This window comes from Diadema setosum, chromosome 7, assembly GCF_964275005.1.
Source record: "Diadema setosum chromosome 7, eeDiaSeto1, whole genome shotgun sequence".
NCBI classification, from domain to species: Eukaryota; Metazoa; Echinodermata; class Echinoidea; order Diadematoida; family Diadematidae; genus Diadema; species Diadema setosum.
Genome location: NC_092691.1, coordinates 20,280,702 through 20,424,880, shown reverse-complemented (window position 1 = coordinate 20,424,880; position 144,179 = coordinate 20,280,702). Strand labels below are relative to the sequence as shown.

The window sequence follows — 144,179 nt, the reverse complement described above, 5'->3', positions numbered from 1 at the left end:
ACGAGCATATTTTCATTTGTGACGTCATCTGATGACATAGAACCCCTCTCGCCGACTATTGTCAAACTTTGTATGCGGGTCACGGGAAAAATGTGGGGACTGTGTGAATACACATTTTAGGCGTCTTCACCGAATTATAGTGGCGCACATCGCTGACGTCTCTCCATGGTCATCGTCTACTTGAGCATGCATAATGGTTCTCATTGAATCTTCTGTCATCGTGGTTTGGTATTGGTACTGATGCAGATATGAAATGATTTGTGTTGTGCCAAACAATCGTGATTTACAATCTTAACTCTGGTTCCAATCTCAATCGAATCTCACTAATCAGTCCATTTCAACTCAATCTTTGCTCGAAAATTTACCTGACTGGCTTCTGGTTGAACAATGGCTGATGATCTTAGAACAGAAGAGCTTGCTCTATCATTCAGAATGATGATCTCGAGATTACACAGGCCGGGTTATTTAATCGTAAACATATCCAAATGAAATCATAAATCCTTGAGTGATAATCTCTTTTCATGTATACACCAGAACACCGTGTGATAAGTATTGTGCAGTAGACCCTGCATGTCTTGAAGAATTTAACAATCCTGTATCCGTTAACCATTCTTATAAGAAGCTCTTAATTCAAACATCTTTTCCTCAATAACAATGATTTCATTTTTTTTTATCATGAGTAATCTCTGTGAACCAGTAGTCTCTGTGAATCTATTCTGTAAATTCATGGTAATAACGATACTCTCAGGCATCGTCGTGTTTATTATAGGTTTATCATCCATAACATAACAGTCATGAGTATCTGATGAGCCTTATGGGGGAGGGCCTAAAGGCACATTGTACAAAATGTCTGTGTGTCTCTTTGTCGCTCTGTCTGTCTGTCTGTCTACAAGTGTATGTGTGTACATTATATGTATTTAAACGACGTATACACACATGTGCTCGACGTACTTCAGATGTCCTCCTCATACGTTGTTGGCGCCTTCTTGTAATATATGACATGGATATATAACTGCGTGTGATTTTCTGCGGAAAGCTTTAAGAACACGAAATATATATACAGTATAGTGATGCATCGTGATTCGCTGTGATAAAAAAAAAATGACTATACACACTTAGATCATATTTTATCATATTCACCTGCTTTGTATAGCTCCGTCCCTCTATTAGGAATACATTTAATGAATCTGGTGGTGTGTAGTTTAAAGAGATGGTATAGTATTAGTTGAAATGAAGATTGGGCTTTCAACTTTTTGCGAGATACCAAGAAATCACTTATCAAAATACAACAATAACACACAACACACCATTCTAAGAGGAATTCAAAGTTTATCAGATGAAAATCGGTTTTGGAATAGCTGAGACATCAAAAAACAAAGTAAAACAAAGCGATCCTAATAAAAAGCGGGTCCCACCTTCTATTAGGATTGCTCTGTTTTCGATATTTCGGCCATTATTTTCAAAACCAATCTTCATCAAATAAACGTTGGATCCCTCTTGAAATTACATGCTCTTTCATATTTCTTATGAGGTTTCTCATTATCTCACCAAAAATGATAGAAACCAGAAGATAGGTCTCAACCAAAGCTGTACGATCCCTTTAACAGTGGAGAAGCATACAGTTGCATTGTACTCCATCAGAAAGTGAGATATGGATGCACTGGTACAGTGATAATAACATACATTACACACATACTACGTGTATACTAGTACATTCTCTCATCTCACTGAATTATTAAAAACTATACGCCATTGTATGCATATCGTATTATGTATATTTCACGGTCACGTCGTCATCGTATTAAGAGAGAGGGAGAGAGCGAAAGGGAAAGAGAGGTGACTGTTAGTGCATGCATTTTGGGAGATGCCTCATATACTGTGCTTGCGCTCCGACGACTATCTTTAAAAATAACGTTTTTGTTGCGCTTTTTTTTTCCTTCTCGGAAAGATGGCGCCCATCCTGCATGAAGGAAGATAAGGGCGATATAGCCTGGGAAGAAATAGTATTGATCCTGGCGTAAAATATACCCGAGCATGCAGTGAGCTGCCAAGGACAACTGAAATGGACTGATGATGCATATCACAAACCGAACGCTATTTAATGACACGCAGATCAAAGTATAACTGTAATTACACATGGATTGTAAGTCTTTCGCGTTATACATCAGAACGTGCATCAGACACGCACATTGTTCATTATGCAGACACACACATAAGTACACCTAATAAGGCATTTGCGTATACTTACAATTAATGTATACATTTTGTGTTATATACAGGTAATACATATATATTTATAAAGAATATTATGCATTATGTATATCATATATGCGTGTTTGTTTGTGTTTTGAACATATCACCCATACTAACCTGAACAGAAGCTGATAATTTCATCATTATGATAATTTTCAGTGTAGTAAAACATACGTTATGACATCGTGACAATAATCGATACATGCGTCTACTGTATACGACCATCTCAAAATATAATGTCTGTATAAAAGTGTATTGTTGTTTGGTGTAATGCATTGTCAGAGGTAAAGCGTTAGAGGAACATGACTTCTCCACTGTATTGACGAACTATTACAGTTGTACGTATGTGTGTGCAAATCGGCTGAAAATGTGATTATTTTGAAAAATGATTTTTCGATCAATGTTTGACTTATGCTTTATTTGATGTCCTACCACCATGACTTTGTACATCTGTCACTCCAACCTCTGACGCGTTTACCAGAAACATCTTTTGACTCTGATACTATTAAATCTCAGGTATTTTTGCCTCTTAAACTTTAAGGTCTAAAGTGTATTTGTGTAAGTTTTATCGTCTTACCAATATTGTGGAGCATTGATATTGCTGGTATCGAACATGGACATCTTGCACTTGAATACAATATACATTTTTTTTTCCCAAGGAATGCACTTAAATCAAATGAGAGTCAAAACATGCGATTCGTAAAATGTTGAGGAGTGTTGGTTCTAATAACCGTAAATTGAAATTAATGTACGTGCCGCCATATCAAATAAAAGTATATCTTGTCAATTCAATGAAGAAAGAGAACTGGTGATATTTTGATGAATCTTACCACGCTGGCCGATCCGGTGTTCTGTTCCGGAGACGTGAGGCTTTTCTCGCTCTTTTTGCGATACATCCTCCTCGCCCCGACGTCCACATCGTCGACGGATGCGCCTTCTGCTTCGTCCATAATCTCTCACCCTCTTCGGCCAGTTCGACGAATCACTAGTAAGCACGTACAGAGCTGCACCTTCACCTACAGAATGTGGTAAATCCTGTACTCAACTGTAGCATAATTTTCTAGGAAACATGTTTTGAACCACAGTGATGGGAACACAATCGTACAGAATGTATATACAGTGTAATCTACTGTATATGACACTTTCTTCAAAACAATGATGATTATGTTCTTCACGAAGAAAAACCTGTCTCAATGCCAATATCGAGTCCGTTAGGATCGAAGCATGACGTGTAAGTCCACACCAAAGGATGCTTCACCAATGGTTATCTCGAGGACGACATCACTAAATCGTCAATTCCGTTACCTTCTTGTTTTATGAGGTGGCAAGAGAAATCCCTTGGAAAAACGCACCTGTTGTCATTGTGTGTTTTTGTCGACTGAACTCACTCTATAGCTTTGCGATGAAAATGCATGCCGATTATGACAGAAAAGCAAACCGCATTTTGCCAGTACGCCCACTTTCCGTACCTGAAGGATTCTGCTGTGGCGTCTTGGTCACCTCCCTGGTCTCACGGAGAGTAGTGGCTTGATAAGCGATCAACAGGTTACTGGTGATGGTGCTTGATATTTACAGATGAGCTTCATCCGTGGTGCTCTAGTGATTCCTCTGCAGCATAACCCGTGATGAAAGAGAACATGTCCTTCATATCTCCAATCTATGCATACATGACAAAGGCAGATTAAATGCACTGTTGCGGTTTAACTGCGCCCAGGTTGCGGCGTCAGCCTCCAGTAGGCGTGGGTAAAAATGACAGCATGCTTCTAGCGAGGGAGCTATATTGTTTGTTGATGATGCTGTGTAGGAGGCTGGGCTTAGGGTTTATCGGTCCTTTCGCAATTCACAAAAGCACATGTACAGTGTGTGTATAGGAGCGAGCGACTCCCTTTTTCACATGTTTTATTCTTCAAATACTGAGTACTCTCGTATAGGAGATTGTTTTGCACGCCTTAGCGCACAGCCCATGGCTAACAATACATTCTGGAAGAATTCTTGCCATGGTGGGAGGGGTTATACAGTATGCACGACAAGTGCAACTCTTCCGAATTCCCCCGAGCTCTTCAAACGACTGGTTACAGAAGACTGCGTTGTAATAACGCTGATAGCTATTTCAAGTCTACCACGCCTCAGGCATGTATTATTGTATTAAAGGCGAATGCATTGAAAATTACTCTCGGTCGGATGGCCCTTTGAGATGCAAATGCTCAATGTATTTGGACTTTTAAAAGGCTGATTTCTTGTGAGGCATATAAGCGCTCTCATAACAGTGTTAGCATTTCGATGTAAAGCAAAAGTCTTCATAAATCCTATTTGAATTATGACTTTGTGGCTTACTATCTTGATTTATTATTAAAGTGCTTATTTGGCTGTCTTTATTTATAATAATCATCATGACATTTCCTTTCAAGTTTTCCTCTCATTAGTCTTGTAAGTGCCACTGAGAGGACGAGATAACCTCTCTCCTTCAGCACCTTTTCGATTCCGACAAGGCGAGAAAGCGAAAATGACTGATATACCTCGTCTTCTTGCCTTCTCGGACCGATAAGTCGAGACGACAAGATCTGACGGAGAGAAGGCGAGCCTCACAACACTCCGTCTGGCCTTGTCGAACCCCAAAAGGTCGAGATGTCTCGATCTCATCTCTCGTCTTCTTGACTTCTCGGACCCCTGAAATCACGGAGACGGTAGAGACGGTAAGAAAGGTCGAGAAGACGAGGAATTATGCATCTCGTGTCAGCGTATAAAATTTGTCACAATTTCGTAATAAGCCTACTCAGACATAGCCAACATTCAACGAGTTGTTCTCACATCTGAGAGTGAGAAATGCAAATATGTCTTCAATTATCATACACCGTATAGGATTTCAAAGCAATATTAATGTTCTTTCAGTCATTATTCTCATCCTGAACATTCTGTTGATGTGAATCGCGTATCTTATAAAAACAAACACAAAACCAGAAATCTATGAGTTTTTATTATACGCACTTGCGCATATACATAATACTAGTAGTCCGACTTTAGTTATCCTTTCATCACTTTTCCAATTCTCTGTCATGTAATAATTATCTAGATATAAGCTAACATTGTGTTTCCGTTAACCCTATAAAGCCCAAGGGGGCACATTGTACCCCTATACTATTTCTTTTTCATTTGCCACCCCCTTAACCCAATTACAACCAAATGTGATGACGTTCCCTAAAATTCTATTGCGAACATTTTAATATAAAATTTATTTAGCTACGTCCGATATTGCTGGGTGCCATGGCGACCATAAACTGACAACCATGTCAGTCAGATTTTGCGTGTTCTGTCCTGATTTCAGTTAACAATATAATAGTGGATGAAAATGCCCCCCCCCCCCCTTTCCGGGCCTGGTAGGGTCAAAATAGTTTTGGCTTTATATAGGGTTAAACGTGTCATTTAGAAATCGTTCTATACACAAGTAAACACGAAACAACAATTAACTTTCAATAATAAAGTCAGGACATTAATGTATATATATACATCACTGTGATAATGTCGCCAAAAGGAACAGGTATGTTGGACGGTCTGTGATGATCAGGGAGAGAGAGAGAGAGAGAGAGACAGACAGACAGACAGACACACCCACACACACACACACACACACACGCACACACACACACTCAGAGAAAGAGAGAGGGAGAGAGGGAGAGGGGACTCGTGGAAATTTAGTAGAGAGGGAGGGCAGGGGGTAGGGAGGAGAGAAGGGACAAAGGGGAGAGAACTTCAAATTGCGTTTATGTTTGACCGTTAGCAAACCAACCAAAAGAAAAACAAGATTTTTTGTGTAATTCGAATATCCTCGTTTTTACATCATGTGAACAGTGGCACATGCAAATATCGTGTAGGCAGTCGAAGTAATTAGTATAGATCGACATAATTGCATGTGTATACCCCCCCCCCCATACACACACACATACACACGCACACACATCAATAAAGTTTGCACCAGAGAGTGTGCTTGTGCATGCCAGCAGTGTGACCAACGAAAAACATGGGATTATGCTTAAAGCGGCCTAAAAATATGTTTAATTGCCATTAAATTATGTCATATCTTGTCAACCAATTTTGGCGCCTCATCATCCCATCATCCTATTTTTGCCACAATCTGTGATGCACGATAAACTGACAAGCAAAAAAAAAAAAAAAAAAAAAGTCCTCAAATTCTTCAAAAGTCTTAAAAACTTCTTATTGTCAATTGTCCAAAAATCAGCCCACAAACTAACAAACGAACCAAAAAGAGATTTCCTTTCTGTAGCAATTATGCTAGAATTATGCTAAAAACAGCCAAATTATGCCTATATATAGCATAATGCTGGATGCTGAAAAGTCAAAAATTATGCCAGAAAGCATAATTATGCCAACTCTTATACAACATAGGTGCATACCTCGCTTATCTGGATGGCCACCAGTCCCGGCATGGCCGTATAAAGTGATTTTGGACTGTTATTTGGAGAGAGACAAATAAACGTTTCGGTTTATGGACAAAGTAATGCATCATTAAAGACCATTTTTGCAGATGAAACAAATACCCAGCTTTCGTGTTTCAAAATAGTTTTAAAATGTGAGTTTGGGATAGAAACAATCACTGTAAAAAAGTGAATCAGTAAAATCGATGTTAGGTATTGTTAAATTAAAATGTGAACAACAGTTATGATAAAAATGTTTCCTGACTAAACCGTCTATACAGTTATGGTTCATTGAGAAAAATACGAACATCTCCTTATGTTTTAGGCTTTATTGCGACAATTTTATGTCGTGATGTCTTGTGATACGACAGAGTAGACCTACACATACAGGGGCGGATCCAGGAATTCTGTGAAGGGGGCGCAACTAATATTTCTGGTGCCACTTCCAAGTTATATTTCATTTTTTTTTTCTTTTCATTTCTTTTGTTTTTAACGAAAAATAAAGGGGAGGTGCATGCGTGCGCCGGTTGCGCCCCCCTCTGGATCCGCCACTGACTATGCATTAAAAAAAATGTGATATCTTGAACATCTTTAAAATTATTCCTCCCAAAGGTAAATATGACCTTCAAGTATCTCATGAAGATTATTATACTGATACTACTAAACACCTCTCTTTGAGTGCTGGCGAATATTTAGCTCTTCATCAGATGTTCACATAATGAATGTATCTGTGTCTATATGCAGCTCACAAGGCAGTAATGGAAGGCGTCTCGTCTTTTAATTTTCCTTGATTTATTTAAGGTTGAAATTCATCCATATGCAAGGTTACTTCAAAAATATAGGCCTATTTATTATACAGACAAAAGCAATGAGATAAGTATATCTTTATAATCGTAGTGTGACACTTCATGGAGCTTTTTGACAGATATTTTTTCTTTTAAATTACAAACTGTTATAAGCTACTGAAAGCCTTGCATCTGATTGGTTGAGAGCAAATTTTTAAGGAAAGTTTGTCAGACAAAGCGCTTCATGAAAAGCCCCCAGGACAATTACCCCCAAGGACAATACCTCCGGCTAAATACCGGTTAGTGTCTGTGATAGGATTAGGTTCAGGATTAGGATTAGGGTTAGGGTCAGGGGAAGGGTCTGGGGTAATTGTTCATGCAGGGGGTAATTGTCCTATAGAAATATTTTTAGGATCATTATTGTTTCACACGCTAGTTCACGAAACAGTGATAGCAGTAATGTTGTCTACACAATAATCACTGCCAGGGAGTGATGACGCGTCGTCATTTCACAAGTCTCCCATTGAGACTGCATACAGTATTGCACTAAATCACAATGTTATCGGTTTTTTTAAGTGAGTGGATAGATTAAGAAACAACAACCGTTTTCAACATATATATATATATATATATATATATATATATATATATATATATATATATATATATATATATATATATATTATGTTGCAAAACATTTCACCCGAATGTCACCATTGCCATATCACAAGAATTACATTTGTATGTCATGAGAAAATTGAAAAACGTTTTTTTTTTTTTTTTTTAATCTATCCACTCACCTAAAAAAACCCGATAACATTGTGATTTAGTGCAATACTGTATGCAGTCTTAATGGGAGACTTGAAGACTCTACCATCAATACACTTTACGGGAGATTGTCAGCGATGCACACACACACAAAAAAAAATGGATGTATATAATTGGATGTGCATATAGAAAACGGGTCATTAGGGGAATGTAGGTATATCTGCTTTTTCTTTAAAAAAACGTATTTTCTCATTAACATACAGAATTTAGCGGTATAAGATGCAAATTGTGCTCTTGTCAGTTAAGTGCTTCATTGAGCCCATACTAACGCATACACTAGTAATTTGTCAAAAAGGCAATATTTGCATTTTTCTGAATATGATATCATTTATTCCGCATTTCCCCTTATGGCTGGAAATAGCATTCAGCCTTATATGTATATATAGGCCTATATACTAATTCTTTATCAAAAACTTTAAAAAATCACAAGTTTCTTAATTTTTGTGTGAAATTGACACCACAACTCGGAAAGTCAACAAACACTTTTTTCATATATAGCAGGTATATTCACCTTCTATAGTCCAATGGCCCCGCACACACGCACACACACATTACTCTAGAGGGTTGTTGCCATGTTAGCATATCAAACCCTATTGGTGAAGCTTCATAAGACAAAAACAAAAACAAACAAACAAACAAATAAAACGAAAAAAAAAAAACCACCAAAAACATCATATACGCCACATCATTCATCACAGATGCGTTTGTATTGGATTAGATGTATGAGGCCCCAATCGGCAACATGGAAATGACATACTTGCAAGTAACTAACTGCTATTTGCCTGACCATCCACTTCTCTCGAAAATATTGGTCTGTTTGTAGAATATTATGTTACAATATTTGACTTGGATCAAAGAAGTTAGTTAAAAAACATACTATCCCGTTCTATCATCCCAAAGCCTGCCGAAGATTATTGGGGGCGCACTGGATAAAGAGGACAAAACTTACCTCCGTAATATTTTCACCTGGTTAGGGGGTTTGAATTTTACACTCCACTTGTGTGTGGAGAGTTTGCTTTCTCGTTAACAGACCTTGTGCTCGCGGATGAAGAGCGTTCGCGTTGTGTTGGTGGTGGATTGCCTGTGTTCATTTTGAGTAACATTGCTTTTCCATACGTGTGTGCACGTTGCTTTGCGCTGTTGTTTTGAGATAGGCAACATACTGAAGAGGGATTTCATCGTTTATTCTCAAGCTGTGGTAAGAATTACACCAGAAAGTCTTGCGGAATGATGATTGTTTCCAGCACGTCTAGAATCTAACACGTTATTTTATTACCAGCTTTAGGAACAAATATTGTGTGTGTGTGTGTGTGTGTGTGTGTGTGTGTGTTGTGTGGTGGTGGTGGGGGGTTCTACATGCTAATTGTGTTATTATTGCATTGCCATTGTGTTGTTATGTGTGGATATCAGTTTTGCAAGATCTATACTTACAGAACTTATTTGCCCCTCTGCTACTCCATCTTCTAACAGATGGATACAAACTATCATGTCACATGTATTGAAGAATGGTAGTCAAATTACAAGAGTGTGATAAAAATACTGGTCAAATAACTAACACTTTATAGTCTTTAACACTAAAAACAGAGTTGGGCCTTTAGTATTTTGTTACTGTTATTGTTACTGACTGGCTTAGTCAGTGTTGGTTTGGCAAAATCGTGAAATAGGCCCCACCGCAGTGCGCGTGCACCCGTGCGTTAGCAAGCAAGGTTAGGTTAGGGTTAGGGTTTAGAGTTAGGTAGGGTTGTATTTATGGTTAAATTGGCCATTAAATTAGTCAAGGGACATTAGGGAGTCCTTCCGAGAATAAAAAGTAGAAGACTAAAGAAAAAACGGGAGAAAGGGAGGACGAAAGATGCTATGCTGTGGAAATCGGCCCCACCGCCGTATGCATCTCGCGTAAACGCCGTTTGGTGGGGCCGCATTCACGAGTATTATACTGTGGAAGAAAGCCCCACCGCCGTGCTTATCTACCGATAAACGCCACACGGTGGGGCTGAATTCACGAGTATAAACAGGCGAGCCGCCGTAGTATTTGTACGGACACGCAGTGGTGGGGCCTATTTCACGAGTATGCCGTTGGTTTAATGGCAATGCAGAAAGGGTTGTAAACAATAAAAGTTGTAGATCCCTTACTGTTATAGACCCAATGCTTAATGCCCTGGCATATTGCCTTGTGATCGTAGCGTAGCTAGCGACGTAGACGGAAAGATCCGTTTGTGTGGAGGAGTCTTTTATTTTTTGACGTTATCACTCTCCTCCGTGTGGGAGGGGATCTGTGAAGCCAGACGCAGTCTCCCCGGAACAATCCCCGACGACCAGATACAGACCAATCTTTTGGTCGACTGGCGACGATGCGTAGCGTACATGTGTACCACTAACATGTTAGTAGCACTACCAATCTAGCACTGTAAGTTCCATGAATAAATCTGAATGGAGTTACTGCTTTTCATTGTACTTTCACATTTATAAGACGTAATTGTCTGACACGAGGCAAGGTAACATCACTGTTAGTGTTATACTATACAAGGTGAGAACTGCACGTTTCATTAGTATCACTGTCGGAATTTGCAGAATAAAGATATACTCATAGGGAGAGTACCTTACGAGCAGGAGTCCCCCTCATGGGTGGATTTCCTGGACTGATTTACCGGTACTATACAAATTATAACAAAACAAAAAATCATAAAATTGTGCTAGTTTGTAATTATTGTACATTGTCATTGGTAAGAATAATGCAAAAATACTTACAGACATCTAGGGCGTACCCCACTTGTATCCATTCACAGTAAAATACTAAACCTTCAAATATCTGCATACAGTTTTAATCATTTGGTATTAAAAAAAATGGACACCATTTCAAGCCAACATTTCTATGCAAACATCTTAAATCCAGCGAAGGACTTGTTTTTCAAGTTCACAGGAAGCTGGTTCCATTGATGGCTCCGTTTCTATAAGTTCATGTGAGGCCTTGGTAGGTCTACAGTGTAGGCCTATACCAAATTTGTTATATTCCTCAAACCATATATTCTTTTGGTACAAAATACTTCATAAATTCACCAAGCATTTTCATGAACTGTTTTATAGTTATACATGGTCGATCTGTATAAACTTGTTTATCTCTTTGGACTGAGAGATTATCAGTCTTCAAACAATTGAATACTTCCCGACTAGGATTCAGTGAGAAATCTTTATTCGACTTTGAGGACCACCCAAAGTGCCATGTTAATGGGAGATTGTAATCTTTGGTCACAAAGTTTTATCTATGATTGCAAAGTGCCAGTTGTGCAGTTCTGAAAACCATGTTCCATTATCTTTTTTTCGCTCTAGAAACTGTCTGAATTTTTGCTTTCTGATGTAACTAGATTTTTTGTATAGGCAGTCCATGTCATGTTCAATAAAATGGCAGATTACCATTCTGCTAAGTGTTAAGATTGGAGGTAACTAGCTTATACATGTACAGTACAGCTGTTACCTGTAGAACAAGCCACCTGTATAACTCATAAGTTCACTAATCCAGCAAATCTTTGTCAATGATCATTTTTGTATACTTGCCATCTTCTGAAGGAAAAAAAAAAAGGTCACCTAAAGCAGAGACTTTGCATAGTACTGCCACCAAGGTTTAATATTCATGAGTCAAGGTTGACCATAGCCTGACTGAACACTGTGAGAATGATGTCTGACAGCTACATGTACATGTTCACTGCAACGAGGATGCCTTCAACTACAATGACCTAAAACTTCCTTACAAATATTTTTGAAAATTATTCTAAATCTGCTTTACAAAGTTTGAGTTGACTCCTCCAAATGTCCTTTTTTTGACTGCTAAACAATGTTCTGCAAAATGATGCATAATTTCTTGCTATGAAGAACTATCAACAAAAGTTTCAAAATGTTTGCGTAAAAAAAAAAAAAAAAAAAAAAAAATCTGTGTATGGCGCATGTGTAGCTGGAACTTGCCATGTAGCATGTTACAGTCTGCAAACTGTGTCATACCCATAAAAGATACTTTAAAATTGTCTGTGACTTCCAAAGAGAAATCCATTTATGACTATCCCACAAGTAAGATTTATCTTCTTTTTCTTTGTTTTGTTTTTTTTTTTTTTTTGGGGGGGGGGGAGGACTTGAAGTATTTGGGTCTTACCATTTTAAGCATGATTGCCCTCTTAAACATATCTTGTCAGGTCAGGATGAATTTTTAGTTTACTAATAATCAGTTGACTGTTGAGGAATCCCCTTGCCTTTTTTTTTTTTTTTGTAATTACTGAAATGACATTGAATTTTTGCCTTTTGACCAATTTGTCATTAATGAAGATACTGTACATCTTCATTTGGAAGGAACTCGAGGAGAAGGTCAGATTTGCATTGATTGACAAGACCATGGACCAGGAGAACTTCATTGGAAATTTCCTGTCCCTTGATTGTGGGATTGGGCTAGGGACTTTCCAGGGAGAGGTGTCCTCTGTCTGCAAGGACGCCCAAACCATCTCTCTCAGGAACGCGTTCAGGAATGGAGTCAAGTACGATGTGCCAGAAGTTACCATCAGGTGAGGAGGCACTGGGAATGTCACAGTTTGTACATTATAGGAATTGTTGCAACAGCAAGCCGATTGCAAGTACTTTAGACTGTTCCTGACAGACTTGTCATTCAAGCCACATGATAAAAAATCCAATTTAAAGCTATCGTGAGTGCCCTATTGACAAGGATCGAATGGGTAAACAAAGCAGAAAAAAAAACCCACCTTTTTTGTTAGTTTTTGTTTTCTAAATTGGCAAGTAAATGGAGTTCATGCTTAGGGTGTTTTAGTTGTTGTGGAAAAAGTAATTACTGTTTTGAGAAAAAAAGTAAAGTTGATCCACAAAACAAGAATATCTGTACTTTCATTCTTTTTACTAAAATACGTGTTAACAGTTACTTCTGCCTTGTCTATTTTGTTGTTCCAAGATTATTCGTTATTCGGTGTGGTTCATGCAAGTGATGTCATGATGAACCTACTGTACTGATAATTCCACAGAAGTTTATTACACTTTGCAGGGAGACAAAGAACTTGACAGCCTATTAACTACAGATTGCAGTACTGCAGTGTAGAAAGTGGCTGATGATGTATGACATTTTGATATGTACATTGTAGAGCTTCCGACATAAAGGACCTAAAAATTTTGAAGACTTGTGAAGACCTGAGGAAGGAGGCAGAGAAGAACAAGGAGATCCTCAGGGCAGTCAGCAGCAAGACCAAAAAAGACAAGCCAAGTGGTGAACAGACTACACCAAAGAGTAAGTCTCTCAATGTTTCTGTGATCATGACCATTCTTGAACAGAAAGGTATCATTCTTTGCATTTGTAACTGAAACAATCAAGCAACTCTGACTGTGTACCATTTTCAACAGTGTTAACACATTGTTAGGATTTTTATGTGTGTTTGATTGGACGAGAGAATGACCAGGAGCTTTGGCTGAGGTGACGGTAAGAAGGGTTATATTTTGTTGCTTCCATCAAAATGCAGCCTCGACCAATTACAAGCATGCTGGGGATGCTACAAAGTCAAACCTTACAGCAGCTCGGAGGTCAAACAATGCAGAGAGGGCCCAGAGTAAATCACCACACAGAAAGCCGCCCCATGGTGATGGCAAGGCCCAGAGAGACTCGAGCGCTGACGGAGGCCAGAAAGCCAAGCTCGCCAACTTGAATCACAGCCAGCGCTCTGCGTTCCACTCGCCCAATCGAAAACAGAATGGAACGGCGGATGTGTCCGGCGCGGGGGAGAAGGCGAAGGCAGGCTTTCGCACAAAGCGCTCGGCTTCGTTCAACATGCCTCACGGTAAGGGGTCGGGTGACGAAGGTGCAGGCGGGAGACCAGGACGTCCTGGATTCAACAGGGTCAACAGCGTGGATGGCTTGCCAAAGCACGGTGGTGGAGACAACGGAGAGGATGAAGTGAGGCAGGCTGACAGGGGCAGGAGGAGAATACACTCAGGTGACTTAATACCCCTTCTCAGATTATCAGTGTAATCTGCATTCTACATGCACACTTCAAACATTTTCAGTTACTCCAGATTTTGCTCACTTAAAATACAATTTCACTGCATGTTCAAAATCACTTTGATATATTGAGCGTAATTTTGTAAACAGCAGGGTAGTCCACAAGGAGTTTGAGCATGTCACTGCAACGTGCTCCAATTCTTGTGCTACACTCAAAAAAGCCTGCAATATGCTGTGCAACATCCTTTAGAATTGGAAATATGCTCAAAATAAATGTTTAATTCAAACATGTGAAAACATGTACAAACCTTGAGAATAGTGACAAATTGCCACCTCATCCAATATTGTAAAATCTTTAACTGTAATGAATATGATGTTATGTTTAACTGATGTGTTTTCTTCTTCTACTTCTCCTTCATGAAAAGAGGCAATACTGCAGATTGTCTAATCCTTGTACTATTTTTGAATCTACCATTCAAATGTCTGCTAATGCATTCTACCAGTATCCAAATTATTATTTTTCTCTTGTCTCAAGTCCTTGTGAAGTTATATTGCTTATTGTGCCGTTGATTATTAATGATTGTTTTTCATCTTGACAGGCATTAATCCACATGAATTGCCATATGCCCAATCAATTAACAATTTGTATGTTTACTATAAAAGTGGATATTTTCATGCGAGTGAGTTTTCATGCTCACCCGGGTATAGTAGATGAATTTCACATGTTTTTCTGCGGAATCAGGGGCCAGTTGCATAAAAGTTACTATTATGATAACTTCCATGGACTTCTTGATTTTGATTACCTGTTGAGTATTGTTACCATGGTAGTTACCATTGGATGGCAAAGTTACCACAGAAGTAACTTTTATGCCACCGGCCCCAGGACATTAATACTGGAACATATGGCATGTGAAAATATTTGCAGGCTCCTATTTTCGTGATAGCTTCTGGTTGCACAAAATGCATGAAAATGTCCACTTTTACAGTATGGTCCAATTACACTTCTGTGCTAAACAGAGAATTCTAGTACCCTGCATATTTATTTTTATTTTTCGTGTTTTTTTTTTATTTTTTTATTAATATTATTATTTTTTTTTACAAAAATGGAAGAATAAATTTTGCTGTAGACTCGTGGATACTTACAAACTGTCAGTACAACTTCAGTTATCCATGTTTGTGTATTGATATTGTCTTCATTCGTTGGGATCACAAAATATATGTTGACCACTTTCTTCTTAGATCAAATCCTGCATGTAAAAGGATTGGGGTATTTAATCGTTTCCAACAGTTATAGTATGTGGTAGATTCATCAGTGTTATTTTGCCGTAATGCTTCATATTTACATTCTGTTTCTTCACCCCCAAAGATGATGTATCCAAGCTTGGATAGGCTTGACAGGATTCCTATAGTGGGCAAATCGATCTATTCTAATACTTTGACATTATGAGTAACAATTTCTGATGTCATGATACTATTAGCTGAATGAAAACCTATGATGAAGAAGCAGATACCTTTTCTTAAAACTGCAGTCATGTTCTCATGATCTCTAGTAAAGAAATGTAACAGTATTTTCTCCATGTTTTACATAACCCTTTTACCTAAGCTTCAACAGTGGAAGTGGTTTTGTTTGTTGAAATTATCTCAAACTGAAAAATATGTGCATTACTACAGGGAGCTACGAATCCAACCAAACTCGCTCTTCACCTGTAAAAATCACGGGAACCAATGGTCGCAAGCACAACCGTGGAGGCTTCAACTCGAGGAATATGGAGTGCTTCAGTGCACCGGTGGAGAGTTTCCTTAATGATGACTTCGACTTTGATTCGAACTTTGCCCTGTTTGACAAGGAGAACTTCTACGAGGAGCTCGATGCAATGGGAGACAACCGGCCCAAACGCCAGGGACCGAGGAATCTGAGATTTGACGAGAACATCCTGGAGAGGAGGGAGTCTGAGGAAGGAAAGCGGATCATCTGCCCAGATACCACAGGCAGATGGTACCACACAGGTCAGTATGCACTGAGGCTCAACGGTGTGCTCAGTCAGATGTGCTGTCAATGTTGAATAACACCCCCAATCTCTCCCCCCCCCCCCCCAAGGTCATGTAACATGGACCAAAAGTAAAAAATGTATCATGTTTAAATTCAAAATATCTGTCCAGCCCTTCTGTCCTGCCTAATGCCAGTGCATTAACCTTGCAGGAGTCAAAATCTTATAGAAATCATGACAGTCATAAAAACTAAAAAAATAAAATACATCAATCAATATTCAATAAGATCACAATTTTTCTTGTAATGCACCTCATTCACAAATATGTGAGACAATGTAGACCATGCTGACTAATTCACCCTACAAATCTTCATGTGCAAGCTGCAAATCTTCTTTTCCTAGTTTGAGAAGCAACCAAGTTCCAAAACAGTTGCCACTAAGGATATATTTATTATTATTTTTTTTTTTTGTGTGGAATTTCATTACAATCTGTGAAATGTTTGTAATTTGTGCTCAGGAATAGCTTTGTACATCACAACTTAAAAACATGCTGCAGGACAGTTACATCACTTTTTAGCTCAATAACATAATGTATATTTCATTCACAAAGTGAGAGCATTTATATGAAGGGAAGGTGTTGAGTTTTTGTTGTGATAATCTACTTGTTCACTTGCTTTATTCCCTTGGTGTTTATGCTCAGATACTGACATGCAGATACCAGGGATTTCCCCCGAGCTGAAGGCCAGGTTGATGTCGTCAGCCACAGGAGCTGGTCTGACGGTAGAGAGACGGCTAGAAGCAGTAGGGATGTGCACTTCACAGGTTGTCTTACAGCTCCTAGAAAAGCAGAGGAGGTACGTCTAGTCTGCAACAGTCACAGAGAAATCACACATAGTGTTTGAGTTGATTTTTATGACTACAGTGAAGAAAACAGTGGGAGTAGAGTAAAGTTTCTTGAAAGCAAGCAATTTCTTTTCTTTGTAGTTTTGTAATTTTCAGTGTCATGGGTCTTAATGCAGTAGTTGTATATTTCACAGTACCATGATATTTAAGTTAGACGAGGGGATGATGTCATTACTATCCATGTTTATCATTTACTGGCACACATTTCTTTTTTTCATTTATTGAAATTAAATTCCAAATGAAAAAAAAAAACACAACACTTGTAGTGAGTTAAAATAAAGTGTTACATTTGCCAAGATTTTAGTACTTGCAATTAATTTTATAATTTCTGAATGCACAACTGACTAAAACAGTTGTGAATCTGTTATATAATTGCCCTGTGAATATAATTTGTATGCTGCTAGCATTGATAATTCATGTTTATATCACAGTTTTTTCCAAAGTTAATGTAGTCAAGTGCAGGATTATGATAACCTATTATTTTGTTATTTTTGTATTCCTCCCATGTTTTGAATTAAGATGATATTCAAAAAGCATTCACTAGTATTGAAAACTGGCTACCAGAGTTAGAGTGTACTTCCCAAACTAGATTCAAGTCGACTTATAAATGAGCTCGGCAGTTGTTGTGGGTGCGTTATTGCAGCAAGGATCATTTCCTAGTGCGTCTGTACTGAAAGCCAACTGCTGAGATGTAACAGGGTAGATATAATACTTGCTGTCATCTTGGTGTATCCAGCAGTATCCTCATATAGAGTCCATATCTCTTTTCACTTTGCTTTAGATGTGATTAATGTTTGCATTTCCTTCTCGCATTGGGCAATGTCTTTTCAGAGTGTTCTGCAAGAGGAGGGCCACAGACCCCTCAGTGGTGGTGCTGTGTGGCCCACACTTACAGGGGGCCCAGGGGGTCAGCTGCGCCCGTCACCTCACTGGCCACGGGGTCGGCGTCACCCTCTTCGTGCCAAACTTTGTCAAGATGCTTGAAGAGCTGAGGCAGGAGATTGACTTGTTTGATGCGACAGACGGACTCAAACTACAGAGCTACAAAGGTAGGGTGTGGCATCCTGTAGAGAGAGATCCCATATTTGTGAACCCTGCACCATATTACCATCAAAAAGTTGCCAGACATGAATTTTTAGTTATATGGGCAGATTCTGAAAGAGCAGTCTTCAAGGTTTCAAATGTTGTATAACTCAATTTGAATGGACTTCCCTAACCTATCCAAATACTGAAAAAGAATGCGCACACTCTGGAAATGTGTGTACTGAGAAAAGAGGCTCTAAAGTATAGGATCTATGCAAGCCCTTAATCTCTATCAAGCCATGCTCTGTGCATTGATTGGGGAAAATAAAAACAGGATGTAAAACTCCTTAGCATCAACTATGAAGGGATTATCAGATTAAGCTGAGATTGAGCATGCTCTATAAAACACATTCTATCCATGACAAATGCCAACCATCAAAGCAGTAGCATCATCTTTTTCAAAAGTTACTAAGAGTTGAATGTGAAGAGTGTGTAAAGGGTTTGTTAGAAATGAAAAGGGGCCTCTAATACATACCTCATTACACTATTCTACAAAAAAGTGTTTTAGAAAAAACTGCTAAAGATGCAACTTCCCACTTGTTTTATGATCCCAATCTTTCGGATAATGTAGAAGAAGAATTGCTAATTCAGAAAATATGAAAAAGTCAAAATTAACTAGGTCGACCCATTTCACCTATTTTGAGTCCTCACATAAAATCAGGGTTTGTGACTTTTTGTTGGTTTTGTGATGCACGATCACATTTGGTCTCCTTTACTGCCCCTCACCCAGTTTGACTTGTGATTCTCAGGTTTACATGTTGCTTTGTTCTTTTTGTTCCATAAATTGCGAGCGTAGATCACCCTTTCTTTTCAGGCCATAATTGTGTTTCATTCAGTGATCATAATCACAATACTTAGATGTTGCATGTTTGGGGTTTATATTGATAACATATGAAAGTGAAGTACAAGAGAAATATGCGAATTCTGACTTGCAGCCGTACATGAGCACACATCATGAGTTGTATAATAGGTCTATATTTACACACAAGTTTGCCGACAGAGTGAGCAATTTTGGGCGTAAGCTGTGATTTTATGTAAGGTTACTCTGTTAATGGTGATTTTGTCAAGTGATACTATTCTTGTAATCTGGGCTTCTTTCTGCTGTCTTCATTGCTGAAGGGTTTTTGTTGTTGTTTTTTTTTTGTTCTCAATGTACTTTTAGATCTTCCTAAAAGCAATGAACTGATTGATTTGGTGATCTGTGCTCTGGACACACCCAACGACACCATCACCCCAGACCAGGCGTGGTACCGTGGCATCCTCCAGTGGTTGTCGGAAGTCAGCCAGGCCCCTGTCCTCTCTCTAGACCCATCCAACACCCAGACCTTCACCAGTAAGTGGGGCGTGGCTGTGGGACTTCCCCTGGAGTACGGCGAGAACATCGGAGAGCTGTACCTGTGTAGTGCCGGCCTGCCAAAGAAGGCCTTTGAAGCAGCTGGCATTCGCTACATGTCGCCGTTCAGCCACGGACTGTTTGTACAACTCGGCAACTCCTAGCAGCTGGCAAGCGGAGGCAATAAGTGCAATGAATAGGGACGCCAGTAATCCTTCATATAGGGCTATTTGCCATCTGAGATGTGCATCAGAAATAGCATGTCATGTTCCTTTTTTTTTGGTCTGTTACCAATTATTGACAAGACCTGCCAGTATTAATGTTCACCTTACTCATCATGTTAGATGTAGGGGAGATAGAGAAAGAGAGAGAGAGAGTGGTGGTCTAATATTAGATGTCATATACTGTTGAATGGTCATGTGGCCTACTGAGCACTATGTGCGGAACTGATTGTTAGCTTCTGTTATAGTCAGTGCTCACTACTACAGGATGTTAGCAAATCTGACTTGAGCCCAAATAGCACTTAAGGGAATGTAAAGTCAGGACGTAAAGGGAGCACAGTAATTTTTCTGTTTCAAACTAATTAAGATGATATTTTGTTCAATCTTGCATCGTTATAACCAACTTTGTACTGCATTGTTGGTGCTAAAATTTGTTGATATTGTGTTAATTCAAGTAAGTTGATTTTAGGGCATTAAAGCCACAAACAATGAAGTTCACATGCTGTGCACAAAAAGTTTCTTATTTTTACACTTAAAAGACTTGCCTTCTGTAGCTACAGGTATCAGGGTATTTGAGATGACAAATTTATGAATTTGTCATCCAGAGACATGTTTGTTTGTTTTGTTTTTTTGTTTTTTCACTTTGGGAGTGGGCAGTGACATGAATTTAAAGTAGTTTTGAGAGGTTTGTCAACTGAGGAGAGTAAAAAGATTTTCTGTCTTCTCTTGTGACTCTAAGTGGCATAGATGATACACCTTATAGGGATCCTTAGGCTGAAGAAGACTTTGTGTAAACATATGTTTTTACTTTTGATAATAAAAACACATGCTTATGAAATATCAACAGCATGGCTATGACTTCTGTGAGGAGAAAAAAAGAAAGAAGATAAATGTCATGAGAGGCAAGTACATAAATTCCATGCATGACTTTCATCTCTATGTGTAATGATATTTGTACGTCCAGTGTTGATTGCTTCTAAGTTATCAAGTCCACTATATTGATAGTAGTAAAACGTCCCCCACAGGCACGTCAATACGGTAAGAATAGACTAGCCATATTATTACACATGTATTCGAGGTGGTTGTGCGTGACTGGGTGCATGTAGGAGCCAGCGATACATCGATCTGTGTTATATTCATTCATTCAAGCGTATGGCACAGTGTGCCTGGTTGATACTGTTTGCTGACTATTCAGCTACATGGAGTGATGTATAGATGATGACTGGCGGGGGAGGGAACATACCGAATGTTCCACCCGAAGGGTTTGAAATGCTATTGAGGGGGGTTATAAGTCCCAAGATGAAGTCAAGGGACTTATATAGCCTCCCGAAATAGCATTTCAAACCCTGAGGGTGGAACGTTTGGTGCATGTTCCTAACAACAGTAGTCATCATCTGTTATATTATATGGGTTAGTCAAATACGTCAATGTCAACCACCAGCGCAACGCACTCGATCGCTCGTGCAGAGCCAAATTCACTGTGCGCGGGTCAACCGGGTCCTTCTGTCATTTATTAGGTGAAAATGTTTTCCCATGGGAGAACATTACAAAAATGTTCTCCCATGGGCGAACATAACCAATGTTCCTCCATCACGTGACTGTGTTGAGCCAATCACTAACCGGTATTTCACTAACCCATTTAATATATCGTTATAGAGTATCAACCCAGGAAAAGTTTGCACAGATATAACATCTGTGGAAACTTTCTGTGGGTTTGTGCAGTAGGAATTTTTTGAGATAAGAATAGTGGCAATATATGTTTATGAGTGGTGTATCTGCCATATATCAAACAAAGTCCTTGCCCAGTGTTACCCTTTAACACCAGAGTAAACTCTACTTATTACATTTAGTCTTTAATATATATGAGGCTATGAGAAAGTTGCCGGAATCTTCAGGATTTGAAACTGCAGAGAAAAATATGATTGCCACAATGTATTCACTTTTGATGGTCGTGCAAGTTCAGGTGTTTCATCGACAGCAGAGATATGCAGCACAGTGATCGCCTGGTGTTTGTATAGCCTTTTATACCCTTCTTGCACTGACCTGATGACAATCACATACCACTTGACCCTGTTCCAGTTTATGGCTAGCCTCTCACATCAAAATGCGCCCTCCAGTGTTAAAGAGAACACATGTTACTCATTGTCTCCTCGAGGGATCAGAATAAGTGCCAGAATATTCTAGAGCATTTTCACTACTGTATCATGTATTACACTTCTTAGAGGACATGATCACACTAAGGCCAGTGTGTGTATGTAATTATTGTATGTGCTAACATTCAATCTTCTTTGTACTCTGTGGCGATATAGTGGTACATTCTGGATTAACATGTAAAGCCAGTGATAAGATAAAGCCTTTTCCACAGGCCCTTCTGCCGTAGTGATAACATTAGGAGCGGGCAGATGGTTATTATGCAGGACTAGTCAAGCCACAAGCAAGGGCCAGGACCAAGCTAGAGAGCCGGTGGAGAACTGACTGAATTTTGTTAATTGTATGTCTTTGTATTGCAAAATTTTGCTAACCAGTATTTGGTAGCAAATATCAAAGCCAATCAGCGGAGCGCTAGCTGTAGAAGCTCATGCATGTCTACACATTTTGCACTGGCTGCTGATGAGCGAATCAAGCAATATCATTGGTCAGAGTGACTAACTTAATCATTCATTAAGGAGTGATGTGCAGGTCAGGCTTTCTTTTGGACAGGAATGACAATCACAATCTCGAGTCCCTTGTGCAGCCTTGGCTTAGGCTCTCTACCTCTTTGCTCACAACTCTCAGTGCTAGCCATAGTTGTGTGTGGGGGCCTGTAAAGAAGATGGAAATTAATTCCCATGCTGCATGCTGGCATGGCCTAGAAATTACAAACTTGTAGAAACTAGGATCACTTTGAGAACTGCAAATGATTAGTTTTGGTAGTCCCTAGAGTTGACCCCCCTCCCCACGGAAAAAAGAAAAGAAAAGACAACAGGAACAAATATGAACAATATACTGTGTATGTATCATATTCCTCCACATGTGTGAGGCTTAGCTGTTAGAATGTATGGAACTGTTCAGCAAATAAATGTAGAAGAAACTGCAATCTTGGCGACATTTCATAGGAAGTTTCTGGCAGACGAAAGTCATCCTCCGAACTGTATGAAGGCAATTTAAGTTTGTGATATTTGAAAGAAGTTTGAATTTACCTTGGATGGTGTGGCTTAGACACTGCCAGTTATGCCTGTGTGAGGGGCAAAGCTCCCAGGTTATTGTAAAAGTGGATATTTTTGCATGACTGATTTTTCATGCTCAGCTGGGTAAGAAGAGTTTTGCATGTTTTATTAAATTCCGCGAAGTCAAGATATCAACTACTGGAACATATAGCAGCAAAAATATTTGTGTGCTTTTATTTTTGCGCTTGTTTCTGGTTGGGCGAAATACGCAAAAAATTCAACACCCCGAAAATGTCCACTTATGCAGTACTTTTTTTCCCCCCACACAGAAATGTACTCCTAGTATTTCTGGCATTCATTCTGTGCATGTTCCTTGCCTCATTGTCTTTCTGCAAATATGTTAAAATCCATCATCCCATTTACATCTCTTTCTCTTTTAAAGGGATTGATGTAAGTCGTGAGCTCAATTCATGCATAGTGTAAGTTCATGTGAGTGTCTTTTGATTCTGAATGCACTCAAAGTAATGGTTGGAATTATTTAAGTGAGAGGATCCAATTTTTCACTCCATTACAAAAAAAGAAAAGTCAACTGTAAAAAAAACAAATATGCGTGTATTCATGACATAATATTGTTTCCGTTTTCATAGATGAAAGAAGACTATCAGGACATTACTATTTGACTCTTTCTCAAGACTATCAATAGCTGCTTCTGAGAACTAATGTGTTTTACTGAGTGTGTATGTGTTTCTTGTGTAAAGACATTGATAACTAACAAACCGAGTGTGCTAAAAGAAGATCAGTTTGTTACAAATGTAGCCAGTGTAGTGTATGTTTTTACTGTAGAGATATCCATAAAATGTAGATTATTGCTTGGGATGTCATGGCATTGTATGGAGTGTCTGAAAAAAAAAGAAAAAAGGAAGAGACTAATCTGTGAAATCAATGCTTCAGGAGTGTCGAACCAGAATTCAGACTTAACCCGTTGAAAGAGTAGACCTGAGTATACTTGGGCAGGTGTCTATGGGAAATGCATGTTATAGCAAAATCAACCCATCCTCAACAGGTTAAGATTGAATGACAGAATATCTTTAGATATTATCAAAATAATGATGAAATGTAGAGATTTCATGATGCTTCCAGAAGGCACAGTAGAGCAAACCTGTTGCAATTTTTTTTTCTCTTTTTTTTTGTAGTAAGCTAATGTGATATTAAATGTGGTCCCTATTGGTGATTATGAAAGAAAGAGAATTTGAAGATATTTATGTACTATGCATTGTAATGTAATGTTGGTAGTCCCTATTGTAAGTCCCGTCCATTTACACCAAATTTCAACGGTACAGGATAACTGCCCTGAAAACTGCATGTTTGGCGTGTTGGACCAAGCTCCTTATAACATCACTGCAGCAAAAAGGAAATGCTTAATGGGTCACGCTTTAGTGTATCATTGGCAACAATTAGCTTGTCATATTTTCAGAGAAATGCCATATTTAGTTACAAGTATATTTGGTGATTCAAAAATTTACGTATTATTCTTGCGACAGGCTCTCTTGGAAAAGCGTAAGGAAAGAAATCTCAAAGCTTCCCAGAGATTGGTATTCAGTTTGTGCAGTTAGTGCCCACTCTAAAATAACTATGCATGAAGGATTACTCTGTGAGTTAATGAACAGCTGAAAGATTTAATCCACTTGAATGGTATGCAAATCTTTTTATTCTCTTTTCCCCCATGTAGCAGGTTTGATAGTGGTGTTACATGGCAAATGAATTGTCTGCCACTGGAGAGATTGATCTCGTGACCTGCTGTCCCTTTGCCCAGCAGGTGCAGTTATTTTAACGAGTATTCATAGTGATTACGAAAGTAAGAAAACCACTGGATGAAATGCCTGGTTGCGGTTGTAACTCTCTTGTGTATTCTTTCGACTTTCAGAATTGCCTTAGACTATCAGAGCGTATATTTTTCTTTTGTGAATGGGTAGGGGTATGGGGATGGGTGGGGCATGGGTTGCAGTGGTAAGCAAGAGCTGAGTTGGTGAGGTCTGTATGTACTTGATACTCAGCAAGATATGACCAAAGAGACCACTATGGAGAATCATTGTACAAAGTAGAAGTTATGTTCGTTTGTAGAATGCAGGTGACATTATGGCTGCTAGACTCATATTGCACAAATTGCATATTTTATCGTACCTGCCTGTGTTGTGTTGGTGTTTGTAGAAACTTTAGGAACTGCTAGTGCAATCGATGAAAAGTCATCTGAATTTTTCCTGTGTGGCGTGGCATTAGTGTGTAGATAAAATGAGGATGAATAGGATGAAATGATTAAGTCATTCCCACACACTAAAACTAAATGCATGTGCTGTTGATGCAGATATGGAATCATAGTTTTTAGAAAAAATATGTGTTGCCCAGGGTGCAAAGCCTGAACATGAAATGTGTAATATGCAAATTATAAAGGCAAAGTTATATGTGGGTTGCTCAGTGGGTGGGCATGCACAGTGCCTGATGTGGGTTGACAAACTTTTGGGGAGTGAGTTAACCTGTTTCTCCCGCAATTCTGTGAGAGCCTCCAATGACCCCAAACAAGATTCTTTTTGCAGGTTGACAGAGAACAGACAGGTTGGTATTAATCCACCTGCATAAAAGGAGTCAAGCAGTGCATGTATACCCTTTGAACAACATGTGCCATCAAGCAATGCAAATTATCGCTCGGGTGGGAGATATGAATTAGAGAGTGCGCTGATGGGCTCAAAAACTCTTTTTGTTGTACAGGAAAGAGGCACTTGAATGGGATCAGTGAACATGAAAATCTACTGAGTTCACTTCAGCCTTGATTGCTATGTACATCTTCATATGACTTTAGAGCAAAATAAGCACACACTACATTGGAAAAAAGGCAAAAAATATTGTGATACTGTTTTCATACAGGAAGATAATGATATTGATGGAGAAACTCTCATCTTTCTGTCACAGTCATTTTTTTTTATGGGGGGGGGGGGCAGCATAGCACAAATATGAAAATGAATTGAGGCCACGAATGAAGGCACTCTCGTCTACATTTTGGGAACCTGGTAAACCTGGTTCCCATATATCAGCTAAAGGAATGGGTTAATGGGGGATGGGGGATATGCAAGTGCATTGGACTTATGCAAGTATAGTCAAACTTGTTTATAGTGGCCACCCAAGGGAGACAGAAAAGTGGCAGTTATAGACAGTTGGCTGCTGTAGACAGGGTTGTTAACATGGCTTTTCTCTTGTGTGGGAATTGTTTTTAGTGGCTGTATATGGCAGATGGCTGCTATATAAGGCGGTTTTGACTGTAGGCCTATATTAATTTGTACAAAGTGTATAACACTGTAAAGCAGAAGTAACTAATAAAGCTTGATTCATGATATATGTGTATGTATGTATGTATGTATAGTTGTGTATATCATGTGTATATGTGTATATGTATAAACATAATCTCAAATTGAATTATAATTTGCAAAACTCTGTTTAACCTAAAAACAGGTATTGTAAGTGCCATTGGTGTACAAAAATGAGCGATACACAACATACAGCTATGCCTTTTCATGCATTGTTGAGTGGGTATCTTGATGTTGGACTATGTTTTCTCTTTTTTGTTGGGGGGGGGGGAGGAGATATTCAGGGAAAAAGGATAGAATTGGTGCTTTGGAAGATAATAATTGAATGTAAAGCCAATCAGTGACAATTATATGGTGTTAAAACTTATCAATGTTTATGACTTGATTTTCGTATCTGTGAGTTTTAGGTTTGTATAGAGAAATGCTTGTAAGAAGTATGTGTTGTGCAGTACAGGTAGGTACATGTAATAAGTCTGGAGTTTAAAATAATAAACTGTATCAGTCATCACAACACAGCATATGCAGGTAAGCAATAGATTGCTAGGCAACTGCAGGAGGTATATTTTTCAGTAATGTCAAAAAAAGTATGTTCACAGATGTACAAGAAATGGTAGAGGGAGTAATCCTAGAAGAATCTTCTTTAGAATCTGCTCCTGTTCTGTTATTTTGTCTTCTATGCAGAAGAATGTGTTTGGTGTGGTATTGTTTAATTTGGACCAATGTCCATGAAAGTTTACACAAATATATGAGTGTTTGTGTTCTTTTTTTTCAGTTTTATGTGGCTTTTTTGTTGGTCTGTATGCTTGTCATTTGTTGTTGTTGTTTTTTAATTTCAGGTTTGCATTTAAGTATTGAGCTTACAAGTGATGATTTGTCTGTGGCATTCAAGATAAATACATGAGTATTGCGCCCTCCATCGAACATGTAGGATGGAAAACTGAAAGTACAGGTAATGCCTTGTAAGAAGGTAGTGAGGACCAGGGGAAATATGGAGACTGCCTTGTATTTGTTTAATATGTAGTTGTGTGCCTGTAATGTCAAGAGGGTTTTTTGTATGTTTGTTTGTTTGTTTGTTTTTTCATTTCACTGAGAAAGATGTTTAATACCTAACAGTGGATTTTGTTCCTAAGTGACTTGAAAATAATGTACAAGTTAAGCTGTTGCCACATTGGGTAGTACACACATGCTATTTTGTGAGCTTGCATACTTGTGCATATGATAAGCATAAGCTTAGTTTCTGCAAATGTGTGCTTAACCTGTTGAAGACTAGTCCTAAGTATACTCTGGCAGGTGTCTATTGGAAATGTGTGTTATAGCAAAATTAGTTAAGGATATATGCCTGCAGTGCATTGCAGCATGTTTTGTATATTTGTTGTGTAGGTATGCTACTAGATTCTTTTCTACAACTATAGGACATACAGTGTGCTATGACTCGATGTATGTGATCTAACTTACGAGCAGGCAAAATTTTCGTCTGATTTCAATGTTTTGTAATTGTAGACTATGGCATACTTCTTGTTCATGATCTGTAAGATATTGTTCATATGGTATGCATGATGTGCAAATTGTTATGTTGAGAAATCATCTGAAATTCAGAGAATTGTTACTGTCAGACTAGATGTTACTTTCAAACGGTGATTATAGAGAGCACTGCTGTTTCAGGTATAGAGCAAGTGAAAGCTCATTCTATAAAGAGGTGTATATGCATGTTTTCTCTGGCATGCATGCAGTGATTTTATAATCCGCACTTGATTATGTAACTTTATTGACATTCATGTTCTGTGCTTGGTTTAGAAGCCATCAGTGTAAGATCATGGAGCGTTAAACACAGCATTGTTGAATACAAAATGCAGGTATCTGCATTCAAACAGAGGAGATACTTATTAATTCATACCATTAGCAAAAAAAAAAAAAAAAAAAAAAAACCAAACAAACCCACAACCAAACAAACAAACAAAGCTGACAATGTAAGGAGAAAAAAAAAGCCACATTTGTACAGTGTGGTGCTGCTGAATAACTTTCTGTGTACTCCTTGGTAATACAGAGGGTGGCATATTGATCCTATACCAGTAGTCAACTCTGAGACTCGACTATCATTTTCCAATGACAATCTTTATTGAAGGATTTTAAAAATCTGATATTTTTGGGCCTTGTACTGTTTCTTTACATCATGTTCCAGGAAACTATGGTGTAATGACAAATTAAACTCATACCTGTATTTCTCTAGTCAACTGTGTACCAGATACCTTTACTTGTTTTTTGATGCAGGTTGAAAAGAATTCAAACTGGTATGAAATGTGAGAGGTTTGTAATCTCATATTTGTGTGGTTGAAGATAAATTGGAAAGCTGACCTACAGTGAATTTCAGGTACCACATGTATTTAAAAAAAACAACAAGAAAACCTGGTCATGGAATTGTCGAACTTTGTTACGATTTGTGACATGTTTTTTTTTTTTTTTCACTCAAAGACATAATGTCATTATCTTCTTCATTGTTGTAATCATAGTTGTAATCACTGCAGTCAGCATGAAATGTTTTCTGGATTCCGTGCTCTTAATATCACATTTAGTATGCACTAAACAGGCATGTTTCTAGCCCAGTTCTTGCCATGTGTAGCAAAGCTTGTCAGAGAGACAAGCCTTGCTTGAAATTTAGTCATTGCCCAAGGTATCATTATACTGAATAGACAGACAGTCATTTTCTCTGTGAATCATGTGGATTGTTAGCTCAGCCTCAGTTTGGAGTTAGTAGCCTATGCTCAATGTGTGTTACATCGAACTTAGATAATAGTATGATGAAGTGTGTTTTCGAGGGTGTATTGGGACTCGGAGTTGCTTGTATTTGTTGCTTTTTGAGCTTGAGCAAAGCGTGGATGCAATAGCATCTCACATACATTGTATAGCTCTCAATGACTTGCCTCCCTTTTAAGTTTTCGTGCAGGGTTGCATTATAGTTCAAAAGCATCTCTTTGATTATGTCCACATTGGGCGTGTTTGTCAAAACTAATTTGTGTATGATTGTTCATCATTAATTTGTGTTTATGATTTAAGCCAGTGTGAATTCACTGTCTTATCAATGTGATAAATCCTGGTAGCAAGCTTTGCAGTCAATGTGAACACACGTATGTGTGATTATTTGAGGCCTTATCGGCTGGTGCATTTCTTTTTGCCTAGAGTTTCTGAATATTGTGTCCCCAAATCGAAATGTTACTTGTCATTTGTTCACTGCTGTTGTTTACGATGTACTCTTCACAGAGGTTATCACTGCAGAGCCAATTTTGAGAAACTGAGTGCAGGCCATTGAGGATTGCATGCAAAAAAAAAAAAGAAAAAAAGAAAGAAAATGTGCAAACTACTAGTATTCAAATGCATTGCCCATGTCCTTTGATTCTACAAGTGTTATAAGAACTGGAGGTGGAGCATTGTAATTCAGTGTTTTAAAGTCATGGATAGGTCCCAAGTGAGCTTGTCAGTTACAAGCATACAAACAGCAGATGTGCTGCAAATAATGGTGTTGTGGTACACGTGTACTTACACTTTTATATGAGAGAAAAAAAAAGGGCATATCAAATGTACTTTATAGGTACATATGCCTAATTTTTAAGATGTAATATTTCATATTTCTAATTGTTCCAACTCCTATCACACAGTGCACTTCTGTGCTGAGATATTTTTCTAGGTAACAGTAAATTAGATAGAATTGTAGGGAGTCATGATATTTGGTCCTCTCCAATATATTGAAGGGGGTTAATTTTAGTGTAAACTGCCAGTAAAGGGCTGTGGGTGTGATTTGACACTTGACATTGCTGGACAAGCGTTCATTCAATTGACATTTAGATTTAAAGGGGAAATGTTGTTTAACTCGTTTGCAGAAGGCTTATGTGTAATGCTGTACTTTTTCTAAGGGGGTGAAAGGGGAAAGAAGTCGGAGGAATTCGCACATTATTCATATATTTTTGAGAAATGCTATGATCTTTATCAGATGCGTAAAAAAAAAGGATGTATTTTTGCTGATTACTTCAAGGTGAAACTGCATACGGATTGTGCTCTTTCACCTTGGCTTTGATATGCTGTAATGGGAGCTTGAGATTCATTTACAAATGTACTTCAGTTTAAATCGTCATGGTGCTTTTGGACTAGTATGCTAAAAAAAAAAAAAAAAAAAAGTGTCAGATTGCTTGCACGATTGCAAAGTTCAGCACAAACTAAGTCAGTGTTTGCTCCAGTTCATTTGATCAAAATTTCTGTATGCTTTTTATATATATACTGTACTTGTTTTGTTGGGGTGGAGATGTAAGCAATTGAGGCCATCAGAAATATTGTGAAGTAATTTGCCGATATCTGCGTCATATTTTGTGCATGCCAGATTTGTATGATTTGCGTAATGGCAACAAACAAAATGGCTAGCCATTTCTATTTGCTGTCCCAACTGACCGTAATTAAGCAATGCATTTTTGACATAGCTTTTATTTTCATTTTTTTTACTGCTTTTGCCTCATTGAGTATCTTATTTCAAATAGAGGCTAAACACTTAACTTTGTTGTTGCTCTGTTGAGATGATTGATATATTTTTTTTTTTTTTGGGGGGGGGGGTGGGAGGTGAGTGGGTTGAAATAATGAAATTCCTCCTTCACAATATGGTATCCACTATCATTGCTGGTTAAATTGTTTTAAAAAAAGAAAGCTTTGTGAAAGGCAATGATTTGGAGTTACACAAGAACAATATTGATACAGTGTTTGTGTATTTGATTGGTTGGTTTATTGTTGTTATTATTATTATTATTATTGTTATTATTATTATTATTATTATTATTATTATTATTATTATTATTATTATTATTATTAGCATTAGCATTATTATCTTTTTTTTTTTAGGTGGAGGGGTTGACAATAGTGATTTCTCCATGCCAACATGTGCGCCAAAGACAGTGACTATAACTTTGATGACAAATATTAAGGTTCTTGTAATTCTGTGAGCAAGAATTGATAGAGAATGCAAGTGTACCACATAGTTACTCCCCCAAGACCATTAATTTTTGACTTTTCGAGTAAAATAAAATGCGGGATCAAAATGCAGCTGTGCTTGTATTTCTTTTTTTTTTTCTGCATATTCAGTGTTCTTCATTGGGAGAGTGAAAACGGAAGGGTGTGTCTGTGTTTGTTTGAGTATTTGTGTTTATGTATGTTTCGGTATGTGTATGTTTTGTCATTGTGTATGTACTGTATAATGTAATATGTGAGCTACAAGCAACGTGTTGTCAACGAGCGAGTTTGACCTTATATCAGTGTTTGTTGAGATGATGTGGGTAAATTTATATTGTGGGAACAACATAACCTTCATTAAACTATGGAGAGAGACACAGAGAGAGAGAGAGAGAGAGAGAGAGAGAGAGAGAGAGAGAGAAAGAGAAGGGAGGGGGGATAATAATATTGCCTGATCAAGGGGTTCCTCAACGACATCCAGAAGGACAAGGTTGTCCTGCCGGTCGGGGTCGCTGATCATCAACCCTACTTAATACCAACGTTCCTTTGCAAGCCCCCAAACGCTAACACACCCACACACACACACTCACACATACATACACACACAGTTTCAAAAGTTCTAAATCTTTAGTTTCGATTAGCCGCCATCGCTGGATGAGATGACTGCAACAGAGAAGAAATTGCTCAAAATTTGATGAAATGAAAATAAAAATTACTGGACATGTCCGGACACTAATTTGACATACACTGTATTGATTTATTAAGAACTACACTCACCTTGCAGGATTCATATCAATAATCAGTTTTATTTGCTGTTAATTGATCGGAAAAGTGATAAAATCGGCTTTCAAGGAGAATACAGTTTCAAACACTTATAATCTACAGCTCTGATTTACATTTTGCACGTATTTTTGGACTGGATTGGCTTTTATTTTTCATGTTTTACCATTAGTTGAAATTTCATTTCATTTGATGAATAGACAAACAAAACGAAAATATACCCGATATTTTGAGAGTTCAAAATGATTCTTCAGATTGCTCAGAAGGATGGCGGCATCAAACCCGAATCATCAAAGGCACAAATGCACCTGTGATACTCTTTTGCGGATCCCTAGAAACTACTGACAGCTGTTTCAATTATAGCCAGTTGTAACTTCATCTCTTAAACCTCCTTGATTTCACTGAGGTATGAATGCATACGATGGCTGTCATTATGGAAAATAAATTGACTTGTCGCTGTGAATTTTGACCATGCTCACCGTATGAGTTACATTTCAAGTGACATGGGATGAGAACGCGTTTTTTTTTTTCACTTTGCGTTTCTATAGGCTTTGTCAAATTAATTCTCCCCACAGAATGTTGTGTGTGTGTGTGTGTGTGTGTGTGTGTGTGTGTGTGTGTGTGTGTGTGTGTGTGTGTGTGTATGTGTGTGTGTGTGTGTGTGTGTTAAAGTCTATCCAAGACTTAAAAAAAGAAGAAGAAATGAACCGAATCCCTGATCCCCGCCCCACCAGTTCATACAAAACTCTGCACCTCCTGTGCTCTTTGATCATTCCAAAATTTATTTTGTCTTCCAATTCCAGATTAAGACACATGACATAATCATAAACTTGGTATAACTTGGTATAAACATCAGCAAAATCATCGAATAGTCGAGTTTTAGTCCGGTAAAACAGTCGTATGGTAACAGGGAAATTATGATTTTCATTTCAAAAGACGAAAATGTACAAGATGGCCTGCGAGAAATCATCATGAAAACACCCTTTTTTTTCTTTTTTATTGGGCAGCTGTCTGATAAATCTAAAAAAGAAGTGCACGGTGTGTGGATGAAATTGCATGAATGCATAAAGGAATATCTGTTGGCTATTACCACACAGTCACTACTTCTGTTCTGAGGCTATGGACAATCATTGCTCATTTATAATTTCAATCACTTTACGCAATGCCGTTATCCGTTATCCGCAGTCATGTGGTTCATCTTATTATTTGAAAACAAAAATAATATCAACAATCCAGCGAATACAATGTGTGAATTAATACAGTTTGATTCACTTAAAAAAAAAAAAAAAAAAAAACCTGTACACACTCCATTTCAATTAGATTGACGAAATGAATGTTACAGGTACCAGAAATATGCTTAAAACAAAATATACGTCGAAGCCTTTCCCCTAATCAAAAATAGTTGTATACTATACAGAATGGGAAACAGATATACATTATAGAGAGTGTAATATTCAGAAGATATTCTCTCCCTCCCTAAATATATATGTACGTATATAAATAATACAGTATATGAGAGAGAACGACAGAATGAAGTAGAGATAAACAGGTATAAGAATATAAGGTGATAGATAAAGAAAGAGTTAGAGGTAGTGATAGTGATAAGAAGTGGTTGTGGAAGCTAATATCCTCCAATATATGAGGGAGTGACTCATTTTGGGACTACATGGTCAATTTCAAACTGTCGCCAATCAAATTAAACAATACCACAAAATATTTTCCCGTCATTCAAATTGATACAAACAGCAAGCAATCCATATTAATAAGGGCAAGAAATGTTGTCGTTGAAGAATCAATTTTATTATTATTATTATTTTTTTTTTATATAGGAAAACAATTTAGTTATGGTGCTGTCCATGTGGAATTTCAAATTTCTGCAATCAACTTAGGAAATTACGGCTGGTACACGACTGGTCGTGCTATGAGCATCAAAATTCGTATTTAGGAAATCACCAACCCCCGCCCCCATTTAGATTTTATACTTGATACGAACCTCATATTTTCAATATGGTTAAATCTATCTCAAAATACTTAATATGCGTGCTCAGTAACGAATCTGAGTGACCGCAAGGACAGATACGGGCGAATTCGATTTATATTGAGGAATACCACAGCGCATTGTGTCAAACAGATTGGGTCAATTATTTGATCGCTGAGCTGTTGATTTTGAGCGTTAAAAGACGACTTTGTTGTCGTCGTCGTTGTTGCTGTTGTTATTGTTTAAACCATAATAGCATTTCGCATGAAGTTGATCTACTAAGGTACGCTAAATTGATAGGGGAAAGCTTGAAATTGCCTGGAAAGAGATCCGTTTGTTCTTCTGGTGAAAGTGAACATGCTGAAACTATTACTGCTGGTGTGAATTACGCCTGCTTGAATGATATGGAGATCACACTGTCTTAAACTGGAGATATAATAACGCGTTGATTACCACGTCTTCATAGCATATCTTTCTTGAATAACAATCGACAGTCCGTTTTTATTCCATTGCGTGGGCACTCGCTCACATCTTTATACATAAAAAATCATTTTTGATCTCCAAAATATCGTGTGTTTTTTTTAAGTGTTTTAATTTTTCCATCTTTGTACTATTCAATGTTTGGCAATATACCAGCAGATTTATCGGATCTGTTAGACAATAGTAGTAGTGAAGAATGATAGGTTGGAACCAAAGGACAAAGTAGAATATGCATTAATTTCTAAAGTCGACGACACGATATATAGATCTGGGCTTAGAGTAGAATGTCTGTGTGATTGATTAAGTCAAGCTTACATCGGCTGATGAGTCAGTGGTAACTAAGTAAGTTTTCATGCGTCTTGAAATACTCTACTCTGTAAGGATGTCACATTTTTAATATAACTTTGTGCTATAGGAACATCTAGAAAGAAATATATCAAATTTAACATGAAAAGTCCTAGGGAATACAAAATTGAGAAAATATATTTGGCTATCGCAATGCCAATACTGTCACAACTACTGGATATCATGCACAGTTTTCTTCTTTCGCTTTGCAAAATCACTTGAAATACAACATTAGGAAAGCTACAAAGGATTATTTCTTCAAAATCGTTTCAATAGCCTTGTAAATGCGTGCAAATTAATTGTAAGTTATAACACCAGCGTACATTGGTAATTTTACATAAATGGAAAGTAAATGAAGATGATGGCATATTCGGGGATACTTGGCTTTTAAAACCAAATGCAACGCTCATAATAAGGAATTTAATTCAAACGTATGATACACACATATTGGTAACCAAGTGAATAGCTGTACCAATGAAATTAAACACAATTGAATATTGATATTCCCAATAATGCAATAAATTCTCTAGCAATGTGTCTTATGTACATAATAGTCAACATAATGATATTCGTCAAAGTCAATTTTCACGCCCGTTCATACATTACGATTCATTTAGTCCCAAGACTTTGTAAGGTATTTCCTGGCTCAACAAGTTAGAGGCTTATCCAATATTCTGTGACCGAACGGACATACATACATTGCCGCCATTTGATGGATCGCCAGTCCCGCCTAAGCGAGCCCACCAGATGTACCTGGTAGCAAGCACATCGCAGTTTGAAGAGCAGGCTAAAGTCAAACAAGAGTTTTTCCTCATGAAATAAACTGTGCTCTTGAGGCCTGAGCCACAACCAACAATTTTACTCTGTCCTCTCCTCTGCAGAGGATGAAACAAAAATAAATGGCGCAAAATACACTAATTCAAACTAACTACAATGTCTGCAAACAATTCGACTGTAAAAATAATATCACACTAGGTATTGCTAAATCTTTGTATCATAAGAATACACAGATCATAAAACTCTTCATGCTGCAAATGTAATTTGTATATTCGGTCTATCGGACTGGGATTATTTTTCTCTCTTAAAAACAGTGTCTTGATAGAGATCTATACAGTGATAACATAACCACTAATGGACAGCAACATCTATCTTTGCTATCTATTAGTTACATCAGTCAAGATTGAAATGAAAAAGCAGAAGGCTTCACTGTTCAAAGAAGTAAGCAATATGACTTACTACACGTGCATGGATTCAGAGTCACACTGCCCTCCCCCAAAGTAAAAAAAGAGAGAGAAATCGACTGAAGTGAAGACTACTGGCATACAGTCAACATTAAATTCTGAGTGGCACAAAGTTTGATTTACGCGCATTCACGGAACGGGATTGGCTGCAGCGATATACGCTCACATCCACTCACAAAATTTAATAGAAGTGACGTGGCGATTCACAGAGCATGCGCCAGGAGAGAATATTACAACCATGCTCAGACTGATAGGTCTACTTTTCACATTGTTACGCAAAATTACGTTCAGTTGACTGAGTGAAAGAATAACAAATGATAGCAAAAAGTGCTAGACATCAAAAGTCGTCAGTATCTCCTACAAATTACAGGTCTCATCATCAAATCCGGTAGGAAAAATAAGCAGACAAGAAGTCAAGTCCATCACTGTGAACAATCGTAAAAAAACTTTCCAAATATCTACTCATCTACTGCATTGCATGACTATTACACGTCTTTGTCGTTGTATAATAATAACAGCACATTATTCGTAAGATACTAGTATAGCTACGAAATAAAGTCACGCCTTCAATACAGCAAAGAAATGAGATATAATAAGAGCAGTCCATGTCACAGTCAGGGTGTCAACATATGCATAACACTTCAATTTTCGTTTTATAAGAATCACCAATAAGTCAGGTATCTCACAGAGATTTTACCTTAAACAACATCATTTGGACACATCCGTTTCATACACTGTGATTCGTAGCGTACACACCGTACAACAACTAAGACGCAGTTGAAAAGGACAATGCCAGATTCAAACAAGGGAGAACATTGATCCATAAACAGAAAAATAATGTAGCGAAAGTATAATAATCACAAATAATCATTATTCAGGTTAACTGTACCTTGAAAATTGACTGCAAGGAATATTCGACCAGCGAAGATACAAGCACAATGTACTCGTAAACACACACACATACATACACATCACACACGAACATACCGCAAGCATAATCAACACGCTCTCACACACTTACATTTTGGAATACCGTATATTCTCTCTCACCGTTTTTTTTTTTTATATTTTATTTTTTATTTTTTACAATATGGTGTAGAAGTTATGCATACATGCCACCGAAAGGACATTCAAGCAATTTACTTGATGAGCAATTTGTCGTTTGTTTTGCTATACATATAAAAAAAAAAAAAATTGATCGCATATTGATCCCAGCAAGAACAATACTGCAAATATTGTGTAGAAGAACAGGCGCATATTGAATCACTCAACCACGTCAAAGAAACGTAAATGACCAAAATAAACCTTTCTTCTGAAGAAATCTTTTTTTTATAAGACTGTGTGATCGACGGTGTCTAAGTAGAAACTGGCATTATCAACATTGACCAGTAGTAAGTGAGCATACAGGCCGACTTGTGAAAGTAGCTGATGATTAAAGACCATTTTTGTTGCTTTCCACCATGAGTCAATGTAAAAGTGATAGAAATCGAGAATTTGACAACGGTCACTGAAACATGCTACACTGAGTGGTCACTGAAACATATGCTGCTTTGACAGAAATTTATACAAATCATGGATTCTGAGTATATATATTGCTTATTCAGTAAGCATCACATTCTAAAGGAATCTACACCAAAATTACAGTAAAGTTTTATTTCTACACAAAGAACAAGCAATTCGGAAAAGAACTCCCTCTTTCTCCCACTTTCTCTCTTTCTTTCTTTCTCTCTCTCTCTCTCTGTCTTTCTATCTCTCTTAATTCTCGAGCTTTTTTTTAATGAAGTGGCAGCATACACAGCTAACTAAAATCCATCACGAACTACAGACATACAAAGCTACGTATTACGCTGATCGAACCGTTCTTGTCTGCCGAAGCTACAAACCCAACATATTTATGCGGATCGACAGACACAATGCCAATGAGAAGATGTCTAAATACACGTTCAAAGACTATGTACATGTCAATTAAAATCTGAAAACAGTCCATTTTCCCTTCTTCCTGTTCCTATATGCTGATATTTGTTGATATCATTCAATGAGTTTAATTTGCAGGCATAATAGTCCGACTGAGCATCGCCATGACTATAGATTCATCCCAAACGACCTCTTGGCATGGCATACCATCAGCATTACATAAATCGTGACGGTCATTGATGCAAGTTTTAATCTCGATATGCTGCATGTTTCTATTAGGAAACACAGGTCAACGTGGAGCATTGATAGTAGACGGGGTTGAGGGTATATAGGAGGGCCTGGAATTTATATCATACTTTATGATTTGTCATTCTTCAAAATTGTTTAACTTTATCAATTGATAAATGCATATTTTGCACTATGTATTTCCCTTTGGTTGATGGAAATATAGTATGATTGGATTGAATTGAATCGAATTTCCGAAACCTTTTTTTAATTCTAACAAGTAAAGCCCCGAGGTATACTGGACCTAAACAGAGGAAGTGAAATCTGTGTTTTGTTCTCACGAGGCAGGAAATTTCTCTGTCAGCGATTTAATAGTGTGGCAAACTCGGTTTTAGCTGGCCGCAACCTGGCGTGCATCCCTTTATCATGCTTGTCTAACATAGCTTCATGCCGCCATTATGCTACTCACTGCCTGGAGCAGAGTAAGCCAGACTCTATTGTATACATGGCTCTGACTGTCGGGAGAGTGACCTAGGTTTATATCACTGCAGTACGATTTTTGGGCAAATCTGGTCAAGTTCTGAACGGAGCTTTGTCTGCATTTCTCCCTCATCATGCGTAGATGCGTGTACAACAATAAAAGAAATGCATTCTCCCCGCACCATAAAGTTACACCAGTTTCCCCATTTCACAGTGAACTCGGGAACATGATTTATTGCATACTCAGGTTAACGTACAACAAGATCTGAGCTCTGTCTCTTTACTTTCTTTCATTCTTTCTTTCTTTCTTGTATGATTCTTGTCTCCTAATCAACTCTACACAATCTAATCAACTATTACATCAACTTCCGAGGTACATCATCACAAGAAAGATACACCTGCAGATTAAGCTCCTAATGAAAATACATGATCGCGTTGCAGGAAGCTCACTGGATATCATTTTAAGAAGGTCAATCACGACTCGCCTGTACAACGACACAACAAAATGAAGACTGTCATCAAGCCATGGCAATCTCCAGCAAGGGTCAGGACTCCTGGGCCACATGAACGACTAAGTTGGCGAAATGTCCAATCTAAAACACACGGCCCTCTGCATAATTATGGCGACCAGAATATCACGGACAATCGACGAATAAAAATCCACTCGAGTGACGGGATGACTCTGGCTCTTCTCTTTCTTCTATTTTTTTAAAATTCTTATCAAACACCACTGAAAGTATCCACAGTCACTCTGTGTTCATATTGCATTTTGTCACACGTTCAATGACTTGAATCCAGGACAAAACCCTTTTCTCTCGGAGATGTCGTCCTCACGTGCTCACACTTCCACACATCTCCGGCGCGGAGCTCGAGATATACCCATATGCACGCAAAATATACCTCGCAACGATCAAGCGGCATATGGATACTCGATGCAGCGACGTTTTACAGAGACGTTCGTCGTCAATGAAAAACGCCAAAACCACACCGTAAAAGACGACTTGCTTAAATCGCGACGTTATTGATTGCATGAAAACAATTAACTGCTTACTCCTCGCTCTCAAGTCCCATGTCCATCAGCGCGTGCGCGAGCACCTGCCATCCACGTTTCCGATTGTCTCATCAATACAAATTCAATCCGAGCATCCGATTTTTTTTTCTCCACTACGGATGATTGAGGAGGATGATGAGCGTGGAGACGACAGAGAAGATGGTGAGGAAGACCATGGAGAAGCGGTCAATGACCATGGCAGCGAACATCCAGTCGTGGATCTCTTCGTCCTCGATGTCCTTCACCTTGTAGCGCTCGGTGAGGAAGCGGAGCTCGCGAATGATCGTGTCGAGCTGGAAGAACAAGGAAGAAAAAAAAAAAAAATGCGAGAGAAATTCACGTGAAAGTTACGAGTAACCCTGAACGTTGAGGGCACCAAACAGGAAGTTCCATGATGGGATGGGATCTCCCCTCACAAAAGGCTTTCATCTATGATCTCCCACTTCAGAGTGATATCGAAGTGTGTTTGTTCTTATGCATTTTGTGTTGACGAGTAGTGACTCTTTCCCCTTATGAATATTGCAATGCAGGGTAGGCCCTACTACTTTCGTCTTCCATGTACTGCAATGTTTAGGCCCTACCCCTTTTGAAATTTTAACGGGATGTGACATACATTTTTGAAATGAAGAGAGTACATCATTTTCTCTTTCGTATTGATCTGTTTCCATTTACACTAGTCAAATAATGACCACTTTATCGAATTATTCATTCATTGCTGGTCACTCTGAGGAAAATACAGCGAAATACGACGTGTTAAAACGTAGGTTGCTTCATAGTACCCCGTGCATTTAATCATGTGATTGTATGTATTCAGGTCCCCGGGAAGAACTATACCTGTCCACTTATACTTCGTGTATGTGTCATCGTTTTTAACTGTTATGATTGTAATGTATTCAGGGCCCCCAGGAAGAACAATACCTGCCTACTGATTAGCTACCTTAAAATAAGAATGACTAGATAAATATACAGATAGATATATGAATAAATAAATAGATAGATATACAGATAAATAAATAAATAAAATAAGACCCCCCTCCAGAAAAAAGAAAACATAAAAAACTAACCACCACCTGACACGTTTTAGTTAGAGACCAACCTGAAGGAGAAAGTTATTGGGATGTTAGTTTTGAAATGGGCAACCTATCCATTAATTCATGCTTTGCCGCTGCTTTCAACAATGTTACCTTCCGTGACTTCATGATTTAAGTGAATAATGAACAATCAATACTTACGTGATGCTATAGAATAAAATGAGAAATGTACAAATTCGAATACCTTGATATGCGTTCACGTGGTACCCTTTACATTTCTTGATAGATTAGTGTCTATTCTCACGGACCATTAGTAATCATTTTGTTCTTCTGTTGTTTACGAATTTGAGTAGAACAAGAGATTGTATATCGTGTCCATGTTTTGTCGCTAAACAATATTGATTGATTCACAGCTTTCCCAGCGGCAAGAGCACTTGGGAAAAAATATCCACACTTCACAGGGATTGACGTAAATGCCTTTTAAGTCATTAATAAAACGAGAACACTGCCATCTGCACCCTAGGAAGAAACAATTAGAAAACACCTTGAAAAGAAGAGATGTTCTAGCATTTGCTCGGACCAGCGTTACATTATTCATAAATCGGTGAATCAAGACAAAGCGCTCTTCCTGAAGAAGAAAACATCCTCTCGCAATTTTAGGGTGAACAAGATATAATTATGTTGTGGATTTGTTTTCTTTTGATGCACATCAATGTCTAACAATTGAATAATGAAGGTGAGATCATCTACTTAAATCGGAAAGACAACTAATTGAGCAGTGTGATTTCACGATTTTGATCAATCACAACTCATTTCCGTGTATGTACCAGTGTTCACCAAAGTAACACATAACATGATATATCACTGCAATAGCTCTAGTGTGATGACATGAGAAATTAAATCAAACCAAATAGTTGAAGCACAGAAAGTTAAACATTACAAAGGTATATCAGATTAAAATACGAAACAAAGAAAGGAGATGGATGAAGAAGGTATCGAGGGTTAAAAGAAAGTGAAATGAGATTAATGTAGCATTTTAGAGTTGCAATGACAAAGAAACATAAAAAAAAACGTCCGCGGGCAAAAATGTCTGCTTCGTGCAAGTGTACAGACGCATACTCGTGATCGAAAAATATACCAAACGATCAAGGCACCAAGGTACAGTAAGAACCACATGCATGTCCAAACTCCGATCAATTAGTAGAAAAACAATCATTAAAAACCAGGAAAATTCATTCAAACATGAGTGCACACGAAGTATTTCATGATACGCCAGTGATGCATGCCAATGTAATGTTCGTCATGACAGGACTAACAATTATGTTCACGCCATGCCTTATTTTTATTCCAATCACTAAAATCAATTCACACGTCTGTATCAATAATGGGGCAGTTACCTCAGAGAAAGCTTTGTTGATATTATCAACACATTAAGCTGAAGGAATATTGAAAATAGTGACAGCGTTTTAAAAGTCACAACCCGGCACGATTACCTTAAAATAGTCGATTTCGTTGTAAGATTATGACGTCACTCACAGTGTGTATGCACTTTGGGCTGTACATGGAGGTCACTGTTTTATATAATATCTAGGGCATATAGTACGTCCGGGCGTATGTTCCGCTAGGGAAAGAGTCTACTCCAGATACGGAGTAAAAATTCAGAATAAATCATATTTATTCGTTGTGTACACAAAAGAAAGTATAATTCCCCAAGAGATGTCAAAGTAACTTGACAAAAAATGGTTGCTTTTGATGCTTGGTGGTATAAAATCCCGTGTTAGATGATTCAGGATATTTTGACTGATGATTCATTGAACTTTTTGTACCGCTACATTTAGGTAATATCACCGTCACCCAACTGATCTGTTCCATTTTACTGCTTTCATTCATCTATGCTGACTGGATTTATGAGGTAATCTACTAGTAATCTGCAACTTGTGAATATCGTGGGATTGAAAAAGAAAATCCAGACCTGAGATCGAAGAAACGAAGATGAAAGGCAGATAAGAACAAAAGAAGTTACATAATTGACAAATCTATGACATGTTAGAGTTAAGATCGGGAGTGGGTGTAGTGCAGTATACCTATATATTACTGATTCTAAGTCGTATGAGCTATCTTTATGGTGGTATAATGGAGGTGATCATGGTGTGGAGGTACGTGATGGTGATTGGAATGAAAACAAAGGGGTGCTGATGACGTCATTCTGGTTGTCTGTGCTATCTTACCTCTGGCGTTTTTTCCTCTTTGCATGCTTTGTGATCCAACATCATAGGCTCACTTTCCTCGTGCGCATAATTAGCATACTTGATCCCTATCGTCTTGGCGTCATTTAAATACGTTCCCTGGAAAATTATCAAACCAAAACCATACCGTTTGATTGCGGAATGGATCACGCAGAAACACGAGATAAATGTAATGAGAAAATGGTAACGATATTTTTCTTTTTTTCTCGTCATAAATTTATTAGTGAGTTATATCTCTTTTCAAATCATTTTCCCGATTACATCACCGATAGTAAAAACTGACTTTGTCGATATGAATTACGTCGCTATTTTTATCGCACATAATCGGCACATAGTGTACATTTTCATCTTATAAATCATTATGTTTGGCACATTCTATTCACCAAGATTTGGGTACACAAAAGAATGGCATGGTCTGCTGAACTGTTAATACAGAAAATTTAGTTCTTTAGTCATTTTCATATTGGTAGGTTTCTTCGGGTGATCAACAATGAGTTCCATCACAAACCGCAAAACCTTTCCTACCAACAGAATGTCGAAAATTATTTTGGACGTATATAAATTAAAATTGGCAATTTCTATGAGGAAACAGGAATTGATGCATTTTTTTTAATAACACACGATTTGATAATTTTCCTCTTAGTGGGAACTCGTGATTCAGGAATATGCAACAAGCAGAATAAGTGGTTTAATCATTAAGGACGGTGTGTGGCATGCTATGCTAGCGTCGGAGTTATGGTGCAAATCCAAAACGCGTTTATGTTGGCTTTCATAAATAAGGTCAAATCGGACGAACAGAACAATGATAGATGCTTTATCGAAATTGCACAAAACATAAGAAAGCTGTTGGGTATTTAAGATTAAGACATAGAATTGCTATGAAAAAAAAAGTGATAGTCGTTACAACCACACTCGCACATTGAAGGAGGCGGTGAAGTCATTAACCCATAAGTGGCCCATCACTGACGTGTAAGGAAATCTTTACTAAACTTTCTCTTTTTAATGAAATCAATAAGAATAAGTAATCATTCGTATCAAATAGATGTGGTCAGGTGATAACCCATGTAGCAGCAAAGACGTTTATTGTGAAAAGGATTTTCATGAAATTGTTGACCCCCAACAAAAAAAAAAAAAGAAAGAAGGGAACACTATCTTGATAATGCAATAGTTTTGTGTGTAAACCAATAGGAGAGTTGATGACATCATTGCACCCAATGATGTGTGTGGTTGCGACCAATATGAATAGTAAAAAAAAAAATGAAATGTTAAAATTGTACATATCATGTATTTCAAGTCCAAAAATGATAAAACTTTGAAAGTTCTGTTCGTCTGGTTTTCCTCTATTCATTGAAGTCAACTGACGTGGAATTGCACTTTAAAACTTTTGACTATAATTTGGACTTAAAGTCCGACCTGCCATGAATTAGCATGGACATAAGTTGCAAGATCACTGTGATTTCACAGGAGTGAGACAACATGCTCAACATATGATACTTTTAAAAAGGATTAAGAGGATCGGATTTCCTTGAAGCGGATTAAGTTAAATCCAGTCCTCTTTTCTTATCGCTGAAAGCATCGAAACTTGAATTGCGTACCTCATGTGTTTTAGATTTTAAAAAAATGGTCATTTGGTAGAAAAAAATGGTAGTTTGGAATTCAACAACTTAGAAATCCAACACAAACTTAGTTTGCCTTTGAGAGCCACCATCCACTGATTTAATACATGGCATACACAGTTCACACGAGCAATGGATTAGGGTAAATTTGACTATGCGAAAGCGTTCAAACATAATATTAGCTGGTATTTACCGAAATGAACGAGGAAATAAAACATAATGAAATGAATATTGAATTGGACTGGGCGTTCATGCATCTTATGAAAATAATGTGAAGTGCTGTTTCAATGTTTTGAAGAATATGCTTTGCATTTTGTACACTATCAGATACGAATAAAATCGTTTTCTGTCGAAATTGTTGTCAAATATGACGCCAATTTCGATAGTGAACTTTCTCTTTGTGTATAGGGAAAATTGATCACAAGGAGGAAGCATCATAAACTAACATGAAGTTGTTAGAAATATACTGAAAACGGTAATAAGTTTTATCTATCAGGAAAGCCTTTGAATGAATAGTCATGAATAACCCCTCTAAATTGTGAGCGTTTTTACAACAAAATGTCGTTTAATACGTGAGCAATGGCACCAAGATGTATTAGATGGCGTAGTGAGTTGGAAAAAAAATGTGTACAGGATTAATTTCGATCGGGTGATTCCACTTCATAGCGGGGGTGACCAAGGACTCGAGGGTTAAGCACTAAATCGGATTCAGAGACTAACCTGTGGCACCATTCCATTGCTGCCGACCTTCCTCTTCGGCGAACGGTCCATCAGTTGTATTTCGGTGGTGGCAAAAGAGGGCGTGGCGGAATCGGCTCGAGGTTTCTTCTGGCAGGGCGACCATTCTCTTCCGGGTCGCTTCATGTACAGTAGCCATGGTAACCACTCAAGGAGAAGGCTTCGTTGCTAAAACGACGATGATGCGGAAGAAAAAAAAAAATGTGTAAGACAATAATCACGTTGAGAAAAGTACACGCTGTACAATTTCACTATTGTTGTACGTATAACGTCATTACCCCAAATAATAATAATAATAATTTACATTATAAAAAGAAGACAATCATATCGGTATCATAATCTCAATAGGAAACATGTGCTTAAAAGCGTTCTTAACGGATCTTTCCAAATAAAAAACCCAACTTATTGCTAACCAATATTAGACATAGCAGTGGTACCTGTATAGTAGTCGTAGTAGAAGTAATAGTAGTGGTAGTAGCAGTAGTAGTAATAGAAACAGCTGTTATATAAGCGGCATCATAAAAAGCAACGGTTTCTTATATTGTATGCCGTGTATTTAAGAAGATTCAGAAGAAGTGGTTGTAGCAGCGGCAGTAATAGATAATCTATAATAGGTGTAGTATAGTTATATCATTTTATGTAATACTAGTGAAGGCGGTAAGAAGCGTTGAAGTAGTACAAGTAAAAGAAGCAGGTTAAGTAGTATGAAAATGTGCATTCAGGCTGACAGTTGTAACTACATTTATATATCACTCGTTTTGTAGTATAGGTCTATGATTAGTACAAGTGTGGGTAATATTGAAAGTGGTGGAAATTAAGACATTTTAATAGTATGATGCTTTTTAGCTCATGAAACGGAGATGAAAGTACTAAAAGTTGTAGAAATAGTATAAAAGCAGAAGTAAAAATTCGTCCAGTGGTAAGTAAATGATCTCAGTGACGTATGGTTGCACAACGTGAATGATAATAATTTATCATAGTTGATAGCAGCACCATTTTCCGTTGAAGTATCGCTTTAAAAGAAGAAATCCACTCGAAAATTTCATCAATTTCATGAGAAAGAGGAAAAAAATTCCTGTAGAATAGTGCGAAAATGATCAAAATCGGATAAGAAATAAGGAAGTTATGTCATTCTAAAATTTCAAAATTTTGGGGGAAACATCTCTTGACCAGTCGATAAGAATATTCAAATCAGCAATTTCTTAATGTCGTCCTCTCACAATTTCTTATTTATTTCATATACAAAAATGACAAAAATTTCATATTTTAGCTGTACAGATATATAATTTGCCTTAAAACCACCCAAAATATAAAAAAAAAACAAAAAAAATATTAGCTCTGATATATTTTGCATTAGCTAAAAAACCCAAATGTTTTTCAGAATTTAATATTATAAAACTAGAAATGTCGCTATGGCGACTGGTATGCCTCCGCCATAATGCATGATTTTCCTAATAGGTCTAGATAGTGGACAATGGGTAATTACATTTTCACAATATTGGCAAAATATTAAAATGACAAGTTTGTCACAAATGTGTTGAATGTTCAACTTCCTTAACCTAGCTTTAATTGGATGAATAGGAGAGCATGTATTTGGGGATTTAAGGACTCTAACTTGACTTTGACCCATTCATACGTTTATGCATTGAGTAATTTTCAAAGTATGGAGAAAAAGTCCAATTTCTGTATTGAATAGTAAATTGTTACCATTTTCATCTGGCCTGTGACCCTAAAATTCATAATATAATCACTGTCAGGCAGAACATGTATAAATATGTAGTAAGTTTCAAGACAACTTGAGCCACTTCCGAGATATGGAGGAAAAAGTTACTTCAGCACTTTCACTTGACCTTTTGCCTTTGAGGCAAAAAAAGAAAAAGAAAAAAAAAAACTTTCCAGAGAATCTCTATTAGGTTATGCATGCATACACCAAGTGTAAAAAAAAATCCTGCTGGCATTGCATAAACATGAGGGAAATAGTAAAATTTTAAAGTGTTGCCCTTGACCTTTGACCCCCTGACCTTCGACCCATGAACCCTAAATTGTCTAGATAATCACTGCCAGTCAGGACATGTATATATACTATGTTCCATGAAGATACCTTGAACAATTTCCAAGGTACGGAGAAAAAAAGTGAAGTTTTAATATTTCTACTTGACCTTTTGACCTTTGACGGACGGACGGACGGACAACCCGAAAACATAACGCCTCCGGCACCACTTCGTGGCGGAGGCATAAAAAAAAAATTGTGAGGGCATGACATCATCAATTCGCTAATTTGAATATTCATAAGGGCTGGCCAAGAAATGTCTTCCGAAAAAAACGTAAAATTTCAAAATGTCATATCTTCCTTGTTTCTTATTCGATTTTTGTCATTAAGTTTTTGTAACGTTCTGTCGGAATGTTTTTTCTTTCTTTTGGAGTTTATTCATTTTTCGGGTGGATTTCATTATTTAGCCACAGCAGTGAAAACTACTACTACTTTTACTACGTTTTACTACTAATACTACTACCACGACGACTACTACTCTTACTACTTCTTCACACTCTGATAAAAAAAAAATCATCTAGAAAGTGATTTAGATAGTATGATATCATGTTAATACTTTCACGACTTCATTGACCATTATAGCAGAAGTAATGAATAAGTGAAGAAAGCAAATACCACCACTGTACTTCTACAACTACTGACATTATTTATACAGGTTCTTCCTACCACCGCCACGAGATTGATACTATTATTCGAATGGTTGTGCAGTAAAAAAAAGTCTTAGTAAATAGTAATTTCTTAGTAAATAGCCATGCAACATCCAAACTTTAGAAGAGAACGAAGAGTAAATTTCTAACTGAGAAAAAGATATTCATCATTTTATTTGAGTATTAATATCAGTAATCGAAGAGATCATGTTTGACATATTACTTTCTTTGCCTTCCATTAATCCATGATTTGCATTTTACTCGACACCTACTGCTAGCTCTCCCTTTTGACTTGGGGCTAACTAGTGCAACATTTTCCAGCCATGTAAGCCCATTTAGTTAGTTTCAAACGATATTACATAATCAATATCGTGTCTCACGTTGTAGATTAGTTGTCTTTATGAAAATGTGACTGTAATTTTAGAACGTGTTATTCACTCCGTGTCCATTACAACAGTAAGCATCAACAGCAATAAAAGTAATGAGTTGGGGATAAGACTAGAAAAGAACACTGAAGTTTTCGTTCATGGTTAGGTCGAAGTGAGTATTTGGTGGATATGAACACAATGCATGACAACAGAATGAAGACAATGAATAGGAATCGGGAGAGTGGCTGGAAAAACGGGAATGGAATGATGGCTGGTATAGGTTTAACACAAACCAAACTTTTGATGTTAAAGCGTTGCCAATTGTGAACACAAGACTTTTTTTTTGTATATCAAAGCATTGTCAATTATGCGGATGGGGATTTTTAAAAGAAATTTAGCTTGGAAATGAAGGCAGCTCACAAAACGAAAGGAAAAATTAAGTGTCAAAGCATGTGGTATGAAACTGAGTCAGATGGGCGACGACAGATATCCGACATTAATGAAAAGGGAAGGATCACATTCCTGAAAGCTGTTAGTCAAAAAAAAAAAAAAGTAAAAGAGACATAAGAAAAAGGAAAAAAACGAAATCTTGATCATTGGAAGGGCAAAAGCACACTTTGAATGTCAAGGCAATCTTATATTAGCTGATAGGACACACAATGTATTATGCAGGATAGTTGAGAAATACTTCACCGTACAATCATGAAAATTGTCAAACAAACGCGCACAGGTCTTCATAAAAATAAATTTTGTTATTGAAAATGAGCTTAATGACTGGTGTGCGTGTAACAGTAATTGCATACTATAGGTGATTTCCGATAGAAATAATGTCAAAGACTGCATTATTTTTCCACCCTTCGGTTTCATTGGAATGTCAGTGAGTTCACTGAGGCGAACCAAATCTGAATGTTCATCATTGAAGAAACTCATGACTCACAACCCTTGAAGTTAAAAGTGTGTTTTGATCAACGATATGAGACGGAAATGCGCCGAATGATCGGTGTTGGATAGAAAAGAAGGAAATGAACATTATAGTGTATACCATACGTGATGCAATAGGTGCATGACACGAGCTAGACACCCACGAATCAAACAGCCCACGAGTCATACGAGTCATGCAACCCACGAGCCAGACAATAGATGAACGAGTGTCCACGAGCTAGGCACCAGTCCTTATATTTGCCTACTGTCGAGCTCGTGGGCCTGTTTCAGTCGGTGTCTAGCTCGTGGGCTGTGTGACTCGTAGATGTTTGGCTCGTGAAACTTCTTCTTCTTTTCAATGTCTGGCTCGTGGGCCGTGTACCTCGTAGGTGTCTAGCTCTCGGGGCGTATAACTCAAGGGTGCACGTCTACCTCGTGGGATGACCCCAGTTCAGTGACTTTGATACAAAACAAAATGCAAATGACAGTCCCGCATGTTTCGTATTTCTCGACAATTTCAGCTATCTGACTCATAAGGCACATAAATATCTCAAATCGTGGTCTACTTGCATAAAATAAGGTATAGACAAATCTCCAAATTTATGTGTCGAAGTGATGCACATTAATATTTACTCTATAAATGAATGAATGAATAAATGAATGAATAAAGAAGGACCTTATAAATTGTATATATATTTTATGGTCGCATATGCGTCATATTCAAATTGTATATGGGTCAACTATGTATGTTTATGAAAAGGTATTCACACAAAAGAATCACACACATAATATGTATATACATACATATGTTTATATCTATATAAATATATATATACATAATATGTATATCAGCACGTATATTGTGTTCAACAATGGACCAGGAATATTTCTCACAATTATCGAAGATGTGACACAAGTCATGCATTAGGAAATACGCCAGGGCATAAATTCCCGATAGTTCTCTCAAGAACACAATTAGATAATTGATCTTGATGCTTGTTTTTATAACGTCTTTTATCACGTCACAACACAGATGATTAAAGATGGAGAAAAATTGCTCAGGTTGTGCCGATTGTGGTAGTAATATGATTTAGATTTATTTCAACCGTGAAACGTAAAAGGCAGTGAGTAACTTATAAAATGAAGGATTTTTTTTTTTGTGTGTGTGTGTGTAAATAAGTTCCCATGACATACTTCATCCCACACACACCAGAGGACACATGACAATATTATTAGTTATTTCTTTAAAAGTTTGACATATTGGACCATTTTCGCATCACGAGACTAAATCGAACACTTTGCTAGAGCAGTGATGGATGAAGCCACTCAACACTGTCCGATCCAGGGCAGACGTACGGGGCATGGCATGAAATCATGATGTGAGTAGATGAGTGTTGTTGGTTTGGTGTGATTTTCTTACCCATTTAGCCATCACGTGCGTTTCAGGATGGCGATGGTGCAGATTGAGCGTTAGCACAGTACTGAGTACGGAAAGAGCGACCATAGCTAGTGTAGAGGTGAAGTACTTGGCTGCAAAGTCACCAGATTCGTGGTCGATTAAACAAAGGTAATGAGCGAGCGAAAGAAAATCAGGATTGACGAGCAGATGATGATGATGATGATGATGATGATGATGGAGATGATGATGATGATGATGATGATGACATGCATGAACAAGAAACGAAGTGGTACAAAGTGTGCAAAGGATATGAAATAAGAAAAAAAAAAACAGTAATGGATGCAAAATAAAGGTCAAGATGATCAAAGTACAGGCGAGTTCGTAGTTACTTTTGCTCATGGACAGGAAACGGTACCTTGATTATAAAAACCGAGATTAAAGTATTAGTGAAACACAGTGAGTTGGTCCAATCTGTGTTCGAAAATCTTCGGCAAATTGGGGCAATTTGTGACACGAGCGAACTACGAACTTGCCTGTAAGGTAGGGTTTCTCACGGGCAAAGTCCAATGTCAGTCATATCACCACAAACATTTTCCTTTCATCCCTGCTCATGCCAAACATTGTCACTCTGACCACTTCCCATCAAACCTGCACACGTTAAATTGATGTATGCATCGCGTGAAATGCAATTTGGTGCTGGCATAACACTGTTTGACGAACCAGTTACGTTTGACGTGTCATACGTGTAGTGATAACACGTGCAGCTCACGTCACATCTACGTGTTTCTCGAGTGTACGGGAATATTGAACGGTAATGACAAAGGACCACTCTGTTAAAACAAACTGTACAGATATCCATCCACAAAACCACTAGTAGACGGGTGGGGGTTATGACATTGTCAGGCGCAAGCTTTGATGAAACAAAAACGTTGGTGTGGGTCCTTATGTTAAGACATGGACATCACATACAACAGAGACAAGCAAAGACAGATTGCCTAATACACTGGGATACATCTACCATCTTACCCATGGGGACATAATATGTGTGCTTGGATGCCGATAGTGGATATTCAGGGCACACACAGTAAACACTACCGACAGCGCCACCATCAGAAGCACACAATCGAAGTATTTGGCTATAGAAGTGCGACAGAACAAATCAAAAGACGCCAGAAGAAAAACATGATTATTCGTCATACAGAGAAGACCAACAAAGAAATCCACTGGAGTGTGTAATATCTGGCTGAGGGGGTAAGAATTTTCGAAACAAAACGTAATGGAGAGGGATGGAGATCGATATTCCCGCGTCGAAAGTTCGTGTCATCGCCTTGTTTCCAGATATTATGTTACGTGATACAATCGCTGGCAAAGGAAGTGTAATAATATCTTCAGCACTGAACTTTCCTTTCGAATGATCATGAGTTCTACAGTGACACATCGTGAGGTGAATAACATAAAACAACACTAACAGTGAACAAAGTGAGCTGTGAATAAAAGAACTTCTCACATCATTACATTAACAATGACACATCAGAGCACTTGAATGACATATTGACCTTCAACTTTCCTTGTGAATCTTGCCTTTACAAACGTATTCGTGATACATGTCTCTGTTATTCTATTAATGGTCGATTACAAATGACGATTTAACAAATAGTTCAGTCTCATCCCAATAATCATTGACTTGTGTATTCTAGGTTTGCTCATCATGCTGGAATGTGCTGTTCGGATGGCCGCTGATTGGGCCAATCAGAAGTTCATTAATGAAGAGAACATAATTAAGCGAGAACCTCGTATTCCATGACTGTAAAAAACTAGAAGAATTAGACAACCTTAGAGTTTGCAACGTGTCGTAACGAGGTCTGGGCAAGCAAAGGGCACGATCGTATTGCCATCGTTCGGCCAAGTGTAATTCTTCTACATCCGGGATAGAGAGGGAACGTTTGATTGGCTCATTAATATCCTTGCGGTGACTAGTTCAGACGACTTCCGATTGCTAGCAGCATTGGGGAGATATCGCTATATATAATATATATACAGATACACGTACCAGCCAATCATCCGACTGTGTGCTGGTTAATTAAAACTCGGAAGAGATTTTGATAATATTCTTTGTTAAGTCTACTTACAATTTGAGGCCTGTATTAGGGGGTGATCACGTTCTCTATAAAAGAAAACTCAGAACTGCATGAAGCCTTGTCTACCGGTAAGTTGGCAAATTGTAGATATAAAGGACACCGCACGCACGCAGTACATCACGTGCAACCAACTTTGCCCTTTGCTACCCAGACCGAACCTTAACGTTATCTACATTATTTTGCTCCAATGAACTAAATTACCATTTAGCTATTGCTTCTCATCGAAAGAAATGAAACTTGACACAAAAGACGCGGTCCCGTTAGTGATTGCTTACCGATGAGGGGAACGGACATGGAAGTGGCCGGCATGGCTTCGGCGACAAGAAGCATGAAGACCGTCAGGGACAGCAGAATCGTGATGCCTTGAGAGGAGTAAACATAAATAATCGTGATAACATGTGAACTTTCTTCAATTTGTCTCCCTCTACAAATCAAATTTGTGAGATCGCAACTGCTGATCTGTAATTCAACAAAATGTCGCAGAAAAGGAAACACGGGACTCGAACCTGTCGTCTACTGCTTTCCGGGCAGCAACACTACCACCAGGCTATCCCTGGTTGCCGGCAGTGACACGATAAACTTTGAATAATCATTTCAACTGAAATTTTTAATCCAGGCGGAATCCCACGAAATCTATTTAACGTATCCCATTTCTTATTTTTACAATTGAAGGAATCGTCCTGAGCAGTTTCAGAACACTTTATCTGTATAGGATGCAAATATGGAAATTTACTGTACCACATTTGTTTTTAAACTGAAAATACAGCAATCACTCGACTCTATCTTTATTCTCACGAGAATGCTCATCACGACATTCACTCTTCTTAGGCCAAAAATGTACAATTCACAAAGTAAACATGATAAATTTATTATGATGTCAATCGAGAAGAATGTTAAATTCTCACGTTTTCAATTGAAAGTGGAATGCCACTTCATGCTGAGTGTACCTTTAACAAGTAGACTAAAATCATTCAAACAGACTGGAAAGCAGGTTATTGAAGTCCAATGTTTTCATTTTTTTTTCTTTGTACGTATAATGATTTATGCTTGTTTCTTTCTTTATCTCTTGTTTCTGCCGACATTGTAATGATAAAATGTCTGCCGTGATGCTGTGATCAGTATGGAAATAAATTCGATTTATGATCAACGTTGTGGATGATCTACCCAAGATCATGACCTTCTTTTTTTCTCACCAAACGATAACTTTTCGCCACTCTCCACCGGCAAAGTGAAGCCAAGCAGAGCAAGAGACGAGATCACCATGCACGGCACGAGAATGTTTAGCGTGTAGTATAGCGCCCTCCTCCGGATGGTAATGGTGAAGCGAATGTCGACATACGGCGTTGGGCAGCAAGGGTAGTACTGGACTCGCCTTTTGACGGGCATGCCTGTTAGAATAGAGCCCCATTTAGGAATGTACGGCAAGTTACATAATGATGTAATAAACTTTGTCAGCGATTAAATGCACACAAACGATATTGGTGAATAGTAATGGTGTACAGGACCCGGTACAGGATACGACATTAAGTTTCAGCACGTGATTCGTGAGTCCGTGCATTGGTTTGTTCAAACAGTTATACAGTCAGTAATACAGTCATGATTTTACGTATAAGGGAGAGCACAAGCCGCCATGGAAGATTTTGTACAATACAGTACATAATGTCCCAGGCCAAGTCGCGCAGCGACTACAGTCACTGCTCAGGGTGTTGCAGTGAGGATGATGAAGCAAGGATACTTGGAGATGAAAAGAGGGAGAGATAGATAGATAGATAGACAGATAGATAGATAGATATATAGAGAGATAGATATAGAGAGAGATAGATAGTGTATATCATAATGATTCTTACGCTGCTCTCTTATCACACAATTCTGGCCCGAATGATTCATCACCATTACTATCGTCATCATCAACACGCCACCACATCAACAGCACATAATAAGAACAACAGCAGCAACAACTGCAGCTTCCACGAGATATACTGCTCGAGGCGATGTCCAATGTGGATAGAATTACAGCAGTATAGCAACGCACCAATCAGGTTCCACTCTCCGTTCAGCACGAAGTCGGAGGTGTCGTTCAGGGCCGATGCATCGTTCAGAGGGTGGAGGTCGACCGCGTAACCGTCGTAGGTCCACGAGCCGAACTTGATCTCGCAGTGTTGCACATCGAATGGGAAGTAGGTGACGTCGATGGGACACGAGGTTTTGAATAGACCTGGTGGGATCCATTCGCATAGCCCGTCGTCAAAACACGACACTTTAGTGTGGAACGTTGGGTCAAAGCGGGAATCAGCGCTGAAAAAGGCGACAAAACAAAACATGAGAGCAGCAAGAACGATTGAGAGCAATCTTGGAAAAATTATGTCTAGATGAATCAATATCAAGAAGCTTATACAAGCGTCACAAGATACATATTTTGATAGAAAAGGAACTCAAGCATGAAATGCTACTAATACAGATGCCATTGCATCAAAGGATCAATTTCTGCTGAGACATGGATTACAGACAAAAATCGAAAATCATATTCCTGGCCATGCGGTAAAATTTCTGTTGTAGATTACGCGAAAAGAAATGTTATATATTCGGTAGCGTGTATGATTTTCTTTTTGGTATTTAGTATCCGTCAGCAGTCATATTATGAGATAACTGGGAAACAGACATTTTGGCCAGCGGTATTTCGCTCCATCTACCTGCCTGCCTGTCTGTCTTTCTGTCTGTCCGTCTGTATGTCTGTTTCTGTCTCTGTCTATGAAGGCCAACATACACAGTGATCCTGACACCATATATCGTTAGAGTATAGTTTGTTAGTTCAGTAGGCATTGGAGAGAGGTTTGTTGTTTTTGTTTGGAACTTACACGTCCTCACAGGTTTCATCACATAATTATCTATTGCATCCACAGCTCTACGTTTATGCAACAATAGATATTCCTAGACAGGTTCACAGACCGCTGAAAATAAAGTGACTTGAATATCTGCTTCACTAGTTAAAAAAAATCCCAGAAGACCGCTTTGTCAACTTACAAAGAGCCTCTAGGAATGACAAATTACTAGTATAAAGATGAGATCCGAATTCACTAGTCTTGTTTTTTTCCATGGTATGTCGTTTTTATATCTATTTTGTTATTATGCTTATTCTTCTCCTTCTTATCATTATCATTAGTAGTTTTGTAGTAGCATTAGTAGTAGCAGTAGTAGTAGTTATAGTAATAGTATTATCAATGTTACATTTAATATTATTATTGTTATTATAATTATTATTATCATCATCATCATCATCATCATCATCATCATTATTTTCATTATCATTATTATTGGCGTCATCAGCATTATACATAGAGTGAGCAAGCCTCGCACGGACCATGAGACGGTTTAAGATGACCTTTATAACGGAAATTTCAAACGGATATGCATCCATTAGTGATTTGCCTGTGGCGAGTTTGTGTCTCCGATTTGTGCGTGAACAGAGAGGCGCACGAACAGGAAGCAACCAAACGCACCTGAAGCGCCATTATGAAATGCTACATCATACTGTTGTCCTTGCCAAGGAGCTTGTTTGTTTATCTGTCTGTCTATTGACAACTTCATGCTCCCCTCAAAAAAAAAAAACAACAACAACACAACAACAACAAACAAACAAAAACGTCGGGGAAGTCCGAAAAGGAATTAGGAAGGAATAACTGATCAGTTTTTAGAATTTACTATCTGGTTGTTGTTGTTACTGCAATGTATCTGGGTGAAGATTCTTTTTTTTTTTCCCGAAAGGAATTCTCTTTTATAGAACGAATCGTTGCTAAAGAGCAGTTTCGACAATGCACTATGTGATCATAGAATACAGGGAAACCTCACAACAGGTTTCACAGAACCAACCACTTCGTTCTTAATATTTTTAGATCTTAATCCACTTATTTGTTGTTGAAGTTTAATGTAATATTTTGGGGGTTTTTTTTTGGTTGTTGCTTTTTGACGAGTACAGTAAACAGTATATAAATATTTATTATTCAAGTTTTTACATAGCATTTTTCACAATTCACATTATTTCTACCCACATTCATATATATAACTTGACATAAACTGAATACATGCAAGCTTGGACCATAACAGGTAGAGATCAAAATATACATGGCCTAGAGCTGCAGACAAGTGAAAAAAAAAATGTGGAGTGCCGTTTGAGAAGTAAGCTAATATACAACCGAATGGATAAAGTCTGAAGGTACATAATGTCACGAATGTTAGTTTAACATAGGTGGAAGAGAAACTTACAATAACTTCATGTATCTATACAGATGATTTGTGTGTGAGGAACCTGTACTAAAACGTAAAACGTTTGTATTTAAACTACATCCAACAGGACAGAAGAGAGAATGAAACACAATAGAAAACCATGCGTGAAGAAAAACCCCCAACAAAAACGACACCGTAAAACAAACAAGAACGAAAGAAAGAAACAACCAAACAAACCAACCTTGACACCTTGAAATCTGACCTACAGACCTATCTTTCCAGCAACTTTGCGAATAACTAATAAGTAATGAGTGACATATTGTGGGAGCCAGCTCAGGCGCCTTCAAAATGTTCTTTACAGACAAATGATGTTCATCATCATCATCATCATCATCATCATCATCATCATCATCATCATCATCATCATCATCATTAAACCAACAGCATGCATGCATAATGCCATGTTGGACCTCTTTCTGGTCCTCACCTGTTGTAGACCAGAATGTCTGGTACCCATATCTTGCTCGGTGGTAGCCTAATCTTTGTCAGGTTTCCGTACTCGGACGAATTCCACCGAAGAGTCGGATCGGTCCACCTCTGTTCCGGCATGAGGGGAAAATAACAAACCAACGAACAAACAAACAAACAAACAAATAATTAATCAACAAACAAAATAATATCCACTTGAACTCGTCTTTCTGTAGCACTTCACTGTTAGTTAAAGGGAAGTGTTGCCATTGATTATAGGACTTTCACAAAAACGGTTGTTCATAAAGTAAAGACTGAATTTTAATATGTTATACTGTAGCTACATGTAATACAGGCACAGGTGCCGTCAAAGAAGACTGGAGAAAAGAAAAGGTCATCTTTTGTTACATACTCTAATTCATTTGTTGATCTTCCAATTCGATTTGTCAGTCTGAACATATCCCTTTAAGATGGTTTTGGACCGCAATATCTGTTTCCACTAGAAAATTTGTTCGTTTCTTTGTATCCCCTTTTTGTCGTTCAACAAATATGAAGTGACTACCTACCACTAATCAATCAAAAACTACTTTCATGTGCTCCATCATCATTTTATGAAATGCTAAAATGAAACAGCAATATGAAATAACATGATGCGCCTGCCGTGTCAAATTGAGTTTGTTGCAAAACGAAAATGTAGAACGTAACTAGATTCAAATTATAAGCAAACAAAACAAAATTGAGATTAAAAAAAAACAACCTAGTTTTGATCTACTTACCACCGTCATCCATAGATTTGAGATAATCTGCTGGTTCTTTTCGTCCTGTGGTGTTCGACAAAAAAGAAGAAAAAAAAAAGAAGATAATTATTCATTGGCGTGTGTTACTTCAATCTATTGAGACAATAAGTGACATGACATGAGATCGTATAGGTGGTACCACGTACCAGAAAAATACATACACTTTTGTAAACATATCTGTTTATGATGTGCCAAAGCAGATTAGCTTCATCAATCAATATCACTATACAGTGCCCAAGAAATGACAAAATCTATCACATTCATTCACTAATTCTCCTGTAACATGACTTCAGCTTATGCAAGAACTTGGGGACTGATGTTTCGACATTTGAAATGATACCATAGTATATCTATATTCGGTGAAGGTCAATTGATATTCAAAGCTAATCGTAGTAATAAGTTGTCTGAAGAAGACAGCAGGAGATGTTGTGACAAACAATATCGAGAGAAAGAGAGAGAGAGGGGGAAGGAGAGAGAGAGAGAGAGAGAGAGAGAGAGAGATGCTAAATGTGTAGAAGGAAAAAGGCGAGTGGAAGGACCCACTTGCAGTCACAAGAAATAATGTCAGGAGGTGGCAATGCGCTTATCAACCAGAAAAAGGTATATAGGCCTACAGCTTTATGTGATTTGCCGAACACTCACTTCTACTTACGATCACTGTTGATCTTCTTACTCGCTAAAAGAGTGATTAGACCGTTGGGTACAACATAAGATCATTACACTGATTTTGAAATATCAAACGGCAATTACTTTAGACGGTTACTTTCATTATTCTAGAGGCTCGTTTTCAGAAGGTTTGTTAATCTGCAAATGAAATAGGGTTCGTTATTCCGACGGTTCGTTCATCCAAAATGATATAAGATTTGTTATTCCAAAGGTTCATTGATCCGAAAATGAAAAAAAGATTCCTTATTCCAAAGGTTTGTAATTCCGATAAAAATGAAATAAGGTTCGTGTTTCCAAAGGTTTGTTAGTACACATCTTCGTTTAATTTCGGATTGATGAGCGGTATTTCATTTTCGGAAAAATGTTTGTTTCTTATCATTGCTATATCGTTGCCTCGAAAAGACAGCACAGTCGTTCCCTTTCTGCAGCTTTGGCACAACGCAAACGTCTCGTTGTGATATGAGGTAATATTGTTGTTAGATAGTGTCGATGCTTTTGTATTTCTATCGTCAAAATGTGATGTATATATTAACAACGTTTGACTATACATCGTGTGATCAGTCCATTGCGATCGTAGCACGGTCGCTTGAGCAGAGGGGCAAAGTTGTTTTTTAGCCTGATCAAAAAGTACATTATATATCTATTATTAATGTGAAAAATATTTGCTTCAGAATGGTCTCATATTCAAGCTTAATGTTTCCAGGTCGTCCCGTCACTGTACAAGCATGCTAACCTGGAAACATTAAACTGCACATTATTTGAATATGAAACCATTCTGAAGCAAAAAAAGTTCACACAATAATAGATATACATTGTATAATGTACTCTTAAATGAATACCACAATGATTGGAACAATCATCCCCAGCATTCCCACTGATTCCCACTGATCAGTTACTAGCCATCCCCTTTAAGCCATCTCCAGAGAATATAATTCCCGAACTAACGGAAAAGATTTGTGCAACATTATTATAATTCCACGCCTATGATTTTGGGGACCTACAGTTTTACAAGCGTTATATAGCTTTTCTGTAGGCCCCATCATATTTCTCTTATTTCCTTGTGACACCTTTATATCATGATATGACCATTTATTACATATATGTTCAGTATGCTCTGTTTTTTTTTTTTCCAATCAGAAGACATGTTTGTATATATTTTGTATCCTTACTTATTGTATTACTGTCATTTTTTTTTTTGGTAATTTCATTGAGAAAGTGGAAATATGAAATAAATTGAACTGAACTGAACTGAACTAAACTGAAGTGAACTAAACTGAAGTGAACATAAAGCGAAGAGAATACCATTTTCCGTCCATTTCGAAAACCTACCGGAACTCGCCGAACAAGCCTGATATTTGTGACGTCATTGCATGGAATTAAATAGAAAAAGCAGACTACGTCCCATAGATAATGGACAGGTTCAAAGGTGTAACTGTTTTCCTTGGTGAGCGTTTTACTGATATTTGGCCGGGATAAATGCCATATCAATGCAAAGTGAATCTAACTTTTCCGTGTCAATTGAATGATGTGCTTTAAATGCATCAAAAGTAACAATATTTCAAATAGAATGTTAAATTCCATGTCTCTCATGTACTTGCCCGACCCGAAATGTTCGGCAAAAGTCATTACCAGCATTGGCTTGGCCTTGCTGCTGTTTGAGTTATGCATTCAGCCGCACTGCCGTGCCGGGTGGTTTGCTGTTCATTTACATTCACCATTGTTAGACGGGCTTTTCAAAGTAGAAAATGCGATGACCCTTCCATACTACAATCTTAAATATGCCTTTCCAGTGATGGTTTCCAAGCTGGCCACTGGTAAAATAGCGTTCTGTGCCACCTTTCCTGTCGAAGAAAATCACAGTCAGCCTAATTCGAAGTAATTTAACCTCTTCTTCAGTAGCAATGAATACACTTATGATTTGTGTTTTAGCTATTACACGTCGTCTGCTGCTGTTATAGATTGGTCCATTTTTTGACGTCTGCAAAACCTTCGCCAAATTTTCCCGAATTCATCCGAAGTGCTTGCATTACCGCAGACATCGTATGAATTTTCTCTTTGCTCTTGTTGCATTCCCCGTTGTGGTATGAGCAAAAGTCTTACATATATTATTGTCTTTTCCAAGATTCCAGCATAAACACAGCATATATAATTATTTGTGCCAAATGGTGATTTTCTTTGAATGTTCACTTTAATAACAATCAAAATTATAAGTTCAAAAGCTCTATATCTCGTAACTAACACTTCGGCCAATTCATTGTGTTGTTTAATGTTACGCACGTAGAAATGATAGGGTTAATCAGAGAAAACGTAGAAAAATAGCAAACCAAAGTTCAAGGTGAGCATCTATGACATTTAAACAAAATCTTTGCCCGGGCCGCGGAGTAGCTTTGTTTTTGTTTCTGTATTATTTTCTACTCTGGACAGTTTCGAACTCTGCAGCGCTGTTGCGCCTTGTTGTCATTCGTGTGGCATTTCAAAGTCGACATGACGTGGAACTGAAAGTAGATTAGCCAGTAAAAGTCATTACCATCATTGCGCCAGCACCGCTGCGAGAATGCATCATTAAGATTCATGACAATTTCAGATGGCCTGTATACATACTATAGCACAGCAGCTTCGGTAACCGGCGACAATCCAAAGCACATATTAAGCTACACATGAACTACCATGGCTCTGTAACAAATGTTATAACTAACATGTATTCAGTCTTCTGTCGAACATGTAGTTATATATTCAGTTTCAATTTTAATTCAAATTTCGATTTCAATTTCAATTTAGTTTCATAGTTCTCAGCGAAAAAATGAAACAAATGAAATAAAGTAATATGAAAAACTGATATCCAGCTAAGATGTACAGTAGAATATTGCAACATATTATAGAACATGGTGGTCAATTTATGAAAGTTTGCATTAAGCATGAATGCTAAAGAAATATGATAGAAATTTCTTAAAACCGAGCTTGTTTAGCGTATGTCCAAGTCCTGCACCGAGTGTAAAGATTATTAAGATAAGGAGCACGGATGCAACATAGGACAACAGTATGGAAACAAAAATAAAAGATGAAAATACAATACGTAGGGATATAGCAAATTCTTCTCAAATACAGATTAGGAGAACAAGACATAACTTTTTCTGTTAGCCTAGCCCCCAAATTGATTGCATACTAGATCTATCACAATCAGGTCAAATATCCTGATATGTGGCATATTCTTCGGTGGATATCAGCCAGCCATAGAAATATATTTATGACACTAAAATTACTGATACTTTACATTGTTTGATCTTTCTTATATCCTAAAATACCAGGAAGGTTTTACCAATTTTATTATTATACATCCAACAATAAAGAGATATTTGAAAATACTGCATCCAACACAGGCAATAAAACAGACAAGAAAAGGCTCAAATGAAATATATAGGCATATGTTACTCTCCATAATATATGTTTATGTTTATGTTTACTGGAAATTTTGTGTTTGCACTTATGCATGAAACACCAACCACTAGTAGTATAATACTACTACTGATAAATGGACACAGCACTGATCCACGTGAATGTGTTTTTGGGGATTTGATGGGTTAAGTAATAACGTGAAGCAATCTCCAAATGGTCGCATTTCCAAAGTAGCCCATCATGTCCTGTGTAATGGGCAATTTTCAAATGAGGTTGCTTTGAACACATCGTGGAGTTATGTTTAGACAAATTTCGACAAATAGGCATGGGACGATCGTTACGATTTCAAAGAGTGTTATCATCATAATATCGCAAAGTGCGCGGATGGAATATCTGTTATGTCAACAACGATGCTCAGACAGGAACCACTGAATCGTGAAGGAAAATAAATTCACTGTCTGACTCACACACAACGAAAGTTAAAACGTCGTCTTTCCTGTGACGCAGCTAGGGAAGGAGTGGGAGATCATTGCATTGATATAATCACGATCTCTTACTGGGAGTCTGTGCCACTTAAATTGAGCATAATTTGATATTCATGACATGCCATGTCATGACATAAACTTGATACCCACAAAACCATTTTTTTTGTTTGTTTCTGTTCCTGTCTTTAATTGCTTCACGTGAAATATAACTTAAAGGGGCATTCCAGACGATTTTCATAATTTTACATCCTGTAGAAAGCCTACATAAAACGACAGCTCCATGTATAAAGTTAAGGAATTTATTGTGGTCCTCGAGCAGAGAAGTCAATACTCTGAAAAACTTAAAAAAATTACACTGAACAATGTTGATGACGTAGCAGCCTCACCATAAGAATGCATGAGAGGGGCTCACCATAAGAATGCATGGGTAGGAGGCTCACATATTCCAGAGCAGTGTAATTTCATTACAATATCGCTTCCTTAACAAGTTCACCTGTGTAGAATCTATGCATACTTTTTTCTTTTGTTCTGCTTCCTTGAGCCCCAACTCATGCATTCTTATAGTGAGGCTGCCATGTCATCATCCTTGTTCATTTTTTTTCAAATTTTTCATTTTTTCTTCAAATTTTGAAAACATTCTCATTCCTCACCCCAATCACTATGAATTATGAAACTCTGTACTCAGTATAACTAATTCATATAGTCGTTCAATGCAAAAGTCTGAAAATCATCTAGAGGTCTCCTTTAAAACTTGAATGGCAACAAACTTTGTTTGATTGTAATATTGTGTGCTTTCAATTCTATCAAACAATTGATCTATTTGTCAAATATTATTTCACGATTCGGTGAAAAAGAAAAAAACAAAAATTAGTCAGGCCAGTTGTGGGTCGGGTTAATGTGGGGTCAAGAGCTAAAATTATAATTCGTCATTTCCATCAAAGTATCATATCAATAGATTTATATTCTCATTATAGGGGTTTATTTCATAAACGGGGCAAGGAAAGGGGATTTACGACAATATCGATATCCTGAGACAGAGTCCCCATTAATGAAGTAGGACGCAAACGTGCACCCGTTGAGGAAGAACAAAAACTCGCCGTGATGCATGCGTGGTTCGGTATGTTAACCACGCACTGCGTGGATGTGTGCGGGAGTATAGCCAGGAATTAAATACGCACAACACGATTTCATATTTTAGCTGCTGTATTCCACTGCATTTCTTTATGAAAGGAATTTGTCCTCATGCGTTACAGTTGATCGTTTTTACCTCATGGCTAGAGCTCTTGAACCAATAGTTAGTCGTTTATAAGATTTGACTTCTTAATTTTACAATTATGCCATCATCGGTTGTCAATGTGAACTCGTTTCGACAAATTCACGTCAGGGGTTTCCATCACAGCAGAACAAAGGCGTACTTCGAACATCAGCTCCATTCCTATACATCATTTTGATGGTGGGCAATACTTTTAGCTACACGCTGTATATTTCTGTTCTGGAAAACATGGAATGTTATAGAATACCCACATCTACGATAAATCCATGATCACAGAGCATATACATATTGCATGCACACAATGAGTTTAGGTGTTCGTTTTCCCACACATACACACATAAACAGAAAATCACGATTGAATGCAATACTTTTGTAGTTGAGGTTTTATTTTCTTTATGTACTTAATGAAAATGATAATGCATAATCAAACTCCAAGAAATCAAATTTCAGGCATTTGAAAGGACAGCCTCTTCAAATCTAAGGGGCAAATAAAACCATGGACCTACAACCAACAAACGTACGTCACACATAATCAAAGTACACATGACTGTCATGTCTGTACAACAATTCTCCCTAACCCTGCAACGTTGGGGTACTTGGCTAAGTTGTACCTAAGGTCCAGTACTGAGTGTATTAGTCACAAAATGAAAGCACTGTTATTTGGATGCAAAATTGCCGTCAGGTCGTCTTCGGTACATTTTGCATCCACTCTCCTATTACAAATATTTGTGTGCGCAATCTTCAAGTTCCAAGGGACTAGCACTTACCGCAATTGAAGTTCGTTTTATTTTTACAACACTGACTCTAAAACGTGATATCCCTCCTAGCAAGTTAGCTGGAGGTTGATCCGGTATAATGTCTGATTAATCGACGTCATGATAACACAGTTGCGCCATTGCATTTTTCTCTTTGTGTTTGTGTGTGTGTGTGTGTGTGTGTGTGTGTGTGTGTCTAACATGGCATAAGACGGCGAACATTTCGTTTTTTGTAAACACCAGCGGAATACGATGGAGATGTTTGTTACTATTATTACTTTATAATGCAGTTTAAACCGAATGAGAGAAAACAAATCAAGAATGTACTCACGGAAAACCATCATGATTATGAAAATTGTGACATTACTAGGGGCAATGACTCGGCTCGACTGGCAGGCAACGCAATTGACTTGATGGGAGTGAGATGTGCCGTAACTTGCTAATGACCGTTTATTTTGGTTACTGGCATGGTCTTATATCTGGCCCATCCACGATGTGACCGACATAACTATGTGTTTAAAAGGATAAAACGGAAAAGAGAGGGACACCAGATGAACAATAAAGACAGATTTTTCTGTGATATCAATACCTCAACCTATTCTATTCTATTTATATTCGACACCTATACAGATAATGGTATATTCTTCCTTCCCTCGCTGTTCCATGCATTTCCATGATAATAATAATTGCAGAAATGTTGATAGGAATAAATGGAACAATGTCATATGGGGATAATTGCGTTTTCTATGAAGAAAGATCAATTATCATTCTTGTACCAGTATCTGGGTACTGTAATTATTTTCTTTATAAATCCATGATCATTCCACTTTTTTTTTGTCTTGTTTATCCTCCTTGTCCCCTCTTTCTTTTTGTTATGCTAAGACAATACAGATATTGCGTTTCATTTTCTTCTTTCAGTGAACATTTATTTTTGAGTCAATTCTTTTTATTCCTATATCTCTCCCCTAGCTCTTTCAGTCAGTCTACCGCCCCCACTCTATCTTGAATGTGACATTATTAAAAACGTACCAAAGTGTGATGATGTCATAGTCATTCATCGCCATGGAGACTGGTTCTAAACAACCCTACCTGTCCAGAGTGTTTATGCGCACACCTGCGTTCCAACCCAAGCTATGACAAAAGACTGTAACATCCTCACTTCTGTATACTTACTCTATTGTATGCTCGTGACGTCAACTGAACATAAAAGAGCATAAATTGTGACTTTGTTTTATTGGTTTTTTTTTGTCTTTGTTTCTTGTTCCGTGTATGTGTGTGTGTGTGTGTATGTGTATTTGTGTGAGTGTGTAATTTGCAATCTCGTCATACCGATGCATTTTGCAAGTCGGACACACGTCGCAATTAACACTGTGTAATGGACCCTGTTGGAACTTAATGGTCCCCCCGTGTGCGACTAGCACATTAAAAACTAACAGATAACACTTTTTAAAGGCTAAAAATTATTAACGATTTGGATCAAGCACCCCTTGCTATAATTGGGACGAATTCTCAACAAAGAATAATTTGTGTAACACACACACACACACACGCACACACACACACATACAAAAAAGTACATCTGTACTTCCACTTAGCCCTGAATGTTGAATGTCCTGCGGGATTAATGATGTTGCCCATTGAAATGCTTGGCTGACGAAAGAGGATCTCGGATAATCTCTCTTTTTATGATGCTCTCCGTTTGATAATTAGATCTCGTCCTTTGGGATACTGACACAGTTTAACATTTTGGTCCTGTATCGACTCTCGCATTGCGTCATCTTTTGACTGCGTGTATTTAGCGGAAAAGAAAAGAAAACGATGACAAATGAGGCAAGAATGATATTTTGGTTAACTAAACACCAGGCATCAGTCAATGCTGCCCTAGGACGAGCTGAAATGCTATAAAAAATAAATGTCTCTATCTCTAAACGTTCATCGAAACCATGGCTTTGTTTGAAATATTTGAATGAATGAAGGGGAGAAGGGCTAACTATACACGGATTGTAATCTAATCACGACCAGAGATGAAATTCGAATAACAGAAAAGTGAAAAGTAGCGCTGGAAGAGGAACGCTCACAATCATACGTGTATCTCTTATAGGAACCAGAGAGCAATGGTATAAAGAGAACGAGAACAATAACAAATTAGACTAGAGATAGGTGAATAATAAACAATTGTCGGTTCGACATCATATCCGTGATGTGGGCAAATGTAAACTATATGGTACATTGCGAATACAGAGAACGAACACGGACTTTTATAAAAAGGACACTCCGTGACATTTTGTCAAACGCGCGTTAACTTCCGCCCAGTCCCGCACGCTCGGCCTATTTATTGCGGTCCCCATTGCTTCCACTTCGTCGGGAAAAATCAATACTGTGGTAGGCACAGACTGTATACACGGAGCAGCGTGCGTTTTCATCTCTCCGTGTGGGACCAGGACCCAAAGTGAACGTTAAATCCTACCTCTATACCTGCCAATATTCCCATCGGAGGAGCGAGTCGTGATTTGCGGGAAGAAAGCGACAAAAAGGACCGTGTTCTCTTTCACATGGGTATTCCCCCCAATTTCGTAGATAAAAGAGGCGGGAGAAAACTTTCTCTGTACATGACTTGTATTGATGATTTAAAAGGCTTCATTCTAGGGAATGCGATAAGGGTTATCTGAGCAGTATAATACAATTCGCATATAGTATAACTCTGCCGATCCATTCAAATGAATTATCTAAAGTCGATAGAGTTATTGAAAGTGCAAACAACCCCACTTTTCCAGAACTTTTTCAGTTCACTTTCCTAGAACGAAGATTCTCGGAAATTCAATTCGTGTTCTCTACGTGGTGACAGCACATTGATGCATCAGTTATTTTTTTCATTATTATGATCAACTGGGATATTCAGATGAGTTGAATTTGTGTCTGTTATTGATATAGGCTTTATTATCACAGTATGTATCGGCCTTTTTCTTTCTTCGATGATTACACATTTGCATCATGATCAACCAATCTATCAATCGGTAAACAAAATAACAAACAAACGCACAACTAAAAATATAAAGAATAGATCCATAAATTGATAGATGCAACAGTATAATTAGGCATAATTAGAATGAGTGAATGATTAAATTAATGAGTAAATGGCTTGATAGATAAATAAATAAAAAGGTAAACAAATAAATCAGTCAGTCAATAAATCTATCAATCAATCCACCCATCAATAAATAAGAGTGCCACGATACGCGAATTACGTGATCAGCAAGTGACATGACTGCGTAGACGAGATGAATTAACAATAAAAACTCTCTTCGCGCGAGGTACAACGCACTATACCGATCTGAATCGACACGGGGACTAGATTTATAGACGGGGTTAAGGCGTCACCTCCCCTGACGGGACCGGTAAAACTAGCTTGGGGATGCTTAAGACGTGACCAGAAATACATGAAATCGCCTATACCCTGAACACTGCTCCTCGATAAATACGTAGGTAAGGGGGAAATATTTCTTTACAGTGCTAGACCAATGGGATCTGTCCTATTTTAAATGACTATTTGCGTCTAGCAGTTAAAGTATTTATATAAGATTTATTCTTTGGCAAACAGTCGTCAGTAGCGAACGTCCTGTGTCTGTTCTTTTTAATGCTCTTTTAGTTTATGGCTTCAGTCGCTAAACATCATCACCACTTGCCGACTCTCTAGAACTATCTTGAATTCAAGTTTGCTTTCTCCTTCGTTTATAGAGAAAAAGTGGCCGCCTTCTCAAGGTGTTTTAATTACTCTTCATGCCCTCATTTCTTTTAGTTAATAAAAAACAATATATCGATCTCGAAAGAAGGAACCACGCCTGAAAAAAAAATCGATAAAAACTTTTCTACATTTATCATGGAAAGTAATCTATTTCTCCAAATGAATTAACCGGAACTAATTAAAATATACAACGGCCTGTTTGTAGGTCACAACTCACCTTGTTCGTAACTACATGTATAATTCTTGGAACGTTAAACAACGCCGTGGAAAATATTACTCAGAAAATGACCTCTGAAGAGCCTTTCTTTTAAATATCTTCTAAAAGGTCTTTTTCTGTGACTCTATATCTCGTATAATAAAGGTGAAGGGGGGGGGGCGTTGTGATGTAACGTATAGCGTATGTATGGACACTATCCATCAACTCAGCCAAAATCCGTAGCTTATTCCGAAATTGACCTCTCCCACGAGAACGTTTTGGTTATTACTTTTTATGCAGCACCGGAAATGGATGAAAAGATTCCTTCCATAAAGTGGCTACTAAATGAATTCCTTTTGTTTCAGAGCCATTATATCGTTGAAAGCTGTTATCTATTGGATGTCATAAGATGGATATCTCTAAGATATTTTCTGAAAGCATAATGGGGTAATTGTCACATCTTGACTTCACGTGTAAGTGATTTACTTCACATTCATACGTGCACATTGATATCAACGATCGTAAGTACTTCCGGTCATGCGGGTGACATAATCTTTCTGGTTCATGCCGAATTTCAGACAAGCTCAAACCAGTTTCGCTCCACAACCACAATCAAACGTAATCTTACACACATTATAGTGATGTAAGTAGCAGGAAAAAGGTAAATCTCATGAATTCTAAGTTCTGGGTGAACGATACTGAGCTCTAGTTGGGATTGAAAGCTGTGGTTAATAGAGAATGGATTTATCATTGGAGTTTGATTTGATGTTATTTCTTGTTGGTGATATGATGTCTGCTTAGGAAACGGAGTACAAGTTTAATGGCTCACTCTGTTGCTTGAGGCTCACCTGAATTCAATAGTTCACCAAGAAATGTCTCTTAGTATCTTATACAGAGCGAAACCGTTCACATTTACTATCCATCATGTTTTGCGCTGCTGTATTTTCTTCTTTATAAAAAGGTGTTGCTACATACATCTCGGATGAAAGGGAGTGGGGCTTGCGTTTGCATTGAAACAAAAATTAAGATAAGGAAAAATAAAAATTTTACGAAGGATCAACATGTATTTTGTGTGTGTGTGTGTGTGTGTGTGTGTATGCGTAGTGTAGTCAATAAAGTTACATCGATGCAATCTATATGATTACCAAAGAGGTATGCTAAGTATAAAACGAATTAATGAGAGATATTTTATAGGTTTCGTGCAAAGAAGTCTTCAGGGAAGCAAAACAGAAATTTCGATGGTGTTCGACGGCTGCAGTCAAAAGAGCGATTTGTCCCGATTATCATTCACGCTGATGTATATAGGTCGCATATATGTATACTCACCACGTCAATTATCTGCTGTATGGCTAGACCTAGTTCGACTCTAAGCGGCTCCAAGTCGTTGTCAGCGGGACGAGCAAGCTCGCGGTAGGGGAAATTATCGAGGAGATGTGCCAAAAGTCTCCTCTCGTGGTATCCGGGACTGTCCTCTGTGGTAGAACAATGGAGGGTATAAAGGGAGGGGAAAGAACGAGAGAGAGAGATATATAGGACATAGGGGAAGGAGGATATACCGCACGAAGGTGAAAGTTAAGTCGAACAGGCAGGTGTACCAAGAAGAACAACAACAAAAATAAGCATTTGCAACAAGAGAGACAGAGAAGTGATATATAGAGAAAAGATAAATATAAATAGAGTATAAATAGATGAAGCACAGAGCACAGAAAGACATACAGAATGAAAATATGTGGAGCAGAAAGCGACAGAAAAATAGATGAATAATTATTGAGAGAAGTGATGATAATAACGCAAAGAAGTACGAAAGAGAGGAACACAGCAAGAGAAACATACACGTAAATAGTCGAGAAATCGGAAAGAAAAGAAGGCCAAGACATATTAAGGAGGAAGACAGATAGAGGAGAGAAACGTTGATGGGAGATGGGAGCAAAGTAAAGAAAGCAAAGTATAATTAGGGTAATATTCTCTTCTACAAAACAGATTATATGTTTCAAATCAGGTGGATATGAAATGTGCCTATGTACATCGACCACAATAAGTTGATTCCATAGCTGACAAGTTTAGCAATGAATATGGGGAGTATATATGATTACGCAAAACTATTGATTTGCAACGACACAAGTGAAACATGGCATGTATAAAATCAAATAAACATAATGAACCAGTTGAGCGTATTGACAGTACTAGGAGCTACCACAGCAGTCTAGCAAACTGAAAATACATCACATGTTATAATTAGCCCCAAGTATTGATCTATTATTGAAGTAGTTTATTGGGTATACTCGGTCTTCACGAAAAATTGAAAAAAAAATCCCAAAACTTCGCATGGATACTTCAGTAATGGTTGATCTTGTAGACTCAAAAGATTTCGACAACGTAAAAGAGAAATGGAAAACAAAACCTGCAACGTAAAGCAGGGAACACGAAACCGAAAACTAGCTGACCATGTAAACTGAAAACCAATATCACAAATATACATACACGTTTGATTAGCAACAACGTAAGAAATCGCTTATGTTATCATCTGAAATTAGTATTTTATGGTCATTAAAAACAAGGTCTTGTTGTGTCTTTTCCTTTTCCTATATGGTCTTCGAATGAGATATTTTTCAGTATCTCATAACATTGTTTTCATAAAGACAAAGTTTGACTTTAATTCTTCCATGAGCACTAAGTAACGTGTTTTCGTGAAGCTTAAAAAGAAAAACAAAACTTAAACGACGCTTTAGCAGCTAATCGTGTTAATGACATGGCGTGTGTGAAACAGTGGATAAGCAAGATAATGTAATATTCAGAGTTCAGTACAGAGGGATAGAATGTTCTTTGAATAAGCCGCGGTGCACGAAAAGAGATAACAAGAATCCCATGGCCTAGTCACATGATCATGTTCGTGTTTCCATGACGTTAAACGAGGCAAGCTGAATGTACTATTAAAGAGGTGAATGTCACTTGCATAACATTTCTATAATGACATTTAATTGAGACTAATGAAGCATACAGGTAGATGCAGTGTAATACCAGCTTTCAAAATACAGGAGACGTGCAGTATTTCCTTATTGAACGGAGTTAAAGATGCGAAATCAACGAGTGGCATCATGTTTTGATGACATCCTATACGGGAAAATACAATTACAGTTCGTTATTCCGAAGGTTCGTTATTCCGAAATTGATATAAGGTTCCTTACTCCGTAAGTTCGTTATCCGAAAAATGAAATGAGGTTCACAATTCCAAAGGTTTCCTAATCCGTAAATGAAAACAAGAAAAGGTTCGTCATTGAGAAGGTTCGCTAATCCGAAAACGAAATAAATTTCGCAATTCAAAAGATTCGTAAGAGTACGCACTTCTCTTGAATTTTCGGATTACCAGACCTTATAGTTCATATCCGTTTTAACGGACCTTCGGAATAATAAACGCTTGGAATTAGGTACCTTCGAAATAACGTCACAATATAATGTTCGGATTGAGGAACCCTATTTGATTTCAGATTAACGAACATCTTGGTATACGGAATTCGTGCGTTTCGGAATATCAATCATTTTCTTTTTGAATAACGAACCTCAGATCTTTGGGGATTAACGAACCCTCAGAATAATGAGCATCACCCGAAAATGCTACATCTGACATGCTGAGGCAGTTTGGGAGCAACATTTCCGTTTCAGGAACAGATTAAAGTCATTAACTATAGTTGATAATCAAAATTTAAATCAAATAAATAAAATAATCAAAATGATTAAAATGTTTTAGTTATTGTTTTTGCTCGTATATATATAGATAAAAGAATGAAGAAATGAGGCTTATACCAGGATATGGTAACTCCAAAACGAGGTAGTGAGGATTGATTAAATTTGTGAATCTGAAAGCAGACGACAGGGGTTTCAGGAAACACTAACATAACATTCGACTTGACACGTTCGAGTGTGGTAATTTACGATCGTACCACGAGGAGGAATGCCAAACATCTACTTTTAAAGGCACAGTTCTTCTTGTTGCAAAAACGATCCATTTTCTTTCTATCTATCTCTGTCTGTCTCTCTGGAAACGACTACATTAATAGAACACTTGCCATGGAAGGTAATTAAAGTTTGGGAGAGGGTTCCTATTACTCCTGATGTAAGCATCCCATTGTTAGATGTTTACAAAGTTTCATTGACATCATCAAAAAGACCAAAGTTTTAAGATGGTACGCAGTATTTGGAGGGTTACTACTTAAACACATTTGAACGGCATGTGAGGTTTCAGACAACAGTTTTAGACCAATGCATAGCAGATCAGAATACAAAAAACAAAAACAAAAACAAAACAAAATAACAGCTAGGTCACCTACTTATGATATTAGTGCAATAAACAAAATCAACGCAACAGAAATTCAGTCTTTCAGTTATCTGACTATAAATGATGGAAAATAATAGTACATGGAGTTGTATGTTAGATGGAAGGTTAGGTAATATCAGTCACTAGAGATGGTCAATTCGTGTTCCGTATACAATACTTCGTGGCCATGTAATCAGATGAAGATGTGAACATGTTACCGCGTCAGAAACAAATTACTGAGTAACATCCGCCTACGCTCCGGGACGTTAGACACTAACATAAAGCATAAAAATGGCTCCTGAGAATGTACATTTGATCAGGCCATATCATCTGTGATGTGCCACACGGGAATGAGACACAGCAGTTTTATATCTTGAGTTCCGCAGCGGTTCTCTTTGTAGAATTATTTCGGAAATTTCCAAGTTTGAAAGAACTACTAAAAAGACAACTCCAGTGATCGTCTTTACATACACGACCACTTGTGTGTGCATGTTGCTCCCTTCTTCATAGCCAGCGCTTTGTGTTCAATACTTTTTTTTAAAAGGTAACAAGTTTGTGTCCTCGCCGTCGTGAATAAGTTCATGATATCCGGAGTCATGACTAATTATTGTGTAAGAGCGATTTATTTTTCTTTTTGGCTCTGTAAGCTTGCATTAAATCATATAGTGCCCTGACTTTTAGAAACTCTGTACTTAGAATGACCAGGCATCGAAATGATTCGTTGTCAGTTCACGCTTTGTCATGAACTCTAAATCAATCTCTCGTGAAATGGACGATTGGGTAGTCTGTATTAATAATCTCTTATCATACAAAGGTCTTTACATTTTAAATATACATGTAGTTGTACAAGATGCATATAATGTGCAAACGGAGAGAAGACAGAAAAGGACATAGCTATCCTCATAACTACGTTGTATCATGCTAATGTACAATACTTGACAGTAAGCTAATATGAAGCACGCTTAATGGACATCTTTCTCTATATAGAATAATATTCAGTATTTTTTTCTTTACTAAAAGAAAATGCGATTATACACTAACAAAGAGCTTAGAAATGAAATACAAATGTACCTTGTTGCCTTCAATGCAACGGATAACATTTCGACTTTTAAACTGATGGACTCTGCTGGTGTCTTTATATGTATTATTGATAATCTAGGTCTCAGCTGAAGTTTTCATCAGTAATCTTATTGACCAGACAAACTTTGTAAACGAACAAACAATGCTGAAATGTAAAATTTACCAGTGTGTTCCTTTTCATCAAAATGTGTTTTTGGTATTCTTTTTAGACTGAATAGAAGGTTCCGTATTTTTTTTTTTAATTCAGAATCACCTCTAAATTTCTGAGATTCTTCTCAATCTCTCGACAAATATGCTATAATGGCAACATCAACTTTTTCCACTGTAAATCAGGAAATCGGTACTTTGTCTGCATGAAATAATATTGATACTTTGGCATACCATGTCCTGACAAGAATAATCTTGTCACGCTGTTTCAAAAATGAAAAGGAACCTGTAAAGTCAACATCACAAACAATTTTCCCAGTGCACATAATCATTTTCACAATGCACATTTTTTCGTACTTTTCTGTAATTATTTTGTTTGTAATTATCTTACATGCCCATCAAACAGATTAAAGATACATTATGTCATACTTGATAAACTAATGTGATTATAAGTAAGTGTAATTGGGACGTAGGGAGAAAGGCCAATAAATAGATTTGAAGACTAAAAGTAGTTTTGAGTTTTCCAACAAACTGCGTTACATTGCCAAACCTTTGAACTGAATTATAGACCAAAATTCAAGGTACACAGACATCGATATAATAGCGACTATAATTGATATTAATCTTTGTACAGTGACCAAAATATATGATATAAAAGCAAATGAACAGTGTAAAAATGAATCGCCTTTAACAAGGTCAAAGACAACGGAAATACACAGGACTATTTAAAGCATAATTGATATAATGATGTTTTTGATAAATACGAAGCGAGTAAATACCAGATGAAGAGGATGATGATGATAAAGACAGCGATGATAATAAAATGATCTTGATGGTAGGGGTGATGAAAATAAGTATGATGGTGATGAAATGATGAAATGCAAAGAAAGTATAGCAAGAACATCGAATAAACACTTTACAAATATCAGCTGCGTCGATGATGAAGAGGTAATAATTTTCATTCAATTCATAGTCTACATCTAGGCACTGAATTACCAGACACGCACACCTGAAAATCTAAGCTAATATATCTCTCTTTTTCGGGTGCACGTCACGAGACCGACACCCACGAACCATACTGCCCACGAGTCATACAGCCCATGAGTTATACAGCCCACGACTTATACACAGCCAAAGAGTTATGCAGCCCAAGAGTTCGATACCAAGCAAACACGACCCACGAGACCGATGTACTATTAAGTCTCGTGTTGTAATGTTGAACTCGTTGGCTGTTTTTACATTGTGTGGAACTCATGGGCTGTAGGACTCGTGGGTTGTACGACCCATGAACCTTTTTTTTTTTAATGTTGAACTCGTGGGCTGTATTACTCGTGGGTGTCGGTCTCGTGGGATGACCCTTTTTCTTTTCATTTCTGTCAACCAGTCATGGGACAATTTCATTCTATTCGGAATATATGCTGCACTGTACAACATGTGGGTTTGTGTGTGTGTGTGTGTGTGATGTATGTGGTGTGTGTGAGTTTCGTACAAGGCACACCTTGGTACTTAGTTGTCTTAAACACTGTTAAAGGGGAATGAAACCCAAATATGCAAGTGGATTGAGTGAATGCAGCAACATTAGTATAGAACGCCTCAGCAAAATTTGAGGAAAATCTGACAATCCCTTGAAAACTTATGAATTAGTAAAAATTTTGGTGCAGTCATCACTGGATGAGAAGATTTCTGCAGCTCGTGACGTCACATATGAACAACAATATAAAGAACACATGAACTATAATTCCACAAAATTTGAATTTCTAATGAAGTACACAAGTCATTCCCTCTACTTGTTGTTGCTGACATTATGTAAAGGGTAATATCCCGTTTTCTGAAAGAGGTAAGTCAAGTGCGCGCTTTCACTATGCTAGAAAGGTGAAAATATGTTGAATTTTCTGCATATTTGCTTTATATCCTTGTCCATACGTGACGTCACAAAGTGTTGTTGTCTTGTCATCCATCGATGGCCGCACCAAAACTTTAAAAAATGCATAACTCTTAAACTGATTGCCCAATTTGTCGCTGCATTCCCTCAATTCGTACAATATGTTTGTTTCATTCTCCTTTAACATGTTGTTATTCTGTTCGTTGTGGAGCGTATCAAGTAATCCGCTTGTTTACCTGCGCTGTGTGTGCTTACACTTGTGCGTCTATGTGAGTGTGCGCTGTGAAACTCTGTGTGCCTTGGGCGTTGTGTGTTATTTTTGTGCGAGTGTGTTTGCGTGCGTGTGCGAGCGAGGCGGTCATGCAAATCTTTATTTTTTCTTTCATTCTTTCATATTTCTAAATATTTTTGCTGCCTCTCTTGGATAATAAGAACGCCTTGTACCTTCCATCAGCTCAACCTATCCAGTTCTCCGATTTTCATTTCGAAAGAAGATAAGTGGGTCACATCTATATAGGACATGATATGCAAGTGGCAACAATCTAATGAAAATGTACAAATTATATTACCAATTACCGCAACACAAGTTATTTGGTTATTAATGGTACACCCAGACCACGCACAACGTAGAGTGAGTTACTTGCTTACCATGTGTCACCGTAGACCCACCTATGACTGCGTACAAGAATATGGAAAAAAGAGGGAACAAAAAAGGAAACAAGAAAATTGAGTTTGTTTATCATTTTATGTGATTTTTAAAACTGTTAGTAATCAAATAACTCAAGTACATGGACGCACTTCTCGCCTCTTTCAGCGCAGGCAGGGCGTGTATATCCTAGTATGTTTGTGGCTGAAGAAGCTCCTCCACCCAAATGACGCCTTGAGCGTAGAGTGCACTTGACTCTGGCACAACTCAAGTCTCTTCATCGTCATCGAGAGAGTGTCGAAAGCAGGAGCGCACAGACACGTAGAATCAAGAGAGATCGAAATATATGCATAGCGAAACCAAACCCATGAATGAAATTACACCACATTCCTCTCATTTTTTTTTTCAACCACCACGGACGTCACTCGATGTGGTAAATCATGTCAGATATACATAATTTTTGTTTCATAAAAGTGTCACGCTTCGCAAGACGTGTCTGTGACTGCATTTGCATGGAGTATGAAAAGTGTAGGAGCAGCCCTCTTCGACTTGTTAGGAATGTATGATATGAATTTGGGAATACAAATTCGCTTTTGTGGCTTGGGGCAGTTGTAGTGTTGCAGGTGACGAGAAGAAGGCTTGGCCGAGCGTTCTCACGTCGAATTCACGCCACATGGAAACATCCTCGAAGCTCGTGTGCCCACATCATCATCAAATTAACTTAGTGATATATTAGTGGGCGATAACTCAGTTCTAATGGCACACCTCGGGCCGTGTCTAGATGAAATGACGGCATCGGCCCGTTGGAATGAAAATAAAAGAAAGGGAGACGTTAGTCTGCGGGTTCAGACTTTAACAATCTTCATGATACTATACATATATCAAATGTATCCTTTCTTCAGTACGTCAAAACCTTGGAATATATAACTACTACGGGGTGTCTCTCGTCGGCTGTTCGTGTCCCGGATGGCAACAACCCCCTGGTACACTGTACCTACATCTTGTTGACGTACATCCTAATGATTCTCGGAGCGGGAAGAACTTCATTGATTCTCTGACATGCTAGATTGAAACATGGCTTAATCAATGACATAATCAACATAGTCACCTAGAATATTGTAGGAGACCTGTAATCATTGTCAGTGTCATTCCCAAGGTTAGATGGAATGTCGATTTTTAACATTTACCATCGATTGCTATTCTACAACGTCATTGCAACAATTCTCCTGATAGTAGCAGCAGTGGCGGGGGTTCAGGGGATTTTTCACCCCATCACCCCCCCCCCCCCGCGCGCTGCGATGTGAAAATGTGATTTGCATATAAAAACGCCGTCATGTGTTGAGACCCACACAGTATGTTCCTAGCATTTTGTATCAGGCTCTCCAAAAATTTGAAGAGATTTATTTTGTTTATCTTCAGCCGATCTGAATACTTTACAGCACTTTATACCTACTGTCCTTGTTTTCTTGTTCTTTACACAATTTCGCGTACGCTGATAGAAGCTTTTCGCTTGTCCAATATAATTGTATCGCAGAGCAGTTGAGAGCTCCAACAAACATGGATTTACTTTATAACCTGAAACCATTTTATCAAAATTTTGGTGACAGAGTGTTGATTGACAAAATCGGACTCTCTTCCTCCTTCTCCTCCTCCTCCTCTCTCTGGCTAGTCATGAATAAATAGAAGAATCTCGACGAAACAGTCTGATCTCGACGAAATAGTCTGATCTCGACGACTACCACAGAAATACGTGAAAACAAGAAGACGGAGAGAGGAGGAGGGGATTGCTTTCCAGCTCGCGTCGGCCAGGCGAGCAGGCAGGTTTTGGGTTGCCCTCCGAGGTAGTCTTGTGTTCTTCGCTTTGCTCACTGCAAGTTCTTTCCCCATCAGTTATGACAACGTGCCCCCCGTTAGGGGGACGCATATACAGCGCTTCTGAAAGTTGCAGTCTGACATTCACCGTTGATCAATATAAAAGCTCCTCACTAAAATTCTCCCCTTTTTTCAAAACAAGCACGAGGGGAAGTATACTATCCGGGTTCCCCCTGTTCCGTCTGATTGTGCGAGGTAATGAAAAAGAAAAAAAAATAGTGTTCATTCTATATTTTGCTTCCAGAAACTCGACGAAAAGAAGATATTACTACAGTAATGTTATTCATCTCTCATAACAAATTACCGAAGAATTTAAGTTTGGTTTGCATGAAAGTCCCAAAAGCCCGAAATGATGGGGCATCAAAGAAAACCAAGTAATCAAGATTTAGAGCATGTAAATACATGTAGGAACGCAACGAGGCAAAGAGGTAGGTCTACTAATCACACAAGGCAGAGGCATGATTATATTATAGTACACGTGTATGAAGAGTGAAAGAGAGATTGACTTACGATGAAAATTACATCCATTAGTCACGTTCTGCTAAGCTGCTAATATTTCGAGAAAAGCAAATGATTTACAGCGTTTAATAAAGGGCAAAGTCACGTCCCTAGTGACCTCCAAGAGCCGATACTGCGTGATGATGTTGCACAGAAAAATTTGAGAGGTCAGAGAATAAACGACATATAGACAAATGCACTGTATAGGATTGATCAGTGCATGATAGTTGGCCGCTGCATTTATATTCCAAAGTCATCATGAATTTGCTAAAATGCAAAGTGTGAAGTTAGAAAAACAGATAAAGTGTCTCTATATATAAAGTTCGTTGAACCATCACGAAGAAGTCATTAAAATATGTACGAAGAAAAATTCGAACAGATAAGAAAAGAAAAACATGAAAAACATCGGGGACAAAGAAGAAGAATAGAAGAAAAAGAAGAAGAGGAATTCAAACACTGAGAAAAAAAAAGAGGATGAAAAAAGGGGGCTGGACGGGGGAAAGGGTAAATTAAGGATGCTCCGAGTAGCCTCCGGAGTAGCACTGCTCTACCTGGGGTCTGAGCCTATTATGCTTTACCTTATGCAAAGCCAGTGTGAGCAGTGTTGTCCGTTTACCCTCCCGTACACCTGGTACATAATTATGTGTCGAGAGGGCCACAGCATGCAGCACACCTTATCATCTATGGGGTGGGGTGATGTTTGTTATTCCGAATGTTTGTTAATCCGAAAATGAATTAAGTTCGTTATTTCGAAGGATCGTTCATTCGAAAATAGAAAAAATCGTTATTCTGAGGGTTTGTTAGTATACGCACCTTCTTATACTTTGAATAACGAACCTTTTTGCATTTTCGGGTGAACGAACCTTCGGGATAATCAACCTTATTTAATTTCGGATGAATGAACTGTCGGTATAACGAACCTTTGGTATAACGAACCTTCGGAATAACGAACTATAACCCCAAAGAGGTGGGGATCGAAACCAGGGCTTCCTAATCATGGGGTCTATTTATAGGAGATGGTTTTGTATAACGTGACATTTTCTTCAACACTATGGAAACCATTCATATTTGTATGTTATGCTTACTTTGTTTGTGGTTCTATAGCTTTTTCCATAGCTGAATGGTTTGAGATTTGAAATCCTTGTGGTTCTTTGTGCGAAAGACTTACCCATAAAACAACAACAACAACAACAACAACAACAACAACAACAACAACAACAACAACAACAACAACAACAACAACAACAACAAAACCCCATGAGTGTTGTCCCGCCTCTGGGGCGGAAGGCTTTTGCAAGAAAAGCAGGATAACATTTTGCCTTTTGCTCCGCTTCCCCTCTCTAGTTGAAACTCATTTACGATGAAATCCTTTCGTATTGAAAGTCGGACGGTTTGAGACAGTCCTGGCTGCCTTTGGTCTTTTTGTTTTCTTCATTTTGTTTTGGGCAGTGGAAAGTCATCGGAGATCGAGCTGACATTTCCCACTGCTCGCGCCATTTAGTTTGATTCATAAGACATTGTCGTCTGCTCCAGAACAAAACCGTTCCTGTCGTATCATCCCTTTATTCGGATAAAACGAAGTCCATTATTTAATTCCGATATTTGCTCTCCGCATTCAGAAGCATATTTGAGGTGACCTAAGAGCACGTATAATTGTCAAGCGCCCGTTTCAACCTTTATTTACGCACCCAGCCTCACAGCATGCATGTACTTCCGCGGCTTTGCAAGAAAGCCACATTTGCCATTCCGCGAATGTTCAGCCCCACTCTTTCAAATTGGTGTTATATTGATTCGGGTTCTCTACACCGTCTTTTTCTTCAAGGCATCAATCGTATTAGCCATCACACTCTCGCACTTTAACGAAGGTAGAGCCAAGACTGTTAACACGGTGAGCTCCTTGCGAATCGCCACTCAAATGCACTTCGCTTGATTTCTTTAGAGAGAGAACGTCGTTATGCAGTCGACAAGGTAACCACTATTTACCAAAGTACGTATTCTCTAAGCCAGGAGCATGTACACCTGTGACAAGATTCATCACAAAACCACGCTTCGAGGGAGCGGGAATAGGCGTTGGTTGAATTGAAAAACACGTCAACACGCTGATTAGTCTTACAATGCCCTATAACAAAGTGATTTGAAAATTGCACAAAAATGCGTCTAAAGCGGATTGTATACGTAAGCCGCAGTTAACAAGAATTGGCAAGTGGCTGTTGAACCCACGTGGCGTCCCGCGACCCCTGCCCTTGGGCCTTGGACTTTCAAGATATTATCCAAAAAATACCAACAAAAACAAAAACAAAAACCCACCACGATTTCTCTCCCCACAACATGTGCACTCTATATCTCACCCTATCCAACCCCGGCCTATGTACGAGCATCAGCTCTGTACTTTCCTATTTGACATTTACTCGTTTTTATTGCACGAACCTTTGATTTACTATAGAATACGAGTATCCTATATATTCCGCGGATGACATTTCACTTCCAATCCCAAACTTGAATGAGGTTAAGCCTACCTTGATGGAATCGTACTTTAGATTCACGGGAATATAAAAGACATCAACATATTAATGTTAATCGCACAATTTTGTGGTCCCTGTCATATTTTGGGATGAATTTTGGAAGCTAAGAAACTGTGAGATCTGTTTTATGATAAACATCCGCATTTTTTCCCTTTGCGAGTTGCTTACTTTGCTACGTCTTGTGGGGTGTATGTTTATTTCATTATCATGCATTCGCAATGCAATTTTGTTATCAACAGAATATTTGTCACTTTTTGTTATCATTTGACCTCTCAATGCATGATATTCGCGTGAGGCAGCCATGACGATATCTTGTTATCAACTTTGACCATCTAATATTTGTAATCTGTGCATAAATCTCCGAATATCAAACGACTAAAACAAATTAATACAAACATAGATGACAGGTCCACGATATGGTCTGTAACAGACTAGATTTTTCTTACGCAGTGTATCTCATTTTTCTTCAGAGCCTCCTCACAAAGGAAACGTTTGTATCTGTTTCGGCCGTACCACTTAGGCTACATCATCTCAACTTTCCTCAGGTGGGGAAAGTGCAATCTTATTCGATATAACCATGCATATTAGTGTTCGTGTCACGTTCGTCGAGTGTTTTTTCCTAATGTGCGAGATGTAGTGGAAGGTGGAAAGGCGCGTGCGGACAATCGTCTTCTCGGTCCTCCCCCATGTAACCCCCACTCGAGTTCAACAAGAAGAGCGCGCGTTATTCAATCTAAATGTCAACCCTGAAATTCGACAACCATTGCACTGAATTTGTCGACAAGGACAGCAGCATTACGAAAAGGAGCTTCTGATAGGACAAGTCTGCTCGATGTCCATCATATCAATTACAAATCAGGAAGCGTGACCAAGACAAAGTTGACAAAAGCAGAAGAAGAGGTTTTTCACAAATCATAACTGGCTTTGATCCATAGGCATTTTGCATCTATGTAATAAACCCGGTTTCACAAAAATATCTTAATGCAGCAATGTCTGCGGGTTTTTGCTCAGAGTTGCTTAAAGACAAAGATTATGTTTTCCATCGTCAATACGTTTGAAAAGACAGAGAAAAAAAAAAACCAACCACAACCCTAATTTGCATCGAACTGAAAGGGTAAAGGGGAAGTAAGCTGAAAGATACGTGCATTTAATCGTTGCAGCAAATTTGGAAAGCGATGGGTCCTATGTAAGATTCGTACGCGGCTGATCAGGTTCATTTCCAGGCAGAGTTGATGGAGCAGATGGAGAGGGAGTCGAAGAGGTCGAAAAGACAGAAATAGACCGATAAAGATCAAGAATGTAGGCAGGGGTTAAAAGAAGCGATATGAGACCGGAACGAAATTCCGTACAGTAATATTGGGGACTTATTTAATGGCATGCCATACTGTGGTTTCTGCTTATTTCAGAGTAACGAAATTATGCATTCTCGATGCCGCCAAGATATAGAATATTGTGTGTTTGAGTATTGGCGGGAAGTGGGGGTGGGGGGGGGGGGTGGATTGATATGTTCATGTCGGTATATACATGGCATCGGGGACGTGTATACCTTGCAGGAGTCTAGCGATTTGTTTCTTTCTGAACAGCCTTGATTCTAATCATGTTGCAGTAGACTCCCGCTGTACTTCACCTCTATCAAATCACATGCAACGTGGGCTCGGTCTAATTCACTTTGAAGCCAAGGTTCGTCTGCAAGCCCGCTAAAGTTGACACCTGTCCTGATAAGGGCGCGCTTTCGAAGCGAAGATCTGGTCAACTCCGCCTTCGGAATTCTTTCTATCGATCGTCTGCTTTCAAGCAGTTTGCCCCTGTTTTTTTTTTTTTCTGAGAAAAGAGATATTACGGAATAGTTTCAAATGGAGATTTTTTTTTTTCATTTTTTAGATTTATATCGTGTCTGGAAGCTACAGGTACTGAAATAGAAGAGAAAATTTATCAACTGCTGAGAAAAAAAATGTGCTATTGCCATTCCAAATTTTAATTTGTTGTGGTTGTTTAATTTGGTTGCCCTTTTCAAGCGTCACGCACTGACGCAAAAGGCAATAAAAGGTGAAAATCTTTACTTTACGGGCAGTGTGAAAACAAAAAATATTAATAATAACCGCCTAATCGTCAAGAATCTAATGACACGTACAAGAGCCTACCGTCGAGGTTGGTAGAAATATTTCTGATGGTCACAAGCGAAAATGCCTTTAAACTCCATTTCATACTAGCTGCGATGTGACTTTCCGAAAACCAAGAAATAATTGCTGATGGAATATGTTTGCTCATCCTATTTTGATATTTGATATCCGGGCTTTGAAGTTGTAAAGAATCTGTCAACCGGATCACACGGATTCACACCTCGGTCTCACCGAGCGATGGCGGTAAAAAATAATCCGTCAGACGTTGAGGGCTAAAGTCACGTGTCGGGTTGTTTACTATGTAAAGACCTGAAGAGGGGCATTTTGAGCGGCTTCAACTTGGCACCGACACTGTTGACGGTCACCTCATCGACAGAATCCCCGCCACCCTCGATTGGCTGTCGTATGATGGCGTGGTGACGGTGCTCTCTGGAGTTGAGGAATGTTGATGTGTGTTTCAGACCTCACAGCCGCCATGCCTGGCACAAGCGGCGCCCTTCGTGTAAGGTATCGTGTGGTTACCCATCAGGAATATCACCACAGTCTACGGTACTAAGCAATGAGATAACTCGATCAGACAGTAGGATCAGGGAATCCTGCCTGCTACAATAATGTTCACCTATTGAATTAAAGTATAAATAATTACACACACGTACTAGCAACATCACTAAGGTATTCTGAGTGTTACAGCGCATGGCAAAAACAAAGACCCTCTTACTTGGTTTAGTTTTCTCGAATGCAGTAGTAATATTTCTTTGCACTTTCAATGTTACCTGATTTGAAATTAAACCAAATAAAACAAAACTGTATGGATTGTGTATCACATATTCAAGCTGGGGTTAAAAAGTTGACACGGAGTGACTGGAGATGCTTTTTAAATAAAATCTATTGATACGCTTCAGTCGACGCAAAACCGGCTCACACTTCAAAATAGATAGACAGATAGATAGAAAGATAGATGGATGAATGAATGAATGAATGAATAAATAAATAAATAAATAAATAAATAAATAAATCCATACATAACTTCCTATCATGCCGACGATCACAAAAATATCCTCAAATCCATCACTTGGAATCAGATAAGAGAGGGGGACGCACAACCCGTCACCCATCCACCTTCGTTCTTCAATTTCTACCTTAAAACTCCTGTTTGACTAGAGACTACACGGGCAGTTCTAACTAAAAACATATTCCCACATCGTTATGCTCAAATAATCCCTTCTGAATATCTCATGGCGTTCTTCTGACTCGATACCGCTCTGACGCGGGAGAATTCAGCCTGAGCGATGGTGTTCCTTCGTAGAAACAGAATCCGCTCAGTGTCTATACGTGGAAGAAAACGCAAAACAACACAAAGTTGGACGCGTTTGGAAGAAGCGGGCACCTGCGGCTGTGCACACCGCTTCTCAAACATCGGCAAATACGGCGATTCCTCTTTGAGTAAGCAGGGCGGTTGCTCTTCGGATAAGGAGAAGGGGGAAGGGAAAATCTATCGGTGATTGTTTTCTAGCACCCCATGGCCAAGCGATCCCAACAGGAAGACGGTCAATACATTCATACCACTTGACAGTTTGTGGCCTCAATTCGCTCTGCGCCTCTTTCTCGTCCTGTATGCATGGCGCCCGGAAATGTTCTCTGGGTGGAACACCCTAACCCTAACCTTGTGACATCCAAATTACCCTCATCAAACGAAACGCGCCTAAAGATATCCACATTACAGATTCATGGAATAAACATGAAAACGACAGCGCGAAAAGAAGTCACACACACACACATATATATATATATATATATATATATATATATATATATATATATATATATATATATATATATATACATATATATATATATATATATATATATATATATATATATATATATATATATATATATATATATCTCCCTTTATTAAATGGAAGTGTTATACACGCAAACGTATTACATACATACAAAATATGTATAATGTATAATGTACCAGCACGTGACTGCGTAATTCGTATGAAAGGAGAAGGTGATAGTCTTGAAGCGGTTGGGCCTTCTCATGTCTCAAATTAATACACTGCAACGTTTTTATTATAATACTTATCATCATTGCGAACATTCCGGACACATACTTTGGAAAACTAATCATCAGTCATACAAACATTAAGAGGATAAATATGTGGAAATGCTTTTAGGTAGCTTGGAGCGTTTTTCCAAATATACAATGTATATATAAAAAAAAAGACATCTGCTCCCGCGCGGGATAATCTTCTCCAAAGACGTCTTTAAAGTGCTCATCCAGCCAGGGTAATGATTAGGGGAAAATAAGAAAGCACAGAACACTTATTATGTTAGGATGAAGCAAGATTGATAACTATACCCATAAGACGGAAATGTGGTGTGGAGCTCGCGTATTCTCATCGAAATTGTTCTTATTTCATATACCTACATTGGGGTTTATAACTTCATCAAAATGACAACAGATAGATGGATTTCGAGCAGTCACGGACTTTACCCAAGTTTTGGATGCGGGATGTGATACTGAAAACAAAAGCCAAGATTAAACTGTTGCTCTGATTAACATCTCTGCACATGCCAATGTTCTAGACAGAGCGCACATCATGCTATATGATTGGAGAGACATGGATACTATCATAATTATGTATAATGTAAACTTAATATCTCGGTGTTAATCAAAGTTCTGCCAGTTTTTAGTTGCAGCACATTTTGTGCTTCTCTTGACTGTGGGATTCTGGAGAAATCCAACAAAATCAAAGCTATGGGCAGAACTTCAAGTAGGAAGATAAAGGTAGGTAGGTAGGCAGGGAGATTTTAAAGAACGTTGACGTTGCTTAGAGTTAAAGTTGACGCTGCACTTCATATCGATCGTTCCACTTCCTAGACATAGGATTGTGCTGCACCCCCCCCCACTCACACACATCCACATACATATACACAATGCGTTAATTCAATATCAAATTGTACATGCTGTGATAATCAGCCATCGATTTGTAATTTCACGGTCGTTGCCCACTCGAGTAGTGTCAAGTAGCTGCACAACGCAGTGATTAACAACTCCACACACAAGCTCTCCTTGTGTGGCTCCCGGCGATTATAGATGTTCGCCGAGGAAATTTCGCGGGGTCACCTGGTTATCAAAAATATTGCAGATAGAGATCGCAACACACAAGACTGTTTTCTCAGGGCAAACAGAATGAAGGCTGGGCGACAAAAATGTATCACAGCAAGTTTAAAGACTTGGCTCGAGCGTCAGCAGCGTTTGACACATTATGATTATGTTTTATATCAAAGACAATCGCAGATTATTCGTCTGACTGCACAAGCCCGAAATTTGACTGATCTGTTCTATTATAATACGTTTTAGTCCACTAAATGTTGTTTTTTAAACTTTTCTCTCAAAGTGATCAAAATCAATTCTCAGTGTCCTCATATTTTTCACACTGCTTAGAATAGTTCAAAATGATGAGACAGAGAGAAACAAATGTGCAGCAGGCTCTTTCTATATTTTTGAATACGAAAAGATGAGTACAAAGAATTGGGGAGCTTGAATAACTGAGATAACCCTGGTACGCGGTAAATGTATCATGTATGCTGTGCATAAGCTTGTGGGAACGAATAGATGACATAGGCATAGAGAATAGGGCAAATTATTATCAAGATGCCAACCTATTTTCTCATACACTCATAGTCGATTTTCGTGCCCCGTCCCAACCTCACAACGAGCAAGACATTAAGGACAATGAATATAACATCTTTTGCAAGCACCCTGATATTCTAGATGTTGGTTCGCCGCTTGACTGCTCTTTGTTCCGAAGGGCGAGCAGGTAAGAGACATAGGGCAATGCGCGCGCTGCAAGGAAATGAGATTCTTGAGTGTGCATATAGAAGTCTCGAGTATTTATTTGCCCTTTGGTACATGAGACCAGTGAACAGCCCTATACGAGAAAAAGGCGGCATTGAATTATGAATGTGGGTAAAATCATGCATTACAGCGCGTGATCGTTGGGCGCAAGACATCATTTTTTTGTCTGGGGAATTACCTTGTATCACGGGCCCTGAAAAGGGTTTCGCCCATTAATTTGATGAATTGATTAATCACTGTGTTGTTTTCATCAAACACATAAAACGTTCAATAGGAGGCGGTCTGTGTAATTGGGTTAGCTCAAATCAACTCTAGATTGGCAATCTCTTTTTCGTCTGTATATCGATAGTATCGATTGCCTCTTAGTGCATTGTCTGACTGATTAACATAGGTAACTAAGAAAGTCAGATTTTTCCTGATCAACATTTAACACACGGATCTTCTTCACAAAGTCACGTTTTATTTTTACTAGGTGAGCCACTTGCAAAATAACCTATACTACTGCTGTGTTCGCTTTGTGCATTGATATTTTCCCTTGGTTTACTTGAGTTTTGAGAACGCCTGCTCGTGAAGACAACGCTCAAGGTTCTCGGCACATTGATTTTCAGGATTTTATGGGAGGACATAAAAAACAAACAAACAAACAAAACAAAACAAAAAAAAAACCGCCACACCAGTCTTCAGAATGTGACAAAAGCAACGCGCCTCATCTTTTTTCAAAAATACAGAGGGCTATTACCCAAAGACTTGTTGGGTTGATTCACATAAAAATATAAGCAAAATATTGTTCTATCAAAAAAAAAAAAAAAAAAATCCAACTAGTAACTAGCATGACTTTATTCATACCTGGCGACATTTATATAGCTTCATTGGAATTAATATTATATGTCGAGTACTGTTAGAAGAAACGTCATAAACGGCCTCTTACAACTAAAGATGATTCAATACCCAATCTCGAGGTTAGATTATTACTTCATCGTTGCCATCACTATTACCAAGTTATCGGATAACTAAACCAGCAGGAACAGCAACATGAAAAGAAAAATCTAACTTTAACAGAGGAAGCCCGTGATAGTATTTGTGATTTCCAATCACTCTAAATCCTCAAAAGTTTTTGATGTGTTACTTGTTGATAGACGACAAAGAGATATTGATGGAAAACTCACTCATGATTGTGATGGTGATACATCATAATCTCAAAACAATGGCGTCTTGGTGTTTTTAGTCAAGAGCAGACTCAAAAGCTAAAGTGGCTTGCATCTATACCACCTTCTAGCAACATATTTTCTTTTTTTTTTTTTGGTCTTATATGGGCTGCACTAACAAGGATGTGCTCTCAGTTAGATATGCAGTTTTCAGTTATACCCATTCATCAATAAAAATTGATTTCATCAATTCATTATCATTTCTCTTGGTATAGATCTTTCTTTTAAACAGCGACTGAGGAGTCACATTTTTCTGGAGGCATTCTGGCTAAAGTTCGTCATTTTACTCGCCTCCTGCTGACAGCTATGACAAGATACAAAAATTTCGCTAATGGGTGAGGGGGATATCTGATAGTAGCTATGTTTTTTGCCCTAAAACCATGCAACTGTTTGCAGTACGGGCTGTTGCTCCTTGCGAGAATTCTACCCAAGCCTCTGATGAGGTGAGCTAAATGTCGACCTATTCAACCTTCTGAGCTGCCTTTGTCAATTAGGCAACATTTGATCTATTGCCTGGAAGGAAGAGATGGTTTTGCGTTTGAGCTTAAGGAGTGGATAGATAAATGATCGCACGAACGTTGGATAAGCTGAAAGCGATTCCGCTCTCTCCCTCGGAATATTCATTGTCATCAATTTATTTCATTGTGATAATTTATGCAATGGCGTGGATAATATTGTGATTAAAAATACAGACGTCATCCGGTGGAAGAATTAGATTAAAAACAAGTTTGGGGCAATTACGTACACTTACAGGGTAGAAGGACCTAAAGCGAATGTGATCAATTAGTCTGACATCAGGGGATTTGGTAACTAATGTTGCCTTGACTTCATAATAAAATCATCAAAAAAAAAATTGTGAGACTTTTTTCAAATACAGAAAATGATGCTAGATTTCTTTGACAGTGACCTTATTGTTTTCTGCGACGTGTGGAAGGCCTTAAAGAAACATATACTCTTGCACAAAAACAATACCAGGTTTGATTTGACTTATCACAAACTTCTCTTTTCTGATCTAATAGAAGGACAGTCAAACGCGACTTCTTTGTATACTATCATTTTATTACAATTTATATACCATTTTTGTTTTGGTAGCAAAGATTTGTAACAATAGCGACAGAAAACAATTAAACAAAATAGCTTATTCTATAGGTGCACAACAAAGCAGAGACAGCTACTATACAGCAGTCTTACGATAGCCGGTCTTTAAGGGGACAAGAGAGAGAGAGAGAGAGAGAGAGAGAGAGTAAGGGATGACAGAGAGAAAGAGAGAGAGAGAGAAAGAATATATATACTCTTGCACAAAAACAATACCAGAAAGAGAGAGGGAGGGAGAGAAGTTTTAATATACGTTCCAGCTGTCTTCACCACAAGAGATATAGCATTCGTATACGAAGCCATCTCCACCCTAACTTTTCTTCGCTAATTGGTTTCTTTGCCCTCATATACATTTTGAATTTCAAAACATTCTCTCTCCACGGTGACTTTAAAGGGAGGACAGGGAGACCTATTTTGCAAACATACGACACGAAAAGGATGCATCTTCATATCTCACTCAAGGATATTATTATCATGATTATCATTGTCAATGCACAACCGCATATCAGGGGTCATTTTTTCTATTTCGTATTTAGCATTACACCAATCACGGTAAATATTGCATTCGTTTTTTCTGACAAAATACCTCGGATGGGGATGGCGCTTGATATTACATTAAACGCTTCGTTTTCATGGAGTGCCCATTTGAAATTCCAATATCCTTATTCGAAAAAAGGCATACCAGTTATGATTGTTTGCTTTATAAATACCTTATCTGCTGCACCGTAATTATTATAATCAATGTCACACACGCGCGCGCCAAAAAAAAAAAAAAAAAAAAAAAAATCGTAGCTTTCCTTAATCGAGTTGGTGGCTCAGCATGACTTTGCTGTCACGGTGTCTGAGCACCTGAAATAAATCATACTGTCACCTGAGAGAATTGAAAAACCGCGCGTATAACACCTTAATGCACCTTCGTCGTTCGAGAGTGTCTTAAGTTTATCGCAAGATGCGTACAGCGCGACGTGCCAGCTCACGTTAGCCGACGTGCACGGAACGTTTTACCGGCATGACTTTGTGAACATTCCCTGCATACATCACTGTTATCTGCATGATGTATCGTCAAAGAAGAACTGGAAGTGCAATTAAAGAGAAGAAAAAGAAGAAGGAGGAGGAGGAGGAGGAGGAGAAGAAGAAGAAGAAAAAGAAGAAGAAGAAAAAGAAGAAGAAGAAAGTGTTTCCTGAGTCTTCATCACATTGATTGCATCTTGCTTGGCGTTCCACTGACTTGGGAAACTGCAACTGCGACGTATATGACAAAAACGAGCCTGAAAAAGTTTACTGTGCACGTAATTTATATTCCTCAGGAAATCCAGTCCTTAAACCAAATCGAGGACTCCGTGCCGATAACCGCAAGTCTTTCATGTAAACCACAAGACAAATGGGCCAAATACAGGAATGTCTGTATTACAATACTAAAGAGCCGGTCAATAAGAATTATGTTCTCCGCAATACCCGCCAGTCATAGGCATTAAGTAAACAGGTGCAGAACTTGCTATGCGCTGCCGGGATATACCATTCATATTTCTATTTTGTCGTCTGTATCTATCACCCCCAAAATAATTACGTACAGTCATTTCTCGTTCAGAACAGACGTAACGCTCTGTTAAAAGCAGTAAAGGTTTATGCGATACCGTATGCGGATAACTTCAGTTATTCACCTTGAGGAATTTTGATTTGATTTGATTTGATTTGATTTTTTGGTTTCTGTATCATCATTGTACATATACACATTCATGTACAAACATAAATATGATAATATATATAAGCATTTTCTTGTTCATTGCCTGTGTACAATGTACAGCAAAAGTACAACAAAACATATGGAATGATATTTTGCAAATATATACACGTATGTATCTCACATGATACTAGATTATCAGATTTTAACTTTAAAAATGGAAAAATACAACTGGAAAAGCGTGGACTTTACATTGCATATAGTGTGTATCCACTCCAAAAATTTGTAAGATATATATAAATCTTTCAGCAGATCGAAGCTAGTAGAGACTTATAGTATTCAGGAATTACGTTGTTTACCTGTGCATTCGTCAATGAAGACTATAATTTGTGACCTGAATCAGGGAATTAAATCATACCAAATGAGCGGTGGTTTGTTGCCCGGCCTCAATTTCATCGTTCAACCGGGATACATTGAGAGGAGGGTTAAAAATGCATGGCCCTGTCAGAAGCAGCGGCAACATAGCTTCACTGCCATGATGTGTAATCGGTCGGTTGACCCCAAAAGACACACGTTTCCCCACTGGCCGAGTGATAGTTTGTGTGTGTCATCCGCAAGAAATATGTCACGCGTTCAGTGAAAACCATCACCACCCCTCCCCCCCCCAAAAAAAAAACCCAAACAAACAACAACACAAAACAAAACAAAACAAAAACAAAAACAAGATCAAATCCACCCAGAAAACAAAGAATGATGAAGACACCACAGAGGGATGGTTACAAAGAGGAAAACAAAATTCTATCGCATGAATGTAGTAAGGAAATAGGTAGTACGCCTTTTTTTAATTTGATTTGATTTGATTTATTGCTTCAGTGTGGCAAAAGAAAAACTTTTGAATACTGGAAGTATAGCTGCAAACAATTATGGTTAGACATCAAATACGACTAACCTATCATTATTACCTGAGGGAAACAAAAACAAATATTGGAACTATTTCGTAGTACACAAGTGGGCAAACAGGCGGCTTCCCAGTAAGCATAACTGTAAGATTTGGAATCTCCAAAAGTACTCTCTAAGGATAAACCTGCTTGATTATCTCCGGGGCAGACGTAAGTTCATGTATTGGAAAGGGGGGGGGGGGTTGACAAAGGCAGAAGCAGATGGACAATAGAGGAAAGGTGAAGAAAAGGTAGAATTCAAACTAGATAGAGAAGCATATGGAAGAGAAGAATAGAGAAGTGAGAAGGGGTAAAAACAATAACGATATATATTCAGTTTTTAGAAAGGCACAATACCATAAGATATGCATGTATATGAAAACAAAAATTAACAAAAAATTTTCATAAAAAAAAATGTTCATCAGTAACTTTTTCAACAACTATCATACAGATAGCTCTTATTGATAGCACAGATTTGAATTGATCAAAATCTGTAACATATCTAATGTTTAGGGGAGATTGTTCCATCACGATGGCGTCATTTTTTCCCCCAAAGCCCTGTCACCAATAAATGTCTTGGATTTCAAACTTCAGAGTCAATCATTTGACTATTTGAACGTAGATTGTGACCGGGCTGATATGGCTTGAAGAATTTACTGAAATAGGAAGGGTATTTCCATGATGACATTTGCATACAGGACTTACTGTCAGAACCTTAAATTTGATAGAAGCCTTTATCGGCAACCGATAAAGACTATCAAACATAGGAGTAAAGTGATAGAGGAGGACAAATACGACAGATATTAAACAATTACCGGTATAATATATTCTTTTTTCAATCTATCTCGTGTTGACACAGGAACTGTGTATATGTAAATGTGATCTTTAGTGGTTATTCTGAGATTCATCATCCACTGAAAAGATTTGATTTCTATTGGCAATTTGATGGAATCATGAGTAGAAAAAAGAGGGTTGGATTAACGATATTATGTATAAAGAGCGGTAGAGTACAGGGTGCGGCATTTCTAGAGAATAAACTACTTTCTCAACAAGAGTTATGGTTTTGTGATTGCGTCGCTATTAGCTTGGAGCATTTCTCGCTAACATGGCCTATGAAAATTGTAACCTTTGCCGAGGACGAAACAGAAGAATCTCATGGATTCGGCTGATTTATGTTTTGTATCGAATGACGAGACGTAAAGTCTCAAAGTACTTAATGCTCACTTGGCCAATATCTCATCTCTCTGTTGTCTGTTCGCTCAAAGTTCAACGCACTGAATATTATACACTTTCAATCTATGGACAAGGAGTTTAATGAAGGCATGAGACGAAGCCGAGTTCGCTTTCACCAGACATTCCAGCCACCCACATTGTGTGCTGTATTTCAATGATTGGCTCCCTAAACCTGTTTCGTTTCTTTCATTTCTATTCTTGGAAACAGCTTGATTCTGGTTTGCTGGAGATTGAACTATTTTAATAACCAATAAAACTGTTACTTCTATCGAAGAGGGAATATTGTTTCCGTGAGATATTATATTCTCAGGGAAAATGCTGGGTGCGCATTATACCAAACAGTTACCACTGCTTCGTGCATAGCAAACGAAATTCTACAGAGAGGAATAACTATCTTTGCTTCATGCACACATGGTAGAGATATAACTGGGTAAATTTTCATACCTCTTTTCAGAAGTATAGCAAAACTATGCATGCTTCAGTTGCATGGAGTTATGTGTGTGACGTCTATGAAGATAACATAGAATCATGATAGTGTAAAAAATGTTCTCCTTATCAAGAGTCAGTGATAGCCGAACTCACTGATTGTACAGACAAGAAGAAAGGGTTTATTATGCCCGCATAATTTCCATGTAAGCTCCCAATTTTAACTGCAGTTCAAGGACCTTACAGGGTAAAATAATTGTGATATCTTTTCCTTGTGATCTACAGCACTAAAATGGGGGAAACCCGAGAACAAATTTGATTCTTGACACCTCTCATGTAGTGTCTGAAGTTGACTCCTTCGTGTTTCTAGTCTAAGAAAAATGAGCCATGTTGTTCTGAAACTTAGCCTTCGCCATGCAGTGGGAAGCAAATGAATATGTCTCGTCTGACAAAATGGAGACACAGACAATTATGAGGGAGGAGGTCAGTCAGGGAGGTCATCTTCATCATTGATTGATTGGGCGACCAGAGCTCGCCAGTCGTATACCAATGCCACCATATTGCAAAGATTTGGCTCATGCAATATCAAATGCAACATGATTAATAAAGGAATCTCGGTCATCCTTCCGAGACCCAGCACATCAAAGTTCGCTTCACACATTGATTTCGGGAACCAGATGTATCATCGATGTCAATTTCAATTACAATTTATTTTCACATTTCTCAATGAAAAAAAAATGCATCATATAATACAACAAAATAGAATGATATATGTGATCCAGCTTGGATGTACAGCAAAATATTACTTACGTAGAACATGGGGTCAATTCTATCAAAATTGGAATCTACGTGAAAATGTGCCAACAATTCAAAAGTGATCTACCAGCCAATTGCAACGAGGCGGAAAAAAATCAATTCCAGCTGTTTCCGCGCCCCTGAAATCTTCAGAGTCTGGCATACGACTGCATGAAAAGTTGGCATATCCTGGACTCAACGGGTTAAACTATCTCCCCACCCCCCCCCCCCCCCCGCGAAGGATGCCTCGGAGGTATTTCCTGTAACTGCAACATTAGCTATGTTGCCTGCTGGAACGGTTTAACTATAACTTCTCGGCAGGGAACACGGTGAGACGAGAAAGGAATATTTCTCAGATACAATAACGTTTCTTCCCCTTGAGTAAGAGGGATTCGGTTTCGTATACACGACCTTCTCTGCTGAGGCCCAGACTATACCCAGGACGATCCAATCTCTCTCGAGCACTGCTTGCGTTGGGGTGGGGAGACTCATAACGAGGCAAAAACATTGACGAAGAAAGCTTAACAAAATACACTTCTTTGCTGAAGAGAGAGGTACCTAACATTTCATGCTTGCCTTTCGCTAGGGCCGAATACGTATAATGGGGAATAGATGGGTATTTCATGGGTTTTGTTGAATGGGTGACTAAGTCATTGCGATGTGAAAGATGGAATTGCTCCCAATCATTTTGAACGATGTGTAGTGTAAGGTTTAAGTATGGTAGGTACGGATTATTCACGATAAAGTAAACTCATCGCTGTCAAGTTTCACTCCACTCTAGTTAAGAGCACCGGGCAGTCAATATCAAGATAATGGTAGCCGACAGACACTGATAATAAACAACGAAAGAGACTGATATGAAAAAAAAATGTAGTTAACCCTGCGACTTGACATGGTATAACTCAATACGCTCTGACAAGATTCTTGTCGCAGAATTGGGTCTGACAAGTTATAGATGCATTGTAGAAGAAAAAAGAGTGGACATAGAAATGAAAACGACGGTTATAAAAGATGGACATTGAAGCTATTGATCAAATAGACCGACAGGATTAAACTACTGCGGTGCACGCCTCTACAGACACGTGATCTAGTAATGGTGTCATCGTTGTGACACCAGCGACCAAACGCACGCACTACCGTCCTAAGCTATTCAATCCTATTCACGCCGTCCAAGTGTATCGTGTATACATTATGATTATACACATCCATCGCCGAGATTCAATAAAAGCGCGCGATCATAAATTCAGGGCATGAACTTAAAACTCCGTCGGATTGATAAATGAGGATACTCGTGGGAGAGAAGAGGGAGTGAGGGAGAGTGAAGAGGGGGATGGAAAGGGTTGTTCAGGGGGAGAAACAGCTTGCAAGCAATGTTTTTGAGAGTGTACTCTAACGATCCCTCGGGAGAGAGGAATGTTGGCGCAGCCATCTTTCACGAAACCGCGCGCGGCATTCTCGGGCAGAAAACCGTGATCTCACTCACGGCTTCCAGAAGCTATAGTTGGAGTGCCGATTTATGGTATAAATCAAAATGGTTGATGAGCCACATATAGTAAGGAGTTTATGGGGTGTCCGACTAACTTGCTTCGAAAAACAAAAACCAACGATCAGACGGATGAGTATGATGACACATTGGATGAAGTATGTGAGATAGAAGGGCAAATGTTTTGATTGTTATCATTTTGTAAGACAGAGGCCCGAGGGTGTCTAACAAACTAATGTGTATAGTGCACTGAAGATTTCCACGAAGATTGTGGGCTAAGCTCTTTCTCTTTCTCTCTCTCTCTGCCTATTCCAGGAGGGACAAAGGTGGGAAGAAAGCTCTTTCCCCACAAAAAGTGTTTCTTCAAAGGAATTCTCTCTGCATGACACGCACTCTAGCCGCGCAATAAGACGTGTTAATTTTACCGCGTGATTTATGTGACATGGCATCCATCAAGTTCAGGCGGTAGTCGTTATTGGTCAGTGATTGACTTGCACGCCGGACGTTAACGCAAACGCTAACGCTAACGAACACTCATCAACGCACGCGCATACCAAGGATTGCTACACACGTACCAAGAATAAAACAAACCATGTACACGTTGATTGGCCACATCTATAGTTCCATCGCTTTTCACGTCTCCATGTCAAAATTGAGAATATTTCAATTATCATTGAACTGACATAATTATTTGTAAAATGGAAGCCTGTAGCAATCGCGAGGTCAACTGACTGCATATAGGAACTCGGGGAATAGCTGCTCTTGTCAGTGTGTAGGGGGTACCTTCAAACCTTACATTATGAAATTTCAATTTGACGCTGTAGCATGGTATGTAGTGTATGCAACTCCCTTACACTATCTTACATGATATCGTGCTATCTTCCTAAGATGGTAATATATTCAAATATACACGCTTTTATTCGCATAGACGTCTGTGAGAAAAAAAAAAATAGATCAAACACATTTAACTCCCTTACACTATCTTACACAATATCAAATATCATGCTATCTTCCTAAGGTGGTGACATACTAGTATTCGAATATATACGTGTTTATTTGCACAGACGTCTGTGAGAAAAGAATAACAAGATCGAACGCATTTAACTCCCTTATCTTACACCACAGCGTGTTATCTTCCAAAGATGTGACATATTCGAATATATACGTGTTTATTTACATAGACGTCTGTGAGAAAAAAAATAAAAAGATCAAACTTATTCAACTCCCTTACACCATCTTACTCAATATTGTGCTATCTTCCTAAGATGGTGACATATTCGAATATATACGTGTTTATTTGCACAGACGTCTGTGAGAAAAGAATAAAAAGATCAAACGCATTTAACTCCCTTACATTATCTTACACCACAGCGTGTTATCTTCCAAAGATGGTGACATATTCGAATATATACATGTTTATTTACATAGACGTCTGTGAGAACAAAAATAAAAAGATCAAACTTATTCAACTCCCTTACACCATCTTACACAACATAGTGCTATCTTCCTAAGATGGTGACATATTTGAATATATACGTGTTTGTGGGACCCTATTTGCATAGACGTCTGTGAGAAAATAATAAAAAGATCAAACGCATTTAACGCCCTTACACTCTTACACGATAGCGTGCTATCTTCCTAAGATGGTGACATATTCGAAAATACTTGTTTATTTGCATAGACGTCTGTCAGAAAATAATAAAAAGATCAACCACAAACGAAAAGAGCGGTTGAAATTTCATTTCGATGCGGCATAATAAACTTATCACATGTCAAAAAGAAGGTAATCAAGTTTGAACTTTCATTTTGCTTTAACGAAAGCGTGACTCTAGTTGAAAATACATTATCTAATTTTGAAGACGCGATAATACCATCCCAGCCTTCTCCAACTGATTTGTAACAAAATATACTACTAAAATCATGCGTTTGGTCTATGATTAGTGCAACCTATCATTCCTCAAAAGTCAACATGAGTACGTTATTGTACTACAAAGAATACAATATATCAATTCGCCTCCGCTTCACTTCAGTAGCGGAAATCTAGCGGAGATTTTTGTGAATATGGGCCAACGGGTGTCTGAATCTGATTCATAATATCATGTTCGTGGTTGTGACTGGTTTCACTGATTTGTGAAAGTATTTACCAAATTTAAACTATCAAAACTTTTGAAATGAATGTCCAATCATAATAAAACTTTCGTCAATCTGTTCATATTATGATTACCATGAGTATGGGGTGCTATGGCATTTCACTTTAGGATGCGATTAATGAATTATAATGATAACTATGTACGTTTGAGATATACGATTAATATTGACATAAAAGAGAATATAAACATAAACGCCCAAGGTCTGCTAATCATATCTCGTTTGGTTATTCAGTGGTTATATCTTTGTTCATCGCTGTCAGTCTAATTTGTAGGTTAGCTAACAAAATAAGTGACTAAGATACAATAAAAAGGGTAGCAAAAAATTGCCATAGAACAACGCGTTTATTACACTATAAATACAGTGTAATTCTATACTGTTCAATATCACATAAGTTTCAAATGTCTGTATTCACTCCCTGTTGCTCATACTTCGATAGCTACAATGTACTTTACAATGCGTTAGATTCGGGCCCACGTTGAGGATGGCGTTCCAATGTGTTGGCCATTCTTCCAACGGCGGGTTATCATAACTCTGCGTGACTGGCGTGCTAACGGACGAAACGGAAATTAAGCCAGAGGTCAAAACAAACAAGGAGACGCGCTTGGAGCTGGACAATTTTGTGGAGTATACGATTGTTAATGTTCTTGTCTGATGAACCCTCGAAATGAACGTAAATAATCCTTGATTTATACCTCCCAGTGTCTCAATGACTGTATCAAAAGCTGAATGAATTAGACTGGACCATAACTCCTTTAATGTAAAGTTATATTTGCACATAAATGACATTCGATTTTGGCTGGCACAAGCAGGTGTTTCGATGCTTTTGGATTGAAGCATCCAAACATAAAATCAATCCCTTAATTTTTTTTTTTTGACTGGTAGTGTATGAGGTTTCATGACATGCGAAGAGGCCATTGATATCACTAACAACAATCAATATTTTCCGCTCCCATGTTAAATGATGAACTTGAAATCATAAACACGAGGGATGTATAGAATTCCAGAAGCTTTACCCAACCGTGATCAAACGTGTCTATATAGCATCTATTTTTATACTTTATTAACCGACCTGAGGTGAAACATACGCGTTATTGGCCTGATTGATGTTACAGCATTTCCTTTTCATGTTTAATGATGATGATGATGATGATGTTAATGCTCTCAGATGTTTCAAATGACATCAGCAGCTGTGCATTGTATTCATATTCTATGCGCGTGTGTTTTATTATACCTATAATTGTTTGCATGTGTGTGTGTGTGTGTGTGTGTGTGTGTGTGTGTGTGTATGTATTCAGGCATTCTGTTGTACTCCTTGAGGTAAACCACGGTACAGACATCTTGAAGAGCGACGGGGTTCAAGGCAGTGACATGATATTTTCCGCCGTGCGCCATTAATTAGACTCTATGAAGCTGCGTGACGAGCATTATTTAATTACCGTGCCCCGTGCGAGAATATAAAACTCCATATCAAGAGCTGGGCTGCACCATTGATGGTCCCATCTTAAGACGAGGGCCATTATAACCCGCTTGTTTCACCACGGCTTGTGATACATGCATAGGAATATGCTGAAAGAAAAAAAAAACGGGCAGAAACGTCACCATGATAAAAGTACTCACGGGAACCACTGAGAGTAAAATCTTGAAAGAGGGAGAGAATCTTTTTTTTTTTTGTTCTTCTCGAAATGGCGCAGAGAAATAGCATGCCGTCTCTCTCATCCCGCTGATACTCTGATCAATATTCGCCATGAGTTTATTTTTAGACAGCATATGGGAACAATGCATACGGGAAGAAATGTATATAGATCTCGGAGGAAGCATTTTGAACTTGCCTAAAAGGCACCGACAATTAGTATGGTAATGGATAATAGTGGGAAATGCAAGAGTGTGTTTGGGCCGTAAGGCAGATGAGAGGGGGAAAAACACAAAGAAAAACCAATATTTAGAGATGAATACAATGACAGACAACATGATGCCATGCTTATGATTTTTTTTTAAATTGATATGAGAAGGCAGAGGCCTGCTATTTTCGAAGAAATTTCTATCATTCTCGATATTTTGTTCAAACCGAACAGAGACTGCGTAACTACCATAGTTAAATGGGTATTTTTGTTGTTGTTGTTGTTGTTGTTGAGCCCTTTAATTGCATCACATTTTATATCGCTAAGTCACGCGTGGGAAATCTTGAGGGACCTTTTTATTTTCTCTCTGTACGAAAAAAAAAATCATCCAAGTTAGCTCGTTGATTGTCTTCTTTTTTTTTTTTTACGTGGACACTCTTTCTGCTTTTCTTCCCTAGGAATTGGCGGTTTTATTGCATAAAAAGCATTTTGACTTTAAATCAGCGTGCAATGCCGTCATGCATAAATACACAACTCTAGTATTTCGAAGTTCGCAATTCTTAATAACAGCAAGGTCCTTTAAACTTATCATTACAGGAAATTGTAGCCACCGTATCGGAACGCCGAGTAGACGCATTTTCTCTCTACATCATTTCTTGGTTGGAAAGATTCGGTTTTTTCTTGGCACCGGCCATTAATCACCAGCTTCTCGGAGAATCAATTTCATTGTGAGCTCAGCGAGCGCGGACGGCAGGGAAGGGGGAGGAGGGGAAGTTTGTTGTAAAACTAACAATTTTTTCATCAATCAAGTGCAGATGGAGGGAGAAATCACAAGCGTTACGCGACCCGACGCGGAACGGAATTGTGGGATATAACACTGGATGGGAGGGTGGGGAGGAGATTGGATGATGTCTTCATGCCTGCCTCGTCATCACAAACCCACCGACGCCACACATCCCAATAACGATTGCCGGCCGGCGTTCCGCCAAAATGGTGCACTTTTTGTTGCTCGTCGGCAGTCGTCGCAGACAACTAATACTCGCTGACCATAACGCGCTCCCATCTTCCGATTATTTAACGAGTGGAGGAAGGAAGGATCTACTTGCTTATTTTTCCAGTGAAGGCATATATACATATGGGTGTATGAAATGCATTGACTAAAGTTAACTCTTTTTTTTTTTGCATCCCTCTTATAGATAACCATGTAAATACACTTGAAAATAATCATATATAGAGAAATTATTTATATTCCATCAATTATAAAACTATACAAAGTTTTTCATCCATAGTAACCCAGTCCTACAGAATCTATAGCATCTATAGAATACACTTCTAATGAAATAATGGCCTGCCAAAATCGACCTCTGTTTCAGAAACACCGGGACAATCAAAAATACAAAAACAAAAAATCTCGAACAATGGGAGTCGTGGGAGAAAATTCCACGTTGAATTTACTTTTTTTTTCCTATAAGGACTAATCGATAGCAGACACGTAATATGCAACAATCAATGGCTGAACGAGTTTCCCTAGTTAGTGCGAATCTCACTCCAGTGAAGCGTGAAATATGCTTGAATACCTATTGCGGGTTTCAATGACCCTTACCATGTTAATGCATAAGGGTGGGTGGTGAGAAACAACTATGAAGTTTTTCCGGTTTCGTCAGTGGTTGATTGCATTTCATGGGCAACTTGCCCTGCAATTAGGCCCTACCGCATTTGGATTGAAAGAAAAACATTTTGATACAGGTCATCGCACACACACACACAAAAAATAAAATAAAACAAAGAAACAAATACATCTTTGCATCTCTATATAAATCCACTATATTTCGGAAAGTAGAGTTATACATGACGGGTGTCCATTGTGTGTGTGTTAATGTGTGACGATAATATCGCTGTTTTAAAGAAAGGTATGCAATAAACAATTTAAGGTGCTCTGTCTCCTCGAAGTGTACTTGAATAACCTGTTCACATACCAGCCAATAGGCTCCGTGAATACACGACACTGTTCTGCCATTTCATCGAGGCCACCATGCCATCAAAGCCCCCACTCTCTGCTGGGCGTGGAATCCACATCAGGCGACATGCGCCAGCTGGTTCTCACACCAACCCACAATTATTGCGTGTTGGATGATAATAACGTCAAATTAGGGAAAAATTGATCGAGTTTCCTTCGTCACAGTAATAAAGATTCGTGTCATTTTCCTCCTCAAAGTATGAAGAGTAGCTGGCTCGCTGCTACTAAACGGGAGAGTCTGAACACATATCATGTAATGTGAGTAAAAGGGAAGTCAGTTGATAGGTTCCAGGCGTTGAGCTATGCGGGCACATTGACACTAATCTTATCTTTTAACGTTTATCTTGGAAGCACTTCATATTGGTCATTTAACTCAAGTTTGGAATTATTCATGGAAACTTGGGTCAATGCGCCAAGCTACGCCAGGTATTTGACTTTAAGATATTGTTTTCATTCACCTGATGAACCCCCCGCCAGAGGCATCCCGCGCCATTCAAACGCATCACTATTCAAAGTAATGATCTACCGTGACTTCCATGACCCGATTCAAATAGTCAGAATGTAATCATGCTTTCATTAGCTAAATGGTTTACATGAATAACGTCGTCAAAAATTCAGACACTACCCTTCAAGACATTCGAAACTGTATGTGTCATGACATTGTATTGAAACAAAATAAATCCACTTCTACAAAGATTCATTATTTATTATACAGGAAGCATTCTTTTGTCTTGTTTTTAAGATCGAGACCAACATCAGGGCCCTGTTTCATAAAGCTGTTCGTAAAGTTACGAACAACTTACGAGTGACTGGTGATCAGTTCTGATGTGCTATACTTATCAGAATTTCCATAATTCAGCACAAGAACTGATCACCAGTCGCTCATAAGTCGTTCGTAACTTTACGAACAGCTTTATGAAACACCCCCCCCCCCGATCTGTTCTCACTTTCTTTCTCCGTATCGACACGTACCAGAGACAATGGAAATGAAAATAAATTAGAAGTATTTTAGGTATTACCGCTTTATCATAATCAGAATACTCATAATCCACACCATGTGGCAAAACAAGATATTAGTTAACTAATGTTGTAAACTGTATGTTGTTATCGTATCAGCATTGCTTCTGTCTTGGATTGAATAAACATAGTCTCATCGACAGCCGTTCTGTATTTTATTCATAAGCTTGGCCATCCGTACGATATGGTGTTAATGTAGCTATAGCCCTACCGTTTCCTCGTTTCAGCCTACTTCATGATATATTCATACAACCTATAGAAGAGACCTGTCCGGAAGCTCCTTGTAATTCTTATGCATTTTTCATTTGTGACGTCACTCCAGCCTCCAGGAAATCTGCACACGAGTCTGCTGGTATGTCTAGTCAGGCTGTTACAGTGTACCCATACACCATCAAGCTCAAGTTCGGCATAAGAAGAGTTAAAGGGACTATGCAATGCAGAATTTATGTTGACTTGTATTGATTCATAGTACCTGATCATCACTCATGTGGCCAAAAGAATGTCTAATGATATACCTTGCATTTTACAATTTTTCTACTGTATTTTTTCAGATTACTTGGGTACACCAAAAAAAAAAAAAATTCCAATCAAAGGTTCTGTCAATGACTCTGTCAAACACTGGTAAAAACTTCTTATATGTTTAACAGAGGACACTGGAATGCAGTTCCCTTGATAGACTAAGCATAACTTGCATGTTTCCCTGCTATGTCTTTTGTTAATCATATTTTATACGTTTTATGGAAACGTGTAGTCTTGGGAAAGGCGCATTCCAATGTCTTTTGTCAATCATGTTAGTAGTTAAACAATAATTGACAGATTATATCATTGACAGAATCTTAATTGTTTTTGAAGGTTTCTGTGGGGTATCGAAGTAAACTGAAGAAAAAAATGATAGAAAATTATTATGACGTGTTGCCTCGTATTGAGATATTCATTTGGCCACATAAGTAATGTTAAGGGTACCATGAATCAACACAAGTTAAATTACATTGAATATTTCCTTTAAGACTGATCTTACAAGGAGGAAGGGGTGGGTGGGGTGTAACTCGTTACTCTTTGGATTCTCCATTCGTCAGACGTTCCATCGCGAGCGCACATTTCTCGGTCATACTGGGCCCCGTGATGGGCCAACTACAACCGTTATGGACATTAATCACACTCCTAATTGATTGAATTAAGACATCATCGTTTCTCTCCTGACTGAATGTGACTCGATGTCTAATGGCCATCATATGCAGTGCGATCTGAATGAAGGGGTAAAAGCACGCGTGGCTTTAAGCTCAATTTTGGATGCTAATAACGAAATGGATGCCGATGGGTAAGACGTGCGAAGATGACAGGAAATGTGCAGACAAATTACAACACATTAGTTACCCTCCATTAACATTTTCACATGATCCGTGACACATTTGTACAAAATCTTGAGGATATTGTCTTGATTGCCTTGTTGGAAGGAAGAACATTAGATCAGATAAGCTCGAAACGCTATAATCATACTCCTAACTTTTATTAATCTCCTTCAGTTTATATCGTACATCCATGGTAAGGTCCCTTATGTGCAGTATTAAGAAACGTGTTTAAAGTGGCATTCCAGACGATTTTCAAAATTTCACAGCCTTCAATACATAAATCAAGAGCTCCATGTATAGATTTCTGGAATTTATTGTGGTCCTTCAGCAGAGAAATCAATACTCTGAAAACCCCAAAGCAAATTACACTGAACAAAGATGATGACATAGGAGCCTCACATATTTCAGAAATGTAGTAATGTAATTCCATGACAATACCATGTGCTTAACAAGTTCACCTGTGTAGAATTTATGCATGCCTTCTTCATTTATTCTGCTTATCTACTTATGCATTCTTGATGTGAGGCTGTATGTCATCATCCTTGTTCATTGTGATTTGTTATAGATTTTGAAAACACTCCTATTCCTATCCCAATCAGTACAAATTCTGAAACATTGTACCCAGTGTAACCAATTTCTAGTTGTTCATAATTATGTTTAAGTCTAAAAATCATCCGGAGGTCTCCTTTAAGGAAGGATAAAGATTGGATTGTATCTTTGAAATAACTAGATGTTTATCAAAAGATGGTGCTATGGAAAATGATGAAAAAAAAAGGGGGGGGAGGGCGAAGAGAGTGCAAGAAATAGTGTCTTCGCAGAATGTCTTTCCTGACGTTTGTTTGTTTGTTTGTTTGGTTTTCTTGAAGACAAGACCCCCCTACGCCTCTCCTATCCCGTCGTATCGGTTCATGCAATGCATCAATTTCCCGGGGGATGTACGGGGCCAAGTATTAATCCCAAAGAGAGTTCGATGCACAGCCTGCGTTCCGTCCTTACAAGATATACTCCGTCGACGCTGATCTTTTACTCTCCGATGAGATTTGGCTGTTTTGCAGAATTCTGCGGCCCAGAGGCACTTTCCACATACACTCTAATAATAAAGCGATATAATATACTTATGCACACCCGCGCAACCTCACTGTAATGCATATCATAATATTTTTTTTTTTTTTTACATACACGCTACGTAGGAAAGTGTGCACTTGTACTTAAATACCTATTGATTGCATTTTTTACAATACTTCATTATTAAAGTCATTGAGAGAGACAGAAAAAAACTTCCTTGATATTGCACGCTTTGGATATCATACCGACGTATGTTATCGACCAGGATATAATACTTATTCATGGTACTTGTCCTATATAGTTGTCCTAATGCTCAAAGAAAGACAATAACTATTATATGAAACGACAGATCAAAACGAATAGCACACGTTCGATCAGCAAACAAAGTTTTGTGGCATGAGGTAAGCCCATCTATTGTCGGTTCAGTTCGATCCAGAGCACGTCGTCTGTCCAACGTGCTGGGCTCGTTAGACGCCATTATCGCTCGGCATTCCCACACTACGCAAACCTCGAGACGAGAGATATGAATATTCGACGCAACACAATTAACTCTTCGCAATTTGACTCGGTCACGACTGCGCTGTTACATCGTTACCACTGTAGGTATGGCCGTCGTGCTGGCGTCCTGAGCGTAATTAATCTGCTCTAATGATCGAGCTTAACGGCCTAAACTACCTCCCGTCCGCCTTGTTCGGGTAAGAGGGTGGTTATAGCTCCGTTGACTTGTTTTTATGGTGTAATTATGGTAAGGTCTCGTTACCTACAAGCTCAGGGAGGAGGTCCTGCTTACTAAGTAGTTCTTGAGCAGGAATACTCCCGGGCGACCAATGATATGTCATCATCTCATGTGATGGCTTTTGGGAACCAAACAAGAATTACTTTATGATTCATGGACATCACTTGACGAGGTCATTAGCATCCATTCCATGTTTCATGACGTCATTCAGAGTGGGCTTTACGTTCTACTCGGCACAGTCGTGATGTTGTAGTGTTTGTTTTCAATATTGTCACAGACCATGTACGTTCTTATACAATATGGCTATAATGGTGCATGAAGTGTAACAAACGTTGAAAATGGCAGGGCAATTTTGAAGTATCTGTTGAAATACCTAACCCAATCTACATGTAGAACACCGTGACAAATTTGTATACCAAAAAAGTTTCTGTCAAAGTGGAAAAATCAAGAAGTAAATGCAAATAAAGCTGGATATCATGAGTGTCTATTTTCATGAGCTCGCCTCTCTGTAACGCTACTTAATATCATCGCGCTCACAGCCCACCGACTTCTTTTACGGCAGTGATCCAAGCCTGTCGGATATTGGGCGCTGTTTGCAGATTTTTGACTCGGTAAATTGAATTACAACGCCCTAGCGTCCTGTTTAACATACGTACCATACCCTTCAATCGGTCGAGGCCCTAGCCGAACATCTCAATTCGAAGGCCTTCAGAGATACTTGGAGGAATAATAATGAATCACAAAACAAACGCCACGATTTTCATCTTGAAAATATCAATGGAAAAACCAAGACTGTTGTCGCTTTGAGGGAGATTATGTCCTCGTTGTAATAATTTGGTTTTAGATTGATGGTTTCATGAAAAACAACAACGTCTTCAAACAGAAATTCCATGAGATACCTTTATTTCTATATATTGCCAAATAAGATAAAGTTTGTTTTTACGGTATAAATCAAAGAATGCCAACGAACAAATCAATCAATCATATTTCACAGAGAGAAAAATACGTACTGAACATAATAACTGAAAGGAATAAGGCACAGCTATAGAGTTTGAATAGAAATCCTATAATAAAGCGGCAATACCAAGCAAAATCCTTGGATTGCAGATATACCTAGTTGTAGGCGTAATCTCCATCATTGATTTTCATGCGAATGTATTCTGACTGGGTTGGAATTTGTGACTGAGTGGGATTGACGTCGCAAATTAACATTTGTACACTGAACGTAGCGAATGTCTAACCCCGGCTGGTGCCTCTATTCTTCTGGATATGGCATCAAAGGCCGTCTTATATCAATGCATTGTCTCATTAAGAATAATGGATGCATTATCCCTCCAAGTACGGTTCTCATTGGTTGCTTGTTTCTCTGATTTATTTTGTAGAATAAGGAGGATGGTGATCCAATGTCTTTCTGATAATCTGGGGATCACAGAACGGCTTCAACCGATTCATCTTTTATTTTTTACTTTTTTTTTTCAGCGGAGATCCCCTGTCCCATATAAATTCCTCTTGATGAGACCGAGTCGTTTTTCAAGTACACCACGAACCCCAAATTAGGATGCGTCATTCTTGGTTGCCATATCCTGACTAAGGACCAAAATGATCTCGTTTCGTATTCCTTGTAAAGGAATTAGCTGGCAAGATAAGGTCTGATTAATGAAATAAGCTTTTAAGGTCAAAGGGTGCTGCACTCTATTATCATTTTAGATGCAGCTAAGAAAATCAGCCTTAAGGAGCAGAGTCTGAGAAATCGAAAATATTATTATCCTCGATTTGAGGTCTTCTGATCCATATGAAAATTGCTGTTCTTCTACCTTTTTGATTCTATAACTATGAGTAGAATGACAACGTCATTAGATAAAAGAATTATGATTCATAATCAAATTGCAGGAGCCCGTTGCAAGCCCTACTAACCCTTAGCCTGGTTTAAAAGGAGCCACCGCATTTAAATCATAATTATATCAGAATATTCTTTGCTGGATCGGTCATTTACAATGCAAAAATTCGTTACGTTTTGTTTACCTCCCTTTACTTTCAATACGATTGCGTAAAAGGAGGGAAAGGATTTAAAAAGAAATTGAGTGTCCCCATGGTTTTCTCTTTTCATGGTTGTACAGTCGAGGCGAATCGGAGAGCAATATTTCACACGTGAAGGCATGAAGACGTGATGCGAATATCTCAAAACAATCTTTGTTTACCACTAGCGAAATGATAAGCCTGTTTGACCCTTCTTTTTATTGTACAGATACTAGGAACCCCCTACTTTACAATCCGTCATGTGTTTAAACGTCTTAACACAATTAGAAGAGTACATCCGGTTTCAATTAATAGTGGGATTTATTTATTTGATTGTGAAGTTTGTTGTGACTCCGCATTTTTCCATTGTGTGTTGCCAAATACGCTATCACAGTAGGCCTACGCCGTGCCCAAATCTATACATGAATCGGAATTCAGAGCACTGTAACTTATGGCGGCCATAACTGGGGGAGGGGAGCTTCCAAAGAAGAACAAAAACACTTTCAATTGGTTATGCAATGAACCAGGTGCGTTGCTATGTCAGTGTATAAATCATCTTTTGTTAGGCAGACTTGAAGCCCCCAGTTAGAAAAGAATAACATTCGTTCTTCAGAACATCCAAAAGGGAACTACCATCAAGCACTGACAGATTCCATGCTCGTAACCCGTCCTGCTAAAGTTTTGTAGACAAAAAAATAGGACCTGTAATACTAACAGTGACATAGTGGAAGCGATGAGGACAAGAAGGGACACGAAGACATTTCAAACATTCCCATATTTACTCTCTTTTTATACCACTTTCAGTTTATATTTTTAACACGTTCCTTTTCCAAGTTTAGAGCTGTCATCGTTATGTGAATGCAGTATCTTAAAAAAAAGTAATGTGGGGAACATGTCTTTGTCATCAGTTTTCATATCAACAGACTTGGCTTGATTGTTGCCTGTGAACACTTTTCAAGACTTATTTGTAGCGATGATACACTGTGTCATGAGGTCAAATCAAACGCCATAATGGGCATGTGGTGTTCCTTGCAGGGCATCAAACAGTCGCCAATATTTTGTCTACAAGTTAGTGTAGAATTAAGCAGGCCTACTCTTATAAAAGTCTGCTAGGAAGACGCGTTTAGTTGTCTGTTGCGTCTGCACATTTAGTAGAATTGATATTTTCCGCTTTCACATGTTGTCGAATAAAAAAAAAATCAAGAAAGCAAGTCAGTTACTTTTCTTTCTAAAAACCATCACACTAGGTATAATTCACATACACACACTGTTCTTTTTGTACATTCATATTGATTTTGTTGATCTCTATATATACATTACATATATCCATATCATATGTTACGTTTGAGTTTACGTTTATTTACGCAATTTTTCGTTTATTTACGACAAAACATATCTACATGAGACATAACGTGCATATTTTGCATGAGCATGCGAGTTTGACAATATGAATATAGTAAACTAAAATTTTGGTACAGGTATAGATACTTACATAATGATAACACATGTATATCTACCTTGATGATTGTTTAAGGGGAATGTTAAAAGGAGAACCAAAAGTTCGCACACAGGTACTAGTCGAAAATGATTTTCAAATGATTATCTACATTGGAAAAAAATCCAAATATACATGTAGTACAAAAACTGTAGATTTATTTCATAATAAACTTATACTTTATCATTAACGTCTGATAAACAAATGAACCCTTAGATTTTTTTTTTCGTATCGTAATATATTGTATTAAAGAATGTGGTAATACCCTTTGTGTAAATTGTATACAAGTATGTCGATACTGCAAGTCCATGAAGATTATAAACATCAAATAACTTTAGACTGGTAAATAGTGGTCTAGAACTTGTTCGAAAAAGAGAAAATGACTTGTAATTGTTCTCATGCCCATTTTCTTCGCCAGAAATATAAAATTTGTGGCTTTTGTAACCACTCGCCTAAACTTCAACTCCATAAAGTATATGTGATTGTATAAAGAATTTATACAAAAGCATGAGCATGTAGAATATGTCTGAGCACAGATTTATCAAGTATATATGTATATGTATAATATATATTTGTATATTGTACATATCCATCTATATAATAATATATATATATATATATATATATATATATATATATACATATATATATATATATATATATATATATATATATATATATATATATATATATACATATATATACATATATATATATATATATATACTAGTACTCTCTCTCTCTCTCTCTCTCTCTCTCTCTCTCTCTATATATATATATATATATACGACCTATACACCAACAAATAAAAGGGGAGGGAAGTCTCTCCGCTAATACTAAGACAGTCGATACGAGAGGGGAGAGGCAAGCCACGCATACAGCTTTTATTCGGCGCAAGCCCCTCAGTGGGCACAAAAAGGGTAAAGGAGTGTGCGGAACACATGCCACCGTTCGCTTGAACAGCTTCTATTGATTTTCATCATTCCATTTGCTAGATTTTTTTTTTTTCATTCTTCGCCCACTCCCGAAGAGAAATCGTCGTCATGAAAATAAACGCTCTCCAGTCGGCTATTTATATACGGTGACCCGAAAAAGAAAAAGAAAAACAAAACAAAACAAACACAAATGGGAGGGGGAAAGTGATGCCATATAGAAATCATGCTGATTCGATGTGTCGTGATGAACTAGTGAAATGACCCAAAAGAAAATCATTGGCGCATAATATTTCATAAGGTCTTCTATATGGAAGGCATGATATTCTCAGCATTGTCAGAAGGTATTTAATTCAAAGTGCATCGCGCTGTAGTGTTTTTCCTTCCAGCCAGTGCCTATGAACATGATGATGGCAAAAACACGAGGAATGACAACATTATTGATGAAGCCGTGGAACAGAGCGTGTTTGACACGTGCCTTATGAAGAAAGGGGGTTCAAGGGTATTTTTTCCCTTCATACCCAATACATAACAAAGCACATGATTCAGAGTAGACGTCTACCACATGATGCGCAGAGAAAAGAAGCTTTAATGGAAGAAACTAAGAGTTCAAAAGACACGACCGTCCTCTTAAAGCACCATTATGCACTGGACTTGGTTGAAACCGGAACTTTCCTGCATAAACAGCTGTGGGTGATTCCCAATACAACGTGCTATAACATTTTTTTTTTTCAAGTAAGTCAAAGAATTCCAAGGAAGCATCACTACGGAATATGAATGGCATTCAGTCAATTTTATTACCATTATACCACAAAGTTTGATATTTCCGATATCGTATATTTCTTGAATATATAGGCACACTGTGCTCTGCGACTTGCATGGTGAAACAATATTTACAAACGATAATCTATTTGGGAATTAATGTACAGTTTGATGTCGGATAGTAAATTTCCACTGCGCGCTTACTATGATGTCCTTTTTTTAGTTCTTTAATCATGTGCAGATTTCCAGTTTTATTCCCATCATCTCTATGATGATGTTCATTTTGATGATTCGAATCGTTCAAACTCGTCAGAGTCTAGTATCACAGTTAGATGTTTATTTTTTGTCCGTGACATTTTCACATAATCATAAAACACAAAAGCATTTGGAATGACAATACAAAAGGAAGGGAGATGGTAACTGTGTTTAATAAATTGCGGGATAAAAGTAACTATGGTCTGAGCGAATAATTATTTCCACACGTTCTGATAGACCTTCAAAGAGAATATAGTTAAGTCTGCATTGTTTGGTCTCCTCTCCACATAAAAACAGGTCTTGACGCAAAACTGGGGCTCCCATGAAATGGCGCCGGTGAACAGACAGTCATCGGACTGCGCATGCGTGATCGAACGATGAGCAATCTTGATACTGACGGATGAGATATACGACCCTGCGTAAGCCATCTTAGTGGGGGCAACATTCACCAGCGTTAACGGAATGTGCTGGCACGCTTAACCTTTTCCCAAACATGCCAATTATTTCTTTACAGGACGTGGTCGCAGGTACGGCGGGGCGAGAACACAGAAAAAGCAGAGTTTGATGAATGTTGGCGGGAAAATTTTCAGAGAGGAAGGGCACATTGTAAACAGATCAGATGTCAACACGGGAAGGGGATGTTCCGCAGCCTCTTCCCTCAACTTTTGGCGTGAAACGATTGTTTGTCTGGTAGGGTGTGCTGAAAACAAGATTTCACTTCTCAAGGGACTACGCCACTAAAGTGTAAAGAGATTGGACCTTGGAAATCATATGAGAGAGAGAGAGCTAATTCTCTTTAAAAGATAATGATAGAAAAGGCAACACTGATGCGAAAATAAGTAAGCAGCAAAAATGTCATCATTTAAAACTGTAAAAAAGACGTACATTTTAAGTTGAAGGATATCATCTGCATAACGGATCGATGAAAAATACCTCTACCGGAAGAATGTCGTGACATTAAGTTTAGTAACCGCTAACTAGAGTAATCATTACGAGTGAACTACTGGTAATTCTAAATCAAATTTTGCATATACTTTTATGGACAAAGCATTTTGTTTGGCAAAAAAGAACAACAAAAAGTTTACTTCTCCCATGTCTGCGTCACAAGTACATAGGGAATATTCGTCTTAGCTGAACCCAACACATTTTCCCCCTCTTCTTTCTTTTTATTGTCCTTTTAGGAAGGACCGGAACTAACCTGTGTGAGTAATTTTATCCAAAAATCTAATTTTGCCATCCTCTGTTTAAGTTTAAATCTGGCAAAGCAGTCGACGCTCGACTGATGAGATTTTGCCAAATCCAATTTGAAATGACCTGGAGTCGGATAAAGAGCTTCATGCCTTCACACATACGATCTTTAATTCCGTCCACGAATATTACCGGGCACACACACCGGACGTCAAAGAGTCAGCCATATTTAACGTGCGAAGACGCAACCTTCTACAAAGTCAAATACATTCACACATTCTATACCAAAACACACCCAAACTGATGGACACGCGTATTACATTAGTATAATTCCTATAATACTAGTATATTAATATGATAATGTATATGTATATATTTGTGTGTGTTTATCTGTGTACATCGTATGTATACAAATAAAAACAATACGATATCCATACACAGGTTATACTATTACATGCTTTGTACATGTATACAAAGCGACGTGTGATAATTGTGGACGTAAAGCTACTAGTTTTGCTGTTTTGTTTTGTTTTGTTTTGTTTGCTGAGGGTGCCATCACCATCAAGCACCTGCGTAATATTGCAGACTCCAGCATTTTTCTCTCTCTTAGACTGGAAACAAGTGTATTGTTTAATTTTTTGATTTCATTGCATTTTGCTCACATACTTTAACAATTATCGTGATCATTGTACGGGGAATGTATCATATAGTTTTTTGTGTTGTTGTTGTCTAGATGCATGTATTATGCATGCATAATTCCATTAAAAAAAGCAGAAACAAAATTACGTTGAAACTGTGAATGCGGTACTTGAATAATCACAAGGAACGGGTTAAAACAGAACATGTATTCTCATGTCATATCATAGTGGTTCTAGTGTGCTTGAGCGTCCGATGTCTTATTCCCTGTCAGATCAGCTGTAATTAGATGTAAACTCTTTCAGCATTACAGAAGCACTCAAATACGATATCTTTGTTTGATATCCATCATCTTTGACACGATTATAGCAAGCTCGTCCGCACGACAGAAGGGAGAAAGAAAGATTGCATTACCAAGAAGTGGGTATAATCGCTTGTTTAGCAGACCATACCGCCTATTTCAGTCCGACTGTATGTAACTGTTTCCAAATAATGTCTAATGCGATCAGAGCAGACATCATTCATAGATACTCGCCACCCAGAGCACATACCGATTGTTCATCAGTATAGAACAGAGAGGGGAAACACTAATTCGCTACGGGCATACGAATCTATCTCCTTTCAAGCCAGAGTGTTTGCACTTCGACTTATTTATTAGAAACTGGAGTCGGGGGAAACTGTTTCCGACAGAGTGCAAATTAATTACAGGCAATCGAAGAACCTAGTTCCCATCCTGTAGATTGTCTCATTTGGGAATTGTAACCAACTTGTATATAAGTTTAATCAAACAAAATTTATCAGCTGAGAACAGAATCCTGATGAAGATGCATCGAATCCTTTTTTCAGTGCACCGCAACGTAACACAGAATGGCACGGTTTTGTATTATTGATTATTTGTACTAACCATTGTTTACTTATTCATGATGAAGGAAACAAGCGACTGGCCATCTTTATATGAATATTGACGTTTTGTGTCCAAATCTTGGAAAACATGAAATTATTCATTAAAAAGGTTTGTTTCTGCTAAATATTACTGTTACAATATTGGTGTCCTTCACACAATCCTCATTTTTTTTTTTTGGATCTCACATTGATCTCACAAATATTGATCTTACATTGTGTTTGGTCGCCGGATTTCCGCTTTATTCTTGTAAGTCAGCACATGTTATGTAATAAAATGAAATTATTTTGTTCTTAGACCATTCCCCGAAAAGAAAACAACAACAGCAAGTATAACAAAACCTCATTACACTCGTCGAAGTGTTGCACGAATAGTATGACGCAAAATGATATATTGCCGTCAAGATAATTAAGATGACTGCCCTGAGGCGACAAATCGACGCTAGGAACTTGTAAGTTATGGAATGTTGTCAAAAGTTTTGAACATCTGATTCATGTATAGACGTACCCCCCCCCCCATCCCGCAAACACATACCAAAAGGGGAAAAATAGTAGGTTGTCTTTCCCGTCGGGGTAAATTCTCTCGCTCGATGGAAAGACAAAGAGAGAGAGAGAGAGAGAGAGAGGGGAGGGGTGGTGGAGGGTTAAGTTGTATTATTACGCTGTGTTTATTGGTATCAGCATGCAATCATTTAAACACAACGCTTATCTTCATCCGATTGTAAATCATCCACACCCCACATAGGTGAAACGGGTATGCGACGTGTCCGAAGGGCTGAGCCAGGAGAAAAGTGCAGAAACACGAAGAAGGCTCGTCCTAATTGGAATAGCCACCGACACTACATCAAAGCCATGCTTCTCTTCACTTCTCATTAGGTCCTCGTATCTTCGGAGGAAGTCGTGTCCATTTTTTCTACAAGGAGGGCGGTCGGCGAGTTCCATTTTTAACCCATCTTCCCTTTTTCTCTCGTCTCGGGAGAAGTGCCCGGTGCTTTGTCGAATACCACGACATCACTTAACAAATTACTGAATTTCTCGGGAGCGTGGAAAAACGCCAAACGACATCATCAACTCTGTGTGTCGTTTATCGTCATGTACGACAGCGATTGGTGGTAGGACCAACACTGCACGATCACGCAAAACTGCAGCCCAGTCACGCTCAACGTGACACGAGAGATATCGAAGACTGCCAAGTTCCTTTGTCTTTCAGACCAGACATGATTGAGTGTCCGTTAGGCGTTACTGCTCCCTATCGCACCTGAGATGGTCATGCTAAAGCAAAATTCAGCAAAGGGCTTTGTCTTTGGGTTGACGAAGACATCACGACTCTCTTCATAGTTTCGGTTATCGATTACGGGGACTTTTTTACGCATACAATATCTATTCCTGTAAAAACCCTGTCATAATTATGACATGCCTTTTTTGTGACTTTGTATTCCTCAGGAAATTACGTTGCTTTAAGATTATTGAATAAATATTTCTTCCGATAAGAAGTGTGTGGATACTCACGAACTGTAATAAGCGAGCTTTCATTCGGAGTACACAATTTTGATCTTTACTTGCATTCATTGCTTTGATACTTTATATAAAATATGTCATCGTTTACATACAGTGAAGACATGTCAAATTGAGCTCGTCAGTCAGGCTTTAACTTCAGAAAACCTAACATGGGTGAATGAATTATCAAGTGACAATGTCATCCTCGTACAACTACAAACACCGTGGCTGAATGATGCACACCACATCGAATTGATAAGACTTTCAGTCTTAAAAGTACACCATTGTTGTGATGACAGAGATAAATTTTCTTTATATATTCTGAATAGATCTTGTTCAAACTTTCGAAGGATTCTCTTTCCAACGACAAATGGAAGTCGTTTAATACCCACTAGAGACGCTGTAATGATTTCTGTTCACACTTCTTCTTCTTCTTCTTCTTCATCTTCTTTTTAGGGGATTCAGGATAAGGTGAATTAAAGTTTTCTGCTCGACAACTGGTACTTTGAACCAAGTTAATCTAAATTTGTTCTATTTATCGAATGACGAGAAAAAAAAAAACCCTACACCCTGATAATGAGTTTTATTGTTGTTTTTATACTATTACCATCCATTCTGAGAAAGAGGGTCTATAAATTATAAGGTCAATTTGAAAACATCTTTTAATCCGGTCAGAATACATGTTCCAAAATGATATACCTTAATTATGGGCTAAAATTTTTCCCCTAGCCACAAATATAATATATATATGTATATATATATATATATATATATATATATATATATATATATATATATAAATATATGTATATATATATGATATTAATATATATATATATATATTAATATCATATCATTATTAATATATATTAATATCATATCATTCGTGGAGGGAACCAGTCCATGGATGCGTCGTTGCTACGCCAAACGCGCACATACAAACTGCGCGGTTACCATCACTGTGGCAACAACTACCACCAGTTTAGACGCATTCCATCACAAGCAGGTTAGTTTTGAAACCCTTGTGTGTATGTTCTGCTTCAGAAACGGATTTTTAATCTAACATCACATCGCATCCTGGTCGCTGATGAAGAATGCGATGACTAACCTGTTTGGTGTCTTGTTTCAAAAACATGCGCTTTCCTCGCCAGGATAAAGCGTTTTAATGCCATTTTAGGTTTTAATCTCATATATATATAATATATATATATATATATATATATATATATATATATATATATTATTTATATATACATATATATATATATATATATTTGTGGCTAGGGGAAAAATTTTAGCCCATAATTAAGGTATATCATTTTGGAACATGTATTCTGACCGGATTAAAAGATGTTTTCAAATATATATATATATATATATATATATATATATATATGGGCATATACATATTTATGTTTGTGTGTGTGGGTGTATATGAAAATAGGTAAATCATGCTGGCACCTGCTTTAAGCACAAACATTTGAACATGGAATTAAACGGCCCACCAGAGCGTTAAGATTTTCTACATACTTGGCCTCACATCGATGACAACCCTGACTCTTGGAAACGGTTCGTTTGAATATTGCCTGCACTTGCTAGAAGATATCGATGGAAATGATATTTTATCATCTAAAATATGAAATTTAAACGCACACACACACACACACACACACACACACACACAGAACGGTCCGGAATGTGTTGTATTTTTTTTTCAGCAGAATACGAAGCCTTAAATGCCATATCTTTTGAAAAACCCTAGATCTCTATCCCATAAGCTTGAGCTATACGCGAAGCTTCGAACTCATCAAACTGGATGGAATTGTACTAGAGCGTCTACCTCATTGCACCTGACGAGGGGACAGCTCCCGGTTATGAAGATAGAGCAGAAGATTCGCGGCCTCCTCTTGTCTTCATTTGATGACGGCTCGATAAACTAGAGAAACACACCATACTTTACTCTCTTGCAGGATCTACGTGAGTGTATCAACGCGATTGATAGGCATGGAAAGCGGCGCAGGAAGAAAAGGGAGTCTATCAGGGAACTTTGTGACCGCATATTGTACAATAGATAGAGATTCTGATGTATCTGTGGTGGCCTCATGATCATTCCGTCTGTAAAAGCACTGGGGAAATTTGAACAGCGATAGATAACGATATCACGTAAAAACAACAGATATCTTTTCAAGTTAGAGTAGTTTTACTTGAATACACTGATACTGCTTAAGACTGATAGCTAAAAACTATTGGCAACTCATAATCATTCAAGGCCCTATACAATTTAGAATGTTTATGCAAGTAAGTGAAAAGACGAGGAGAGCTGATTGAAACGGAGACAAATTGCCCGGTGTCATGCGTGTCAACTCGAACCAGGCGGGCATTTAGCTGTGTGAAGTGGCCTTTGAGGAGACCCTATTTCTAGTGAGATAAGTCTTATAGATATAGATTACTGCATGCTGAAAGCCACGCGTCCTCGGCGTTGGGTGACGGAAGGGTGTGATGGCCAACGCGTTTCGTATCGTGTCAGATAGCTAAAGGATTGTCTTGCAAAAATGACAAAGTTTTACTTTTACGCCCTACGATATGAACCAATAAAGGAACAACCACTGTTTTGCAGTAAAGAGCCCTCTCTTTCTCTCTTCCTCCTTTCCATATGAAAATATGCATATCTTTATAACTATCTATAATTATGTATATACAGTACCTTCATATCATAACATGTATATAACAGGCATATTTCATATATGTGTCTCATCTGTACTCCCAATTAGTGAAAGTGTTAAAAGGTTTTGGATGCCACTGTTATGAAAAGCAAGATTTGTTATGATCTGGTGTTTCTAAGCCACCGGCTTGAGGAACCGACTGCACGTGCAGTCGATGGGTAAGTTCACCCTCAGAAATGGGTGTCCTCGACAAGTCGTATTTAATTTGAAGGGTTGTGATTGGGAGAAAGGGGTCATAGACTACAAGGATTGCTACAGATACACGTGGACTTTTGACACCTAAGACGTTCTGTTTAGCCGTGGGTTTTAACGACCTTACTGTATTCGTCGAGGAGAAAGGGAATCTCGTAAGAAGAGACATCCGACAGAGGGCTCGAGTTTAGCTTCTTCGGTATCGCGGGGATACCCTTGGGTACGGTTATATTGACAACGAGCTCGAATAGAGCCACCACGGAGCGAGGGCGTACGCTGGCACAGATGTTGCTCTTAACTGGACTCCGCTTCAGAGCTTTGTTTTGATTCGTCGGAAGAAGACGCGCGGCATCGTCTTCGACCAATCTCATTAGCTGATTGATAATTGTTCCTGTCAACGCCTCTCTCGATATCCCCATCTCCACTGAGGTACACTGTCTGGCGCGAAGGAAAGTTCGTTACAAGGAAACCTAGCAACCTCCTGTGTTCCGGCGAAATTGGTGGTAATAGCAGACAAAAATCGACGCAGGTTCGCCCCTAAATTAATCGTAATCAAGCCCACCCGAGTTCTCCTTCCCTCGGCACTCTCATTTACCTTGCCTCATTCCTGCAGTATTTCCTCCGCACCCAATTCCTACAGAGAGTCCAGAAAGCCGTAACGAGATTAAAACACCCGAAAGCCGTCAAGGCTGCCAAGAATTGGCCCATGAATAACCATGACTGCATACATGTCATGAATTACGCAACAAATAAAATGAGTAAGGTTAGCTCTTATAGACTTTATGCTGACGTGTGATACACACATGTCATACACACAATGTGTTACTTCATTATGAATAAATCTGCGATATCATAATTGTCCTGGCAGTAATCAGATATGTAGAAAATTGTTTCTACTGAGTCAAGAATAATTTCAATCAAATGAGCTGGGTTTTCCTCCCCATACCTTCCCCTCTTTCTCAACCCCCCTCCTCCCTCCTATCCTCCTCTCGTGAACTTCATTCCTACATCAGTCTATACAGTATTACCTGGATTCAAGGGTCTTGGGTTGGAACATCTGTTGCCTGTCCTGCGCGGGAACAATCTCATCTGCATAATCCATATAATGCAGCTTTGACTGCACCTTGAACACAGGGCTTGCGCTATATGCATAAGAGTCCAATAGAGTCCCTGCGTAATCAATGCCGCTTCGCATCTTGTCAGAATATCATTAGTCTTTGGTGCACCATGTTTCAATCAATATCTGGCCAAGATTTCTGGAAGAGGCACTTAACCTCCTTCTCCTTCATTACACGTGAATCCTACATAAAACATGGCGGTGAGTTATCTCTGGTGGGTGCATGTTAATTCAGAGATCCTGTAGAGGTCTGAGACAACGATACGACAATGTGTAATCGCGCACAGCATAACAAGATTTGACATTAGTGAACCCGTTCCTTCTTGAGGTTGGTGAAATGAAATATGATTATATGTCAATATCTTTGGCTATACTTCCGGGACAGACGTAACGAGACGATGCAAAATGCATCAATGTTGGCATCAGCTAACGACTGAGAGGTTTAAAATCACCGGATTGACTTGCAAGAAAGTTTCGAAAATTCAAAAAACAAAACAAAACAATGTTGCGTCGTTGCGTATAAGCGCGTCTCGAGAAATCAATATGCCTGCTCCTTCAAACATAAATCACTCCTTACAAAGGTAAGCGCGTGCACGCACACATTGGTATACACACATTGCTTTTTCTCCTTTGAGGATACAGTCATGTGCTCTGAAGCAAAATAAGAAATACACCAGTGAGTTTGGTGCTTGGAATGTTCCAACATGCAAGAACCATCGTATACTCCCTTGTATAGGAATCACAAATGCCTTTTCAGCAAAACACGAGTCTTTCTGAACGTATTCTTGAATATGTCTCCTTATTCTTTTTTTTTCTTTTTCTTTCGCTTGCACAAGACTTCAATGACAAGAATGACATGGATTTTCGTGAATGCAAAAAATTTCTTCCAATCTACACATATTTTCCTCCTGAAACACAGGTTATGTCTTTCATTGCCCTCTTCTTAACTTCTTCACATAATCGTGTGCTACAAATTATCCAAATCAGAGTACCCTTTCGTCGTAAGTGTTTCGCTTTTTTCTTCCTCTAATTCTATCACCGCTAGTTTCATGATCAAGCAAAGGAGCATCAGAAAGTCAGCGGAGTTACAATGAGAATAATTTTCCAGCTATTTTGCAATCATATTGCTCCCAAATGAACCGCTTGGAATAAGCGCTCTTGGCTGCAATATTCTTCCGTTGACTTATGGTTGATAGGCCTGTGATGTGCTAGTTTGACGTCAAATATTACAGATGCTATGTGACGTGAATCATCCTGGCGCCATAATTCATGAACACGAAAACGTCTGCAGAGTGATGGCTTGAAAGCGTATATAAGCATATCGCCCTTTTTGAAATCTTTCCTCTCTATGAATGCCAGAGATTTTTCGTTCAATCCAGGGTTAAGGGACAATCATGTGTATTAGGAGTGGAAGTGATGCTTTCAGCGGTCAATGAAGCTCATGTTTAAAGCAGTCCAGGAACTAATTGTAACAGAAGCGGTTGACTAGCAAGAAATTATCAGCGGTCGTATTTATTCGACTTGTGCAGAGCTTCCTTCCTGATTACTGTGTAAGCGATACTAGCTTGCATTATGTTTTGAGTAGCATTCCAGGCCTGTAGGATTTTGTTGATAAAGGCAATACTTGGAAAGGTCAAGGTAGTCCGCAACAACATTTGATTACATTGTACGGTCATTCTCTCACGCCATGTTGATGCAGACGTAGTGAATTCCCGCCTTCCTTCAAAAAGTACGTTGATCTTCAAACACACCATTATTGGCAGGAGAGATTTCAGAGAGTTCAAATCAAACAAGCAACTATTGTACTGTCTGAAAGAATGAATTATCAGGTGTTTGTTTTAGATCTGTAAATAATATATATAACAATTTACATCCAATCGTCAAACAGCGCTTTATATGAAAATGAGAGCAGGATTAACCATTCACTGTCTTTAATTAAATGAAGTCAAAGAAAGCAGGCAATGCCAAAAAGAATCCCCTTGCGTTAAACTGCACAGACTGACAGCAGAAACTGGCAATTTCTGATAAATTTCAAAGTGGTTGTACTTGTCCATTTTTTAAAAGTCTTGAATGAAACACAGAGACAACGAAGTATGTAAATAAATGCCAATCTGTGAATCGTTGAATTCCACGCAATATTTGTGAGGTAAGTTGCAATAGAATGCTACTTGATGTTTTATTTTGACCTTGGCGCATGGATTTAAAGCCAAGTACAGTGACTGTTTCATCAAATCGGTTGTAAAATTAGAAAGTTCTGAAATGTCAAAATCACACAGCGTTTCGAACATTGGTATTGTTTGTTACCATCTACGCAAATACAATGATGTGGTGATTTCTCAATAATTTCTCTACATCACAACTCTCACATTCATCAAAACTGACGTAAAAATTGATCGTCAATTTACTACTCTACTATATATCTACAGCTCCGAGACCTTGGAGTACCAAGGTTCTTGAATGTCGAGATGAAAGGCGCCAGCCAGAATAACTACCCTGAACTTTAATTGGTGTGAACTGAATGGGAGCTCTGTGACACACATCATGGAACCGTATATTGAATCTTCACATCTGCCTGTTGGCTTCACACCAGAAATCGCGCATCATGTCAAGCGATAATGACATGCGTTCGTATGGTCTACGATTAATCTTCCACCAAACCCCAAGACGGCACCCGTCCCATTCAATCCCAGGCACTCACAAATCAATCTCGATTGGTGAGGTATTTTGTTGACCGATATCTTCTATCACTCTTGGAGTTCATGTGGCTTGGAGTGTCAAATTTCCACGTAGCATGAGAACAACACATGCCAAAGTACGATGGGATAGAATAACTAGACATGGAAATTCGGGTTAATCCAATGACAGATTGCCATCTCGTTAAGAAAGGCCTTCGAAGGGCAGTACTCTTTCATAGTAGTCTCTATCTCAGCATGTTTATTGGCAGAAATAATGCAATTAGTTAATCTAAATATTGATGAAATCTTTCCACCATAAGCGTCTAGATAGTCATGCATGAAATTGGCGGATTACCCAAAACGAAAAATACGGAACTGTATAGTTACCACAACGCTGATCCCATTTTCCTGCTTATTCAATGAATAAATGACTCGCTGGATTACATCAGGAGGTGTGGGTAATTTGTAGAGGTCAAAAGAAAGATTTTGGAAACCTCTCATTCGTCAGAGATAGCGTGATTTGACGGGTCGGCTCGATTTGCGTCGACAGGCTAACAAAATACTCCTGCTATCTGCAGAATGCATATTCGTATTATGCCAGATTCCGGTGGTTAGACCAACCGTAACCCGGATCTGATTCGATAAGGTGGTACGCAACGAGCGTGCCACGGAGCCAAATATACGAGATCGGTGCAACCGGTATGCATTGGATGTTTTCCCTGCAAGCCAGACCAGACGGAGTAACAAATACGTCACTCGTTACCGCTCTCTCTGTTTCATCCACTGTTTCATGTTGGAATTTCTCACTGACATTTCTCCAGGCATAAGGATACCCACCACTCGTTCCGTCGACGGTTCAACACGCAAGCCAATAATTGGTAACTTATCACTATACGCGCATGCACTTGAAAAGAACCTATAGTTCATTACTATTTGGAGAGCCAATTTCGGCTTGCATCATGGTCAGAAACGGGGATTGAAACAGCAAAGAAAATGTGATATCTAACACTGTCAAATGATATCACCAGCACAGAAAGGAGAGCAATATAGTTCCCCTTCAAAATTTCTTTTAATTTCTCTTTGGCCAGGACACATCTAAAATGCAGATGATTATCGACAAAATGATATTCTATTCTGCCAGCCTGGCGGGCATCAAAGCTCTCAAAACTTCATAATCTGTCATAAGTAAACTTTAGATTATTTTCCTGAAGAAAAGTCGTTGAAGTATGGCCTACAAAAAAACCCCCCACTCAACTCAACAAAAAAAAAAACAAAAGATAGATGTTCGACCCTCTTTCATCAGGTGATAATGATAAAGAACACAATGCCAATCAGTATCTATACATGGTACTAGCCGCGTCTTTATGTGAGGAATTAGCACAGGCCAGCGTGCTGATTGTAACTTTTGCAGTAGAATAGTGTGCTTTATTAATATATCAAATTCTTCTGTTTTTCAGTTAGAACGTATTACATAATCATATCTCGTTGCATTTGATAATATACAACCCTTTAAAAGAAACTGTAACAATTCAAGTTAACAATTCAAAATGTCTTATCACTTATCCTCTTACAAGTCTGATGATTATAACCAATGCTCCTTGTAGACAACACACTCGTGTATGAGATAGTCAACAGATACAACAGGAACATTGAAAATGAAATTAATACAATTTCTTTGTTTCTTAATGTTCTTATAATTGCTTCCTGCCACCCTACGTTATAGTTGTTTTTACTGTATTGTACAATTTCATCAGATACAAAACTCTGGTGAGTGAAAAAACAACCAACAACAAGATGGTCATGTCAGTTGAAAATTCCACAAAAACCTTCCGAATTATTCAGACATTATTTTCAACGCTCTTTCAGCTTCCATTTATTATGTCGTAGGTTGTTTAACTCGACAGCTCCTTGGCGAATCAAAACCAAACTCGACACGAAATTTCATTTCGTAGACAGGGCCTATTAAACTCTGATACTGGACGTGTGACACATTATCTCTATAAGAGGCTTAGAAAGTCAGATCTGGCTTTGCAACTAACATCTGTCTGTTGGATTAGCATCTGCCAACAATATCTTCCTTTATTTATATATCTTTCCTTGAGCGGAATATTTTACTCTCTCATGTGACAAGCAACATTCAATCCGCATACCATTGCCAAAGGACATTCATATTCGATATTTTAAAATCATATAAACACACAGCAGGCCTGTGGAATAACATTCGTGGTTCTATTGCCATACTATAAAATATTGCAAAGATATATATGTATATGAATATATATATATATATATATATATATATATATATATATATGTTGAGAATTCACGTAATGGCTCCAATATAACGAAGAATCAAGAAATAAACTGGTAATGCATTTGTTTTGCCAATAAAAAATGAGTTTATTCGACTCGAATTTTCGGTGGCCTCCAACTTCTTCAGGAGTCTTGATAATGACGGTACCAAAACACAAATGTGTTTGTATTTGTGGGAACGTCATTGTCGATACTCCTGAAGAAGGTGGAGGCCACCGAAATTCGAGTCGAATAAACACATTCTTTACTAGCAAAACAAATCCATTACCAGTTTATTTCTTGATTCTTCGTTTTATATATATATATATGTATATGTATATATATATATATATATATATATATATATATATATATATATATATATATATATATATGTATATAATAACATCACAACGTGTTCGCTCTCTTTTTCTTCTTCCGCTATACCTAGTGAAAGCTGTTGGCATTTTGCGTTCAAAGCCAACTACCATCTTACGTGTGTGACTGTAATAAGAAAAGTACCTATCAAATGGAGAATGCATCTACGATGCAAGAGAAACCTACAAGCTTCGAGCCGTAATGTACAATAAATTCACTGCTAGTACGCACGAGCTGAGGGAAGCAAATTGTGATCTGAGTTTGGTGGGAAATTTCATTTCCCCGCGTATCAATAAACGTGAAAACAAAACCAATAAACGTCTTCCTCAGTTCCCTCACGTCTATTCTGAAATATTTCAGGGACGTTGGGTGAAGACCAAATATAGGAAGGCGTATAACAATTCATGGCAATAACGCATCATTTCAACGACCGTAAAGGGTCCCTATTATTTTCTCGAAAGAAGACATGATTTGGCATCAAAATAAGATAGCATCGGCAAAATACGGTGAACCTTACACAAAATCCATGGCCATTTGCGCAGATGTGCAAATACGAAGTTTTCATAGGATACTTATATGATATAACTCTTTACTCTAGTCGCCCGTTCGGGCCACTGAAATCCTCAAATATCAAATCTTAACTATTATATAATTATAATTAAATATTGGTCCGAAATAAAGGGAAATATGAAAATTCATTTTGAAGTTTAGATTCCCGATCGGGTCACCGGACTACCGCTAATGTCGAGCCCTGTTACAGTGTACATAAATATATATGTACATATATATATATATATATATATATACATGTATATATATATATATATATATATGTACATATATGTAGCGAAGAATCAAGAAATGAACTAGTAATGCATTATTTCGCCAATAAGAATGAGTTGTTCAATAAACTCATTCTTATTGGCGAAATAATGCATTGCTAGTTTATTTCTTGATTCTTCGCTATATTGGAGCCAATACGTGAATTCGCAACATGTTTGTATATATATATATATATATATATGTATATATATATATATATATATATATAGACTGCGAGAAGGGGTCTCGACCATTTACAGCACCAGTGTAGCTCCTTCATTATTTATATTCAGTGCGAAAAGAAGAGCAATCGTGGACGTAGCTAGGGTCAACGTGCCTGTTTATTGCCGAGCTTTCGGTCCCGTTAGGACCTTCATCAGGGCTGTAACGATACAAAAATGACTCACTCGTATGGCTACACTAATAAATATATATAAATATATATACTAATTTAAATCTAACTGGCGTGAGGCTATAATGACTATGTAATCAATCAATCCGAAATTATATAACACTATATATATATATATATATATATATATATATATATGTATAATATTCATGCGTTGTATCAAGTTTCAGATACATTTGCAACAATGCAAACAGTATCAAATCACTATGCCTGGAAGCGACTTTCTCCAGTTGTTATCCTCCATGAAACGATCTTCATTAATGAGGGTTAAAAGGGCTATTTGCATACCCAGAAAGAAAATGTTACCCACACAGAGTTCTAAGGGGCCACAAGAAACATGGCATCCATCATAACCCATTGCAGACAGGGCCATCAAAACGTATCATAGAGTGGAATTACGTCACAACGTAAAATATTTTGTGTCCTCCGATCTTCCTCCAGTCATCTCGATTTCTGATTCGATGTAAAACAATATGAGATTTACGCAGTCACTTTGAATGTGTTAAGAGAATGGATAGAACACATGCGCAAAACTTTTTTTTTTAATGCAACCCAACTAATATTGATTAAAGTAGCTGAAACGCTTCGGAAAAAATCATACTAAATTATTGTAACATATACCCACCCCACCGATAGAAGTTTATTTTGTTTAATTGTTTATTCTTCTTTTCATGCCCAACAATCGCAACTCCGAGCGATGAGGAAAAGTGAGTACTATGTAATTCATATTCAAGCAATCTTGCCACAGGACCTACACAAGACGGTACCGGAACCGTGTTCCAAATGAGACGGGAGAAATTATCATATCGAATAAGGGTGAGAACCTCTTCCGTAATCAACCTAGTGAGTGAGTGCATTTTTTCCCTTCGTGTCTACACGTGTACGCGAGTGTGCGCACATAGAGAGAGCCGAGAAGAGTGATTAAATTTGAAAGCCTCTGGTTGCATTAGAACGCGTGAAATTTGAGCTTTGTGAACCTAAGCGTCGCGTTTCTCTTGGCATAAGTAAAACAGGAAGGAGAGCCGCCGACGGGGCCTCTTCATCTATACGGGAATTGAAGTATTATACCAGAGTGATAGACACATACTATATTCTACGTAGGTATTTTACATGCTCACACACCCTCACATAATCATAATTATCATTAATATTATTGATATTATTAAATGATTAATATAATATAAATTCTACATATAAGTACACAATACGTCCACAAACTTTCATGACTATAAGTGAATTGAAGTGTATCACACAAGAGTGAGACACATACTATATCTTATGTTAAGTATTTTACACGCTCACGCACCCCCACACAATAATAGCAGACACATACTTACATTACATATTAATTATTATTGATACTGTTGATAATAAATAATTCTTAAATTTTACATAAGTACATGATACGTCCACACACTTGTATAACTGTAATGTGTAATTTACATTATAACTTAATTATGAACATGTATATCCTTGTATATACTACTAAAATCTGCAGTAATGTATGACATAATTGCGTCTGCACTCTCTCACATACATAGAGGATGGATTGTGAAGCCACAAGAATGCTGTAAATGAGTAATCGAAATAAAAGATTAAACCAAAGTTTCAGGAAAGATAAAGAAATCGCTGACTATAAACTAACGCTGTGAGATATGTAACTGTTGCTATTTCATGATCGCATTTTATGCCACTATTTTTTTTTTCAGAAATAATTTCATGAGATTATAATGATATATCAACTCATTTGGGTCTAGCATCAATAAGTTAATCATAATCAAGAATCAAAATGTCCTAGTATATAGATATAAAAATAAATACATGGAGTTTGTTGTTGTTGTCGTCGATCTGTTCTGTTCTTTTTTGTTTTGCTTTGTTTTGTTTAATTTATTTTTGTTTGTTTTTTAATTGCTAATCTTTAAAGCGTTCTTCCCTTCTCATGATTTTATTCATCATCTCTCAAATACACATATGAATAATTGGCATGAATGCATTAGTGTATGTCAGAGTGTGATAAAGTCTTCAACCTCTATCTATGTAAAATTGTCATGCATGAACTTGGCTGTAATGGAATTTGATGATAAGAGGTAGGTCACACGTGCCTGTCGCCTATTCACAAGACGTTCCCAAGACGGGATGGATCGTTTGTCTATATGGCATGTGACATGGTGAGGCGTACAGCGGATCATGCACTGCGGGCTTAGACCGGGGTTTTGCCGGCGAGTGTTTGTTCGGGAGTTATTGGAGTGTGTAGGAAAAATGCTTCAGCACAGTCGGAGAGGCCGCATATCTGTAAATTTCTTACAGAAAGGGGAACTTCTTAGAGACAGACCCTTAATAAGTAAATCCGCGTTCAAATTCAAATAATATTGTGGCACCACTTTCGGCATGCTCGGGTAATCGCTCAAATTTGCGAGAGGAATTTTGCGAAGTTGCCAACTTACATGGATTATGGTGCGGTTAGAAACTTCAAAAGGAAATGCCCGGAGGTTTATTTTAGATAAATGGACGGCAATACGAATTTGAATTAGCCGCCATGGAATAATTACTCCCTGCGAAATGAAATGCTAGTGGCTTGCATCAGTTCATTTTCTTCGCATATGTACAAGACCCATTCTTACATCAGAGTTGCTCAAGTTAAAGGAATTGCAGAAATTCGTTCACTAGGCTGCTGTGATATTCCAGCAGATGTTAGACACACTCAAGCGCACGTTAGACTTTACAAAGTATCAATGTATTCATATGAATATATATATCAAGGAATATGATGTGCTAGAAATCATTAAAAAAAAAAAGTTTACTGCAACAAAGATTCCTGATATAATTCACACCTTTAAGGTATGGCATGAATCAAGCGTTACAACATAAGTCATTGTGACGCATTAATCATTACATTCGGCAGACTGAGTCAATGCGCATGCCTGTGCCCATAATGATGATGCTTTGAAGAACGACGGTAACAACTTACTTTGTCAGTTTTCCTCACCATTTTAGGGGACCACGGTGACCACCTGAGAGAGAAAAAACTATGTGCTTCTGGTTCTTGAAGATTTACACTAACAATAGAAGAAAGTAATGAACAATCCAATGGTCATCAAATTATCTTGAACCATAAACTTCGCGTCTTTAGAATATGACGTAACCCCTTACCCTTTTATTTATTTATTTCCTTTTCTCATTCTCTTCCCCCACCCCTCCCCGAATGAGCGTGAATGGAAAATTACATGCTTGCTCAAAGTACTCAAAATCAAATCCGGTTTATAACTGAAATCCAGTGACCGACGATAGTCAAAGCATCAAATCCTTTAGGGCAGCTATCAAAACAAAAGCGATAACACACATTTTTTTTTTAATGAATTACAATGTACTTCCCTCCTATATTGTGTTTTAAGCTGACAGTTTGTACACTTAATTCATGAAATCAAGGAAGTTAAAAGAATTCCCTGTACCAAACAGAACATCAATATCCTGTCACTCCGCACTCGTGTACTAGCGCTCAATCCGAGATACCGTACACCATTTCGTGAACATATAATGCCTTTTCGAATATTCTTCCTTTATCTTTCTTATTTTCTATAGTCAGTCTCGACGGAGATAAAGTATGTTTTTTCGTTACTGAAAAGCAGAAGAGGGGAAGCGTCTCGGGATTAATCCCCCAAATAAAATAGGTTGGTTGACACACGGGGATGGAGAGGGGTATCAAAATATGGCAGTCATGTCGGTATGCCAGACTCGTCTTGCGAGGTAATTACAGCACTTCGCACTATCTCGCTGACGGACGACCCTCGAAAGATGACGAGCACAGGGTCGACAAAAGAAAATAGGCACTCCCCCCCCCGCCCCCACCGTCGTGTGTCGTTCTTGTTGTCGACGTTGGTGTAAAACTTTTAATGTATCATGTCCATTCGTTTGACGAGTCAATAATAATTTTCTTGCAATAATGATGACTTAAAAAAAATCTATTGTAAAACTTTTTTTTGTGTTGCTTCAAACAATATTTTATTTCGATTCCATCATCCATCTTTGATAAGCCATCTTTGATTACGCCATTGAACATTCAGTTATTGTCGCTAGCTGCGTGACATTTCAAACGTATTACAACATATTACAAACTTATTCTTAGGACTATCGTTGTGTCAAATTTCTCACTATTATACACACAAACAATACACAGTAACTGCGTTCTTAACCGTATCTATCCCCGCAATAATTTTGTAATAATAGAATCGATTCTTGATAATGGGTCAACAAAACCAATATATAAATGTACATTGTACAATACAAAATATATCCTTTAAATCTTCGGTTTCGATTGTGATCGATGATACCTATGACCGTTACTAAATTTACATGACAGAGTTTGATAAAAGTTGATTTCTTATTTTATAAAGTTTATGAGTTGATGGTAAATGGCATATTTAAGTTTATGAGAAGAGAGTTTTTTTTTTTGTGAGATTGGAAATTAGTGAAGAAATGATTGGTAAAATCTATCAAATACTTTTAGCTTTACCGTCATCATGGAAGGGTATATCAAAAAGAGAACTGAATGTGGCGGATGCGCAATTAAAAATGAATTTGATCTGCAGAATAAAATATATCACATAAAGCATATAACATCAAAACATATTTATAAAGCATTGATGAGGGAAGAAATCGAAACATCATCAGCACTTAATAATTTAGTTGGTTTATATAATTTTCAGAAAATAGATATTGGACCGATTTTTCTTAGGTCTCATAAGCCTATACTCTATACTCTGGTGTGGATGTGTTTGATGAACAGACTGCGTGTGTGTGTGTGTGTGTGTGTGTGTGTGTGTGTGTGTGTTTGTGTGCTTGTGTATCTGTGTTTGAGTGAGGTATACCTGGAGGGTTAACAACGTTCCAAAGGATATGGATTATGGGAGACATAGAATATGTATAGATAATATATGTATGTACATAATCATATTCATACATATTATACTTTTTGTTTGACCCCTTATCAATGATTGATTCCATTGTTAATAATTATTGCTGTGATGAATTATATGGGTGTTATTGATATGCATCATAGCTTTGCAATGCATAATAGTTTGAAATTAGCACAATGACAGTTCAATAATAATGTACTATGCTCACCTATACAGTGTTTGAAATGTTACGGAATGTTCAATTTGTAACCGATCATGGATGATTGAATCGAAATAACACATTTTTAAACAACAACAACAACAACAACAACAACAACAACAACAACAACAACAAAAACAATGACCATCGTGCCAAGAGAGCTTGAATCATGTTAGTATATCCTTTTGTGATTCAATAGGAGGGGGTGTATAAAAGGGACAGCACCATGCATTCCAATAGGGGAACTTTTTGAGTGATTATTGTTCAAGGCGTGGGAAAGGGAATACGTGGTCGGTGGATTTGAAAGAAAACGTTAAGGAACAAGAGAGAAATGACTTAACTTTACTCCATCGTGTAAGAAATGTACTGCATGGCTCTCTCTTTCATTTCATAGGTTCCACCATTTCCCATCACAGGCTGAAGGAAATGTAAAGTGACCAGTTTAAATATTATGTCATCCTCCATTTTATGAAAAAAGCCTGAGCGGTGCTTTTAACTCGATACTAACTTGGCTATAGAGCTCTTTGTCTCTGTGTTTTAGCTTCGACTTTCAATAAAAAAAAAAAAAAAATCCCACAAAAGAAAAAAATACATATGACAGTACAATGTTCTTTTTTAACAAAGTAAGAGCCAGCAATTGCATTAAAACTTCATTTCCGATCTAGAGTCAGCTGCCTATATGCTAGACACTTCTGGTCAGAGTTTTGTGTTTGAGGTGCGGCCATCTTCCAATACCTCGCCGCCTTCAGCATTTGCACACGGCAAATAATATCGTGTTGCCGATTTACCAGAGGATAAATGGGAGATGTGAAGTGAAATTTAGTCTTAATCAAATAAATGTCCAGTTTAATAGATGATAACCCCATACGAGTCTATTTGTGATGGAATGCTGATCAGATCACCCTACTTGTAGTGAAGAATGGGAAACAGTGCAGACAGCTACATAATGCGAGATGACGCGTGAATGCTTGGAACTTATATCATACGAAGATAAAAAAGGAACGACTTCAACTTTGGTTCAAATTGCTACCTGTTTTAATGGGGGGAAATCACCCATGACTGACGGTGACCACAAACGCGTGTAATGTCGGTGAAATTATGTCTGAGTCCACTTAACGATTCGTAACAAGTTGAAGGCTACGCACATCGAAAAAAAAAAAATTGAAAGACATGTGTCGAAGTATTCATATCGTTAATGAGGCTTCGCAAATATTGTTAGAACGGAAATCGAGAAAAGGTTTTGATGGTTCTTTTGTTCATTTATTATTCGTTTTACGCTCGAGTTGTCAGCACAAACACTGCGGAATAACAATAACATGAGGTTCAAATCACATCACTTTGGCGCGGCCAAAGTGATCCATTTATTCACCACTCGGTCATTTGTGAAATTTGCAGGTCGATAACGAAGAATGCAAAATCTGTTTTATATTTCTCTCACTCGCAAGAGTCTCTCTTGAGAGCATTCATTTCTCTCTCTCTCTCTCTCTCTCTCCGTATTAAGTTTCTTTCCTTTTCTCTCTTATATATATATATATATATATATATATATATATATATATATACTTTTCTCTCTTTACACACACATATATATATATATATATTTCTTTCTCTTTCTCTATCTTTTGGTGACGTCTTTTCACTATAACGCACCCGTGCAAGTAAACATATTTAGCAAGAACGCTTGGCCTGCGCCTATATTTCCGCTCCTGTTGTTTCTCTCTTTTTGGTTAGAGTTTTTCCCCATTCCGTTTAAGGGTTACAGGAATTCAAAAACTCGCTTAACATCGCCACGCAAATTTCCCCAAATCAGGCTTCGCAATATCAATATTTGAGTAAAGGTTTTGCTACGCTTCTCATTCTGCGTTCGTAACAAACGTTTCCAACACTTCAATAATATTCGTGACGTGATTGCATTCAAATTCCCAAGATGCCCTTTGCTCAGCGTAGCGCGCGGCGTAATACTTCCAATCAAATTAGATTTGATTGGCTTTTTATGAAGAATGTCAAATGTTTACTTCTAGATACAAACGCACATTCGAAATGAATTTGTTTTCTGTTAACCCTCTTGCGAGTCCAATAAGCTCGTATGCCAAACTGCTCTAATGAAATGGATATTAATTCGGTCGAAGCTACTTGAGTCGAAGGCTTACCACTCATTCAATAAATAACGAGTCAGCGGAAAAAAATCCTTATAATTAGAATTACGTCACAGAGCGTCTTGTGAGATGAGCCCTCCCTGAGTCACTTACACAATTAAAATGAAACAAGGTCAAGAAATTACTGAAAAGTGCAGGAGATTTTCTCTCTTTCTTATATGGGGTAGAGGGCATTTTTTACTTAATCGTGATATCCTTATGGGGCTCGAAAGACATGTTTGTTTTTACTTAGGATAAAAACTAATGAATCGTTGACCCATCAGGAAAGATCGGAACTATACTTACATAGTTGGTAAAAAAAGAAAGTATGTAGATGTGAGAGGATAAGAATTAGCTTTAAAAAACAAGTAAACAATGATAAAAATGTAAAAAGATGAAAAAAGTAATTACAGTCCATAGAGCAAAGCGGCTCCACGTACGAGTAAAAGAGGGAGAAAGAGAGAGTAACAATGTTGATTTATACAGTTCAAATACAATGTATACACTAAGAACCAGGCTGACATCAGGACCAAAATATAAACAGTAGGAAATCGGTAAAACCAAAGGCACCAAGATAGAGTTACCTTTCCGAGGGTTTTTGGTGTCTCAATTGACATTTCGACCACTCATTAAGTCCATTTCACATCAAGCCCTAAAACTGCTTGTAACCGTCAGGTGGCGTGAAGAAGACATGCTCGGCGCCACAGCGTCATCAACAACTCAAAATATGAACAGGACAAAGGACATGGGATATGAAGAAAAAGAAATGCTATAGTCGAGACTTGAAAACCACCACTGGCCTTGAATGACGCAGTCCACTATATATTTTTTCTGCTTCCTTTTTTTTTTTCTCTCCTAATTTGATAGGGCCAGCAGAATTACTCGACAAAGCAATATTGATATAAGATGTGCACAACAAGCTTTGATTATGTCATAGTATATACTTACCCCGAGAAAAGGGAATAATCGTCAGAACCATGGATAAGGTCCACCACGTCGAAATTATGGTCTTCATGTTGAAATGTCTGTGAGTATCCGATACAAAAGAGGAAAACCGACTTCGACTCCGCGTTATCTGTAAGAAAATGTCAAATGTGATGACAAAAGTTGAGTTGGAAGTGCTCACTTCCAACAGCTGTGCAAGCAGAATTAATTATCCAGACTTGTAGCTGTCAGGCATGTTCTATCTTCTAATTTGTCTGTTCTTTGCAAAATTCACTTGTTGAGATTTAAATGTTGATTGTTGAAAGGCGAAATAGGATATGACCCAGTCCAAGAAGAGGCAGACAAGATCTAACGGTGGCAGAGAGAAAGAGAGGTACCGATGACAGTCTATAAGAAAGTGTCAGAGACAACTCACCGACCGTTTACCTGCCACGATCGCCGAAATTCATCTGACGATCTCAACGTACGGCACTCCGTGGTGGAAACGGGAAAGTGAGCCCAAAATCGCTCGCAGGAGACGGGTAAACGAGTGCGTGCGTGTGCGTCGTGGGACTGAATTCATATTTCCTCGTCCGATCGATGGCGCCGCGCACGAGTATTATGATGGCGGCACGCACAACACTCTCGCGCCGTGCCGTGCATTCCGTGAATCCTGTGCGTAATCCCAAAATGGGCGACAGAACAGAGTTGATTCGGTAATCAAGTTGTTTGGAGAAAACCATGGAGGCCGTTTGACGAATGATTCCAGTATTAGTAAGCTCATTTTATGGGTATATGAAGTACAAAACATCATATCAATTTGTCATGTGATTTGCTGATTATACCACCGATATAGCTTGTCTGTAATAAGTTTCCATGGGAACTGAGTGTATAATCGTTCGAAAAGGAAGAAAATTAGAAATGCATAACGTTGCTTCAGTCATAAATACTGACTGATCTCCGAGAAATGCGTACAAAGCAATAAGGCATACATACTCATGTGATTTGCTGATTGTACCACCGATATAGCTCGTCTGTAATAAGTTTCCATGGAAACTGAGTGTATAATCGTTTGAAAAGGCTGAAAATTAGAAATGCATTACGTCGCTTCAATCATAAATACTGACTGATCTCCAAGAAATGCGTACAAAGCGACAATTAGGCATACATACCCAGGTATACAATGTGATGGCGTAATAATCCATATCAGGCATTAAAGTGAAACTCGCTCCACGCTCATAGCAGAAAATAGTAAATGGTAAAACCAAATAAGCTGATGAGTGAAAGATCAATTTAATTCGAATGAGAAATAAGAAAACTACTGAAAATTTCGGGATTTAATGAAGTAGTGATAACACTCCCCGTCACGTTTAGGTCTATATCTCCATTACAGATGAGGACATACTCTCTTAAATTCTCGAATACTTGCACACACATTTTTCATGATTCATGATTATGGTCATAGTCACTTTAGAATAGACCAAAGAATTTTTAATAGATATTTGAAGAGACAGCACGCACTTGGATAAGTATAGACCCTTGTTAAACTCGAAATTGTTGGCTTCTTTAGTCGCTATGTTATTTTTCTATTGGCTTCTTTTACACCTATCATTTTTTCTTTAATTTTAATTTTTCTCGTCAATGGTCAAGCACTATTTTCCTCAAGAGCCCAATTTCCCTTCAATGACAAGAAGAAGAAGAATATACTCCAGGAAGGTTTGAAGCAGAATAGAAGCAGAATGGTTATCCCCATTGCCAAATATCGAAAGATACACCATCATTGCCATGTAATACAATATTACATTATTTTTCCTCGCTTACATGGATGGATTTTGCCGGTGTGAGAAACAACTTTACACGCATGGGATAAAGACATAAAGGAGGTCCACCCGTACGAAATTTCTCGGTCACTTTGTGATTTGCGCGTTATTTTGTTGACTCCATCTGGTGTGAAAGATCCAGTGCTCAGTATTCCGTTTACTAAATACCACAAATATGTAGCAGTATTTTCGTTTTAACGTATACTGTAAGTACTTGTTTCTCAGGGGGCATTGGCTTAGTTCATTTCTGTCGTCAGGATGGCGCGGAGCAATGCTTTCCGTAGTTAAGTTTAACTCTCTTTGTCTATCAAGCAGAACGTTCAAGGCTTACATATCAATCACCTGCTACATGGTCTCTTCCGGAGTTTAAAGACGGAAAGCTTATGAAAAAGGTTCCCATGACAATGTTGTAAGAAAAAAAAATTGTAAAAGTGTCTTAGATTTTACAACTTTTTGATGACTTGTTTCAGATTGCACTTCATTAATGCATTTTTAAACTACTGTACATAATCTATATTCAAACATTTATCATATAGATTTCAAAATCTCAGTTGACAGTTTGAGAGGGAAAAAAAAGAAAGGGATGTGTGATTAGTATATAATTACTTTAGGTTTATGCCCAATTCAGTAAGCGAGTTATAAGGATTTGGGGATAGATTAGGTTTCTTACATTTGTTTCTTGTACAATACACATGTCCTTGTTTCAGTTGTTGTGTTACATGCATTTACACAAAAGAGAGAGAGAGAGAGAGAGAGAGAGAGAGAAAGAAAGGGAGAGGAGGGTTTATATAAGTTCTCGCCACTTGCGTTTCTGTTTTCATCAAACAAACGCATATAGCACGCCTGCTGTTCAGTATCGGACATCGTATGTGACATTTTTCGCATTTCTGATAGAGCTATCTCTCTCTCTCTCTTTATATATTATATACATATATATATATATATATATATATATATATATATATATATGTGTGTATGTGTGTGTGTGTGTGTGTGTACGTTTGTAATTATCAATTATCACATTAATAGAAAGCATTATCATCGGGTTACTTGTTTATTTTTGAAATGCCTTATGGGTTCATTTCAATATATAGCAGTCATTTGTGTTCTTGATTGTAATTGATGTTATTAGCATGTAAATCAGACCACGTCAATATACATCAATGTAGCATTACAGCACCGTAGAATATGCATTTGAGAACATTTATCATGGCGTAGCAGACTGTGACGGACTGCACCTTTAACATTGGATCTACTGCCGGTATAGATATGATGCGCCTCCAGATGACATTCTTTTCCCCCTTTATACCAATCTAAACGTGAAGAGCAGTCTGGCGTATTCATCACGTGGTAGGATAATGGATGGTACTGACAAACTCGGGTGCAGTACAGGGCATCACAAAAGGTATCAAACCCTGTGAGAGAGTTTAGATGTGCACTCATAGCAAAGAGGTGGCATCTAAAGTAGTAGCTCCTGCTTTCGGCTGGAAATTTGATATTGCTGAACACTGGGAAATTCATTCATTCTTTAATTTCTTAAGTTTTTCGAGCAAATTACAATTGTTACATACATCTGAACTTTTGATAATGTTTGTGATGCAGAATGGATTTGAATAATCTTAGAGACCATTTTCCACACACATTACATTTGTACCATAGATACAGATGAATAAGGAGTAACAAATAGATCAAAATTCTTAATGTAAATAGACTAAATTCTAAATAGAATTTTATGATACAGAATGGATTTGACTATTCTAGAGTACGTTGTATATCATAATTATTCAAACTGGAAAATTAAGAAATTTGTGAGAGTACCCATATCAGAGAAGAAGCTTCGAACACACTCACTCACACACACACACACACACACACACACACAGCACCCACGCAAATAAGCACGTTGTCACTACTTGCGTGTTGCGTGTGGGCTGCAAGCATAATATTATCAAGCCTTGCTTGAGTTCTATAGCCCTCCTGTACGGTTCATATCATTTTCCTTTATTTCATTTTATCATACTTTGTTGGTATAGTGAACTCCATGTGAGCACACGACAATGTGTATTCTGAATTGCGTAAGATGACGAAATCAAATCAGCTGTAGGATATACACATAATGTGGTCAAAATTGTGACTCTATTTGATAACGAATTCGGTTCATCTAATTACGATGGTGACAACATGATAAAGTACAAGATATTATTCCTTTTAAGTCAATCAATCATCAATGACAACGAAAATACAAATTACTTACTGCTTTATACAAAATCTGACCAAACCATGATGTCATGTGCGGCAGAAACAGTTGAAAAACAAAAGCACCGGCAAGTAGATGCTCCATCATGAAAAACAGGGCATTGATTTTATTGTATATTTCTTTAATGTATCAATATTCTAATGTGGCTCTGAAGTCGAACATTTTTTATTGATTTTGCCTCTCAAAGACTGAAGCATGTTTACTTAATGACAAAATTACCATTCTTTAGTTACGATTATACACTATCTAGAGTGCATCTATGCTTATTGGTCTGGACTGAAAAATGTCAAAAAAAAAAAAAAGGGGGGGGGGGAAAAAGGAAGAAGTAAGTGCCTGATAATGAAGCCTTTTGACTCATGCATGCTTTGAAGACCTTCAAAGGTTGTGTCAGGACAATATTAATAGCGCCTCCTACGTCACGTGAGTGTGCTCTTCTCGTTCTACAGTATTAGACTGTTATATATTTATTATTCGTGTGTGTGTGTGTGTGTGTGTTGTTCTTCTTGTTGTTGAGTTTTCACGTATTTGTTCCACAAAGAAATAAAAAAAAAAACTCATTATGCATTGTTTTGGTTACAAATACTACTTCTACTCAAATTTTCGGCGTCCCTCGCCTTTTTCAGGATTCCTGAAGAAGGCGAGGGATGCAGACTATTGACCAAATAGAAGGGATATTGGCCAAAAAACAATTATATATATATATATATATATATATATATATATATATATATATATAATCTAATATATGCGAGTATGTATTATGTATAAATATATATATACATATTTAGAGAGAGAGAGAGAGAGAGAGAGATGAAAACTGAGGAAAGAGAAACGATGCTTAGCTTTGAACTTAATTCCTCTAATGTTCCTCCTTTCTCTGTAAAAAGTGTACAAGCTAAGAATTGGTCTCCGCAGAAACAAGTTCTCCACACGTGTTTCAAACACTCTGCCAGACTTGCACGCTAAGCATTCTCAAACACTCTCAAGCATTATTCAAGTTCAGCAGGCCTTGATATCGTGTAGATTTCATTCGTAAATTGCGGCACGCACATTATTTATTTTATTTATTTTTTGGCATTCCTTCAGTGTATCCTAACTAAACCTTTTTCTCTCAATAAGAAACTTCTTATGAAACTGATCACTTAAATTGGTTCGAACGTTGATAACTGGTTCGTTTGTCCAACGTATGGACGCGGTCTTGCAAGGGATGATGGTCTTGTTCTATTTTCTATTAAACTTTGATTATGGTTACTGCAACTCTTAGACTAATTCACACATCACAACTGCAACCACAGATCACTATACAGACTTTCAATCATTCAGCACACAACGCTTGACTTCCTTCTTAACTTAGTCTGTACAAACGATAACTGAATTCACAACAAAGTGAATATTTAATTCCAGTACTTTTCTACGTACATTCTTGTATTCGTGTTATTCTGTACATTGTCATGCAGAACTGTATAGTTCAAACCTTTACACCATAATTGTATCCATTTTATAATATCTACACATTGCAGTTGCTGTATTTGTACACTGTACCCCAGTTCTTATATTATTACCTTTTAGAGAAATATAAGTGCATAAGGTCTTATTTCTTTGCTTACATACACATTTACAAGGCCATCTTAAGATATTATAGGGAGGTACACTCTGTGTGTGACTGTCTTTGATACAGGCAATGAGTTAACAATAATTATTATTCAAAACTGAACGATGTTGGTAAAATTGGAATTCAACTGAAGCAGTGAGAAGAACAAAACAACACAATTGATTCTTTTCACATGAAATGAATATTCAAACGAGGAAGATTTAATTCAAGAATGTGTGTAACAAACACTGAAAAGTGATGAAATAAAAAATAACTATCAAAATGCACACGTAGACGTCAGTCAGGTTACAATTGACAAATGCACAGTGTATGTCATAGTGACCGTATCATTGAATGTCCACTGACGTATTTTAGAACTTATTACATAGGTTTTGAGTCGTGTATATCTCTGGGCTACACAAGATTGAATTGTGAAGAAATTTCAGTCATTTGTTTCCATAAGTGTAAATTGAGTCTATGCTGCTTCACTGGCACGTCTAAAATTAATCAGCAACGGTGAACCCTGTGTGCGGTAGCACAGTCACAGAGAATCGTACATGTGCGACTGAGGTAACGTCGAGTGTATTCGTATACGAGCAATGGCATTGGGAAATGTGCAATTTTACTTCTTACCTTTTATATTGAAGAGAAATAAGTTGGTAAACAGCCGGAATTTGCTTTGCAAGTGTAATATCCAAAGATGAGAGCATAAATTAGGCCCTATGTTGTATCCAGGTTAATCCCCCGGTGAACAATGGTCGCTGCAATATACTTCCCAATCGAATTTATCACTGTGCGTGACGTAAAAACTTTTAGCCAATCAGCGTTCAGAGTCATACTGTGTGCACTTTAGGACTCGGGGTCAGAGGCTATAAGAGGGGACCAGGGTAGCTTAAATTTTTACCCTGGCTGATGATCTTAGACAGACCTAGTTTCCCCACAGATTGAATACCTTTACCCCGAAGATGGATTATATTAAGGCATTTAGGCTATAGTCTAGAGACTTTACTCTCACAACACGTTTGATATCTTTTTTCTCCTTTTTTTTCAGAACCAGGAATGAAATCTAATCTAACTAGATGTAGACTAACAGTAAATAGGGACGTATGTTAGGGCCTAGGGTAAATTCTATGTTACTTTCTACTATATTTAAAGTGAAAACTAAGTTCTGGTAAGGGCCTGAGAACCCGTCTGACACCATTTCATATTTGCTTTGCTTGCAATATATCGAAAGAGTCTACAAAGAAACTTACCTGGCTGACGCGGTTTGCCGGAATGATGAGTCGTTTTGGAGTATTTTGAGAAAAATAATAAAAGTCGGTAGACCGACTTTTATTCCAGAAGGCTCCAGACTAACTCGGTCTCAGGGAAAACTCGACCCTATTTCAGACAATTTACACACAGTTCGTGATCGCCATGTTCATCAGTACTCTGTAATACTACGGGTACCAAACGAGGCCTTACTGAGCAGACAGGAAAGTGCGTGCTACTGTACAAAACAAATGGACAGCGCGCGGTCCTCAAGCCTAAATACGCACATCACAGTTGCTGAGACGCGCGGTCTTTGAAGTTTTTGTTGTTGTTTATCAAGCGTCTTTGATTGGTTTTAGAGGTGCTTGAAAGTTGAAAGTTTGAAAGTTTGAAAGTTGAAAGTTTGAAAGTTTATTTACTCACAACCCAAACTCTGGGTATCGGAGTCCAATAAAAAACATATAGCACATTATAATATCAATAAATAATAATTGCAAATAACTCTGAAAAGTGTACAAAACAACTATAACAAACAAAATAAGAATGAAATGCGATTGATGAAAAGAAAAAAAAATGTACAGAAATATACAATATATACACGATATATGGTAAAAAAAAAAAAAAGAGAGAGAGAAGGGATATGGAGGTGAAGAGGGAGAGTGAGAAGGACACAAGACTGGTGAATTAACAAAAGATATACGAGTGACTTTTGGTTCAGGAAAAAAAAAATAGAAACATAAAAAGAAAAACGCAAAGACATACGGAAATGAATCCATACGCTAAGTGAACAAGAATGAAGGAAATATGGAGACGGGAACGAGAAGAAGAAGAAGTAGAGAGGGGAAGAAAAAAGGAGGAGAGAATGGAAAGACAAATAAGTTACATATCAATTGTAAAGAAGGCACAGCCTGTAAAAAGGCATGTATAGTATTTGCAAAAAGGATAAAAAATACTAATAATCTAAACATGTGTCATTTTATAATTACAAAACTTGGATAAATTGCAAAGGACTGTTTTCTTTTGACTATTAAATAATTGATCCATCTTCATAGTGTTGGGGTATTTCCAGTAATATTTTTTTAAGTATTTCTTTCGTTGTTCATTAAAGAGTCTACACTGAAAAAGGTAGTGGAATTCATCACCAATTTTCTCTTCATTACAATGGGTACAAAACCTTTCGTTTCTTGGAATCTGATTGTATCTTCCAGAAACAATTGGCAGTTTATGATTTGCGCAACGGAATTTACATAAAGTTTTTGCCTGTGAATCATTAAGGTGTCGAAAATACTTCTCAAAATAAAGATCCTGTTTAAAGATTCGATAATTTAAACATTGAGAATTTTTGTCTACATTACTATGCCACTCTTGTTTATAGATATCATTTAATCTGGTACTAACTAAACTTTTAAAGCCAGCTAAAGTGAGATGTGATGCTTGGCTGTTCCAAATTGCAGTTAGACCTAAGTTGTTAAATATTTCTTTTATCCTAATTACCCACGTCATAACATATTGAAAATTATACAAAACATGCGCTATCTTTGACATCTTACTGTTAACAAGTTTAAACCAAAACATTAACATCCGAAGGGTCATTGTTTTTTGTAATCTATCTTTACCTATTTCTCCGTAAACCATACAATTCGGAGTTCGCTTATGTAATCCAAGAAGTTCCTTACAATATCTACAAAAGAAAGTTTCAATTTGGGCGAGGTCTTCAAAACCCCAAATTTCACTGCCGTAAAGCAAAATAGGCATGATCAAATGTTCAAATAGCTCTAGTTTTACGTCGATTGGAAGAAGGAGAGGTAAAATTTTACTTTTCATGGAATACAAGGCTCTTTTGGCTTGGGTTACTTGTTTGTTTATAGCTTTCTTAAAATTATTGTTA

The 144,179-nt window shown here is 37.9% G+C and overlaps 2 protein-coding genes across 2 annotated transcripts; one reads left to right on the top strand and one right to left on the bottom strand.

Moving 5' to 3' along the window:
• Positions 1 to 12,615: 12,615 nt before the first annotated feature.
• On the top strand, positions 12,616 to 21,081 carry LOC140230595 (enhancer of mRNA-decapping protein 3-like). Its single transcript, XM_072310737.1, has 7 exons — positions 12,616 to 12,840; positions 13,426 to 13,568; positions 13,798 to 14,268; positions 15,945 to 16,280; positions 16,962 to 17,115; positions 17,996 to 18,213; positions 19,410 to 21,081. Exons 1-7 carry the CDS (start codon positions 12,674 to 12,676, stop codon positions 19,742 to 19,744), a joined length of 1,824 nt encoding a protein of 607 aa, XP_072166838.1. The 5' UTR covers positions 12,616 to 12,673; the 3' UTR covers positions 19,745 to 21,081.
• An 18,812-nt stretch (positions 21,082 to 39,893) lies between these two features.
• LOC140230427 (neuronal acetylcholine receptor subunit alpha-7-like) lies at positions 39,894 to 135,463 on the bottom strand. The gene is made up of 12 exons (XM_072310580.1): positions 135,397 to 135,463; positions 77,000 to 77,026; positions 70,257 to 70,402; positions 58,400 to 58,444; positions 57,643 to 57,752; positions 54,967 to 55,229; positions 54,128 to 54,322; positions 53,210 to 53,296; positions 51,823 to 51,932; positions 45,394 to 45,579; positions 43,040 to 43,156; positions 39,894 to 40,073 (listed from the first exon to the last, which is right to left on the bottom strand). Exons 1-12 carry the CDS (start codon positions 135,461 to 135,463, stop codon positions 39,894 to 39,896), a joined length of 1,533 nt encoding a protein of 510 aa, XP_072166681.1.
• Positions 135,464 to 144,179: the final 8,716 nt, after the last annotated feature.

Coding starts and splice junctions, on each gene's coding strand:
- LOC140230595 (XM_072310737.1), top strand. CDS start 12,674: ATGGACCAGGAGAACTTCATTGGAAATTTCCTGTCCCTTGATTGTGGG. Junction 16,281..16,961: donor AGGCAGATGGTACCACACAG/GTCAGTATGCAC, acceptor GTTTATGCTCAG/ATACTGACATGCAGATACCA. Junction 18,214..19,409: donor CAAACTACAGAGCTACAAAG/GTAGGGTGTGGC, acceptor ATGTACTTTTAG/ATCTTCCTAAAAGCAATGAA.
- LOC140230427 (XM_072310580.1), bottom strand. CDS start 135,463: ATGAAGACCATAATTTCGACGTGGTGGACCTTATCCATGGTTCTGACG. Junction 55,230..57,642: donor GACATTCTGGTCTACAACAG/GTGAGGACCAGA, acceptor CGCCTTTTTCAG/CGCTGATTCCCGCTTTGACC. Junction 53,297..54,127: donor TGGCGAAAAGTTATCGTTTG/GTGAGAAAAAAA, acceptor ACTCCTCTCAAG/GCATCACGATTCTGCTGTCC.